General features: G+C 27.9%; 1 protein-coding gene across 2 annotated transcripts; it reads left to right on the plus strand.

The window, feature by feature from the left end:
• Positions 1-257: 257 nt before the first annotated feature.
• LOC129967112 (protein Wnt-7a-like) lies at positions 258-114,883 on the plus strand. Of its 2 annotated transcripts, none has more exons than XM_056081786.1 (4): positions 258-1,117; positions 89,973-90,199; positions 103,507-103,787; positions 113,890-114,883. In XM_056081786.1, the coding sequence occupies exons 1-4, from the start codon at positions 1,032-1,034 to the stop codon at positions 114,373-114,375; spliced, it is 1,080 nt and encodes a 359-aa protein (XP_055937761.1). In that variant the 5' UTR covers positions 258-1,031; the 3' UTR covers positions 114,376-114,883. The 2 variants fall into 2 exon arrangements, with proteins under 2 accessions (XP_055937761.1, XP_055937762.1); XM_056081787.1 differs by having other exon boundaries at positions 103,507-103,781; positions 113,890-114,881.
• The last annotated feature ends 21,445 nt before the right edge of the window (positions 114,884-136,328 follow it).

Here is a 136,328-nt window from a genome sequence, read left to right on the forward strand (position 1 = left end):
TGCGAGTCAAATAAAAACCTATTAGAATAAACACAAGCAAACGATTCGGCGTTGGCGCGCAGACACAATGCAAAGAACTAGCACTAATAGTAATAAATAAAAATCCCTCTCTCTCATCTCCGACGATCTAATTAGCTATTGGAAAGAGTAAGTAGGCACGTGAGCCCGATCTCACCGACCAATCAGCGGCTAGCGAGGGGCATTACCGTTTAAAAGAAGAGGAGGGATGGATCTCTCTCTAGTAGAGTAGTCCCACCTGGTGACATGTCACTATTCTCTCGGCTGACATTCACAGGTAGCATCTCTTTCCTCTGAGTCTTCCTCATACCTCCAGTGTTTGTCAACTGGACATCAGCGGGCGAACCATGGCGGAATAATTGACGCAGAAATCGTTTCGAACGATGCTAATTTCTGTTTATTGGAATTGAACGTAGAAAATTATTTTCGGTAGAAAAATAACGTTATGGGAAAATATTAATGATGACAAATCTTTGATTACTTGAATGCGATATTTTGATTTTCGTCCTTTATATAACATTTTATCATTGCGTAGTGAATAAAAGCAGAATTTCGATTTTAAACTGAAAAACACGTGTTCCCTTCGGTCGTTGTATTCTTCTTGAACTCCAATTCTTCAGACTTGATATAGAATTTGCATGCGTAGAGGTCAAACATATACCATCATCTTATCTTTCTAAGTTCATTGTAACTTGATGTTTTCTCATTTCTCTCCAGTTGGATTTTACGAGGTTTCATCTATGCAGTTACTGTAGCTTCTTTATAAAGACCTTATTAATTTCAAAAATTTTGCTTATGTAGTTGTACATTTCCGTTATCAATAATTTCTCGCTGAATTCTTGAATATAGCTAGACAGATATTTATTTCAACTGTCAATGCAGACTGGAAATGCTGATTGAACATTTTTACGCTCAGAGCAATCGATTCTTCAGAGACTTATTATGGATGTTGTTGTCAAAGAAAACCTGATGAACAGTCTATTGAGATGAATGCTACGAAGATGTCTTGAACAATGCTAGACAGCAAGAATTGCTACTTTCGTCGCTTCTGCATCATCATCTATATGTTCTACATATTGCATCCAAATGCCAATTTCAGGTAAGTGCTTTCAATAGTTATTTGCCAGAAAAATGTAGATAATGTAAATAATGAGGTTCCCGAAGCTGTAAAAGAGCTTTTCAAAGCTTAACCGCGGTAAATTAAACAATAAAAAAAAGTCTACTTCAATAATTTTTTTTGATTACAAAAAAAATAATTGAAAGCTTTACTGTAATTAAAATTAAATTTTGTTGAGTAATTAATTGGAAGCTTGGAAACAAACTATTTTAAATCCATTCATTTTAATTCAATGAATAAAAAAATAACCTGAACATTGAACAGCGTTGAAATTGACGTGATTTTTTTTTTTATTTATGTAGCTGTTGAAGTTAAATCTGTAAATTTTGTGACTTTTGATAAAAAAAAAAATGTAGTTGATATGGTTTAAAAGTTACAAATGGGGAATGAAAAAGCATATACAGGGGATTTGCCTATGGAACTTTTTTTCTTTCAATATTTCGCACTCTTAGTTCATTTACTTATAATTTCCGAACTTATTTCATTTTTCCTGATTAATTTATTCTATTCCCTTGAGAATTTGAGTTCGTCCATTTTTTTTCATAAACGCGCCATTTATACGCGTCATAAACGAAACCTTAATACATATAAAGTAAAAGATATCCAAATGGTTAATGACATTCAAATATATTTTGAAGTCTTTCATTATCTCATATTTTGAAGGCCATGACACTGAAAAGAGATTATTTTAATAGTAGATTATTTTTTTTTTTTGCTTGTAAAGTGTCGTTGTTGATTATTTGGAGATTAAAGTCTTACTGTTTTTTTTTGTTTGTTTGTTATTCAATTATTTAAATTACCCGGAAAGCAAACTTATATATTGTTCATTTAAAATTTTGATATGTTGATTTTCAATCTTTTGATTACTGCCAAAATTTAAACAGCTCTAGGCATGGAAAAATTATTATCTGTTCCATTTGGAATATTCTTTTTTTTAATAAATTTGGATTATTACAGATTTAAATTTGGAAAGTAGAGTTACTATTACCTGCTTTATATTAACTTTGATATCTTTTTAGATAAAAAAGATGAATATATGACTAGATAAATAGAAATTTAAATTAAAAACATTAACTGAAAATAAAATATCTCCGAACTCTAAAAAAATTATTTTAGTAAGGTATAATCCTGATTTTAAGTCAAAAGGTTTCAGTTTCTGCATATTCACCATGGCATGCTGGAATTCTTCGTTTTATTTCCTTCCACCATCTTTTTGTATTCTAATTATCTATCATTATCAAGTAAGCTCTTCACATAATTCATGCGTCAAACATGCTTTTTATTTCTCGCTTATTATTTCATCCGATGTGAGTTTACCCTCAAAAGAAGTTATTTTATTCTCTTTCACCATATTATTTTTCTTTTAATGATAGTTTATGCAAATAATATAAAAGTTCAACTTTTGAATACAAATAACATGTAATATTTATTTCATGCAATAAAATCGTGGAGTAAAATCTTAAAGCTATTTTCATTCATTCAAAGGTTTATTTTTCCGTTACAAAACAAAGAACAAAAAATTATTTCAATGTTCTGCATACAATTATGTTTTCATATCTTTGTAAATGCAACTTACAGAGTTTAAATATACTTTTCTACACATTCATACAATGCATTGAAATTTTTCTAATATAAATGCTATGGATGAAAAAAAAAAAAAAAAAACATTTTTTTTTCTGTAAAATATTTAGTTCTCGTAAGTAGGTTAAATGAATATACAGATATTTCGACTTTTTGAGGCTCCTTGTTTAATTATGAGACAAGCGAACGTCTTCAAACTGCTAATTAATGAAACTTTTATAGTGATATTTTCAGTTAATTTAGATACGAATTCATTTACGCAAGTTTTATACCTCCTTAAATTATCGCTCAAATGAATAAATCTTTGGCAAGAAAATCCCTCATAATTTTCAAACAGCATCTATGATTCATTTTAAAGCATTTTTTTTTAATAAATTGATTATTTTAACAAAACATAAAAGTAAGAAAAGTATGTAGAATAATTAATATAAAGCAATCGATGGAAGATTCAGAGTAATAATTCTTTCGTGGATTATTAAAACACTAAAACTATAAAATGTGCGCTTGCTAAAAGGAAAGAAGATTTTTTTTTACGATAAATTATTCCATTTACGAATACAACTCAACATGAATAAGGTTATTTCTAAAAATATCATCTCAAATGATAAAATGTTAATTTCTCATCAAAAATAATTTTATTGCGAAACAAATGTATTCAATTCGCATTAAAAAAAGCACTTTATCATATACATGAAAATCGGTGCCTTGTGAATAGGGAATTTTGAAAATTCGCACGAATTACTAATTAAAAAGCGCCCATGAATTACTAATTAAAAAGCAGACATAAATTTGGATTATTTGCATTGAACTCGACTTTAGCGTGTTGTGAACCTCGTAAAACATATCTTGCTTTTATAGACTATTTCATTCATTATTTTTGTTTGATAAATAAAAATTCTTTTGAGATTAGCGCTACAATAAACGTAGAAGTAGGAATGATGAACTAAAAGTAGGATGAAAGATAGACCAGGATTCATGACTGGAATGCTAACGACATAGATTGCATCTATAATTAATTCCTTTCACAGCTTATTTTATAAATAAAAAAATGTGACTCATAATATGGCTATTTGAGATGTATGAGAAAATTAATGCTTGGACAAGAAAAAAAGCGATGTAAGGAACTTAAGTGACATCTTGTTTCATTTTAGTGTGAATTTATATTAATGGTTGCATAACGACCATGCACGATTAAGTCTAATGAAATTGCGAGAATAAGCGCATTAAAATGCTGGACAACTTTGTAGTATCATGAATTCACAATATTGTTTTGAAATGAAATGGTAATTGGTAGAAACAAAATAATTTTTTATATCTTTTTTATTTTTTCGAATACATATTTCTTTTAGGCAATTAATGTCAAGAATATACTTTACAGTTCGTGTTGTATTGGATTTTTTCATTTTAAAGCGTAATTGTTGAAAAGAAAAAAATCCGATTAAAACAAAGAAATATTTAATAATATTTTTATAATTTTATTTCTAAAAATCTAACAATGGAATTAGTACAAAAACAATAAGAAAATATAAAGCAGTTTTAAATTAGATTTTGCTTTAAAATATTTTCACCTTATTTCTAATGTATTATTTTATGGTAAAGCAAGTATCCGAAAAAGTATTATTTACAGTAGAAAAGTATCTGAACTACTTTGAGGAAGAAAAAGATACGGAAACAAAATTTTCCCAAATAAAAACAAATTAAAGTAGCGAAAAGAAGGGCATTCATATGTCTAAACATTAATACTTTAAAATAGTATTTAAGTATCAGTATTAGTTGTAATCATTTAAATTAATAAATTTTAACATTTTTTTCTAATAAATAACATTTTATTTTTTATCAATTATCCGAACATGCGATTCTCCGAAGTTGCTCTAACTCCAATTAATTTGGGTAATTCGAGCTCTTCTCCAATAATTTTTAAAAAATTTTAATAGATATTCATAATGAAAAGCGATAACCTTGCTGTCTTCCTTTCTTCAAGATGATGTGTCATAGATTCTAAAAGTTAGTTTATAAACAATTGTTAATGATCTTTGTATTTAGTATTTTATACTCGCAGACGATAACTTCTTTTTGGTTCATTAAGAAATTTTAGAATAATAATAAAATAATTTCAAAATATTATCTTAAAATTAATTAGAATCTATGTCACTCACCATAAAATCCAAAGGCGGGTTCAGGTATTTTGAAACCGAAGGCAGTAAACCTTTGGATGGCCCTCATTTAACAAAGTGGACAATATAATTTCACATTTCTACACATTTTTAATATATTAATGATTTATTTTAGCTTATTCTTTTCAAGTTTATTAGCTTTGTGGAAATGTATTTGTTTTTATATATTTGATATGATTCTCGATTGTCCGACTTCTACATTTGTATACAGTATAACTGAATCAGAGCCTCATTGTTAATAAATATTGTAATGATTATCGAGACAAACAGGTACTAGATCAATTATTCTTGATAAAGTGTTATTATATTATCTAAATATTTTATAATTTATATAATTTGTGTTTTTTTACTACCTCTTTTTCTCAACAGCTAGGAATATAAATCGATATTTTTTAAAAATCGATCTGTGTGTGGCACCCCTTTCAGCCTAGCGCCCTAGGCAGCTACCTAGTCAGAAATCCGTCTCGGATCAAATGTTTTCCTAATTATCTTATCAAATAAGTGCCTTAATAATTTATTATTTGTTGTAATTTCATTATTTAACCTTCGGAATATTTGAAAATATTACATACACGAAACAAAAATTCCTATTATGTTAACAGAGTAATGTAGTTAAATTAATGTAATTATGTTAGACAGAAAAGTATTGATTCTGTCTGTTGCAAAAATTTAGTCGATTTAAAGTTAAAACGCAGGATAATCAATGTTTGCATTTAAGTATAAGTTGAAATAAAAAAAATTTCGTTTTAATATATTATCTATAAACTCAGCAGGAAAGAAGAAAAAAAAATCGTGAAAAGGGATCAAATGGCTTCAAAAGTAAAAGCAAATAATTTGAGACCAATTTTTAACGATTTATTTTAAATATTCTGATTAAATGTGAAGAATTATACTGTTGTGCCAACAGAAATATAGAATCGTTGTAGAATGAATTATAATTGAATTGTTTAAAGAATACATTACAGATCAAATACAATGCCTTTAAAACGATTAAAACTGCATAATAAATTTGTGTTTATAGACTTTTTATCATAAGTTTTGAAATCATATACAAAATGATTTTTTATTATATGACTATTAATTATTTTTTCTGCAAAATATTGACAGATAACACTGCTTTATTATATCCATTCTAAATGTATAAAAGGATTGATCTAAACCTGCTATATATTTATTAGATGCTTTATACCAATTTTATTTGAAATTCAATGAACATGAGTTTGAAATCATTTTTTTACAGAATTCTCCAGTCTTTAATGTCGTGTTGCCTTATTTTCAAAATTATACTGTTTTAAAATTATAAACAAAAATTTATAATTCTTTAAAATAGGCATTTCCTTATCCATAAATATTAAATCCGTAAATGACACAATAGATGATTTTTTTAGTTTAATTAGAAGTTGCCAAAGTTTTGGTACTATCTAGATCGCAGCAAATCGCCCAAAAACGAAAAGAATAGGCTAAAAGGCCCCAGTGGCGTAGCGGGAGTAATTGGCCCCCTGGATAATATGTCCTCCCCCCCAATTGTCAATTTTGCCCCCCTCGACGGGTATGATAGAATCTTTCGATCTTTTATTACATTTTCATTTAGAAAGTGAGCAAACCTCGCTTTTTATTGTTAGGGTTACCTCAGAATTTACTAATAGAGCATCCGTATTTCATGCCTTTCCATAACTACGTCACAAACGGAATCTTTGTATATTTGTTAATTCTGATTTTCTTTAGTACTCTGATAAACAACTCAGTTCACTAAATGATAGAATCATGACTAGCTGGAACCGTAATTAAGTTTTTTCAGTCATTAAATATATGCATTTTTGAAAGTTATAAGACAGTTGTTGTGTTGTGACTTGTGGCACTTTATAAACCCGCTGACAGTTATCTGTAAGACAGTGATTTGATTATATCATTTTTTGGATTTTTATTATCCTTTAGTTACACACAGATATAATATAGAGTACATTTATAGTATTTAATAATTGCAGCGTTGTACAATATCATAACAATAAATTACTATTGTGTTCGTTTTATATTTCAACTGTTGTTTTTGAAACAAAAGCTTCCGTGACTTTTATCATTCAGTTTTAATTTATTGTTGTTTTAAATATATCAAGTAATTATTCACTATTATCTTGTTCTCATTTTACAAAGACCTCCCCAGTCGAAAATACTATTATTAATTTCCTTGTAAAAGAAATTATTGCTTCAACTGTAAATGTTTTTTCCCCCTTGTTTTTTAAACCGCTAAATTAAAAAGTCTATTTGTAAATTTCGATTTAAAAATGCTCTCGTGACATTTTAAAAGGGGTGGAGGGAACAAAATTTTCAAAACTTATTTTTGTGAGCAGTGAGGACAGATCGCAGTGCAATAAACACATGTTAGTACGAGCCCACCCGTGAAGTAGACGAAGAAAATATACGGAGAAACATTCCGAGTGCCCCTCCCCCCCTCCCTTTCTTGTCCAATATTCCGTCTGGGCTTTTTTCCCCCAGCATTTTTTTTTTCTCTTTCTTTTTCGTTCCTTGCCTTTTTTTCCCCTCTCTCTCTCTTTTTTTTTCTACCGTGTTTTTGTTTCTTTGATGCCTTTCGGACTGAGATCGTAAAAGTCAGGTAGAATGAGTTACTGGCTCACCGCTTGGAAACGAGTCCAGAATGGATACAGAGTTAAAAGGCACAATTTTCTCTTCACGATCGGATTGGATATGTTTTATCTGTACCAACTCGCATAGATTTCGTATAGTATGTTTCATTTTATTTTTAGCTCCGATAATTTTATTTTAAATAGCGCTCTTTAATTATATTACATAAAATTGTATGATATCTACGTTTATTCGTACAAAAAATATTCAAGTTGAATATAAAGTACTAAATAGAGAAATAAAGAAGGCAGAAAAAATTGTTCTAAATCACTGAGGCATTTAACATAGCAGCGAAACCAGAAAATTCTTTCTGTATACTCTATTTTAATTGCTATGTTAAAAAAAATATACAAAAGAGAATTTATGTGTAATGTAACTTATTTTATTTTACTAAAATGTTCAAATATATAGGCTGAGAGACGTATCAAGGGTGAATGACATGAGTATGTTCATAACGCCAATACCCTAGTGCTCATTATTAGCTCATTTTTAGGATATTTTAAAGCCAAATGTTAAGAGTGGACGAAAAAAATAATGCCGTGACTTTGGAGGGATTTACATTTATTATAATTGTTGTTTGAACTGGTGATAAATAGAAGACAAAAAAAAAAAAAAGGTTATTCATTTGAGTGCCATTCACCATCTATACACCACAGCGTTTTAGTCATATTTTTCGACTTAACTACCGTATATACAAAAACATTTAGCGTTAAAATGTTTCGTTAGTTTAGGACCCATTAAAACTCACCATTACCACGCCCTTGACTAACTATTCATATAATTGTCTCCGTTATTTTAATCGAATATCAGTTTGCTGATTTCGAATGAATTGAATAATTTCTTACTATCGCCTAGGAACAAGTTATGAGATAGGGATAAAAAGCAAGTGCTTAGGGACGGCCTCAACTCTAAAGCACTTCTAGGCTTCTAGGATCTTTTGTGTGTGTACATTATTTTTAGGACAAATTAATTTCTTGCTTTTGTTTCATTTGAATGAATCCTGCTCTCGAACTGATTTAAGTTATAATCAAATATCGTTTAAAATTCAGAAAATTATTTTTCTTAAATTATTTTTTGCTTCCAGATTAACCTTTTTTTAAAAAAAAGTTTTCGGACTGATTTACAAATTAACAGCTCTGCCGAGAGTATTATTTGGATTATGTTAAAAAAAACCAAGAAATGCTTAAATGTTTTTTAAGATTATGTTTTTAATTTACTCTTAAATTTAAATTGGTTGCTTTAACCTTATTGAAACCATCGTTCTTGAGTAAATGATTAGTTCTTGAAACAATTAAATGTTTTGTTATTTCAATTTTCACATAATACCTATTTTTTAAAGTATCCTGATATATATATATATATATATATATATATATATATATATATATATATATATATATATATATATATATATATATATATATAAATTAAAAACAGTAAAAAACGTGTGTGAGTAAATTAGTTGAGAATGTAGCCTGTGGATCTCCTATTGCCTAAAGTTCCCAATAGGGCTTAATTCAGCCTCGTTTTTCAACCCTATCAAATTTTGAACGAAATCCATTTAGAGGAAGTCTGTTTGTTTGGCTGTTCTAGTACAAGTGAACTTGACAACTACAAAACGTAACGAGCTAGATTTACAAATTGTTGCACGGGTTTAGCATCTAAAATGTTTATTCTTGATGAATTCTGAACCAAATCTGTCCAAAATTTGACCTTCTGTTCATCTATACTTTTGCATTCATGCAAACACAACAATTTAAGTCAATGAAATTCGATACGTGATATTGTTACTACAGCCAGCTATACTTCTAGCAATTTTGATTTTAATCGATCGGGAAAAAAAAGCGTCCAAAATATATATTCGCACGATATAACCAAAGATTTAATTCGCTAGATTCATGCCAAATATTTAAATTTCTTTACCATTTTTATCAATGCAATACAAGGAATTCGCGTTCTTACCTAAGGTCCACAATTTTGTGGGTATTGAGAACTGAAAAAGACCTTTGTTGGAGAGCATATGAGAAACTTTCAAAGAAGATGAGTCCAGTCAGTTTAGTTTCTAAAATCGAAACAGTAATACTCATAATTGGTAATTTAGATTTTAAGTGAAATTTTGATAATTCGAATTAACAATGCACCAAAGAACTTTCCAGAAAAGATTCAAACGAAATTGTAAAACATTATAAATGATTTGAATAACCATATAGATCTTTTTTTCCATGTATTTCTACTATAGTTGTGCATAATGCGATGTCTTTTTTTTTCTTCAGATGAAATAAATGTATATGTATATTTTATTAAAGCTCTTCAAAAACTTTTTCTGTCTTTCATATATTTATCTTTTGAATTCTATTAATAAATGTAATAATTTTTACAGCACTTAGAAGTTATGCTGTTCATCATGCCTTTGAGTCATGAATAATTTTTTAGCGGATATTTTTCTTTCAAATAGAATGATTTAAAAACTGAAAGGAATTATATAAATTTTTTATAAAGTGTGCGAAAAAGAATGGTTTTAAATTGTTATCAAGTTGGCATGGTAGAGATAAATAAAATGAATGTATAAAAATGCAATACAATCTTTTGTCAAGGATTGAATTAGTAACTGAATATGCAATTATATAACATTAGAGCCTCTATACAAATTTGCTTTCTTCTAGCAGCGTTTATTTCACCCTTGAACACCTAACTCAATTTTAGTAATGACGTTTCATAAATTAAAAATAAACTTCAAATGCACAATTCAACAGTTTTTAAAAATATAATATTCATGATAAATTTTTTAAAAAGCCAATGAGATGAAATGAGATTTTACATGCTATTTCACAAAAAGTTTCCTATATAACGGTTAAATATTTTCATAGGGAATGTCCATTAAAATTATCTACAAATATTATCATATTATCAAAATTACAAATAAATTATTACTTAAAACATATTTTGCAGAAATTATAAACAATTATAATCGTGTAGTTGCACGGAACACTGACGTATCAAAAGTTTCCAATTTATTCTTTTCCTTATAAATTACCGAAGGAAAGTTTTAAAAGTTTCTTTCTTTAAAAAAAAAAAACAGCAATGCATTTTATTTTTGAGATATTTACTCTGAGTAAATTATTTATAACTGATTTCAAATATAGTTTAAAATAAACTTTTTATAAAATTTATAATATTTAATAAAATTTAAGTATATTTAAATTATTTGTTTGAAAACCAGGAAGACCTGAAAATAAAATGGATTATATATGAGTCATTTTTCAGAAATTTCTTAATTTGAATGAATAAAATGATTTTAAGAAAAGCGGACTGCCTCAAAACATTGTTTCATTCATATCTTATGCAGCTGAAATTTTAAGTTCTTCCTCTGGATTTTAATGTCTAATTCTGCATTTCTTTGGGTGAAAAAAATAATGGTAGATAGAGAAAAAAAACCGTTAGATGTTTTAAATGAGACAATAATCTATATTTTAGAATACAAGCCCATTTTTATCAACTTTTTTTAAATATCTCAATCTGAATAATTCATAGAAGTTGAAACTATATTATTTAGCTCGAGTTTTTAAAAAAAAGTTAGGGACAGACCAAAACGCACATATGCCGAATTATTTTAACAAATTTGAGCATCTTGAGTTATAATAATTTGGTATTCTTTTAGAATCGTAGTTAGAAATTCCAGCGGCTGCTGCCCTGCGAAAATACCTACTTAGTAAAATAACTGAAAAGTTTAAAAAAAAAAAATTAACTTGTTCAGTGATTAACTCTTTCCTGATTTCAAAACAGGATATGTCAAGTCAGCTTCCCTTCTGATCGTATTAAAGATTAATAGTGATATTATAGGAAAATAGAATAAAGATTATAAATATTTTATAAAAATGTTCTACAATTAATAAAATGAATAGTGAATATTTTAATAACATTATTAAGGCTTATATTGAATATAAAGAGATATATTAAAATAATTTTGAAAATTATATGCACTTAAACATTTACAGTATAAATAGTATTATTGTATTTAAAATAACAATGTAACACTTTGTAAATTATAATACAACATACAGCTTTTACATTTTCACGAGATCACAGGTGGAATAGTATGAACTGTAAGGAAATAAAGACGCAGGAAACCACTTACATTAAATACTATTTAAACATGATCTAAGGGAAATATAAAAGTATAACGAAAACAATGGAGAACGTCAAAGACGGAAATATAAAAACAAAGTCATAATAAGTAATACTCTTTAAAGAATCACTATTAGCGACCATCTGTTTCAACGGGGATAGTGATTATACTTCATTCCTTTTTAGTCGTTTAGATATATTCTTGTGTAAATGATTCCGTCAAATTGTGAGGCATTAAAACCGTCTTATTTTAACTCTATTACATATATTCTGTTCATTATGTGCACGGACCTTTTTAATGGAGTGTAGTCCAATGGCATCATAGCACTAATAAAAGCGTATTCGTCTATCTTCCACGTTTTGTGTTATTGTAACTACACTTTTCGATTCGTCTTGTAAACTCTACAGATATTAAGCAGAATCCTCCTTTTTCAGCTTTCAACAATGGATGAAAACGCGAGATTAAATATTTGATGATTCAACAAAAACACTTAAATTTCAAAGCAACAATGTTGTAAATTATATTAAAAAAAATATTTTTTAAAAATTGTCAAAATTCTGAACAAATTTTTACAACTATTGAATTTATATAATTAAAAAACAGTTTTTCAAATTTTGAAAAGGGAAACATTCATTTTTGTGCTATAATATTTTCAGGAGTCATCGTGGAAAAACATCGATATTCAGCTTAATTTTTAATTAATTAAAATTCTTATTAAAATTTGAAAAGATTATTCCGAGGTGCAATTTTCAGGTATATATATATATATATATATATATATATATATATATATATATATATATATATATATATATATATATATATATATATATATATATATATATGCCAAATTTGGTAGCTGTAAGTGAAATGGTTTAAGCTGTGGAATATCAGTATACAAACACATTCATTTATCTTTATTATTAATTGAGGCATAGTACTTTATAATAATAAGATTAAAGAACTAAATATGATGATACACTGTGATATTGATTATCAACATCAGATCTACCTTATTATTGATAATGTAGGTGGCTTCTGTTACATACACGGTTTAGATGCTTCCTCATTAATTGTTTCCATGTAAATATTTTTTAAGCTAAAATGCGTCATTACAAAATTTACAATTGTTACGTCGATTTAAAAATAACCATAATCACATTTTAAAATTATTAAAATTTACAATGTACAAAGAATTTTGATGCAAAACTAAAATAAAATCACTACTGTAAGTTTTTAGGCGCCACTGGATTAGACACACTTCTGGGCTTCAGGCCAATAAGCCCACTGAATGACCTTGAATGTATAGTTTAAATAATAATGTCTCTTCAACAAAAAGTTCCAGACAAAGAGGCCTTTTTATATTGATGTACAAGATTGCAACATTTTATCACAACAATATCTTAATTGTAAGCAAGAACTTTCGAGAATTATTTGCATATATTTAAGATGTGAAAAACTAAATAAATATTATCAGTTTCTTTTAAGAATTTATTTCATCAAGGAAGAAAGACAAATAAATAAATTGCCGAAGAAAATAAAGGCAGCATTTTTGTTAGGACCTATATAATTTTTCAAAAAGTATATGAACAAAAACTTCTTTGACTATAGATGAAACAATTAATTTCCAAGGATGCGTGGAATGAACAATTATTGTCCAATGGATACATGGTTAAAGTTTAGAAATTTTTACCTTCTTAGTTAAAGAATTAATCCCAGTTATTTGCGCCTTAATTAAATTGTTTATTCTTGCGTAAATGCTATGGAAATGTTCTTTAGTTCGGAAAAGATATTATATTTTTTTCATGATCCTTTGTTTCTATTTTCCATTCAATGTTACAACTAAGAAAACATTTTTTGTTTAAAGAATCAGAGATTATTTCCTTCTTTATTTATGATGCTAACGAACTGAATGGTCAAAACTATAATTAAGAAATGAATACAAATTAACGCGTAGTATAATTATTTGTAAATTAAAACATTTTTAGAATTTATTTTATAATTAAAAGAATGATCTGAACTAACCACTTCATTAATTATTTTATAGAGTTTCATGATGTCAAAAAAATTTCCATAACCAAAATCAAACCAAAAACATAAAGAAAATTAAATTAAGGAAAATCCCACTATAATTGCAACCACTCTGTATCATCATCCTGCCACAGGAATTGCATATTTATGATGTCAAGGTAGTTGGTTACTCATTAACCACATAAAAAATTCAATTATTTTAATGTAATGAGTTAAATTATCTTTTAAAATTTACAAACTTAAAACGGCTATTTTAGTACATACAATGTTATACTTGTATCATGACGTCTGTTTCATCCAAAGAATTTGTGTACCGAAGGGTATCTTCCCAGATATTTGTGGAATTGTTTTTTTTTTTCTATTTTTATTCCTTCCAAAAAATGGCGTCATGGTGTACAATAATTGTTGTCAAATTAATCAACTTTCCAAAACCCAGCTCTTAGACCGTAATTGCAGGCCCCGTAGTGCGAAGATGACCGCCTCCTCAACGCCATTACTGTCTTGACCTCAAACTTCTTCCATTTTGATGGATATTATTACACAGCGGCTTCCCTCTCTTTTCAGTGCCTCCAAAAAAGCTTTCCCGTGTGTTGTAGTCAGCAATTCTTACCCTTCCCCACCTTTCTTAAGAACATTTCGCAGACAGTGGGATGTAACTGTGTAAATAGAAAAATAATGATAGGGAAGGATTATTTATCTATCTTATGGTATTCTAAAGAGAGGTGATGGTAAAAAAAAAAGAAGACTCAGGTTTTTTTACTCTTTGTGTTAGGAATTTGGAATTGAGCGGAAAATTTAAGAGTCATGATGATATTTATCATAAATTCATCATTCTAAAATTTGCTGGCTGAGATTTTTGTGAGTAAAGCGTGATAAAATTAGGAAATTCGATCTTCAAGTAAAACATGTTTTTTAATAACCGTGCAATTGAAAAAGCATACGATTTCAAAAATAGGATTTATAGATTGCAATTCTAGGAAGAAGAAATAAAAAATGCTTATAAATCATTCACCGCGAAGTTTTAAAAGTTGAATGGCATCATAAATCCTATATCTTATTATTTTCCCTTTTTTTAATAAGTATTTTTTTTTTTTTTATGAATTTGAATAAGTGAGAATTTATTCATGTTCATATTAAGCCTAATGTTTGGAAATTTATACTTACTTATTTCTATTTAACGAGTTTGGAATTACTTAATATAGTTTAGGAATTGTAATATATATATATGCATATGCATATCAACTGTTCTTAATTTGTAAGTCGACGCCAGCCCCCTTTAAAGCGGCTTGCTTAATCAATTCTGGACTATTATTTATGAGGCTAATGTCACATTCTGAATATATACAGAAAAGGTAAGAGAAAAGCAACTCACTAATCAACTGTTATTTCGAATAACAAAGTATATGCTCTAATGTAAAGTAATTCAAATTCACAAATATAACAATTATTCGGTGGAATTGGGTCTCAAACTCAAGATCTTTTCAAGTCGTGGCCCACTAATACGTTTATGAAAAACAAATAAAATATAAAAAGAAGATACTTCGTAAAATATTTGGGCGCTAAAGCTTGCAGGCATATAAATTGCAGTATATTTCATAAAAACACATAAACTTTTTTCATTTTTAATTTAGTTCTTCAATGGAATTTAAAACTTAATAAATGAACTAAATAAGCAGATAATAAACCAAAAGCTATGTAGTCCATCCTATTAACTAACTTTTCTAACTGAATTTCAAAAATCATAAAGTGATACAAATTTTAAAGTAGTTGTAATTAATTTACATTAAATGATCCAAATAAATAATTTATTTTTGCCACAATTAATTATTCTTTAAGTAAAAACTGTATCTAAGGTTTGTCTTTTGAAAGGGTTAAAATGATTTAATATTTAAAAATGCATTTAAAATACAAAGAATATTCTTATCCTATTTAAAATTATGATTTAAAGGAATTTCAATGGATAATTTATCTAATTTCGAAGAAAATAGAATACATGCTAACTTTAATGGACACAAACAAATACATTTGCTCCCTCCACTTATTCTCCTTAAACTCTGGCCTAAAAAAAAAATCACATTATTTTCCTATTTTTGTAATTTCTCAATTGAAGGATAGCAATTTCAATAAAATAGGTAATTCGAGTAAATGATTAAATATCGGATCAAGGTTACCATAACAGAATGAAGAAATTGCGCCCAAAATTTGATTAACTGATTGAAACATTAGTTTTTTGCAAAATAACTTTTAGGAAAGAGTTTAAATTTTATGAGTACAAACATTAGATTGATATATGGTCAGTAATTTACTTAACAAAAAGATAAAATATATGAAAAAATGTTTGAATTCTTGCCAAAACTCCGTACTTTCCAGGAAGGCAACAAGAACAAAATATCGCATGTATTCTAAAAGTAATTCAACGCATGATATTAATTTTCTATTCCATCGTTACATATTACAAGTGGTTTTAAACTCAAAATAAGAACTTAAGAGTTTAAAAAGAGTTTATTTAATGCAATAAATATATTCAATGAGATATTACTAATTTTACTCCACTGACAGCCAAATCGAAAATATTGCATTGTTTTTAAATATTACTTTTAGGACTTTTTTTTTTTGGTATTCATATATATGTATTTGGGAAATATCTTTGCCAGTGAAGCATCTGTTCCTGAAAGGATGATGAAAGCATATGCAATATTATGCGAAGAGATGTATAAAACACGAAAACGGTATTTAAAAAATTATTCCTTTATTTTTTTACAAACAAATAAATAAAAACTAATACTTTGAGTTTTTATGCAGTTAATAATTATTCATATAAGATTTCAATCATAAAAAGATACCAGGGGAATTTTTTTATTCTTTTGCTTATATTTTGATATGATGTACTGAAACAGAACATAAGTCGCACCTAGTACAGTTAGTACATCTAAATATTTCACATTGAAAGAAGAGTATAGAATTCTTGTTCCAACGAAGTACAGCTCTGTTATAGAGACGTTGAAGTGTGATTTAGTGAATAGTTTAATATTAAAAGTTTATTATAAACATTAGAATTAATTTTAAGAAACTATATGAAAATTAATAATTAAATTTCTAAGGTCAAATAATTTGGTAAAAAAAAAAAAATGTTAAATTTATTACAATAAACGTCAATATGGCAGCCCTGCGACAAATATAAAATTAATTGAATAAACAATAAACTGAAGGAACAATAATTTTTTTAGTATGAATTCGTAAAAAAAAAAAAAAAAGAATAGCTACGTTTACTTGATTTTTGAATTCTTTTTGAAACATGAATTCTAATAAAATAAGCAAGTTGTGAGATATTTCTCTTGTTTAGTTGCTGCCAGATTTAGTTCCAAATTATTTATGAATAAGTTTTTTTTTTTCTTCTGTAAGATCAATATAATAAATTTTTGCTATTTCCATTACTCATCTCGCACAACTGAAAAAAAAAAAAAACAATTTAAAACCCGATTTATTGAATGGCAAAAGATTAGGAGAAAAATGTTTAGTTTTGTTATATATTTTTTTATTATTATTGAAACTTTATACTTTACAATACATAAGGGATTTTTGTTACTAATTAAACAAGCTATTTTAGCTATCAAAGAGATGGAAAGATAATTTATATTATTATTTAATACAATTATAAACAGTAAGATTTTAAAATTAACTTTTCTGCTTTAAACCTGTGCATCAATCTAATAACATATGAAAAAGATTTGTTTTTAATAGAGCGTTTTCTTTTTTTTTATTTGTATTTCAATAACTATTCCGATTCCTCCTAACCATTATAACGGCAAAATACTTCGTTAACCCATGCAAATACTCGGCAATACATAATTCTCGCCTTTTAAAGGTGTCAATCTTTTTTTACTCCAGTCATTATATCTTTGATTCAATTAAGAAGAACGTTTCTTAAAGAATTATAAATGATTATTATTACTTAAAATATGCGGTAAAAGTATGATTTTTCTAATTCTTATGAAAAATGCTTGATTTTAAATGTAATACTTGTTGTCACTAATATGAAATGGTTATTAAAGAAAGAAATATATAAGTACCACTTTAAAAAGATAGTACTAATATATTTCTTTATGGTAGTTGCTTAGAAATATATTAGTACCATCTTTAAAAAAATCTTCAATATTATTACTTTAAACCAATTTGCTTTAGTAATATAAATTTTGTCTAATCAAAATTGATTATCAATATTTTGATCATATGTCTTTTCATTTATACTTCATTTACAAAATACCTTATGCAGTATAAAATACATGTTTACTTCATTCAATACAAAAATGTATAAACAGACCACATACCATATTTTATTTGTCTGACTTTTTACCTTATTTTTGTTATTGATTGTCAGACAATTCTAAAAATTGGCACTTATTAAACTTAAAGAAGGCCAAAAGCAAAAGGATCAATCAAAATCTCAAAACTAAACAACTCCAGATGTAATTGATTTCATTAAAAATTAGTTTTTATTTCAATATTAATTAAATGCTTGACAAAATTTTTTTGTAAATGGCGACACCTTTTACGATTTCACTATTTCTAGTATAGTATTTTTAGTAATATATTTTAATTTTATCCTGAATTTAATGCACAAAATAACTTAACATTGACTTAATTCAATAATATCAATAAAATTGAAATTGTTTCATCCAAAATATTTGCGTATTTCATAAGATATTCTACAATGTTTCTCTATTACTGTGCAGTTTTTTGCATTCTTAAAAAACCGTTACCAAAATAATAATAAATAAATAAATTCTGCTTGATATACGTTTTCACATATCTGAAATTTCGGTGGGATATTTTAATGTTTCCCACCAAGTAACTGACTTCGCAAGAAAAAAAAAAAAGAGGAAATTTATTATTTTTAGATTAAATTCTTCTTTTAAAACATTTGATTCTTAAAGAAGTATATATTATTCAACAAATCAAAGATTTTATTTATTTTTAATTAAAAATAGTGAAAAAAATTACCGAAATGTTTGCTTGCATTCATTATAAATTTTTTTCGTAAATAAAAATAAAAATTATTCACATTATTACTCTAATTTATTTGCTGGAAAAATTGGCATCAGTATGGGTTGAAAAATATTTTGAATTTCTTAACGAAATTGGGAACTTAGAATCTCAAATAAAGGGATTATTTCCCAAAGGAGGCAAAAGAAAGAAGTTTATTAAATTCAATAAATTTAGAAATGCTGAAGTTGAATAATAAAGTTACCAGAAAAAAATTATATTTTCTCAGAGAATATCGTTATAAAAATGCCATATTTACCATAGATCTGGCTGTAAATAAATAATTTATTACCTTATGTTCCTTTGGTATAAAATATATTAAAATTTGGTATAAAATATATTAAAATATATTTGTATATTAAATAGAGTTTACCAGTTTTAAGATCTCAATTACTTTCAAAACCTTTTTTTATTTACGCATTTTGAAATTAGCAAAAATGCTCAGATATTAAAATAACGAGTTTTTATATTCACTGAATGTATTTTAACCTTTAATTAAAAATCCAGAAGAAAATAATTAAAGTACATCTTACTTTATTCGATAAATTTTAAGTTTGGATAAATACTCAAATATACATAGGTAATTAAAAAAATTTCTTCAAAATAAGAAGTTTGTATTCAGTAGCAAAGACTTAAAGAAAGTCTTGTAATAATGCTTTAAAATACTTTTAGAAATAATAAATTACCTTTTAATTAACTTGTACAGCTTCTCTCTCTTTTACAGTATTTCTTTAAATATTTTATTTGCCCACTATTGTGAAAGATATTCATTTCCTTATTAATCAAGTTTCATAATGTACAGGGTGTTTATAAAGTCCCGGACCCATTTTGATGTTTAATAACTCATAAAATAATAAAGATATAAACACACTTATGACATTTATTGATGGAATAACTCATATATTTTCCTTTTCAGGTTTGAATATTTTTACTTTTGTAAATATCGTCTGCGCGTGTGGTTAATTTCAGATAATTTCATTTTACAGTCTAAATATCTGTACTTTTCTAAATATTGTCTGCTTATTAATTGCATTTTTCTCTCTTTTGTTTTTGTCAACTATTGCAATGTTATGTTTACTTTTGATGTGTTTGTTCTATGTAGTACTTTTGTATGTGATGTTTTATTCGAGCGGATATTAAGGAGAATGCATACACCACAAGAGAAAGCACAGATTTTATGGTGGTTCATAGAAATGAAATCGATAGGGCAAGCACAGAGAAATTTCAGAAGAATTTACCAAAAAGATCCTCCATCCAAAAACAGCATCTTGCGGTGGAAAAAGAATTTTCTAGAAATTGGAAGTATCGAAGATAAGAAACGTTCCAGACGTCTGTGCACAAGTGATTTTGATGTTGAGCGTGTCAGAGAGACATTTTTACACAATCCTAGAATATCTGCGAGATCAGCGGCAACAGAATTGGATATGCCAATTTCGACGGTGTACAAGGTTATTAAGAAAAAATTAAGACTGCATGCATACAAAGTTCAAATTGTTCAAGTTTTGGAACCGAACGATAGACCTAGGAGGATGGCCTTTGCAACAGATATGCTAAGGAGGATAGAAGATGCTGCTGATTTTCTGAAGAGCATAATGTTCTCCGATGAAGCATCCTTTCATGTTTCTGGCATTGTTAATCACCATAAAGTGCGCAAATGGCTCTGTGGATGCCGACATGCTTGTCGCTACCTGGCGTGAAATTGACTATCGACTTGATATTCTCCTTGCGACGAAGGGGGCACACGTGGAAGTTCATTGACAAGGGTCATGAAACTTTTTGAGTCTATTTAACCATTTATGTTATTAATTTAAATCTATCTTTATTATTTTATGAGTTATTAAACATCAAAATGGGTCCGGGACTTTATAAACACCCTGTATTTTTTTTGGAATATCTGAATAAAAATTCCAGAAATCATTTTAAATGTCAGACGATAATTATTATTTGAATGATTAATATATAAATGTTTTTAGAAGATGACATTATAAAGAAGAAATATTATTCTGAAACAATAACCGATTAATTTCATAATTGATTAATCTATTTAAATTGCTATTTAATTTATAATAATTCTGAAGACAGGATAATATTCAGAGGAATGATTTTTAACATTTTATTATTTTTCATTCATAAAATTTGAATCAAATTAAAAATTTCATTTTTATTTCAATTTGAACCAAAATGACTGTCTTTAATTAAAATTTAGGTTTTTCTTTAAAAAATTAAATGTTACATTTGTAGAGATTATCCAATAGTTTGTATGTTTATAGGGACATTTTAAATAACAGGATAAATTATTTAAAATGTTTTATTTTATGAATATAGGTAATGTTAATGAGACAAAAATTAGTGACAATTTTAGCTTCGACGTGAAATGAAAATTTTATTTATTATCCAAATTTAGTTGTATTTACATTATTACTGTTTAAGTTAATTACGAATCATAGTCAGCAAATAGATAAAAATCAAGCTCTGTATGACATCTGGCAATCAGGTATTGATCAATTAGAAAAAGTTTTTGAAAAGCGAAAGACAAAGTAAAATTTATTTTTAAAAAATATAAAACTTTAAAATGCCATAATAAATGTCGACTGCAGATGAAAATTCATGTGATTTGGAACGCAATAATGCAGATCCTTAATTAATATTATTGAACCTTTAAAATGGTATTCGGTATCACAACGAAACTTTGCAATCAAATGGATATTAAAATTAAAGAAATTTATAGTAAATTAAAGAAATTTTTTAAATAATATCTTAAATTCGTCTTTCTTTTCAAATTCAATTACAATTACTTACAAATTCTGTTTTATTATACTTAATGAAGACACAAGCTCATATAAAATGGTGAAGTGTTAAGAACGCTCTAAGCAGGTACCAATTTTTTCCTGAAATAAAGTTTTGAATATAATACAAATTTTAACCATAATATGAAATTTCGAATACAAAGATTTAAACCAACTAATGTGATCACTTTATAAAGTAATAGTTTCTGTCATTTTCTAACACGCAATCATAATAATAATAATAAAAAAATACTGATTTAAGTTTAATTCTTGTTGTTATATGTTTTAATTATTTTTAATTAAAAAAATTTTAAATTCGGTATTTTCTATGTATTATTTTTAAATAGCATGAACAACCACATGTTAAATGATATTCCAATCCAATAATAGATCTTTAACATTATAATTTTTTGATTATTTACAAGTTTGTGAATTGAAGAGAATACATGCTGATGTGATGATACATGGAAAAAGGGGTCCAGGAATTTAAATTTGCTATTTAAATTGTGCCTTTCATTTGGTCCTCATAATAATACAAATTTTTTAAATAAAATTTTAAAAATTGTTACGTTTTGCGAAGTTTTTGCGTATTACGTTATGCATGTAATGGAATGCTCAACAGAAAATACCTTTAAACTTAGAAGTTTGAAGCTCTATTAGTTATTGCAGCTTAGTTGAAAGAATTTTTTAAATTTTAAGTGGAATTTTAAATAATTTAAATTAGAAATTTTAATGCAACATCTTAATAACTCCTACCATATTTACGCTCAAAAACTATTTTTATGTTTTATGTTAAAATTAAAAAATTCCACTTTACGTTTTGCTCTTTTATTTCCTTTTAATTTTTTATATCTAAATTTTAATAAACTTTTCAAAATTAATTTTAAATTCTGCTAGTGCAATGCATTTTATTTATCGCAAAATTCACATCAGTTTTATTGTTTTATCAAATTTTTCAATCGGGTATTCTTGGCAATGTTAAAGTTATGATTTAAAAATAACGTTTTTCATTCCCTTCAATGCAGAATTCACATTTGTTTGTTTTGACAAGCGTGATAACCTTTTACGACTGATATTCTGGTGTAAAAACTGCAATTTCATTTCCGTATAGTTTTTATTCTTATCTTAAAAATTTTGTTAAACATTTTATAATACGTTTTTTCGTTTTAGTTAAGATTTTTATACTCATTCGATGATATTAACTATTTTCTTGTGTACACGTTATAGTTAACATGTACATGTATATAGCTAAAAGTAAATTATTAAAAATAAAATAAAGATAGATGTATCAAACCTAAAACATTAAGATTACACGATATCTCCGAATAGGTTCGTTTCTCCTTAAGGAAACATATTTTCGATTTTTTTTATAATAAGATAAATCATTCAATTTTATATATATCATTTCATGAATGGAATTTCAGAAATATAATTCTTTTTTTCTTTTTGCGTGTTTAAGATTTATTGTGTCTTTCCTCAAATACACTGATAATTAAAAAAAAAGAAAAAAAGAAGAAAAAAGAGCACACTTTGAACGACACATCTTTGCTAAACAAAAAATAATTATAAAATGTTATAAATCTATCAAAACCCTCGAAAAGTGGGGCACTCTTTCAATTATAACCATTTCTTAAAAAATATGCTCATTGTAATTGGCCTTACATGACCCGGAGCGCCGACAACGAGACTTGTATAAAAAGCTTCTTCGTGCAACACCGGTAGCGGTATAATTACAGGCCTGTAAGTGACCCCTCGAACCATCAAAGTGACTAGGGGAGGAATGGAGATCATTTGCCAACCGCTAATAATTGTTATTAGGAAGGGATGCTTCTCTTGGAAGAATACAACCTAAGTGCATGCGCCGGCGCGACCAAAAAAATGATAGTTCGTTCGGAGATGATTCGACGTTAGAAAGCGAATTCACTTTTTCACTGGTTACCGTTTCAGTTATTTATTTATTTTCTTTTTAAAAATGGACTACGAAAGTTTTGGCTCCGCTATAATCATCTTAGATTCAAACGCGGTGGAACCACTGCATGAATTTTGATTTAAGCATTTAAGGGCGTTGGAAGTTTTATTTTTATTCGTTCTGCAATTCAAATAACTGTTTCTAAATCGCCAACATTTTAACTGTAGTTTTATTTGTTTGCATTTGATATAAAAATATTTATTTGAGCTGAGTGGCCCTTTGTTTGGCAGAAAGAGTGTGGAAATATGTTCATAAAGAAACGAATGTGACGTAATCACTGCTTGATTATTATAATAATTTCTTGAAGAAAACGAAGAAACGAAGCATCATCAGACCTCTCACACCATAAGATTATTCTGTATTCCTTTTTTTTTTTAAATAGTTTTTCGGAATAAAATGAACTGCAATCTAATTTTCTTCAATAAAAATTCTAGTAAAAAATTCCATCAACAATCTTTTGAAGGAAATATGAAGAAATGATATGAAATGATACGAAAAATGAAAAGATGAAATATTAACATATATTTCTAAAAATGTTCATTTAAAAAAACAATTGTTTATGATTTACAATTATTTTTATTTCATCAAATTACAATGGTAGTATACATTAAGTAATTTCTTACAAATATTAGGAAGAATTTAATGATTTTCTAATTAATTAGAAAATTAATTATTGGAGATTACTGGATTAATTAATTTCTAATTAATTAATCTAGCATGAATTAATTTCTGTCAATATACTAGGGCTAATTTTTTTTTTCTACCGAATATTAAAGAAATCAGGTTTAATTGTTGAAATGTTAAAGTACACACAAACAAACACATCATATATTTTTATTCAACGGAATGGTAATGACATTTTTTTTAATGAATACAATGTTTTCGTTGTTTGTGCATGGAATGCGTAGATATGCGTGGAAGCAATGGTATTGCTAATAGCTTTATAAATATGGCAAATTTTGTGTTAGGTTCATAGTACTCTAAAGAAAAAGTCAATAATATATCTTGGAAAAGTATCTTTCTCCGTTGACGATATTATTTTTTCCAAAATTTTAAACAAATATACAAATCTGATGTGAATATCTCATGTTAAATTACATCCGTCAATGTGATTGCATTTTTATATTAAACTCATAATCATACGGGTTGGCATTTTCATATGGCACGGATTGATACTTACATGCTTATATAAACATGGATTGCCTTGCGGGAACACATAACTCTAAAAGGTTCAATTTATCGATATATAAAAATGCGTAAATTCATCAACATTTTGAAATAGAATTTCTTTGATAATTACTACAATTTTATAATCTATTTGTATTACTTCCCAAATAAATCTTGCGTTTTCATATTAATGTGGGGATTTAGAACTTGGCAGCTGCTTAGGACCCTTAGGCTGAGTGTGCCTAAGGTTTGATTATAAAGATGTTATTAGCTTAATTGACAAACAAGTAAATTTGTAGAACATGTAAATTCTATGAGCTATAAAATAATGTGAAGATTGTATTAATATTTTATCAAGTATAATTAGCCGGATCTCTATCTCGTGCAATGTAATCACTTAATTACAGTACTTATAAATATCAAGCGTTGTCTTAAATAAATTATATATAAATGTGGAGTTATAATAAATGAATAAACATACGCATTTTTATAAATTTACAAAAGTAAAAAACTAACCTAAAATAAATAATCATGTGTCTTAAATTAGTCTAAAATAAAACATCTTTGTTAAAAATATATTGAAATTGTCTATTAATTTTTGAGCAATTTTTTTTTTTAAAAAAGGAGGCATCACAATATGCACAGCATAGGGCTGCGAAATGCTTAAGACATTGATACAAATAATAATACTTCAAAGATTAAAAACCGTAAAATAATGATTGAATTATCCTAATAGTTATATTGAATAATTTTAGAGAAACAATATGAAATGCAAATTGGCAAGATGGATACAATTTTTTTTTAAAAAAAAGCGAATTTTAAGACAAAGAATAATTTTAAATTAATTTATGTTTACAAATTTATTATTTTTATTTCAGTATTTTAATATTTTAGAATTTCAATTTTGCAGAGGTGTTTTTAAAAATTTTATTTTAGTTTCACTTAGTGAGCAAGGAACCAACTGAAAATAAAACGAACGTTCTTTTCTTCCAAGAAAATTTTTTTTTCTTCCTTCGTATTTTAAATTTTTATTTGAAAATATGCTTTATTTCTTCAACGATAATTAAAATTTAAAAAAAAATGAATTTTTAACAATTGATTTGATTTATTTATTAATAAATTTTGATTTGATTTACTATTAATAAAATAGGTCTTATTTCGTTTTCAATTATTCTTTTTAATCTCTTTATTCAAAAGTTTTGATTAAATAATTATTTTTAATTCAAATGTTAGAAAAATGAAAATACCATTAAACAACACAATCGATTTAGAATTTTATCTGTTTGACCTTGTCCAAGTAACCAAATCAGTGATATCTTCTTTTATAATTATTATTAAAAAAAAAAGACTTTTGCCGCTGTTAAGATAAATTATTTAAAAGAAGAAATATAAAAATTACGTCTCTAAATGGAAGATGGGACATTGTGTGTCGGATTTCACCTGCCTGATTTAAATTTAAAATTAATTAAAAAGGGTAAGTGGATGAGATAAAACAAGGACCTGACAAAACTTACTTTGCTACTTTTAAATGGAAGTATTTTGGAAAAACAATTTAAAGACTCTAGAAAAATTATTACTTTTTCGTAAACGAAGTATAGAGAAAGTATGGTAATCATTGAAAAAATTCGAACTTGAGTTTTTAACGAATCTCCAAGTTCAAAATCTCTTTTTGGCATCATGACGGATGTCTGTCTGTCAGTAGTGAACGCGTTAACTCAAAATTGCTTTGAGCTAGCAAATCGGTATATGGACTTTATTGGTATTAGTATATGTAGCGGATAAAACTTGATACATGGACTTTAGAATAAATTTTGAGATTTCTATCATATTTTAAACGAAATCCATTGATATTATATCTATCTGTGAGGCGATCAAGTACAAGTAAACTTAATATTTATAAAACGTAAAGAACTAGATAATAAATAAAATTTGGTATACAAGTTTAGAGTATAAATTGTAGAATCTTGGCAAATTTTGAAGCAAATCTATCAAAGGATTGACTATCTATATTTTCGCATGCATGTAAACATAATGACTTAAATCAATGAAATTCAGTATGTGATCCTTTAATTATAATTGTAGTACTGTTTCAAATTTTGGCTTCAATTTATCGGAAAAAAAGACGTCCAAAATATATGCTCGCACGATAAACAATAAAAATATCTTATTCACTTCAAAGTTCTATATTTCGTAACTATTATTTGTGATTGTAATGTAAGGCATTCGTGGCTTTCTAAGGCCTACAGTTTTATGCAGAAAGACCTTTAATGCAGAGTATGTAAAAAAGATTCGAGGAGACCATTTCCACTAATTTAAATATTGTGATGCGTTCTGCCTAGAACTGTATTGAAAAATTTAAAATTATAATTCGCGGTGATGATAATTGACTACTACACTCAAATGAGTCGATTTATGTTATACAATTTAATTAATTTATCGATAAAATTTACCATAAATAATGTACTTTCTGGTATTTTGTTAATATTTGTACTGACATTTTATTAATATTATTAATGTAAGTAATTTGCTAATCAGAAAGCATTGAATTCATTATGATTTTAAACTTCAGCAGTCATAATAAAAATGAAATAGTTGACCTCTAGACATTATTTTCATTTAACAATTTTCCGCTACATTTTTAAAAGTATTTACTCCAAAAAGTACTTTTTTAAAAATAAGTAAGAAAAATAGGTTAATTATTATGGTTGACTTTTGAAATATTTTCCTGGTGTTATTCAACTGTTCCATTTTCTATCATTATAGTTAGAAAAATTATACATTTATTGAAGAAAAATAGGGATAAAATAATTCCCCAATTCAACAAAAAAATAATTTATTTTTACAAAATATAGTAAACAGTATTTAATGACACCACAAATTATCTATTTATTTCAACTTTCCATTGCATTTAAAAATTATTGTAAATTATTTACGATTTAAGAAACAAGGTTTTTAAAAAAATAAATTGGCAGACTTTAACGTACGTTTTAAGTGAGATAAATAAGAGAAAAGCAATTTGTGCAAATCTGTCTGGAAAAGGAAATTTAAAATGATTAAAGCTTATATTCCTCAAATAGGTAATTTCAATTTTCAGTCCTTTCTATACGAATTAGACGAAGGATGGAATTATAGCTGTTATGAATAAAAATTCAGATTTTTAAGGAACCTGCGAATTTTGGATCTTTTATCCGAAAAAGTTATTTTAGGAATTATGAGAATTAAAATACTTCAAAATTCAAATAATATAACGATAACTCAATACAATTACTCAAATAAATGATATTAATAATGATATAAAAATTGTTTGTCTGTAAAAGTTTTTCAAACCTACCAGGTTAATAAAAACAGGATTAAATGCATTAACTGCATTCGATTTACTGTACGTGACACTTAACAGGAAAAGCACATAATATATACATTGAATATATAACAAGAGAAACGAGGGGAGAAACTTCCACTTGCTATAAGCCTTTGCGGTGCGCTAACTTTCAAATTTTAAACCCAAACAAACAAACAAAAAAATTGTAGGTAACTTGTTTAGACCTATAGGAATACAGAGGCTAAATTTTGTAATGATTGTGCTTATCGGTTTGATTCTGGGAATATTCCATCAGCTGGAACACTACGCCGCTATTCTGAAAAATGCGACGAAGCAAGCATTGCTTTCTCTATAAAATTTCTAAAATATATAGAATAAATAGCTTAATGTATAACCAACGAAATAACATTGAAATTATTAATCCAATAATTATTTTTTCTAGAAAAAATTCACGAAATTGTTTTAAACAATAGGCTTTTACATAGCACGCTATAGCTGAAAATTATGGATAAGCTTGATTTCAATTATTATCTATTACTTAAAAAAAGTCAAAAATGAACCCTAATTTTTTTTCTTTCTATTTATACTTGAATTTAAAGATTTTAGAAGCGAGTGAAGTTAGGTATTCTGCTTAGTGGAATACTGCGGCGCGAAGAAATCAAAGAGATTAAACATTTTTGAGCTAATTTAGGGTACCATATTTTCTTGAATTCTAAAAAATGTGAACAATAGTAAATCAATTACTTGGTGGATTCCTGATTTGAAATAGCCTCTATAGCAATAATTCTCATAGTACGACTTCAGAAAAGTTTTGGCCGATCGCCATAATCTCTTTAACAAAAACCAGCAAAGGATGAATTGTAAGGAAGGAAAAATCTCAAGCAACTTCCTAGATGGTCTATCAAGCTCGAAAGAGATGGAAATATTTTGGATTTAATTGCTATTTTCTCATAACTTTCATATGATAGAATATAAAAAGATAATTCGTATTAGGAAAATACGGTCCAGTCTTATCAAGTAATGTTTTTAATCATTGTGTTTCGATTGCTACAATTTTATGCAAAAGTAGGGATAAGACCTTTATTCGAGACTATGCGAGAAAGTTTCGAGGAGACCATTTCCGATAGTTTAAATATTATGGTGCCTTCTACCGACACCTGTAATGATAAATTTAAAACTGTAATTTGTGGAGTGATAATTAACCACTACGCTTAGATGAGTGGATATATGTTATACTACTTGATTGATTTATCGATTAAAATTTACCACAAATAATGTACTTTCTGTTATTTTATTAATGTTTGTACTGGCATTTTATTAACATTTGTTTTATTAATCTGTGTAATTAGCGAAGTAGGGAGCATTGAATTCATTTCGATTTTAAACAGACACTATAAAAATGAAATGATTGACCACTAGACATTGTTTTCATGAAACAATTTTCCGCTCCATTTTTAAAAACGTTTTTCAGACAACTTGTGTCCAAAATAAGAACAAGACTTAGCCACCTTTCAGTGGATATTTTATGTTTTTTAAAATTCTATTTTCTTAGGAGAAATTAAAATTAATGAAAATAACATTAAATATTATTTGAAATTTTTGTTTGAGGTTTCGTTATTTTGTGTAAGTAATATGTATACGTAATCCTTAATTTTTATAAAAATATATTTTGACTTTGGTTTTGATTTCGTTTTTTGATATTTTATATCAATTAAATAAAATATTTTTGTCTATTCTTTTTTTTTTTTTGACAAAAATTCGAAAAATGGTTAAAACTGATTTTTTGGAAATATTGAATTTGAAAATCGGTTTTTCAAAAAGTCGATTTTTGTATAAACCTTATTTTCCACGCACTTTTATATGTATCGCCCTAACTAGAAAGTGAAAAGATGTCAAATTTTCTTTTCCATGTATCTCTGGATTAAAGAAAGTTAATTTCGCCACTCCTTTTCATTATTGTTATATAATAGAGGAATAAATAGGATTAAAAATAGTGAATTTTATTTTCACGGGCGTCAATTTGATGAGTATCTTAAAACCGAGACCACCAAAATATCTTCTGTTGATGAACAGAATCTGTTTAGGAGGACATTTAAAGGTACCACCTGATATCTATCATTATTTTATAGCACATTCTTCTTATTGTTAAGGCCAGAAAAGGATGGATTGTAAAATTCCTAAACTATATTACTTTTCCAATGCTCCAAAACTTCATTCAAGAACAACAAAGACCCAGCAGTCATTCTGTAGGTTTCTTTTCCGCTGGTTTACTTTCTTCTAGAATATTCCTTGCCGAGAGTGCGTGCCTCGGATCATTTGATTGTCTCATTTAGTGTGACAGGTTGAGGGGGAAGAAAAAGGAGACAAATTTGAATTTTGTAAAGGAGTCATAAAACGCTTAAGTTTAGTATTTACGATGGGTGATAAAAATCTGACTACCGGTTTGAAAGAAATAAGTATCTTTTATTCTCGGATTCACCGGCACAGGTGGGTTAAGCAGTATGATAACTGCCTTCGATTTTCGGGAAATCCAAAGGGCACATGTTTTTTTTTTTATATTTATATATTTCGTTTTATCAAAGAATAGAACAGAAATCATTATCATTCAGGGATTTAGCTGAGCAATCAAATTCTTTAAGCCAAAAGTAATGTTAGTGGAATATCAGAAACAACAGCTTAGAAGAGTTTGCAAACGCTAATGAGAAATCTTACGTAGTTGTTAGTTAATTTCCTTACAAAGACAATACATATTTCTCCAGTTCGGTATAATCATATTTTGTTATTTTATTTTCAATATGAAACGTACATATACTTTGTTGCATTGAATATGTTAAAAGCTACGTGTTATAAGCATAATTTGTATTTTTGACTCATTTATTTACTTGAATTACGTGAAATGCCATTTTAAATTTCAATTTTATTAGTTGAATCAAGTATTAATATAGAAGAAACAAAACTCTTTATTACTTATTCACCAATAAGATCTTCTTATTCCGTCCTTAAATTCAGCGGTTCTCAACCTGTGAGGCGCTCCCCCCTAGGGGGGCGCGAGCACACGAGAAGGGGGGCGCGAGAATATCCAAGAGAAAATATTATTTAAAAAAATTGATTAACTGACTGAAAGGAAAGCACACATACACATAGAAAACAAAATACATTGCGACATATTTAATAACTTATTAAAGTAAAACAACTTACTAAATCAAAACTTACATAATCAAAACAAATTTGATAATTATTAATGACTTCCTGGGGCCTGTCTTGCAGAGCAAAGTTTTTCGAAGGAAGGCTTAATATTATAAATAGGCACTCTCAGTTCTGTTTCTATATTTTGTCTTCACGTAGCCACAGCAGAAAATCCAGTTTCACAAAGGTAGTATGTTGAAAATGGTAATAGAATACGAAATACCCTGGTTTTTAATGCAATTAAAATCATCCTCTACTCCTTCCCAAAATTCAAATATTGATTTATTACTAAATTGTCTTCTAATTTCGCCACTTGTCGTGAGGTCTATGAATTTTTCTTCCTCGTCAATTAAGTCCTTCGGGAGTCTTATGAAATGGATCCCTAACCCACTCGGAACTTGCTATCAGTTTGCCGTCAGCAAGAAAATACTTTTTTAAAATTCTTTGTCAACATGGCTAAATGATTTTCAATGGTTACAAAAACAACTTTTACATGTTCTTCTTGAGCCTTATAAGTTTTATTACAATCATCAACATTTGCAAACATTGTTAGGTTGTTTTTTTTTTTTTTTTTTTTTTTGCTTTAAATTTCTGCTTCACAATTCCAATTTTCTACAAAAAGCATTAACTGTATCATTCGTATCCCACATATGTGTATTTGCTCCTAGGAGTTGAAGATTCAAATTATTTATGAATATGTCAACCAAATTATTATGTCAAAATATTATTTTTCTCGAATATGTCGGTCAAATAGCTCAATTTCATCACAAATAAACCATCGCGAAAATTCTCAGTCTCCGGTCTGTTTTCTTCTTCAAGGAAAATTGCGATTTCTTCTCTTGATTCTTAAACACGTTGGAGAAATTTCCCACGCGATAACCATCTTGCCTCGCAATAAAACAGTAACGATGAATGTACTGAACCCATGTCTTTACAAAGTGCGGAAAAGATTCTCGATTTCAGGGGTCTCATTTTTATATAATACTACGGTTACAACCGTAGTTAACACAATATTCAGACCAGGATTCATTACTTTCGAAGCCAAAGCTTCTCTGTGGATCATGCAATGTGTCCAAACGCACTGAGGCGATTTTTGTTTTTACAAGTGCTTGTATACCTTGGAATCTTCCGGACATTGAACAAGCAACCATCGGTAAATTTTCCGGCGAAATTTTTTCATTCTATGTTTGCCTCGTTCATAAAATCATTTAAAATAGCAAATAATGCTAGCGCTGTTGTTTTGAGTTGTATTGATTTGCAGAAAAGTAGTTCTACTACTGAACATATTATCACAAAATCGAACATAGTAATAAAGATGCTCATTTAATTGCCTATCTGTTGCTTCATCAAGCTGTATTGAAAACAATTTGTCACGCAACTTCGAGAAAAACTGCACTGTACATCTTCAGCTATATCGCCAATTCGAGGGGCAACAGTAATATTTGAAACAGGTATGGACTGCAAGTGTGTTGCAAAATTATCTCCAAACACAGTTTCTACAATCTCAATTGCTGCTGGCAAAATAAGCTCTTCACCAATGGTGTGAGTTTTTTTACATCTGCCTATTTTATATGAAACTTTGTAAGATGCAATTAAAGCTTTTTTATTCACAGACGAAGTTTCTTTAAAAAATGATTTTTTCTTTTTATATGATTTTAATTCCAAGAATTCTCTGGGTTTGTTGACGTACTCACTTGAAGCGTTTCCATATGTCGTTTAAGTTTATTAGGTTTCATGCTCATTAAGTTTATTAGGTTTCACTCAGTATACATTATTGTTGTATACATTTTATTGTAAGCGCGCGCGGGGGGGGGGAGGCGAGATGAAAATTATGATTGAAAACTGGACCACGAATACTGAAAGGTTGAGAAACGCTGCCTAAATTCATTCTGTTCTTGCAATAATCTTATGCTTCAAACTAAAAGTAATAATATCTAAATGCATTTTTTTTTATTTATTTCTGTCTTGTAGAGATTGGTTAGAATTACTGCAGTTATTCATTAAATCCTACATTCTACACAAAAACTCGAAAATGCATGGAAACTTATTTTGCATAAATAAAAATGAAAACATGAAATATTTATGAATTCTATAAAATTCCAGCCGACTGAATAGATTTTTGTCATATTTTGCTCACAAAAACTATATATATATATATATATATATATATATATATATATATATATATAATATATATATATATATATATATATATATATATATATATATATATATATATATATATATATATATATATATAAACGTCTATCATCGAGATACTTCTTTTCTTTACCAGGTTAGGCTCTCAACACCATGTCTGAGGTTTGATAGTCTGATAGAAATGGTTTTTTTTTTCCTTTCCTTAATTAATAAAAATCTTGAGTGATCAGTATAGTTGATTTATATAAATCCAAACAACTCGATTTGATAATATTCATATTTTGATCGCATATTCTTTGAAGCATAACCATAAACAGCTCCTCTGACCTGCTTGAAGGCACACGGATAAATCCGAATGGCCGGACGCCGCGACAGCAAAAGTGGGAATTAAGGTTGAATCCTAAGGGACATCACCGGCCACGGTATAATTTATCCCTTAGGAAGCATGTTGGGGGTAGCCGACTCTACACCATTTCTGTATCCACCATAAGGGCGTGGGCCGACTATCATATCGGAAGCTTCTAATCCCTATGTCTAAGGTGCCCCTGATGAAACTTGAAGCTTAAAAAATGTTTTATTGAATACACTTAATGTTTAATTAAAAAGTTTTTTTTAATTTAAAAAAAGACATAAAAATTTTTTCATCTTGATTAGCGTCCGATATATTAATTAATATGAAATAAGAGGAAAATGTGATTAAAACTTAAAAGTAGTCTGAAACCTCCCTTCTCACATCAACATCATGATTTTATTTTTCAGTTAAATGCGGTTACAAGTAAATTAATTGCAGCTGCAAATATATTATTACTTCAATCATTACACTTAGCGTAACGTGTAAATCCTAAATAACCTTTGTAATGATGTATGAAAAAACTTTTTTGTTTTGCTTCGTATGCGCTTAGAGAGGCTGAATAGCGGCATGTTATATGTTTTGTGCATCAGATGATTTTTTTTTTAGAAGGTTAAGAAGTATGCAATATTCAAATAGACAGATGCAAGTTCCAGCAATGCATTTAATTGAATATTTTTGATTAGATTTCTGTAGTATTAGAAATAAATAAGGAAAAAGACAATTAAATGTACTTTGATAAAGTTTATAAGATAAAAAAAAACTCGTCTAATAAAAATATTTTAAAATACTTTTTAATTTATTACAGTGTTATTTTAAACACTGCATTTTTTATTGATATTTTTGTGGTGCATTTGTGTGCTAAATTTTTACATATTTTTGTAGCTGGGAAAAAATTTCAAAAAACTAGACTGATTGTTTTAATGAATGCAGAGCAATATTAACAACGCTTGAAAATGTTTGGTAAATTGGTAAGAGAAAAAATCCAATATTTTTACTTCTGTAACTTATTAAGGTTAGAGTAAATTATTGAAGGAATATAATATAAACTATAAAAAAAGAGAAGAAAGGGCTGAATTTCAATATTTGGAGTTTGTAAATAAAAACATATTAACCGAGTGCATACTTTCCTGCTGTTTGGAGAAAAATTTAATTTAATGTCTGATTAAAAAATTAAAAATAATATATCTCATTAAAAATAGTTTATCAAACGAAATACTATAAAAGTTACAAAAGATTTGAGATGATAAATTGAGATAGTAATTTACTTTATACGATACTAAATGGTAAATTGATGATGACGAAATTTAGAATATAAAATGTGACACCAGCAGCTGAATATATTTACATAGATATAAAATGCATATAATTATTTGTATTATTTATTCTGACTGAATGTTAAATTGAGGATTAATGTTGACAAAAAAGTTCCACTATATCTTTAAATCAGTCGTCAAAATGATTAACAGACCTACAACAAAAACAATTTAAAAAAAGTGTATAAAATACGCTTTAAACATGATAACTTGGAAGTTCAGCGGCAACGCAAGCGATTATTTTGTTGTCAACACTTGAAAATCGATTCGTCTTCTGAATTCTTGTTTTTTGCAAACTCTTGATGAATTATAAATATAGTATTTCCATAATTCTATAATAAAAGATGATGTATACGCGTCGCTTTTCCTTCTGAAGTTGTCATAAATTTTTAGTGGTAGAATTGGTAGATGAAGAAATGGTTCAGTGCTATTAATAAAATAATGAAAGATAGATTCCCTTGCCTTTGCCTTTGTAATTATGCTACAATGTATAAATCAATTGATTAAACTCATGTACAAAGTAAATTTCTTGTATAAGTTTCGGATGATCATGTTAAATATGGAAATTTATGTTAATATATTTTTTCTTACTGTCATGCAAAATTTGACGGATTTCGATTATCAGTGAAATCATGGATGCGAGTGTGATTTATAATATTGATTTTATCTATTATCTACTACATGATGTTTTCAATACTAGAATGGACGTAAGGCGAATATTTCAGCGAGCAAAAAGGCTACAATCTATAATTTTGTGTCATTCAGCTTAAATTATTCTTCCATGTTCAAGTTTGCAATTATGTAGAAAACATAACAGTTAGATATATCAGTGAATTTGTAGCATTTAAAATGTCCTTTTGAAAAAAATTATAAATTGAATAATATTTAATAATATCTCTACCAATAACAAAGATGGATATACCAGAAATTTTGGCCTAAAGCTTATAAATTTGGTACAAATGCATTTTGAAAGCCGAGGAATGCCTCTAGGTGCAGGGGTTTTTTTTTGAAATTTTAATAAGAATTTAAAAAAATTAAATTTAGGGATCTTTGCGATAACTTCCGAAAATGTTATTGTCCAAAAATGATTTTTACGTCTTTTAAAATTTAGACAATCATCTTTTGAAAATTTATATCAGTTTAGTTGTCTTGCAGTTGAGTAATTTTAACATGATTTTAAAATTCTAACAATCGTTTTTCAATAATAATAATTTAGTTAGAGTGTAATTGTGTCCTAAATTTCAAAATAAAAAAAAAATTGACATAAGTTTTATGGCTTCAATGATTCAAACTATTTTCACTGCCCCATCAAATAATTAATTGTCTGATTTTATTCTGTTGTTGAAACTTAATGATGAACGATTCTGCTCCTTATTTGTTCAGTTTACTTGTGGAATAAGAATGCGAAGTTATTGTAGCACAGAAGACGATATACAGAAGACGGGAAGTTAGAAGATGAAGTACTCGGACACTCGATATACCATTAAAAAAGCTCATGCACGCTATAAAGAGAGCACGTGTAAGGCTATTGAAATGGCCCGTCTTTGCTGTTAATCACAATTTTATGCATAAAAATATTTTATTGAGGGAATATCATGAACATCAAGTTACAAATAGAAGATTTAATTGAGATTTCAACCCAATCAGTATACCAGGAAAAATAATAAACTTTAAAGGGACTTAATAAATGGCATGCAATTTGTTTAAGTTTTCATCGTGATGGATTCTGTAAAAGTTATTCATTACAAAAAAAGCGTTTAGATCCAGTATAAATATATAAAAATACTGACTTACTTTAAAAAGGTTGTATTTAATTTTATGACTGTATTTTTAATATTTAACAACAAAAAAGCACATCGCAATTTTTTTTATCTTTAAAATAAATAGAAAGAATAAATAAAAGCACTGTGTTTAGAAATTAATTAGTTTTTGCGGAAAAACACTTTCATCTGAAAGATTTATTTATGAAAAAAAATTTCAGATTAGATTGTATTCCAATAATTACATTTTCAGATATTCGAATGAAGTTTCCATATTTTTTTTTTAACTAAGTATACTTTTTTAAAGTTATATTAAAACTGCGAAAATCGAATCTAAACTGGCATGTATATTTATAATATATATTACTGCTATGAATACACAAGAATGTACGTACAGTGAATTCGTTTGAGTATGTATTTCGTATTTCTTTTGAGTTCTACATATTTTTTTAGACGAAAGATGCTTTCTTTTTACGTTTAGTTTATAGGGTTTTTTTTCAGAATAATTTTTTTTAAATATTGAATTGCTATTTAGCCGAACAAGGCTTTATTTAATGCCAAATAAAATATCAAATTTTTAAAGAAAACAGAAATGAAACTGTTATTTTTAATGCAACTTATCGTCACATAGCAAGGAACATCTTAATTTTATTTGTTTGTTATGTAACAATGCGTAATGCAAATAACTTATATATGAAGATCAGATTTGTTTTTATTCAGGTTCAAAATTTATTCTTAATTTAATTGTAATTTAAGTCTTTTTCGTATTTGGGAAATTTTATTATGTTTGTATTATTATTATTTTTATTTATTTAAAACATAAATTCTAAGAATTGCAAGAATATTTTGCAACTGGAAGCACATTTTTCAATTTTTTATGATAATTTTCTAATGCACAAATGTTTTCTATATCTATTTAAATGAAATTCTTTTTTTTTTATCATGACAGTGTAAATTGTTACATTACTAGTTTAATTTTTTTACAATGAATGAACTTCTGAGAATAACTTTTTTATGCAATAATTTTTCCAAGTTTGAAATGTAGGAAATGAGAAATATTGCGAAAATTACTCTCCTCTATTGTATCTAAATTGTAACGTATAAGTCGCAGAAAGAGTTTTATCATCTCTTTCCGTACTTTTATTTGAAGACAAGATGCAAGAGAGTAAATACTTTACTGAAAGAAAAGTAAAAATCTTCATTAAAAAAAAAACCAATTGAAGACAGTCAGTTTTTAGCGCAGAGGTAAAATGTCATCTTGTGATTTAGGTGATGAAGTCAAATAAATGAAACCTTAACGAGCGGTTTTGTCTAAACTTTTTACACGTGCAGACTAAACCTACACATGAAGTTATTGCCTGGCCTATTTAAAGAACAACGAAGCACGAACCGAAATAAAAGCATAGGCAATCTGTTTTCTTTTCGCTGTCAAATTCAGGGTCTACGGATATTCACAATTGGAATGGAGGTGTTATGATGTCTTTTATTTTCTAACACCTTTCAACACACTTGCGGATACACAGAACAGTTCATTAAAACTAAAATATATTTATTTTAAGAAGAAGGAACATTAGTCTACTGCAAAAAAATTCGTACGAGCCGCGTCTTTCCTAAGAGCAAACGCTTTTCATTCCCCGACTCTCAGTATTAAATAGTGCTTCCTTTTCTTTTCTTTCTTTTTAATTCTGAATGCAAAGTAAATGATACTAAAAAGGTGCGGAAATAAAATATCAATAAACAATGAATAAAAGGAAATTTTGATTATCACGATTCGTTTGTAACTTTCGCTGTAATTTGATATGAGTACCTGATTGAAATGTTTTAATTCAATACGGATGTGCTGATTGATTAGTTTTCTTTGTTTAAGACATTTGATACATGCATATGGTATCAAATATTTTTGGATTTCTAAATTCTGTGCAATTTAGTTCCGATTGTTACCCTTATTTAAAAACTTTATTCCACTGAGTACAACTAAACTCTAATTTTTCTAATTCCAGTTACCTGGAGTATCAATTTTCCAGATCACATAAAAAAATCCGGAAACAAAAATAAACAAGTAAGGAAAGAGTGACTGATGTGCTCATGTACTGACACTAATACAATAACGAAACACACAAACATTTTATAGCTATTAATTTAATACATTATAAACTAATTTCGTTTTCACCCCAAAATAAAAAGTTTACTCCGTCAGTTAGCCAATTCCTGGATAATTCTGGTCCTTATTATTTAGAATAAGTGAAACTTTACTGCTCTTCTAATCTTAATTATAACTGCATTGACGACTAACTATTTAAAATATACTTTTTTAATTGTTTCTGAAATGTAAGCATTTCAAATAACTTCGATTACTTTTTGATATTTTTAAAAATAAATAATACATTGATAAAGGAATCCTATGCATTTATTTTCACAAACAGTTCATACATATTCATGCGTGTATTATTTAGAATTAATTATTGCAACTGATTTTTTTTTTTGATAACAAAAAGAAAAAAAAATCTATAAATTTTTTTAGTCAAAAACATTAACCCTTGTTCATTACGAATTTATATATTTTTAAAATATCTATTTTAAAAGAAAATGAAGTAATGAAAATATAAAATTCCCAAGTTTTTAATTTTAAATGTTTTTCATTGTTATTCTCTTAACAAAGGAGTTTCTTTAAATATGGGGCAACCTGTTCTTGGCAGACGCACTGTTCTTGAGCTCAGGTTCTTCGAGCAGAATATATGAGAAAGGAAACGCATTTTCTTTGGCGGAATAATTAATTGCGGTACGTGAAAAAAAGAGCAGAGTAAAATCAAGTGCCAACACTCGTCGAAAGGTGGCGGGAACACACCTCTCGAGACCTCCACCTCTTCCTAATGCCAGCTTTTCCATTCTCTAAACATATTATACTAATCGGACGGGATTGGTGGAAGGCATTTTACCTCGCTTGACAATTTTATCGTGTTATGGGCATAATTAATGACGATCGCTCTAAATGCGTTGGCACACTATTCTCATGATCATAATACTATCGCACGAGTAAGTTTGATACTTTGTTTACTTATTTAAATGAGCTATTGTGATTAACAGCTTTGTGTATGCTAAATGCCTTTTATGAGCATGTCGGCGTTTTTAAATTTGGAAGGAGAAAGTGAAGCCATCTGTACTTTTTATACAATTGTTATAAATTTTGCTATATTTTGATTCTGAATATCGCCGAATTTAGTGTTATATTAGCTAAAAGAAATATTTTAAGAACATTTGGAAAATATTTTTTTTCTTCTGAAAAATCGAAAATATTTCGTTCTTTTTCTAAAAAAATATAAAATTGAAATAGATATTAAAAAAACGCATTATTTCAAAGTCTTAGCATTTTTTTTTGTTTTAAATGTTGTTAATATTTTTCGTCTTAAATTATGGAAAAATTAATTATCTATCTTAAATTTATTTATCTATTGTATAAGATAAAATTATAAAGAGCATTACATAATCTATTCTTCCTATAATTTTTATGTATTATCAATAAAGAACCACTTTAGACTTTTTTTTTATTAGATTGAGATAAATTTTAAAAATTACTTCAAATTTTTAGTTTTCGCCAAGGACTTAAACGTTCTTTTATTACATGCCGATTGGTAACGAAAATTTTTAATGAAAGTTATATGTTAAATTTCGGAATTAGAAACCTTTAAATTTTAATCAAAGTTATTTCTTGGTAAATTATTTCTAAATTAGATATAAAGGTTTCAGAATCATTAATGAATTAATATGTAATGAATATTTATTGACTGATTTCAAAATAAATCCTCCATTTATATAATATTTTCGTTTTATCATATATCCTTGCATACTGGTTTTGCAATTAAAATGATTAGAAAATGCAATAAAATAATAACTGTTTTTGGAATTAAAGAAAATTTGAGTTATGAAAGTAGGCTTTTTAAATTCACAGGTGAATAAATTACAGGATTTTTAAATTATATAATGAATTTTTTTTAATTATCTATTTGATTAGTGTACCTTAGCCCCTTTAAATCGGCATAATTTTTTAGTAATGTTATGTTTAAATTTTGATAACATTAGGATAAAATTAAGAACGGAATGTTATGATGCTTGTTAAAATTAATTAATTAATTAATTTGATTTTTTAATTATTAATTATATGCAACGGCACTTCGTCATTGTATCAGATCAGAAACTGAAACATGAATTTTTTTTTCCTTTGATTGAAAAAATTTGTCAAGTTGTGAAGTGATCTTCTTTCCAACGGTAAATAATGGTACATTCTCAGTAATAATAAATTATGGATAATTGGATTGCTATATCGCATTATGCTTTTGAAAAGTTTTGTTAAACATTTAGATGATTTCTAAAGTTATTAAAAGATAGAGCTCTAACTAAAGGGAGAGTTGTAATTTAAAATGAAGATTAAAAAATTGATTAAATTGGAAGAGAATGTACTTCCCACAGCTTTAGAATAGGTTAAATATTTTACAGTTTCTTTTTTTAGAGATTATTTTTCTTAAAATAGTTTTTATTTCCAATGTTATTGCAAAACTTTACAAAAATGTGTTTTGAATTATTAGTTAATATATTAATTTAGATAAAAATTGATTTCCCAAAGATACCACTAGAAATTAATTTGAAAAAATTAACGCTTTTTCAAAATCTTTAGGCCGTATAATATTTATAATTATGAATTAAAAATATAGTTAGGATTAAAAATAGAGGCCACTAGAAATAAAAAAAAATTAATACCCTTTATCATTGCAACAGAAACTGCGAAATGGCATTTTATTTTTCATCGAAAAATCAAATAGCATCTTAAAGAAATTAAGATGCAATGTAATCGTAAGAAAGAAATTCTTGGAAAATCATTGAAATTAAAACATATATTATAAATGTGAATAAAATTCTAATTTACTTATGTTATGTTTTATTAAAATCTCATGCTTTCATACTTTTGTTTTGACATCTCTTTTTTTTATACGAATTAAATTAAAATTATCAGAAAAAGATTTTAAAAAATTATTTTTAAAATAACAATATTAGTAATGCGAACTAAAATATTTACTATTTTACTGTCATATAAAATAATAGATCATGTAGGAATTAAAACATTTAATCTAGAAATCTCAAATATTAGAAGAAAGTAATTTTCTCCAAAGTGAAATTTTAAAATGCTGTTTAAAGTATAGAAGTAAATTCAAAGAAAGCCAGTTGATTTTGATTTGCTGTAATGGTGCGTAAACGGTGTTCGATACCCTGATAAAGATTAAGTATTTTATATCGTGTTTAAAAAAAAAACAGAATGGTTATTATAAAAAAAAAAAGAATAAAAACTAAAATAACGAATTCAGAAACGTTTAAAAATGTTTTATTGGTATATTTAAAAGAAAAAAATAACATTTTAATAAAATATAAATTGAAGATCAAAACGAAAACTGTAAAGTTATGAGGGGCAGGAAGCAATAAAAGAAAGCTATAAAGCCTCGGTGAATAACATAAGAAATAAAAGAATACCATACATTCATGAAATAAAAATAAAATACATTATAAAAGCTAGTAAATTTTTTATTTATTTAATGTTTTTATCGCATCTCACGCTTCTACGATTTTTGTTTTGATCTCCGGATTATCTAAAAAATTTCATTCATTTTTTTATATATTTAAAATAATATTAAAAAAAACCCCATGGATCAGTGAACTAATCCCTCATTTCTGGTCCGATTTCGTCAATTTTTGTGTTGAATGTCGCTCATAACGTTTAAATGTGACACCATTGGTTCACTTACCTTCTAGCATTATCTTTCTTATTTTTTTGAGAGAAATAAAAAAAAGAAACAATTTCGAGCTTTATTAAAACGTTTTGATTAAAAATTAATCGAATCATTAATGTTTATTCTTAATAACTTCGTAACATACAATTCCACAAAAATTGTTTTTGAGAAGCTTTAAATTTACAAAAAATAAGCTTTTGAGAAGTACTGGTTTTTTTCTAAAAGTTTTTCTCTAATTTAAATAAATGTATTAAAATATTTTCAAATATATTTTTAAACAATGCTTCTTATTTGCTTAATAGTTTTGCTTATTGGTTTATAATGGTTCTAAAATTATTTTTTTTTTTTTTTTTTTTTTTGCTTATGCACATTATGCTAAAGTAAACTAAATAATTCTAAAAAAGTAACATTTTTATCGTGTTTAGGACTAGAGATTCAATTTTCCTTTTTATAATGTCTTAAAAAAACCATATTTAAACATTATTTCATATTTTATAGAAGTGATAGTAAAAGTATACTTACATCTTTAAAAAATTGAAATATAGTTGAAAATAAATATGTGAAATTATTACTTACATTTCCTTAAATGAAAAATATAAGAAAAAATAATTAGAGCAAATTATCCATACTTTTCATGGCCAAATCATAAAAGCTCTAATATTACGAAACGAAAACAGCAGAAATTTCAGATCTTAATTGACCTTTGTCTCTCAGAAAACTACGAGCATAAATTACTGTCATTCTAAATATGAAATTGAAATATTATATTTGTTGAACGAGTGATTTCCATTTATTATAAGGAAGCTGATGTTAAAAAGGAGCTTTGACAGGTGCTATCACACACTTGAATATTTGCACTCTCCAACAAATTGTTTTCTGTTGTCAGAACTAGAATTTTAATTGAATTTGCTGTTACCGAGAGATAGATGCACGTGTTTAGAATAACACTGCTGTGGTAAGGGTTATGCATTAATGTAACAATGTAGTTAAACTGAAATCAATTTTCAGAACAGAATTGATTGCTTTATTAGCTTTTTAAGAGCCTAATTATTGCGAAATAAATTATCCTTATGCTAAAAAGGTTAAAATATGGCAAAATAAACAAATAAGCAGCAAATAAATAATAAATTATTAAAATTTTTTGCAGACAAATTTAAAAATAGCTTCTCATTTTCAGAATTTATTAAATTACATTTTATGTCTAATATATTGTTAATTTTTTTTATTCTATCGTGTCTATATTTCGAAGCAGTAAAAATATCATTATTCATATAAGTAGTTGCGTATTAGTTATTATTTTGCTGCCCTAGGCAGTGCACATTATGAGACTGGTCTTTTAATAACCTGGTCAGTTCAGTTTAACATTCAGCCCATTTTAATTTTATCAACATGTTACTGGTTTATTTTAGGTTATATTTTATTTAATTTTGTGAAAATATATATTTTTATGTTTATTTATTTATTATGGTCCATGACTACACAGTATCCAGATTTGTGCACATAATTTTTTCAATCATAAATAATAACAAAATGAACGTAATGAAACGTTTAGGAACCTGACCAATTATACTAGATTAAGAATTAATATTAACTTAAGATTTTATAATTCATGGAATTTGTATTTTTGCAAGTTTATTTATTTGGCTTCTAGGTTAATAATATTCTAAAACTAACCTGTTAGAGGCCCCTTACCGCTATCCTAGGCAGAAGCCGCATTGTCAGAATGCGTCACTGTTTCGAAGCCCACAGAATATTATTAAATTAAAACAGCAATTTTTTCTGCATTTTTTTCACGCATTTTTTATTGCCATATGTCTTCTTAAATTCAAAATTAAAAAAAGAAATTTGGTTTTGCAACTTATACAATTTTATTCAACTTGAGTTTATAAAAATGCACTTAACTTTTATATTAAAAATATTGTTTAATGATATTTCTATTCTTTTGAAGAAATATGATTTTAAGTCATTAAAAAGTGTCTATGACCTCTGACTTTTAAATATCCGTTCTATTCAGAATTCTTGTAATCTTCAACTTCAGAAGAACAGTTGGAACTATGAACATTAACTTGATTTAGAAAGTTACAATGGGACTGTGAAAGCTGGAGCTCAGCCAAAAATTCGAGCTAAATCTAAAGGCCATATTTTCAGATCAAGCTTTGGAGGAAACTTATAATGCCTTTAGACTGAATTAATTAATAAGCTACAACATTACCAAATAAAATGTTCTTAACTGCATAGAAAACTTATTATCATAAGTTTTGAACATAATGTATTTTATTTTGTATATTTTTACTTTCTCCTATTTTTTATTTGTGTTTCTTTTCTTCCTAAAGGAAAATTCTATAATTCGAACTCGATCTCGAGATTTTGAGGAATTTCCACGTTTCAGATCTCCGTGAATCTTAGAAACACGTTTTAGAAATTACATCTGTCTGTCTGTCTCTGTGTTTATGAACACATCTAACTCTAAAACGGTTTTTTCTAGAATATGAAATTTGATACCATGGAATTAATATTAAACTTACAGACTTCTGTTAAATTTTAAACGAAACAGTAGAAATCTGTTTGTCCGGCTCTCGGTGAACACCTGAGCATGATAACTACAAAGCATGAAGAATTAGAAAAAGGTACACAAATTTAGCATCCGAAAAGTATATCCACATCCATTTTTGAACCAAATCCGATTAGGAGTTCTTTACTTTAATACGCATTTAAAGTAATAACTCATAAACGCAGTGACTTAAATAAAAGAAATTATGTGTGAAATCTTGTGATTATAATTGTAATTCTATGCCAAATTTTTGTTTTAATCAATCGGGGAAAAGGCATTCAAAATATATATTCGATCTCTTAGTATTTGTATATAAACCGCATACCAGCGAATAATCGCTAAAAAAATTGACAAAGATCGCCGCTTGATTCATGCCATAGATCGACACTTCGTAACTGTTGTTCTCTAGTGCATGCAGTTTATGCACAAGTACCTGCTTTTTTTTAAATTTTTTTTTTACTATATTACGAGCAAACACAATTATCATGTGCGGTGTTCTGAAACTAAAAACCTGAGTTCACAGTCAAATTCAAATTTCAAAATTCTATGCGGATTTAAAATTTTATGCGGGAGTGGAGGAGGAGAGATTATGCAAGACAAGTTGGGAGACCGCTCCAGTTACTTTTTTGTGTGTGTGTGATCCCGAAAACTAAAGTAATTCTTGTGTGTTTCCTTCATATTCATATCCATACTGCTTTTATTAAAGACAAATTATACAATTAATAATGTAGGACAGAAAAAGGTAAGAAAAACAGCGTTGAGAATACTTTGAAATTGGGCCGATCAGAGATTAAGATAAATTTTCGGATTCAGGATGCCAGGGAAAAAAGTCTTTAATAGTAAATTTTTAAGGATATTTTCTTAAACTGATTCTATCCACAATAATAGATGAACTAGTTTTTAATTCTTCTTCCATCTGTGGAAATCAGAAAAATATAAATTTAGGTGGGATAAAATTAAGGAGAAATAGGCATTGAATATTTCTGTATTAGTAATTCAGACATATTTAGGTTGTCTAACAGAGACCTAAATTTTCAGACAGAGGTTAATATCTGATCGCTGAGACATTTGTTTTCCAATGGAAGAAGCTTCATTTGAAAATAATTAAATTTATTGAATTTTAGAAAATATTAAAAGAGCAAATAAAACTTTTCTTAAATTATTTATTCGAAAAAATGGAAATCATTTGAGCAGGTGTATACATTCCCGTCGATTCGATCGTTTAAAAGAAATTATTCAAATCACATCTGCAAGAAGAGGCGCAAAAATAAATATTCATTTATTCATTCAGTTGAATAATAATTTATAACGAATATTTAATTTGTTCATAATGTATAAAGCATACATAAAAGCAAAATGTCAATTATTTTATTTAGTTTCAATTTAGTTTCTCATTTCAGCACATTTTAGTCGTTGTGAATATGTATTTGTTTTGACTTAACTATTACGGCTCCAGACTGCTCAGTCTCCACTTCTATTAACAATATTATTGAAGCAAATATTCGTTTTATTTGCTTCAATTCTAATAACTTAATGAATGTGATCATATATGTAGAAACCTGGCCAATTACATTTCATAGTGTTATATTTCTATAGTGTAAATACAATTATATTTTTATAGTATTAATATCACTCTAATATTTTGTTATTCATAAAATTTGAAATTTTTTTAAAATCTTATTTATCTGTCAACCAAGAAAATAATGGTCTTTTTACGGTCGCTCTCAACCTAGCGCCTTAGGCAGCTGCCAAATCTGACTAATTGGAAAGAAATGCTCCTAGTCACAAGCCATTTTTTAAAAATTATTTTTAAATTTCAAATCGATTGTCCGAAACACTATAGTATAACAATGTTTGTGGCTTGATTCTTCTGTTTTTATTGCATTAGCCGTTGTATTATGTGCCTAACATTTTTTATATCACGTAATTGAAAGAATATCAGCTAAAAACCTTAAAATATGAATAAAAACGAAAATTCTGCTTTAGAATAAATGGCCAAAGAAAGAAAGAAATAACATAAATATTAGCAAAGGCACACGAGTGAAAATATTTAGTTTAAATTTCTTTTCAACTATAAAAATCATTTTACAATTTGTATTTAAAACTTGTTTCAAAAGATATATTAAAATTTAAGGAAAAAAATCATAAAAAAATTGATATCATTAAAATTTAAACAATTTTACTATTTTATCAAATTTGTCACTCGTACACTTTTGATAATATTAATATAATTACTTTCTTCCTTTGGCCGTTGATTCCAATGCTGAATTTTTCTTTTATTTACATAACATAATTAAAATACAATCATATAATCTTATAAAAATTATGTACCTTTTGCGATATCCAGGGAAATTTTTTTAAGCAAAAACGTTAAATTTCTATTAATTTTAATCAATATTTTTTTTAAAAATCCTAGCGAGCATTTTCTAACCCAGGAAGCTACTTTGTATCAAATTTGATTGTTTCAGGTTCTATTGCATTCTGTGTGCAATGTTTTTACATCGTTTAATTTACAAATAGTATGCAACCTTAAGAGATTATAATATGGGTTTTCCCCCTTGTTTTTTTTTTAAAGATACTATTTCCAATACACCGTAATTACGCAACAATTCGATGGCCAGCACTGTGTGGTCCTCCACCATCAAGGAAGAGATTTGCAGACGTAATTAATGTTATACCGTTCTGTGCGTTGCTGCCTTGCTTCCATCCAAGCAGGTAATGCTTACTTGCGAAAAAGTAATTACCTTTAGGTATCGGTCGGTGGCACTGATTAGAACCGAGAGGATCCTTAATTATTAAATTAGGGAAGTTACCTGTCTTTCGTAGTTGAAAGACATGATTAAAAGAGATCTCACTGGAAGTTTTAATTAACGGTAGAAGACAGTTTTCTGTAATTGAAACCCTCATTGTTATTCGTGATAGTTCGAGCATGCTTTTTTTTACTCAAGAATTGATGTATTTATTGCATCTTTTATTAATCTGAGATAGACTGAACTACAATTTATGCACTTTCTAATGCAATAAATAAGAGTACAGATATGGTTAGTTAGTATTATTTAAAATTTTCTTGTTACATTTTTGTTATAGAAGTTTCTTATTTATCTTTATAAAATGCACAAAAGACAAATGCGTATACTAAAAACGTATTTATTGAGACGTTAAGAAAACGAAATGCAGATGTTTAATTAAGATATTGATTATTGGAAGATTTAAACATAATTAAAAAATTTGTTTTGTTTTGCTTTTTCATTATTAAAAATTAATTTAGTAAATTAAATTCAGATATTTAAGATTTTAAAACAGAAATAAAGTATTGCAATATCGAAAAATTCGGACTCGAAATTCTGACGAATTTTTACTTTTAGATCTCTTCGAGACAGAAAAACACATTTTTGGTACTATCTCTGTCTGTTCACACGATAACTCAAAAAATGCTTTTAGCCAAAACTTTAGTCAAATTTAGTGTACATAAAGTTAGCACTAAATTTGTAGATTTCTGCCAAATTTTCTACAGAATCAGTTTGAGGAAATCTGGCTGTCTGAATAAAAGTTAACGCGATAACTACACAGTGATAACTAAGAGAGCTAAATGGATAAAATTTAGTACATTGATTTGATATCTGAAATATATCGGTGATATTGCTGCTGTTACTTATGGCGCTTGCCATAGATAAGCTCGTTGACCAAATCAGCCTTTTAAGCCGTGTTTGTGTAGTAGCTTCTGAGGGCAAAGGCCCTGAGCACCCGAGGGCAGAAGTCTGACTTCTAACTCATATGAAGATGGCACTCGCACACTCGCTTGCACAACCCCTTTTTACAGCTGGGCTATTTCAAACACCTCACAGGGTAAACAGCAACCACGCCTGAACCAAGACTCCAACCCGGGATACCCAGATCATGGGTAAGACGCGCTACCCTTAGACCAGGACGCCGACATCGTTAATTAGATAAGTATCAAAATGTATAGATAAGCATCAAATTCGGAATCAAATCCGTCAAGTGGGTTGACCACATGTCGGTCTGTACTTTCACAAGCATATATACACGATTACTCAAAAACTGAAAGATTTAAATATTTGAAATTTAATATGTGATTTTAAGATTATAATTGCACTTCTGTGTCAAATTTTAATTTCGATCGATTGGAAAAAAAAGAGTTCACAATACAGATTCTGTTTTTCTAGAGCTTGTGTTTGACCATATCCCAGCGACTAATCACCAAAGATCGCTTTCTAACAGGCTGGTTCATAACGATTGTTCATCAATGACTCCCTGCTGGTTTCGGATGCAACCATTCATCAAATTAATATTTGTCAGAAGAATATTTTACAAAAAAAAATGTTCAGATTAACGGGTTAATCTTAATATCACTAAAGTGAATAATGACAGGCGATATAAACATTATTTCACACTATAATTTTAACCAGATACGTTACTTATTTGAAAGCCGTATCAGAATACCAATCACATAAAATAAACTGATGTAAGTGCAGTACCCTTGAAGAGAAAAATGATCTCCTTGCTTTGCCACACCTTAAACATGTCCATCAATTTAAATTTTAATACATCAACTATATTCTAAGTAGATAGAAATAATGATTACTTGCTCGAATAGAGAACGTCTAAATCATAAAAAGAATATAAAAAGTGACAAATTAGTATTATATTATTAGATACTTTTGCGATTAAAGGTATCTAAATGTGCAACATTAATTCATCAAGCTATCTGATTGATGAAACGATTGGACTCAAAAATACTAATTCATCAAAATGAAAACAGTTGAAAATCCATCTTATCATTACAGGTAAATAAAATTTCTTTATAATAGAATAAATAATCTTTATCTCTACTCGTAATAAAATATAGGTGGGTGGGCACTTCATAGAAAAGGCTGTTAGACCCAGAACTATCAAATTTGGCACAAATGTATTTTGGAGAGTGAGAGTATAGATCGACTGTGCGATCGAATGTGCAATGAGCGACTTTTTTGAAATTCTGATTAATTAAGAATTAATAGAAATTTCGAGATTTCCCCCTCATAATTGTCGAAAATATTATAGCATTAACCTGAATATTTTAAAGCATCTTAAAAATCCAAAGAATTATTTTTTCAATGATGCTGTTTAGTTGGTGTACAGTTTTTTTTTTTTTGTTTATTTATAATTAATTTTTAAATCTTTTTAAGATGTTTACAATAATATATTTCATTATTGTAAAGAAACGAATCATTTTCCTTGTTGTTACAAATATTTCATCCTAGATTTTTCTTTCATTGTTGATGATGAAGATATGAAAATACAGCTTATTTTTTCATGATGAATAGGTTTCTGTTTAAAATATGTTTTTAATAAACATTTTGAAAATTCTTTTTATATTTGTTCTTAATATTTAACAAGTAAATAATGATGAAACATTTTTTAAGTGATTCGATTTTTTTTATTATTTCAGCAAAAACTACAGAAAGAAATTTTTCTGTATTAGATGAAATTTAATTACTTCCTTTTCAAATTTTGTTTAAGAAGATAGGAAATTAGGAAGATGCATAGCATATTATTCAGAAAAAGTAAAGCATCTAAAATTATACTTCTTATATGTCTATCAAAAATTGAATTATAAAAACACTTTGCCGAGGAAGTAAGAGAAGAACAAGCTGCATAAAATATTAAGTTGAAAATTTTAACTTCTAAATAATTTTGACGAATTTATTAGACACCAAAGATGGCTAGTTGACCAGTATGTGCGCTTTTGGATATAATTTCGTTTATAATCAAATGTACATTTAATTTTTAATACGCTGCTATGCTCATTAAATTTGATACGCCTTAAATTCATATCCCTTTTTTATGCTACTTAAAATATTATTGGACATAAAGGATTTAATTCTACTTTAATTTTTTTTAATGTTTTGAATTGTGCCAGCATAAGTGCTGTATTCTATTTTTCCTCTAATTTTAATAATTTTAGATATCACACAGAATTTAACAGAAATGAGTCATACTAATATGATACGGAGAATTTATGAATCACGATATTGATAAACAAATATTTCTTTCAATTTTGTTATTAATGTACTACATTTAAAGTGAATGCATTAATAACTGAATCGTCCAGTTCTTAACATTGTTCCAAAGTTTATAACGCGTTTTTTTTTGTTTTTATTTCTGTAAGCAAGTCATTTTTGTAAGTAAGTATCGTAACTAAAGCAAATTTTTTGTCAGATTTAAAATTTCCCCAGTTTACAACACTATTCTTCTGAACATTTACAGAATGTAAGAAAAAGATAATATTTTATTTATGAGTCGTTTTCTAAAATAATGATTAATCATCTTTCTTCTAGTTCAAGTATTAAGCAATATTTTAATGAACATTTTTTACAATATTCAACCTAACGCCTTTTCAAAGTCATTTGTGTCTTTCTCTTTTAATTCTCTAGTATTCAGTGAGGTCTTATACTTATCTCAGGAAAGCAGCTTGAAATTCAAATCAATTAATAAAAATGCGCGTTTTAAAAATATTTTTTAAATTTTGTTTTGTAAGATGGTGATGCAATCGAGGTCATCATAATAGTGTCTCTAGTCAAAAATCTGACCCCAAACTAAATCTTGAATGCATATCTGAATCCTATAACCGCATCGTTATAATTCCACCATAAAAATAAAAATAAAATTCGGATAGCTTTTTCTCCTATTTCGGGAGATAAATACTTCCGCCAAAAGATTACACCTTGCATTCTGCCTTGCGCAGAAACGCCGCAGAATGATAAAAGAAGAAATGCGATTCTACGCAATTGCGGCGAATTCCTTTCTCATTCAGAGTCTTCTTGTGTTGCAGAAAGACGACCGCAGGCGAATGAAAGGTGTTACACGTGTTTCTGCTGACAAATGGATGCGCCTCCTGTGGGTTAAGAGGGAATCAGAAGATGGATCGTAAATCATATGTAGGGGCTTCAAAAGACGTCGTCAGCTTTGATACTCATCAGCCATCAATTTCATGCGATGAGTAGATGCGGTTAGAATTCCGCCGTTGAGCCGGACTTTTTTTTTCTTTCTTTTTTTCCTTCAGAAACTGGAAATTGCGTTGTTTTAACAGGTTTATGGGAACTTGGAGCGTATTGATTTTATCTTGGGTCTCTTACTTGTAGTTTCGGTCCGTGTAGGACAGAGCATTATCAAAATGATGTAATTTTCATCGTACGTTTTAGTACTGGGAATCTCTATATTTATTTGTTGGCTTGTTTTAATGGGTTGATAATCATGATGTGGATTCAACAGCAAAACATTCAGTAAATTTCCTTTCTTGAGTGCGTTTTTAAAAAAAATTAAAGTAGAAGTTCAATACAGTATGTGTCAAAATATACCGAATTCAGGCGATCAGATGAAATTTGTAAATTGGTAGTCGTCAATAAGTTTCTCTAATTATGTTTCTTAAAGATAAAGCATACCCAATATAGCTACAAGATAAGCAATCTACAGGAGTATTTTCTCAATCACCTTTCTCTGCATAATTTCAAAAAATGGGGCATGTTAAAAAAAATCGGGTAATAAAATTTGTACGAGAATTCAATACAATGAGCTATGCAGGTAATCTACCCGTCTAGTTGATGGCACTATATATCGATGGCAAAACTCCTAACATGATCAAAATGATTCAATTCACCAAGACCCTTTAGCAATAAGGAATCATATAAACAGAATGAAGGTAGCGCACTTTCACAACATTTAGCAACTAGATCTCCCCTTCTTTTCTATAATACAACATCAGAACGGCGCTCTTTCGTTCAACAGACATAAAAACTCCGAATATTGGTGCCATCTTATTACGTTCCTCGAAACTCTTCCGCTACTTTTTATGTCATACTGGCTTTCTTTTCAAAGCCCCTTGCATATTAATAATTTTTTCATAAGGCTTAATATTCAATTATGAATAATCTTTTCTGATTAGAAGATGATTTTAAATACAAATTTAACCATGCAACTTCCTCCGCATTCTAAGACCACAAGTTTATAAATTTTGACCCATTGTTGAACTTACAGGTACATTCAAAATGACAAGGTTATATATTTTAAATAGAAATTGTATTGATAGTTATTTTTTTGATGTTCATAAATCTAACATCATCCCACTTTACTCTTCTTCGCTGTGCCATTGTTTCGGTAGTACATCATTTTGTGATATTATGTTCTCGAATTTTTCAAGCAAGTAAAATCTATTCATTCCACCGGATATTGAGCTGTCTTGACAGGACAAAGCAATTAATGAAAGTATGAAACCGAAAGTCCGCAATTTCATTATATCAGTAAATAATATTTTTTTTATAATGCTATTTGTTAAGAAATTTTTTTAGCTGAAGTGAATTACTTTTTATCACTAAAGTTGTCATTGTTGAATGTCAAACAATGACAACTTTAGCGATAAAAGATATATTTTCTCATAAGTTTTAAGTTTAAAAAAATAAATAATAAGCAATTTTAAACCTTGCTCTTCTTTTTTTATTAGCTTACTAAGGAAGCATGGCTAATAAAATTTGGATAAATAATTACAAAAATCATTTTCCCTGCATATTTAGATAATATTTTCCAAAATATTTAATTTCTGATTGCAAAATCAGGCAATTCTTAATGTATCGCTATCTTCAACCAATATATTACTTTTATTATACTCTTTTAAAATATATAGAACGTTCCACTTAACCTCAATCCAACAGCTAATTTCTAAATTGGTAAAGATAAATGTATATATCCAGCTAGAAAAATTATATTTTGCATGGCTTTGGGCAATAAGTATGGTGATGAAAAAATTATGGAGTCGGAAGTTTTTATACAATCACTCAAACCTATTAGTCATATTTAGTAAAATTTTCTTGATTCATTAACATTACAAACAAACAAACAAAAAAACAGACAAAATTCCCGAATTTTGTGATTAAAACTAACCGAATTATGAAGATCTGAATATCTCTATTTTAAATTATTTTTAGACCATTTTTATGGCCACCCTGAGGAGGATCCGCCAATTAACGAAAGGCATTTTAGCATAGGGTCCATTGATTGGCTTAAAATAATGAAATTCAAATATTCATAACTCAATCATTTTTAGTAGCAGAAGAATGAAAAGTTCCTGTTTTAAAATCTTAGAGAGTTGTAATTATTTTATTAAAAATGATTAATGGCAAAAGAGAAATTTATAAAAAAATTAGACTTTGTAATTTTTTTTTTTGGCAATGCATTTAATGACTAAATTAACTAACTATAATTCTTTAGTCCACTTTAAGCATTTTAAAAATTGAAAGTATTTGCCTATCCCGAAAGATTTATAAACTGATTTTTGAACCACTGTTACAGTAGCCTCTGTATAGATCTGATGTTTCACAGTTTAGAAAAAGACTTCTTGAAATATATTTAATTGGAAAGCGATTGTTTTATAAATAAAAATCTCCAAAGTGTCTCAGATTAAAATCATATGAAAACAAAGTTAAAAATAATATAACAGAGCTGAAATGCACTTTAGGAAAAATAGAATGCCTTTCGTAATTTTCTAATACTAAGCGATTTAATAAACGGGTTTTATTCCCTCAATTCTTGTCATTTGCCTGCTTGCCTTTTAATTTTATGCTGTCTAGAGTCAACTTAAGACAGTTTAATATGTCTATAAACGAAATGAATGATATTAATAAGAATATTGTTAGAAAAAAAATTAATAAAAACAAGAACATATTTATTTAGGTAATGTCTTGTATATCTAATACAACGAAAAAAGATTTTTGAAAAAAGTACATGCGTGTCACGCAAGGAAAGTATTAACAAAATTTGAACTTGATGAACCACATTTCTTAAACATATATTTACATGTGAATCGCACTTTTTACTTATTCATCGTCTCCCAAATAACGAACGCCCTTCATACAGGTCAAATGCATTTATGCTTGACGGTCGCACCCTAAGAATTCACAGGGTGACTTCAGGGAAAAAACTGTATGATTGGTATCCAATGCGAGGTTGAATTACATTAACACTGATAATGACGCCTCAAGACATGGCTCAAATCGTTTTGAATTGTATTACAATTCTTATACAGGGCGGCCCTAAAATAACTTTCTCTTTTCTAAGACATCCAGTGTCGGGTTTAGACATTTTGAAGCTATAGGCAGTGCACAATATGATGTCCTTTTCTGTCTCTCTTTCTATGTATATATATATATATATATATATAATGGTTAATGAACTTAATGAAACATGTAGTAATATGACCAATTTTTCAAAACGTTAATATTATCCTGATATTTTTAATTAATCGAATATGTATTTTTTTTATAAATTTATTTATTTATGAACTATGAAACTAAAGTTTTTAAACTGATCTGCCTATAGCTTCTTTTTTGCCTAGTGGCCCTAGGCAGATACCTAATTCTCCCGATCTGAAATCCTACCCTTGAAGACATCTGCAGCTAAAACTAGTGAGCTGGAAGAAACCTGATTTTATATACACCCTGAAAAAGGCATGGCATGAATTTCATTAAAAAAAGTCTTCTGTTAGAGACAATAGATAAAAGAGAGATTTAGATCCATTGGGACTGAAAACGTGCCAATAATTACAATGGAATCACGGGAAATGGATTATATAAATTTTTTATTAATATTCCATTAACCTTTGCGCTCAGGTATGGCCAAGAGATATGTCATCAAATAAACACCGACAAAAGTGGATAGAACCTTGATCTTGTAGCAATTAGTTCAGTCTAGTCACACATGCTCGTGCATGAAACGCTCTGTGGCTATTCTCATTCCGTACACCAACCTCACTATCGTGGTAAGTTGGGAAATTATCTCTCCAGAGCAATATGTTGCTGTTTTGCAAGAATTAACTCTACCTTTTTTGGCATTTTTTTTGTAATACTTGGCAAAATTTTCTCTCGAGAATTTGTTCATTTTTTTTCGATCGTTTAAAATTGGAAAAAAAAAATCAGCAAAGGATTTGGGAGAAAAGGACAAATTAACAGATAATTTCGTCGGGAAATTACAAAATTACTAAGGAATTGCATTTCGTAGCAATCTCGACAACCAGAAAAACATATCATCTGGTGTCATTGCAGCTTTTTGTTACTGTTGTTCAAGCCCTAAGCATTTTAAGTATAGGCAATGTGCAGTAAGAGCCAACATCTAGTGTGAATATCAAAAGGCAAAGTCATAGACGTAAACATTTCTTTGGAAAGCCATTGAATTTTTACAAATGTTATAAACATAATAATACTAGTATACATGTAACTTTGTGATAAAAAGTTTTTGGAGATGTGCCAGCATGGGATGATGCAAAAGGCCATAGAAAGCTTCTTTAATGATTTTTACTCTGGAATCTAGTTCCGAAACAACATTCTGTTGTACTTCCCAACACTGGCATGGGATTTTATGCGGATACCCCTCAGTTTAATGGAAATGGTACTGTTATATTAAATGTACTAAATACATTGCAATCGAATATTAGCAGTTAAATACGAGAACATCTGAGACTTTTTGATTATAAACGTATTTACAGTTTTAAAAAACACTAGATCACTTCTAAAAGATTACAGAAAAAAATGCGTGCTCAGTAAAAAAAGAGTTTTAGATATGAAGCAAAAGAAGGTTTAACTTAAAAATGTGGAGAATTTTCTAAATACTTTTTTAAACTCTAACTAAAACCTTAAACTCGTTTTTCTAAATTTTTTTTCGAAACAAATTATCAACTAATGGCATAACATCTTCAATACTGGTGAAATTTTTTAAATAAAATTTTAGGGAAAGTTTGTTTACGATTATTAATAAATTGAACTAAATGTTTTGATGTACATTTAATACTTTTTATTTATAGCCTTTTTATCTAAAAATGTTTAGTAATAGTATTATTATATATAAACTATAATATATAGAACTATATAACATCATAATATTTTTCCATTTTAATCACTATCTAAGGTTTTTCTTCATTTTCAAAATAACTATGCTACACGGCTAATGTATGAAGGAAGTGATGGTTAACTTATTAGAATTTTGTGTAGAGTGTTAATTGAGTTGATTAAATTTTCTTGGAATTTATTATAAATTAACCAGTTAAAAAGTAGAACATTTCCAAAAATCAGTCTTAAAATAATTTTTTTTATTGTTTTTATGCATTATTTAACTGGAAAAGAACACACAAAACTTAAAAAATAATTTTTCTAAAAAAGGATCTCGAATGCAGGTATCCATTTTTAAATAGCGGTATATTCAAATATTTTTAAGACAGTTTTTTCCTAATTTTTTTCTCCTGACTTTTTAATAACAAATTTGATGAAATAGGCAGTCTAAAATTATAATGAATAAATGCTACAAATTTAAAAAAAATTCCAGCATGAACTGTACAAAATTGACTCTAAATTGACATGTATGAAAACAATTCCTTGCATGAATTTTAGAAAACACTTCAAAGTATGTGTCCAAAGCTCTAAAAGTCGTATAAGTAGTATGAACAGCAAATAGCAAACTATGAACAGAGATAGCACTTGATATTTCAGTTGATAGTAATTTTAAGTAAAAGAAAACAACTGATTTTTGAAATTATATCGTTCTAAATAATAGTCGTGCATCTGAATTTATTAGAGTGTTTGATTTAGTAAACGCAAGTGAACTACTGTTATGACACGGCGAACTTCAAATTAATCCAAATTCACAGCAGAAGTCTCATAAAAAAGCAAAAAGTCTTAAGGGATACTCTGTTCAAGCATTTTATAACAGAATTTATCTTTGACTTTGCATCCATGTTCATAGTTAATGTTTTATTTTGAATTAGATGACTAGCTACGTTAAGTAACTTAAAATGATGCCTGGAGGTAAGTGGACAATAATGAATAAAGTGGGCAAATATCCTGTTTCACCATTTATGATGACGCTTAACTTAAATGATCTGCTACTACCCAAAGCAAGGGGATTCTGTGCTTCATGCAACATTGACTTACTTTCAGTACTTTCCATGCACAAACACCTCTGTTATAAATATAATCTGATGACTGAAAAAAAAAGGAATTTTAATCCTCTTACTTGCATTAAATTCTGAAAAAAACTTTGGACAATTTAGCATTTAAGTTAATTTTAACTAATTTCCAGAATGAACTCATATGAATGAGCAACCACTAAAACTTTCTTACACAGTCTCTAGTAAAGATCTTATCTCCCTCTTCGAGTACAAAAGTGCGGACTTTAGGTTAGTAATTGCATGTTATTGCCGAACATTTGTTTTGTAATACAGATAGATCTTTGGCGTGAATTAAGCATTTTAACCATTGTTATCAAAAGTTCACATTCCAATTTTCATTTATTTGAGCCATTGAGCTCTTGAGTAATTGGGTTTGCATGCATACAGTGATGGATTTCCAGCTAGACCTAAGGCCCCTAGACTGAAAGAGGGCTGCAAACAGATCAATAAAAAAAATTATTTTCCTAGTTGCCAAATAAATAAGTCTGAAAAAATTTATTTGAATGATATAATATTGATGATGAATGATTTGATTGGAATAATTTTATCAAGTATAATTGGCTAGGCTTCTATTTGCGTCATTATGCTATATGCACGGAGAATATTTATTACCGAACGAACTACTTCAATAATATTTTACATAAACGTGGATGGTGGATAACCTGGAGTCATAACAAACAAATAACATTAAATAAATTAATAAAAAAAAGATTATATTCCTCGTAAAATAAATCTTTAACAGATAAGAATTGATTAATTGTGAAAAATATTAAAATGAAGCGAGCATCTTATTAAAAGAGAGGGTATTTAGGGCCACAAAATAATAAAATACGCCACTGCATAGCTGATAAAGTAAAGACGGGCAAACGATCTTTCCTTTCGCATGTATGATGTGCCTTTTGACAGATTTAGTTTAAAAGTTTGCACAGGTTAACATCATCGATGCTAAATATGCGCACCAAGTTTCGTTTACCTCAGTTGATACATTTTTGAATTATCGTATGTATATGAAAGTATAGGTTGTCAGAAGTCTGACCACTTTGACGGATTTCGCTCCAAATTTGATACATATGTGCACTTTGGATGTGAATTCTGTGTACAGAATTTTATTTATTTAACTCTTTACAATTTGCAGTTCGTATACTGCATATCGTGCTAACTGCTATTCGGACAGCCAGATAGACAGATTTCTGAATGAATTTTATTTAAAACATGATAGAAATGAACCAATTTGCTGTTAAGTTATTTATAACCAACTTTTTATTTTGAGTTATTTATTTAATTTGTTTGTAATTTTTTTTAACTGTTTTGTTAATCGTTTTGGAATTACTGTGTTAGCAGATAAAGAGACCTAGTTCCAAAAATGTGTTTTTCGGAATGAGGGATCTCAAAAACGTGGAGATTCTTCAAAATATCGAGTTTGAAGTTTTTGGCAATTACAATACCTTCTCTTTGTATACTTCGAATACGAGAAAGTAAAAAAATGAAGGCGTTCGAAATATGACAAGCGGTGTAAAACGTAATCAACCCTCGTCTATGGTCACGCCCACGCTTAGTACATTTCACACGGTGTTTTTATCTTTATTTTTCCTTTAAATCTTTGCAAAAAATTGTACAAATCTTGTACCATGACACCTGCACCTGAATTAGATGTTCCTGTCTCAAGGTTGAAACAAGAAGTTGTCTGCTTAAATTATGAACTGCTTATCGGATTAAATTCGTGGCAACAGATATTTTTCTTACCTCTCAACCCTACAAGATATTTTGCGATCAACCTGTTTCCTGCAGAAAGAAGCTACTGCTGAAAAAGAATTCTCTCGTCGTAGAATGATAACACAGCCCACGTAGTGAATGGCGTTATGTGTGCAGAATGCCCTATTAGTTTCCAAGTTCACTTAAAATATATGTTATTAACATTTACAGGTCTATTTGAGACAGAAGAATTTCTTCAGTTGTGATACAGATAAAGCAAATGACATCCGGTTCCGAGTCTCATTTATTCATCTATTTTTTTCTCTCTTTTCAAAAATAAATAAATAAAAATAAAATTGAAAATGTGTATGACAGAAAGAGAGAAATAAGTAGAACAAAGGTTGAGTAATTTGAATTTTTAGAAATTTTGTGTTTTATAGAAACTAGATAGACTAAAATAATTTATAAATAATAGATGTTTAAATATTTTGTAATGATTCCAACAATTTGATTCGGTTTCATTCAGAATATTTAATAATTCATTTTTTAATGCTAATGAAATTTAAAAAAGAACATCTTGATAATGAAATTAATGAAAATTTTAACGAATTTATGATTAAAGTAATTTAATATACAGTAAAACTGGTTAACACACACACACACACACAAAACCCAGCATTTAAAGAATTGTCACAAAACGACATCTGTAAATGAAAATCTTATAAGAATTTAAGAAAATCTGTAAAATTAATGCTATTAATGCAAATTAATTTTAAAATAATAATTTTACAGATATTAATAATATCTACTATATAATATTGAAAACAATTATTGAATTTTAAGATTAAGCATCAGATTATTTATCATAAAAATGAGAAAAATTGTGCCACTTTTGCGCAATTATACATTTCTATGCGGGAGTTATATATATACAGTTAAACGGTAGGTTTAATTAAATATATATTTTACAGTCTTCTGATGTGTTGATTGTCAGCGAGTTTTAAATGCAATATTATGAATCTATTTAAATTCATCGAATATTTTTCACTTGTGTATTGCAAATAAAATGAATTCTTTCAATAGTTTATAGGAAGATGCAAAAATTTTCTCACATTGCTCTTCCTCATCATTCAAATCAACTGCAGATGATTTCTTTTCTATTAATTCATCAATTGTAAATAATTCTGAAGTCCAATTGTAAATAGTCCTTGAAAGTGATCTTGACAATAGTGGAGAACAAGACGTGCAACTAAAATTGTGCTTTCCTATTTTTAGTATACTCAAGTATTTTGATCATTTCAATGGCTATTATAATGGATTAGCGGATAAATGTAAATGATGTATAAATAAGAAATGTATAAACATACTTTATTGTAAATTTATCCGAATGGCAATGCATGAAAATGCAGTCTAATTATTTAATATATATTCACTTTTGAGCAATCATAGATTATTGTTAGTTTTTATTATTAAAAAACAATATTACAGAAATTTTTTGTATCATTTTTAAATATAAAAAAATTACTTATTTGATTATGATGAATTTTTTAAAAATATTTTTGCTCAATTTTCAACAGTGTTTTTCATTGTTGTGTTGAATTTCAAATCACGTTAATCGTTTCTTCGCATATTTATTTGCGCGATTTTCTACCCTTGTTGAAAGGTAAAGAAGAAAGATTTAATTTATTATCTACATTGTTAAATGTAAAGAAATGGAGCTATGGTACCTCAAAAATCTTCATGCAATTATTAAGATAATACTGTGATAAAACTGTGATGTCATGAGATTTGATTTCATTTGAAAAGTTTATCACTTACACAATATAGCGACAGCTGTTAAAATATCATATCTTCGATGCTTTTAATAAATGAATGTGCAAAATATTTTGTCGCCGCAATCATAAACAACAAGTTGCGCATCAGAGATTTAGAGGATCTGAGTTTAATCACAGTTAGTATTCTTCTCGGTGAATCGGCCACCAAATGCAGCTAGTTTTTTTAATAAATAGCAATAAATTGAAGGATTTGCCTGATCATGGACATTTCTCTTCACCTACGAAAACTCCAAAACTCCAAATGTTTAGTAAAACATTTCTGTCGTATTTACTAATTTTTTTCTACAAATTACCGTATGTGAAAGGAATGATTTCCACTCCAGAGCATGAGGCTCATGGGAAATATTTATTATCTTTTTCAAAAACGAAGATTGCTCATGAAATGAAATCGGATAATTTTCATCAAACTGTTAGTATTTTCGTGTTTCAATTTGAGTTAGGCAATATTGAATCACAAATTTATAGCTTCAGAATTATCAAATTTAATACTTCAGAATTATTAAATTTATTACTTCAGGATTATCAAGTTTATTACTTCAGAATCAGAATTATTTTTCAGAAATTTATTACTTATCAACAAATATAAAAAATAATAAACTATGATTATGAGATTGATGCACTAATATATTTTAAATATTTTAATCGATCAAATCAGGAAGAGAGTTATAAATTATTCAGAAATTGCCATATTTATTCCTCTCAATGAATCTTGCATGCAATTTTTGTCTTGCATAAAGGATTTATTTCCTTATCAACAATGGCTGTCAACAGCTCTTCAACTGCAATGTTCTTAGACTTAAAAATTTTGTACCACGTAAATAAAAATATAAAATATATGTGCCATCATAAAAGTATTATTCAATTAAAAGTCAATGAAAAAGTGTTATAATTAAAGACTTTAAAAACCTATTTGAAATTTATATGATTAAATTATATTCGTTAATGAAACGTTTATATCATGATTAAAATTTGAATATATTATGTGTTGTAATAAATAGTGGACGTAATAAAATATAAATTGCTATTAAGATTTATTAATGATGAGGATTAATGCTACTACTGAGCTTGCTTCATTATGTGAATATCTGTAAATCGAGCTTTAATTGTTTCAAGCGCAAGTTTGATAAACTGGAAAGATGTTACGATTCCCAAGTAAAATTCTTTAAAAAAATGTACTTTCAATATTTACCACAGAAGCGTAATTAGCTTGTGATTAATATAGCCGATGTCAATTCAATATAAAGAGAACGCCAAAAAAATGAATATATATATATATATATATATATGTGTGTGTGTGTGTGTGTGTGTGTGTGTGTGTGTGTGTGTGTGTGTGTGTGTGTGTGTGTGTGTGTGTGTGTGTGTGTGTGTGTGTGTGTGTGTGTGTGTGTGTGTGTGTGTGTGTGTGTGTCTGATGAACATTTAAAACAAAATACAAAAAGGGGTGCCATTTTACATTCATTTTGAAAGTTCATTGAAATGTTTTGAGTAAAAAATTATTCCAGCAAAAGCAATATAAAATACTATTTGTAGTGTATGTAGCGGCGGATTCAGAAATTTTATGGCCAAAAGCCGTGCACATTATGAAGCTCCGCTTTTAGTAGTTTGATCATTTAGTTTCACATTTTAATACATTTTTAACTTAACTCGAATATTAATGATCTATTTTAGTCGGGTTTTTTTGCTAACTTTTTAAACATTGTTTGATTTAAATTTTTTTAATATGTATATCTCAAATAATGAAATTTCTGAAAAAAATTGCCATAATTGTTAATACATTCCGTATTTTTCATTCTATATATTATATTCATAGTTTTTATTTTTAAGTACATTCTATAGTTACAAATAAAAATATTTAATAATTATGTATTATACAGAAATAGCAAACTTCTGACAAATATTACATTAAAAATTATTATTTTACAGTACTTTTCCATGAAAACATATTACAACTATTTAAATGAATAATTGATAGTTCGATATATTGTTAAAAGATAATTATTATTTTAATTTATAAAAAGAACTTTAATATTTCTGTGTAAAAACATACTCTAGTTCAAATATTTTGTAATTCAGAGAATTTTAGCATTTGCGAATTTATTTCTTTGGCAATTAAACTTATAGCATATTTTTAAACAGTCTACTTGAGGTCCCTTTAGTCCATTGACCTTAGACAATTGCAAAAGCAGCGTAGTCAGAAATTGATCTCTGAGTTCAAGTATCATAGTTTGAGAAACCTATTCTACATGAATGAGCGTGCTCAAAGTTGTTTGGAGCTAAGATATTAAAAAATTCAATAATTCTAAAAATATATAATTAAAAATAAAAAACGACACATACTGCGCTTAAAACTTTATAGTTTAATGCATATCAGTGACATAAACGATATTTTGAAATTTATCATCGATAGAGGGTAAGTGCTATCAAAACTAAAATAAACGGCTGAGAGCAGCTGCATTAGCATAACAGTAATATTCGAACAGCCAGGATTGAAAATAAAAATACCTCCCAGAATCTCTCTGAAGGTTTTCGTATTAATTCATTTCGGAAGGAAAAAGAGCTTGTTTTGAGAAAATCGTGGTCATGCTGGGATCAGAGTTGAAAGGGTGCGCAAGCTCAGAAGGTTTGAGAGTCAGTTGGCGGAGGAGTTGAGCTAGGTCGTTTATTCCACTGGCATTTGACAAGAAGAGATGGGTTCATAGGGTAGACCGAACAGAGACTGCGTGGCGACTATTAAGTAGAAAGGATAGTCTCCCTTTCTTTCTTTGCTTTTTCTTACAGGCATTTCAATTCATTTCATTCACTGACGGCCATTTTTCTATTTCTTCCTGTTTTAGTATGCAGAGCATGCAGAGGTATTAATTAAAATATATGAATGGTAAATAAAATAACTATGAATACCGTCTTCTGAGACTTACATTTTTCTAGGACGTTCAAACGCCAGATGGCCTTTTTTTGTGCAATTCTGAATTGGACAAATAAGATGTTCTCTAGGAAGATCACTTACATTTTGGATTTCAAATATTATTCTGATATAAGTTGATTTTTTAAGAAAGATAATTTTAAAAAAGAAGATGTTTTAAAAAGAAACGTTTCATCGTATTGTGTTTCCAAATTATGAAATCTATGGTGTAAGCAATATCAAGTCAAAGTCGAAATCTGTCCTTGAAAAGTTTTAATCTTTCTAGAAAGTGAAGATAAGAATTGATATTAATGTCTTGAAAATTAACTAAATTTATAGGTTTCTGTCAAAAGAATTGATAATATTTATCTGATATTCTCTACTAACAATATTGAATTAATTAAAAAAGAAATTGTCATAAAATTTCTTTCTTCTCTTATTCTAGAATTATGCATGTGAATGGTGCAACTTTTTTTTTTTTTTGTCAAAACATGGAATACTTATTTTGCATGATTAAACATCTTTTTGTTTTGTTTTTTATTTGGATTTTGTATAGGTCCTAAAAACGAATAAAGACTCATTTATTATATATATCAAATAATTTTTTTAAAAAAAGTTTGATGATTGAAAGGGCACTATACTTAAAAAAAGAAAACGTATTTTTTCATATTTGACCGCAAAGATGATTAGGTCAAATAGAATAGGTCAGAATTTTCGAAAGTAGTTGGAAAAAATGTACTCTGCAACCCCATTGTTTATAAAAAAAGATTTTTGAATTTTAATAAAGATTTTTAAAAAGCATGAAAATTAACTGTTTTTTCTTGAAATAATGACATACAAAAATGATTGGAATAATTTATATCCTATTTATTCTTTACACAAAATGGAATTCAATTAATAGAAAAGCCCATAAACTGAGAAAAGGATCCTGCTTTCATTTAAACACGCAATTCATTTTTTAGTTGTATTTATATTATTTATTTGTAAACTTCATCAATAGTAGATTGAAAGATAGACCATTTCTGAAATGTATACAAAGATGTGAAAGCATACAATTTCAATAGTGGCATCTCTTATGGGTTGCAGGCCTGTTGCACTCCTTGCATTTAGTTAAAAAGTTTATTTATTTTCCTTTTGAACATTTAATTTCTAATTGCTTAAATTTCAATAAAATTATACAATTAAAAATAAAATTTATTTTTTATCACCTTGTATAATCACAATTTGTTTGTAAAATTTATCACCAATCCGCGATAATTCTTTAAAAAGCGAATCAAAATGCTTTTATGCAAGTCAGAATTTCTCAAAACTAGGTTACTTCGCCTATTGAAGTAAATATAAATAGGAAGAAAATGGTGTTACTGAAGTTGAATAGCTGAAAAACCCTCCAGAAATAAGCAGTCTCCCAGTTTTCTCGTATTCTGATGGGGTTTTTTTCCCATTCTTTCTAACAGTTTTTTTTTTAATTTTATTTTTAATCATTGCACATCAATATTCAAGCGATATATTCTTTATTTTGTATATTTTGAGAACTTTCATTATTTTTCACCATAATTGTTCTCAAGAGTAGAATAAACATTCGTTTTACTTTCATAAGTCAGCTATTTTGTATTAACTGGAAATGAAGTAAATCAAATAGATATTAAAATTTATTCATTTAATACTTTAAAATAAAAAAAATGTTAATCAACCCTGAATATAACCAGAGACAGTGATCTTCCCTAAACCTTCTCGCATATTCTCTAATGAACCTGTCTTTCCAGAGAACGCTTTACATGGCATTTGCGTACAATAGTTACAAAACCTTAATTTTTGGCGTGAATTTAGAATTTTTACTGAATTTATCGTGTTAACATTGGCGAGTTATTTGGCGATTAATCTCTGGCATGAGTTAATAATATCCAAAAAACGAATTTGTGTTTTAGCCTCGTTTTTTCTCAACCGATTGAAACAAAAATTTGACACAAAACTGGACTAGTAATCGCAAATATCCATACCAAATTTGATATATTTAAGTCATTGTGTTTTTGAATTATCGTGTTTACTTATTTCTGAAATTCCAGACCGACAGACAGTCAATTCGAAATGAGTTTGGCTCAAACTTTGACAAGACTCTATTCTATTGATATTGAATCTGTGTACTGAATTTCATCTATCTAGCTCTCTTCGTTCTTTGACTATCGAGCTAACTTACATTCGAGCAGCCAAACAGACGGGTTTTCTCTGAACAGATTTTGCTCAAAACTTTATTGAAATCTGAAAATTTGGTGCGCAAAGACCGCATACGAAATTTCTACCGTTTAACTCAAATGGTTTTTAAGTTATCTTTGCCACAGACAGAAATAAAGGCATTTTCTAAAAATTAGCTTTTCGAACTTGGGAAGGTCTAAAACTTGGAGATTCGTCAAGATTTGGATTTTTTTTGACAATTACAATACTTTATATATACTACGTATACGAGAAAGTAAATATTTGCATCTAAATTATTTAAATTTCTGAACTGGCAAGCCTTTTGTGATATAGCTTAAAATCTTTAAACGGTATCAAAATTTTATATTGTCCCTCTTCCGCTTAATAAAAATTCGCATTTTTATTTGCTCACGGTTTCAGTATCAAAGACTTGAACATAGCCCAGGGGTGTTTGTGCTCCGGGGAAACCCCGGAATTCCGGGGATTTTGAACTTCGATACCCGGAAATTCCGGGGATCGTCGTTCAAAAGGAAGTAGGAATAATAATGAATTATTTATTTTGATCTGGGTAATTTTGTTTGCTTTGAAAGCAGAAAACGCAAGGTCAGTGTGTGTGGTGAAAACTTTTCCTTTCTTTCTCCAAAGGCAGTGATAATGCGTGAAAAGGGGGAAAAACTTCTTTTTTGTTCTTTCCTTATTGCGAGTGATGACTCATTCCCCCGGTTCTCGGACATTCTCTTCTGGATTCTTTTCGGCAAGTAGGCGCGGCAGAAAAAAAAAGGAGAGACTTCGTTCGACCAGATGTGCGATCACGTGACCTGGGTTCAAAGGTCTTAATTTTGCAAAAAAAGTAATTCATTGAACTTTTATAATTAGGTCATTCAATACTTCATAATCGTAATTTTCCATTTCTCCCCCCCCCCTTCTCGAAACTCCAAAATGTCGGTAGTAAGTCCGTAAAAGTTTCCGGGGATTTTTTGGGGTCCCACAAACACCCCTGATAGCCAAAAGGCAATCACGTGTATCCTAGAATAGATGTGTCATAACTTCTTTTTTTTGATTCACCGCTGAATCAAGCATCATCCACGCAGCGTAGGATGCCCTATCTTCCACTTAACATTCCGTCAATAATATCACACTCCTGCAAAATTTCATTTCTTCGTGGGATATCTCCGTACGCTATGTGTCCCATCAGCGGTTACGTGATCGTAAAGTGAATGTTTAAATGAATATCGTTCCCCTTTTCCATTTAAAGTGACGTTTTCTGAAGTTCCATACTTATAATATAAATCGGCCTTATCGCAAGAGCGCTTTTTATCTTAAAGAAATGACTGTATAAGCTATCCCACTCTTCAGTGATAAGCAGAAAAAAGATGAGAACGAAAAAGTACGAGGAAATTGTCCATTGCTTGAAAGGGTGGGAGGAGTCATTAATCTTGAAAATAGAAATGTATGTTAAGCGGTCTGAATTCTCTTAAGCGATTTTGTCCAGATTTTCTAATCTTTCTCGTAAATCATAATATGCCGTGGTGACGTTAAACTTCATTGTTCAGTGAATGCAAGAATATGAACCAATAATTAAATAAATACAAGAATATGAACCAATAATTAAATAAATACAAGAATATGAACCAATAATTAAATAAATGCAAGAATATGAACCAATAATTAAATAAATGCAAACCGTTAAAACAGCGATTTAACAAGTGAAAAATTAACAAAACTGAATGTCAAGAACGGCATTTAATCATATTTTTTATGCTGGGAATATGTATTAATCTACAGTTAAAAACTTTCAAACATATATAAAATAGGCAAAATAAAAAATTTGGTTAAATAAATCAACTCCATGTATCATACAGGAAACTCATTTCTTTAGGATTTAAGAAATAGATAACAGAGTTAAAGTAGATAACAGATAACTAGATTTTCGCTCATAGTCTAAAATAAACATGTCGCGATCCTCACAACTGAATAAAGAAAACTGTAAAGTATGAAAATAAAACAGAAATTTTAGGAAAAGAAAGACCTATATTTTTAACTGTAATTTATTAGAATTTTATTCAGGGTTAATAGCATAATGTTTTATATTAAGATTTATAAATTGATATAAATATTCAAATGCATATTTAAAAAAAATTAAAAATTTTCTAATTATACATAATTGTTTTATTGCAATTAATATGATGTTTTAATCCACTTTTCTACTATATACTGTGATTAATAAAATATTATAATTATTCTTGTCAGTATATAGACATTAGTTAATGAAAAATCAAGCGGTAATTAGTAAAAAATTAACATTTTCTCAGTAGAGTAATATTAAAATTTGTGCATAGATGTACAAAAATCTACGGAGATTTGAACCTATAATCTGAAACATTGTAGCAAAAATGCTTAAAGATTAATTAGTCTCTCTTTATTTTATTTTTAAATTTTATTCTTAATTTTATAGCAAGGAAAGCATTCTCACTTATCCTATGCAATAAACAAAATAACAAAAAGTATTGTAATTAACCCCCCCCCCAAAAAAAAAAACTTCGAAAATATTTAAAAGTATTTGTTAATATTGACGAAAAATTATTCTGGAATAAAAGTGGTATCACCCAAAAGCTAATGTTTAAAAAAAATTTCGATTTATATCCTCGATTATTACATGCAATTATATCCTCGTAGGTCTTTGATGGAATACATTAAAATCTTAGCCAATTTTTTATTCAAAATGCAATTAAAATCTTGGAAAACCGTTTTTTAGTGAGCATCAACTATCCAGCAATTAATTACGTACCAAATCTGTTTCTTTGGATCTAGTGTTCATCTTTTAATATATTTTGAATGATTTTTACATCAAAAGTAAGCACATACATGTCAATATTTAGCCTAGATAATCTTTAGTTTGTAAACATTATTATTTTAAATAAACAACCAAATAAGGCTTATTTGACAAGAGGAATATAGTTCTTACACTCAAGAGATAGGTAATAAGTCATTAACATTTTTATATTCAAAACTGTGTTGAGTTCTCGTAGAGAGATAAAGAAAAGAAAATACCTCGATCTATCAAGAGGTCAAGTTAATATCATACAAAAACAAAAAATAGAAGTTACTTAGGTTCTCAAAGTTATTAGCATAATGCGTGGTTGGTGTATAGATATTTCACTCATTAATTTTAGAGTAGAAGTTTTCCAGCATTCGTTCATTGCTTTAAAAAAAAGAGTATAAATCACAGAAATGGTTGTGTAATTTCTTTAATTTTTATATTTCTTGTTCAGAAATTTGAAAATAACAAGGATGATAAGTTACTTAATTTTCATTGATATTTGGATATAAAGAAATGAGATATTTTTATGTTCTTTCAAAGAAAAGAGAGAGATTTGACTTTTATGTAGTTAATTTCATTTTTAGAAAGAATTTATGACTAATTTATACATGATAGACATATAATGATTTTAAAATTTATCTGATTTCTTCTTAAAGTTCATTGCAGTAGCATCATCCTTTTGCTTGTCAGACAAGTTTAAGTTTAAAAGACGTCTGCGCAAAGAAAATAAATGATATTGTGGAAATATTTGCCAATATGATTAATAAAGGTTTTTTTCCATGGATACTTTCTTTGTGACTAATATTTGAAAAATAAAGTTATTTCGTATCATTTCAATTTCCTCATCAATTTTTTTCTTTCTTAGACGGAGTAGACTCTCACTATGCAACTTCAATTTATTTCTAAAGTTGTAATTCATAATATCTTGTTCTTTAAAACGCGTCCTAGTAGCATCTCTATTCTACTGAGTAGTTTATAATATATATATATATATATATATATATATATATATATATAGAGAGAGAGAGAGAGAGAGAGAGAGAGAGAATATGTTAGGGTGCGCTTATCTTAAAAAGGCCTAGATAATCTCATAAATAAGGATTTTAAAAGTTTACTTCATTTACGAAATTGTCCTTTTATTATTGTACGCAGGACAGTAATTGGTGAATTTGTTCAGCTTTCATAAAAAGAAAAAAAAAAAAAGAATGCATCTAATCCATGAATAAAGGTTATGTAGTTAGAAATGCTTTACTTCGGTCCCATTCAAGCCCAATAAAAAATTTCTTCGGCAGTCGGGATGAAACAAGACATCCAATAACTTGACTGGTGCACTCATTAATATTAAGGAGTGGTTTGAAAACTTCATTATTGGAGTCGAAGGTCACTACTGCTAATCATTCAGCTACAATTCTGCGTGCTGTTACCGATTGATCTTGAAAGGATACAAGCGATAAAAAGATCTTATTATTTATTGATACTGCCTTTGTATGGGTGCGCTTCTTACCCTACGTGGGGAAAAAAAAAAAAAAAAAAAAAAAAAAAAAAAACAGCATTACTTGGAAGATTAGAAAGCACTCATTTCATCGAGGCTAAAATTTTATTACGATTTGGAAACTTGTGGATTGAAGCCTATATAGAAAGCTAAAAAGCTAAAAATGAGCAAAAATTGAGATTCAAAGGAGAAAAAAAATAAAGAAAATTGAAATCTGCTATCGCAAATTAATGTTATCATGTGAGAACATTATTATTTTTTAAGTTATTGTTTATTTTAATTAATTTAAGTAATTGACCAGTTTAAAATGGTTTGAAACAATCACGTGACTATCAGATTACGCATGCGTCGATATTTAAAAACAGATGTCCAGACCCCCATCTGAAAATAGTTCGAGCTCCAAAACTTTTCCTATTCTCCCATTCATTCTCGTTTTCTTCTCTGCGCTTCTTCGAGCGATAACCTCTTACGACCCTGCCCTTTATTGGCCAGACAGGAGAATCGGATATATGGCAGACATATCAATAGCTTTTTGTTGGCGATAAGTCGTCAAATGTGACAACCTTCTTTATAATTTTTTAATAATCCTAAAAGAGAAAAATTAATGCCTCAAAAGCGTTAAATTGCCATTTTTCTACCCGTGCACTTTAGAGCTTCAAAAACCTCAAACAACATCATGTTCTCACATGATAAAAATCAAAAGATTTTCAAAAATCTCTTATTGGTGTTAAAATAAAAAAGGACGTTTTTAAATACAAAATTAAAGAGATAATATGAAAAAAAAAATATAAGTACATTTATGAAATATTATTCTAAATTTCTCTTGGAAACAAGAAAATAGTTTCATAGAAATGTTTAAAAGTTTCTCGATAAAAATCCTCGTAGAAATTTGTCTCTTGAACCCTGAAAGCCTAAGAGCTTTGTTTTTGTCTTTAAGGACTTTGATATAAACCTTTCTGTGGCAACTACTTCCACTGCAATTGCGAAATTGTCAGATGCATTCCAATATCCAGCTTTAAAAAAACTGATGTTTTGGATTTAATCTGTAACTCTGAAGTTTTTCTCATCTTCATATTTAAGAAAACTTGAAAAAATATTGTAGAAAAAAAAACAGTTTTCAAATATTTTATACTTTTGAATTCAGAATTCATCAACATACTCATGACATTTAACAAAAGAGGAAAAACTAGAAGAAGTAAATAAAGAAATGACGGACCTATTAGGCTACAAAAAATTACAGTGAAGGTTATGTACTTTGTACTAACAATAAATGGTTTCGCATGGTAGGGTTAGGTAACAGAAGAATTTGCTTTTTTGCACGAATGTGCTTTTGCTAGGTTTTAGATACTAAATGAGAAAATGATTAAAACAAGTGTTTTGGATTTAAATGTTAGGTAATACATGTCTTGATTTATATGTTTAAAATAGAGTGAATAAAAATTATTATTACTTTCCTTTTTGTTATTTAAATACAATATTCATTATTTAAAATCACAATACTTTTTTATATCTAATTTGCTGGCTCATGGCTATATATATAAATATATTAATATGCACTGATAAGGTGAGTCTGAGTTTTCTTTACCTAGAGGAACCATATACATTTGTACCGACTTTATTGATAATGAATGCAATTTTTTTTTTTTTTTGCAATTTTGTAATGAATGCAATTTATTTTATACGCACGGGGTTCTTATAAAATATTTTAAACAAACAGAGAGCCACAAATATTTTTTTTTCTGGTAAAATCTCTATATCTGAATTCAAAAATATGAAAAATGTTGATTTCCTTTTCGAAAATTAACAGTGGCCATTTGTTACTGTAGTATTTCTTAGCTCATTATGCCATTATCTAAATTATAATCTGAGTAACACGATCCGAGCGTAGCAAATTCGAGACCATAATCACCTAAAAAATCGTTACATGCGGAGATGTGACGCACATCAAATCGCTGGGGATCCAAACACATTCCCACTAGCGTGTGTCTGGAAGCTGAAGAAGAAATGATAGGCAATGGATCGTTTTCATAATCTGGCAATAGCTCAAAATTTCGAGAATCTTAAAATAAGAGAAAAATTATTAGGTATAATATTGTTGGTGTAGTTTCAAAAATAGAATTTTATATGTTTAGCTATAATCCAGTAATTTCTAAACTATAACTTGGTAATTTTTTTGATAAGTTACTACATTAGTGATGGATGCACTACAGCTCGCTTAAAGGTTATTTTCGCTCTGACGCAGATACTAAAATAATAATAATACGAGATTTGAAAAATTCTTATGGCAATCGTATTATAACAGCCGTTATAACCTAGGAATAAGCTTCAAACTTTTATAGTACTTCGATATCGTGTCACCATTGTTATGAACAATTAATTCCCAACGATGCTGAAACCGTTGAAGGGTCGTAGAATATCAATCCTATTGATGGCGTGGTCTGTTGCTTTAAGAATATCTCTGAAATTGCAAGAATTTTTTTAAAGTCTAAACCATTATCAGAAAGACTTAAAGGGGGTAAAAAACCGTCATGGATGTCTACCAAATAATTCTATGAATAATATTTCAGCATTTATTTTTTTATCGATATGGCTAAATTTCTAAGCTTTTCAAATTAAAATGAATTTAAATTTTGAGATTTTTTTTAGAAATGCAATCACAGTTTCATTCAACGCATTAGTTTTTTTCAGTCCTTTATAACAAATTTGGTCCGCCATTTTATTTCTGCCTTCAATGTAATTTATTCAAACTTGTGTTCTCTGAAATATTCTGATGATCTTTGATTTCTCTAAACTCGGAGTTTGGAAAGCGCTGACAGACTAAGTACTATATTCTGTCGTTATTTATTAGAGGCAGGAAGTGAGCTGATCAAGAACCCTTTTAAGAATTATTCTGTTTGGATCCAAAAGGGTCATAATCTTTATATTAGAAACTAGAGCTTGACTTCTAGTTATGAAAGAGCTACTACGGGATGGCAGGTTAAAACTTCCTTGGCTTTGAGTGGAATTTGCGTAAATGATAGAACGATCCAATGACATCAGGAAAGACGAAAGAAGACGTTAAAACAAACGTTTAGTAGTACGAACAGATTTTCAGAACATATTTACAGATATCCACCTTACAGAGTGGATGCTCGCCCTACCACACCTACGCATGAGTAACGTCCTCAGGTACACCATATGTAGCATCAAGACACAAAAATAAAGATAAACATATATATATACTCTGCTACGTTGAATAACTCTACATATCAGCTGCAATTATCGTACTGACAAAGTGAAAAAAAAAAAATAGCGATTAAATGCTAAGTGAAGTTACTAACTCCAAGAAAAGACGTAAAACCTAGAAAGAATGTTTTGAATTTTATATTAAAAAGTGAGAGAGATAATATAAATTTAGATATGAACAGGTTATTTCATAACTTAGATACAGAATTTCCTAAAATATTTGATGTTAAAAGTCAAATATCAGTTTTTATTAAAATAAATTTTTAAAAAAATTCTCAAATTGTAAAATATGTTTATTTTTCAGATAGGAAAATCATGTTAATCACTGGAAATATAATAAAATCTTCTTTCCGAAAATAATAATTTGAAACTGAGAGTCGAATGCAATCTCACGTAAAATTTTAAATAATACTTCAAAACTGCGCATTGAATCAAAAATAAGGAGTAACCTGTCTTGCTATTAATGAACAAACCTTGAATTATAAGTCCCATATTTATTATCACTGAGGAACGCATTATCTTTAGCAAGACTTGTGTCGTATCCCGCCCGCTATGCATTCTTCACGCTAAGGGTCAGGGTTGACCGGAAGTACTGACCCCACACCTGCGGTATAGATTGATAAGTAATGCATACGCCTTAGTGTCATGAGAAACACCGCCAAAGAAGATAGAGTGGTATATGAATAATTTTATCCTTTCTACCAGACGAATGTTTTTTTTTTTCCTTGAATACGAGGTCTGAATATAATAAGACATGCTGCGTGATATTTGTTCAGAAACATACGAAATAGATGAGCAAAAGCTAATGAAGCGCATATCTCAAAGGAATAAAAAAAATATTTAAAGAACATTGAAGATTGGGTTTTTATTTGATTTGAGAAAATATGTAGCACTAACAAGCTGAATTTGTTCAAAGATGATTAAATTTTAATGTTTCGATTTTAAACTTGATGAAAAACAATAAATAGCTAAAATAAACTGGAAATAAAACGTCTTTAATATAGGAGAAAGGTGACATATAGTTTTCTGCCATTTCATATTAAATCAACGAGAATGGTCTCGTCGAAATTTTTTTCGTGCATTATTAATCGCATGCCATTGACAAACAATAATTACGTAAGAACCTATTAGTATGCGATCTATGGCCAATAATAAATAGGGTGCTCAGGAGTCTTTACCCTCAGAAACTACTGCACCCTCTTTTCGTGGTAACGCGTTCACGACATCATCATCACATGCTTGTGAAATTGCAGAACAATGGACGGTCAATTTGCTTTCAATTTTTACATTGATCTATATTTTACATGCTAAACATATGTCCCAAATTTTATTCACCCTGATCTCTTCACTTTGTAGTTATAATGTTAACTTTTGTGCGGACAGTGGGACAGACAAATTTCCTCTAAAGGAATTCATTCAAAATTTGACAGAAATCTACAAATTAGATTTAAAGACCGTATACCAAATTTCAGCTATTAAATCGAAAGCGTGTTCACAGACAGACGGACGGACAGTCAGAAAGACATATTTCTAAAAATCTTTTTTTTTTTTTTTTTTTTTTTTTTGGATTGAAAAAGGTCTGAAATACCGAGATTAGCCAATTTTGATGTTTAAAATACTTTATGTTCGCATATGAAAAAGTGAAAAAAAGCATTGGCTAATTTAAAATTATCTATAGATCTAAATATTATTAGGCATAGATATCTGACACAAGCAATATTGATTTAACAAATTGAAATATTTGTTGAAACGTTTTTTACATCCAAAAAATAAATAAATAATAGAATAAAAAGTTTTTAACAAGCACATTTTAAAAGCATAAATTTCTTAAAAGAATCGTCGTATTTAAAATTTCGATTATTTTTTTTTATCAAATTGAAGAGTTAATGAATGCTAAAATGCTCCTTTAAGGTAAGGAATATTAAACTGCTCCTTTGTATCATTAAAATTGGTAAAATAAACAGCAAAAGAAGTCGGAGATAAATGGATGGTATTGCAGTATCATTCTCGATTATCCAAATTGATTTATGGTTTTATTTTTATTTTTTTAATATTGAAAGGGAAAATGATGTAAAAATTGAACTAAGGATTTCTCCTGTTAGCTTAGTTGTATTAATATATCTTAGCTTAGTTGTATTTCATAGAAACTTGATGACTTTTTAAAGATGAACTTCATAATTTTCTACCATGATGTAGATTGGTCATGAGCTATCCCTTCTACTCCAACCTTCTATACCTTACCGGCGGAAGAAGGATTTGGGCCCAATTGATTTAACACCATTAGTCCTGCTTAAATGGCGGTTCTTCGGTGGAATTGGGTTTAAATGCTGGAATCTTCCGGCATTGAAACTGATAACTTACTGCTAGGTCACCACGACCCCAATGGTTCTTCATAAAAATTACTTTTAAAAATGAATCCATATTTTTTCCCCTTTTTGCTTAAAGATTTTTTTTCTGGGTTTGCTAAATGATTTATATCGTTAATTTATTTTAGGCGTATCTTTCCTGCGTGACTTGCTTTTAATTAAAAGTATATTTATATGTATATTTCTGTAATACTTCCAAAATATTTTATATTCGTTAAAAAAATTTTACATACAAAATCTAAAATGGAAAATTATTGCAGTTACTTTCTTCTGTCTGAATTAGCAAGAGTATATCAGTTTAAAATGGGCTTAACTGATATATGATATATAATACTTAAGTCTCTCTTTAGATTTTCTCATGGCGATGCTTTTACTCTGAGAAATCATGATGTAAATAACTATTTTAATTCAGAAACATTTATATTTATTGTTAGTTTTAAAATTCGAGACCTTTTCCTTAAATGTAATTTAACAATCTAAAATGTATCGATCGTCGAAAATGTATCAAATTGATTGGGTTGAATAGGTTTTCGTGCTCTTCTAAACCGGTTCAACAGGGATGAGGACTTCCTTTTCGCCTCTCTATAGAAGAAACAAATTGATTCTCCTCGAAATATGACTCTCAAATCCTAGTTATTAACAGATTGCTCCGGCTGCACATTTCAATTTTCTTCTCTGGTAGTTTGAGGTTTGCACGTATTCGCACGCCCTTCGCGTTACCACACCCATGCAACTTAGTCAAAGCATATTGAGTTGTGTCTGTTTTGTTTTATTCGCTTCCGCATTGAAGTGGGAGCTTTTATGGTAATCGCTTTTCCCCTTATCATATCTGCCTGATCGGCTCTTTTTAATTTCAATTATTCTTGTTGCTTTTTTAAAACTTTTGAAACATGGGTCGAAGAGAACGGGAAGCTTCTAGACATCACAGAAGATGATTTTCCGATGTAATCGCCATGTGATTGACAAGAAAATCAACCAGCTGTTACATTATCAATGCAAAAAAAAAAAAAAAAAATAGCCTGCTGTGTTGTAGTTTGATGACCATTGATTTCATAATTTATTGTCTTTATGGCTGAATATTATTTGATTTCACAATCCATCGCCTCAAAAATCTTTGAATTTAATTTGATTCTTTATGCTACCAAAGGATAATGAACTTGTTCATTACAGAACGCAATATTTCAATTGAGATGCTGTATTATGTTTTATTATGAATTTCTAATTGCTTCGCAATATTATAATGAACGGATTTCGTGATATTGCAGCAATTTTACAATTGAAATCTGGAAGGGTCATTGTCGAAAATACTAAACTATTACGAATCTTACATTATTTTATTTTACTTTCCAAGATATGGAACAGTTTGTAAGTTAATAATCATAAAAAGATTTACCACCATTCTTCTATAGAACCCGGGATACTGAATGATCCAGACATTTCGACATTGACAAATTATTTTCTAATAAATTATCTTAAACATAAAAAATTTACTAATGACTTGCTTTATGGAATCTAGATGAGGAATAACAGAACCCCCGCTACAGGGACAGGGACAGTTTCCTGACTTAAATGCCATCGACGGCCTCCAAAACAGATTCTTCCCATAAGATTTTTTTTTAAAGCTACACCTTTTGGAAAGATCTTGTCTGAAATCACATAAAAGAATGACTGAGAATTTCCTTTTGAAAGCATCAAAATGATTCTCAAATACATCACTCGGTGTGGGAAGAAAGTGTATCACTTTCTATGATACACGTTCTCTTTGAAATCATTATAAACTCAAATATACTAAGAAATTTTTATACTTCAAATATATATATATATATATATATATATATATATATATATATATATATATATATATATATATATATATATATATATATTGCACAACATTTTTAAAGAAGCAATTAGAAGCCCTGCAAAGAAAAGAAAATGTGAAACATGCATTTTTAGCCAACACAAATCCTTACAAGAGTTGTAGAGAGCAATTACATACTTAAATTACTGTGAATAATTTATTTAGTTCTTCACATAATATTCTACATTTTATTGTAATTTTGTGATCTATAATCGAAATTGAAAAGCACATTTTCCAAATATACTTGTTATTAATTTTGAAGAATATTCTAAGTCTTATCTACCTTTAATGTTGAAGACAAAGTTTTTCAGTTCTCACAGATTTTAAGCTATATAAGGGGCCATTTCAAGGCATCTAAGAGAGTTATGAATGCATACCCCTGGAGGAGTCGGGCCTCATTTCTGAAAATAAAGCTGTCAACGTCTATCTAAGCCCGGGGATACCAGATAATATTCCCGATAAAGTTATCTTCTTAAATCCGGCTTTTGATGTTTCGTGAACATGGAGTTTTCTATTAAAAGCCTAATTTATTATAATCTGCGCGAGCGTTTAGCTGGAGCAAATTTATGAATTTGTCTGCGTTTGAGGGTATGAATTCATTTTTCTCTACAAAAAGCCAAGCAGCTGTCGGAGGTTTGCTTCTAGATCCGCGGACAAGATGTTACAATTTTCAAATGTTTTTCTTAGTAAATGAATTTATTGTTATAAAACTCATTAATTAAGAAAAATATTTCTGCAAAAATTTTCCACGATTCCTTTAATAGATTTTATTTTTGTTGCTTGTGGCTTTATCAGCTATGACAGACATAATGTTTTTTATCATCATGTCTCGTAGAAGCTATAAACCTTTACTGCATTTCAAGGATGTACTGTAACTTATTTTCCAGTATTACCTGAAATGTAAATATCGACTCCAAAAATAAATAATTAAAATTAAGAAGTTGCCTCAAATATTTGTTTAAAAAAAATATTAAAATAGAGATTCAAGAATAAATTTAAGGTATCAGTAAAGATAAAAACGATCTTTTGTGTTATTCAAGAATATCGACTAATTCGAAATCACACCTCCCCTCACCTTAATAGCTGTAAATTTGTTTCACTAAAGAATAATTTGTATATTTGAAAGGCTATTATAAAAGTTGCAGATGCTTTTTATTGCCATGATTCAGTAATTTTTTACAGTACTAAAGAAAAAAAAAATTGAAAATACTGAAGTTTTTCTGAGGCGCCAAAACACTGCAAGTACCATACTGCTATTTAAATTAATCTGTATTAAAAGTTTCAATAAAAGTTGAAAGTGGATGCAAAGAAGAATATAAATTCCAGCGGCTTAAGAGAAAAGGGAATAAATTTCTGTGGTGGAAAAGTTCAAAGGAAAAAAAATTATAATATAATAATAATCTTTAGTAATAATATATCCGCCAAACATGAAACGAAAGAATGATTTTGATAGCTTATTTATTTAGGAACTAAGAAATATCTTACTCGTCCCTCTAGTTACAGAATGGAGATAGTTATAGTCATAAAATGTCTCCAAGTTCTGCAAAATGGTCACATGCCATACATTGGAAGTATCATCGCTCGACAAAATTTTGAGCTAATGCTCTTTTCTCTGAAACATCATGAGATTTGGGTACCAATTTTACGAGGAAAGTCAACAACAAAAAATTGTGGAACATTATAAGTCTAACAGTACGAAAAGAGATCAACCATATATTAGTGACTTCGCGAATAGATCTTATACTCTCAAAAAATTGTATTTTGGAAATTCTGCATGAATAAGATGTTAATCGAAAACCAGCCAATGCTTTTGTATGTACTATTGGTAAGAGATTTCGAGAAGCTGCATTCTGTACAACTTCATTATGAATCAAGAAGCTGCTATTTATCAATTTTATCATGCTACATATTTATGAAGAAGCTAATAAATTTTTCAGACATGACATAAATACATGAGCTTGCTTTTTTATACAATGACACATATAATTACGAACACAGATTCAACATTCATTATTGGATGATAAAATTTTTTCTATGAGTTTAGAAATTCATTACCAGGTACTCCAATCGGTTAATTTTTATTAATAGGTTAATCTGTTCTGTATTTTATTAAATAATTACAATCTAAATATGCTTTAAGTCAAAAAGAAGTGTATTTACTTGAATCTTCAGAGTTACGTGGCATCACAATTTTGAAAAACAACGAGGAAGTGTAAATTTTACGTTCTGCTTTACACTTGTGTATACATGGTAGCATTTGTGTTAAACAGATATTGGCCTATAACTTTGTAATTCGGGTTTTTTCCCATCACGTATCTCATACAGCTTTCGAGGTAGACGCTAACAATGAATTTTGTCGATTGGTGATGTTAAAATGAGTTTTATCGTATCACGAATAGCCACTTTATAATGATTTTTATAAAGTGGTTTTAACTTAATTACTTTTAATTTAAGTTTTTGTAATCAGATATATCGCTGTTCTGGAGTTAAGGGCCTAACAAATTCTCAATACTTTAGCAAATTGTGTGAATTAATAACAATAAACAGAATAACAATAGCGAAAAAATTACATTCTATTATCGAAGAAAAGTATAAATTATTTAAAAGAAAAAGAAGCTACAATCAATAGAGTCATTTAACGCGAACGAATGAAAGCCTTTGATTTTCATGTCTTAAAAATTGCAGTACCAAAAGTATAAGAAATTTTACACAGTATAAAGAGAGCTTTACAAATAAACTCACATTGGAGAATTTCGGTATCTTTGATCTTTGTGAAGATGATTCATGTAACTTAATAGTGGAAATTTGATTATCCGTACTTAACCTTCCACTCTTAAGAAGATTTCAATAGATTTTGTACTAAAAAAATTTAAAAGAAAAGAATATTCTTAAAAAATTTCCGAGCTTAATAAAATTAATAACTTATAATTTTTTTAAAACTTTTTGATGAGCCATTTTTTTTCAATAAATTTTGACACAGTAAAAATAAATATATGTGAAATGGTAATACTATTTCCTACTTAATTCTTAATAAACACGAGAACTGTTGAGTTTAAAGAATATTTTAAATACTTAATTTGTATTGCTTGTTAAGATGGAAATTTTTGAAATCGATTTTATTATCCGGTCTTAAGTTTCTAGAGTTTTAAAATTTTGTACACATTTAGTGTGGTTGCTCTTATATTATTTTAATATTTTCAGATCTTAATTATTATATAATCGATTAATATAAATTTTGATTTCGCATAAATTATATAATCATATATTTCATATATATTATTAATTAATATATAATCGATTAATATAAATTTTGATTTCATATAAATATAATCAACTGGTAGTAAATTTGATGAGATAAAATAGATCTTAATATTAAAAAAAGAGAAAAATCCAATTAAAAATGATATTTAATAAACTAATGAAAATTTTATTATTATTTTAATAACTTGGAGACTAGTTTATATTAAAATAATATTTTTTGAACTGTTTTTTAAATTGTTTTAAATTGAATTTATTTGTTATAAGTTTAAAAAATATTTTAAATTATTTTTTATTTGAAACTTTTGTTTTTGAGTGGTATGATAAAATTGTCCTTTTTATGAGTAATTATTGAGCATACTAATAGTCATTACGTAGTTGTTCTCACTTTCACTCGTTATATTTAAGTAACATTGTGCCGGCGTCCTGGCATAGGTGTAGCGCGTCTTCCCCGTGATCTGGGCGTCCCGGATCGAATCCCGGTTCGGGCATGGTTCTTCTTCATCTGTGTGCTATCTGTGAGGTGTGCGAATGTGCCCCCCTGTAAAAAGGGGTTGTGCAAGCGAATGTGTGAGTTTCATCTTCAGTCAGACTTCTGCCCTCGGGTGCTCAGGGGTCTTTCCCCTCAGAAGCTACTGCCCCCCCCCCTTTCCGTGGTAACGCGGACACGACATCATCATCATCATCATATAATATTGTCTTATAAAATATTAAGTAAAAAACTGCTTAAAATATGGATAAATATAAAAAAAAACCCTGCATAAAACCTTACTTGCTGTAATCATAAAACGCAACGCTTATTACACATGGGGACTTTGATAATCGTGCAGCAAAATCTCCAAGTTAAATAAGAGTTTAAATTGCTAAGATAGATTCATTAAAATTTTGACAAAAATTCAACTTTTATTAATCACAATTCTTAGCTTTTTTTCTTTCTTCTTTTGTACCTCACATAATTCCATCTCTAAAATTTGTAACAGAATATAGATGATTTAATAGCTGATTTGTCTAAGACTATTCCATGGAAACCACATTGTACAAGCTGGTCAGGTGCATATTAAATCTATCGAAATAAAAAAAAACTTTAGAAACGTCTGGTGAAAAGGTTTGAATTATTATTGATCACTGGTGTTGTTATTACCATTTGATCTCTATCTAGTACTAAGAATATCATATAAATGTTTCTATGCAGCTTCTATCAGGATATTAAATTTATATTTGGAATGCTGTTATTGCTTTCATCGTATTTTATATGCATTATTTTTAATTTTGAAAAATTATCTATCTTTTCAAGTAAATGTACTTTTCTTTATAAAAAGATCATTTTCTTGAAAATATTTCGTATTATTGTTTTACCTTTAAAAATGATTTCTAAGGTTTCCAAAGCTGTTACAATTTTATTTTTATGTTAATCAGAGGTCAAGCTAGTTATTAGTTTCTTGGCTAAAATCGTTGACATTTTTTAAATAGCAATTTTCTTTTTATACCATAATTAAAACTTTTTAAAAGGATTTATTAGGCAACTTTTCATACCTTTTTTTAAATACCTTGGGTAATGGTATTTTCCCAAGATGAGCACTATTGGTCGAAATACATGGTAATCCAAAGGAGCAATGTCTAAGGAATTATCACCAATAGAGATAACGCATCTCAACTAAACATTATGTTTGCTTAATAGGCTTTCAGAATGTGAAATAGCATTACTAAGATGATGTGTTAACATGTCAAACTTTTCAGCGAATCCCTCGCTCTCCTTACTTAACACTCGGTCTACATTCGTTTTTAGCTGTTTGGCATGTTCCACAGTGATATTCTGACTCGATACGAAGAGCTCGGGTAAACCGAATATTTCTGGATCTGTAAGACTAAGTTCCATTCCGAACCACCCTTTTTCTCATCTCGTATTCCAAGAGAATCATACGAAAACGTGATGTGAAGTTGCGTTCATTTAAGAAAGTGATAGTATTAACCTGAAGTAGGCAAACTCTGAAGTCCTTCGAATCTTCTCGGATCAAGGAAGATGATGTTCTCCATTTTATTCCACAACCTGAATTCACTGGATTTATTAATATTAAATGTTTCTTATAAATTTTTAAACAACTTGCATGAATTTTTTTATGAAACTGCTTCCATTTATTTCTATCTAATATCTTTTTTAAAATCATTGTTTTTATTAAAATATATTGAATCTATTTCTGCGAATCCTTATTAATGAAAAATGCTTACTATACACTTCTACAAACAAATGATATATTTAGAAGCAATTTCTTGGGGGGGGGGGGGGAATCTGTCATATCAAGAACTATTGGCACAAAATCTTCTATTTTGAATAGATTAAAATATTTGTTATTTTTAATTCTCATTGCAAATTTACATTTTTTATCAAATTAAATTTATCAAGAAGTGAACAACTTCTGTTATTTAAAATTGCACATGAAATTTAACTAATTTAATGTCTTTCTTTAAATTACTTTTTATGATTTATTGGTTAGATTTTAATAATTTTGAAAAATTATCGAATGACTTGAAATTGGCTAGCTAATATTTCTTCTGCAAATCTCCCTGGCACACTGGTATGAGAAGGTTGACCCACAATGATATATTTAGAATGAGAAAACCCTCATATAGGGGGATCTATGATTGAAAGAACTCGAAATCCTTTCAATACTTTCATTGTCCTTTTACCTTGCCATCAGACTACCACTGAGTAACTTTGCCCCCAAAAATACAATCAATACCGTCTTCTTGAGGCAGAAAAATCCTCATATTTTTTTCATTTGTTTGGTTAAATACATTGCTGGAAATGTTATTTAGTTTAATTGAAGTAAGATTTTCTGTGATATTTAGTTTAATAATCTTCCGACTAGCTTTTATGATGAACAATCTAATATATTCAGAAATTTTAGTGAACAAATTATTTTTCTTTTGATAAAATTTGTGCTGATAATACATATGCTATTAGATTTGAAATTAAATAAGAGGTTTTTCAATTATTTTAGAAAATAATTTTCGCAACAAAACTTTAAAAACACCTTTTGTTTATCCCTATTCTGACAAAATAAAAAAAAAATTGAAATGTAAAGGAACCACATTTTTAAGAAATGGATAATACATTAATAAAGTCAGGAACAAAGAATTTTTTTTTCAATTTATGCCGCCGATTATTATTACGCTTACGCTTTCTAGCGCAAAATTGCTGATGAGTTTTAGGAAACATTCGTATAACACTTATTTGAATCTGCTAAACTGTGTTCTAAAATTACTTTCATTTTTGTGAATTAAGAAAGATTAGTTATTATAACCTTGCATTATTCAAGAAAATGTGTTTTTGCATAAGTTTCTAAATGTGCTAATATTAAGAAACTTTCTATAATATTAGCACATTAACTTAATAATATTATATCAGATATCAACATTTTTCATTTGGTCGTGCATTCTAAAACTTGTGTTATATTTTTATTCCCTCTGATATCGCGAAAATATGCGGATTACTTTGATATAAATATTATGTGCTCTATTAAATGAAATAATATTATTTTTTCTCAATAGTTTATTCGTAATCAACTGTAATAATTGTAATTAGAAATCATTTTATCTATTTATTTTGAGAAAAATTTGAAACTTCCCAAATAAGATTTTGCTTTTAATTGTTAAATAACTTGTTTCTGAAAGCATACATGATCTAATGATTTAGCGAAACAATTAACAAACATTAACAAAATATCAATTCCTATGCAATTATTTTAAAATTAAACATTTTTGAATATAGGTATTTAAAAGATATCGCTGATCCAGAGAATAATCAATGAATGGTTTGGCATACTAAATCACGATTTATGGATCTCCATGAATCAAAACTATATTTGTTCTATAATGGATCGAAATTCACCTCATTACCATGATAAAATAAGTTAAATTTATTTCTTCTCTCACTTAATTTCTGCCAAGTGTACAGCCAAATTTTTTTCATTTAAGCCAAATATGACTTTTAACCGACGTTTGTTTCGATTATGCAAAATATTTTAATGAGGAATTTCGGCCTGTTTCTTATAGATGTTTTGTGCGAAATATTTTCATCATTTTTGAAAATACTTAACTATACAAGCATTCTTCAAACTATGATATGAGTTTGATAATTTTAACAAACTCTACGCTTTTATTTTAAATATGTTTTATTTTCCTTTCCCAGTTTTTGCAACAAAAATGTGCTTTTTGTGCCTTTTGATTCATAATAAAGAATTGTCCAAATTTATATCCACAAAACTTCTTTCTCAATGATATTTTTAGTATTTCTGTATTGCACTACAGGGTTCTTTGTCGTTTAATATTTTAACAAATTATCAATTGAAAACAAAAATTATATCTCATAATAATTTAATAGCTTTAGCTGAAATCACTTGCTGAAAACTGAAATCGGGTTTGATTCTTAAAGCTTTGTTTTTTTTGTCGATTTAATTCCTATTTAATTACTATGAAATTATAAAAATTCTCATTTAAAAAATATTACATCCGGCCAAAGATATCATATCTTGCGTTATCATAGAAATATTTTTTTATTATTTTTTTTGTATATGTCAATAGTTAAGATAGAAATCCAAAAGATAAAAGATTTTATCTGACTCATTTAAAGGGAAGAGATGAAAAGAGATTTTATCGACAACAGGGAAATCATGAAAAGCAAGCTTTATGTTATTAAATTATTATCATGATTAAAAACTTACTGCCATTTATTAATCTCATTGAAACATTCAATAAATATATAAAAGTTAATTGAAGACATGATTAAATGAAAATTTCATCAGGAATTTAAATAAAGCGGCTATAAAATTGCAGTTTTTTTTTTATCTCAATGTCAACAAAGTTCATTGGACATTTTGTTCCGCTTTCTAGAATAATTCTATCGAGATGATTTTTTTTTTCTAATAGCGCTGTTTCTATTGTTAGTCAACGTGACAAAATTGCTGATGAGAGATTCGAAGAGAGTGTTCGAAAGGAGCATGTGCTGCTTTGAACTCTCTATTGCCTGTCTGTTTTTACAAAGCTGTCGAATGCCTCATCTGTTTTATTACTCTACTTTTTAAAAAATAATAAATACATTCATCTTTTTATGTTCTGATATATCATTTTTGAAACAACTATATCTCCTTGCTATTATAACTTTGAACTAGTTTTAAAACAGTTGTTTTCCCATTAAACGCTTATAATTTTAACAAAATGTGATTTTTACTTGCAAGAGTTCTAAAATAAATATAAATAAGATGCGTTAAAAATATAATTAAGTAGATTCCATATACGAAGACAACTTATTGCAATTCTTCTCATAACACGATTTTTGGAAAATTTCTGCAGATCTTCATCGATTATGGTTCTTAGAACCTAAACCCATCTCAGTTCAAAAGTTAATATATAAATATAAAGCTTTGTCTATATTATCTTGTTAACAAGATAACTAGAGTAACTTATTTGGATTTTTATCGGCTTAGAATATGTTGTAAGAAATGTGTAAATGGGCCATCTAACTCAAAAGGGATGAAAATGATGGGGATGGAAACTTCTTTAATATTGCATGAAGAAAAATTAACAAATTTAGCCAAATTAGCGACTTATTAAGACGAACAACTTATGTATTTAAAGGTTTTCGATAACTGCAATTACCTAGAAGTTAAGGGCCAGTTGCCAGTTTTGAAAAAAAATGAAATAAAAATTTTATTTTATTTCCTTTTTGATAGCTTGAAATTGTTTAAATGTACGTGAAGTAAGGATTAAAAGTTTAAATAAAATTAATTAAATAAAAAGAAAGCTTTAATGACAATATTATGTAAAAATTATCAGTTTTAGATTTTCCAGAAATTGAGTATTTTTAATTCTTTTGAATAATATTTATCATTTAAAAAAATTACATTTTGGTTCTATACGCCGATACCAGATTATCTTCAATAGCCCTTTTCTCCTTTTAAAATAAAACAAATTATTTTCTAAAATGGTATTTTTTTCGTGATAATATGCACAATTGTGAAAACTTACTCATACTTTCATTGATTACAGGATCTCATTAACATTGAGGATTCATTTGAAATTTATCAGGTGTTTGTTTCAAATTTAGTAGAGTTCTTTAAATATTATTAAATACTGTCGGAAAGATTTAATTTATATTTTTCTGTCCAATTCGTTATTCCGAGGCTTTTGTTAATTTTGCTGTTCTTTACTTTGATATCTGCAGCGTTACCGAGAGAAAACTGTAGTAAAAAAAGACAACCATAATAGGTTTTAACCAAGTATGAGGGTACTTGTATTAAACATATAATAGCTATTAATCGCTAAAGATATTATGTTAGTTTATTGACAATGTTCGCCAACGGCCTGAAGTTAATGCACAAATACCGAAATATATATTAAAATTGTTATGATTGGAATATTCAAAACTTCAACAGATTAGATTTTAATTCGAACAAGAAAAACGGACGATTTTTCCCTATAATATAATTAAAAACTCAAACAATAAATTCATATTTTCTATCATAAAACAGTATTCTCTGCATTTAATTTAAATAAGTGTAATTAAAAATTATAGTTAATTTCTTCAAATATGTTTAAAGTACAACTATAATTAGTTGCTCTTGCCAACTCATACATATCTTTGGATTTATTTCAAAAATTTCGAAGATTCTCAATAGTATAAAATTTGTAACAAACCTATATTTGTATATTATTTTTATGACGTTTGTTGCCTAAATATAATTTACTTCGCAATAAATACTGAATTGTGCAATGGCAATAAATTCGTTATCAATGACTGCTACAAAATTTAATATTTTTAATTTTTATCTGAGAATTGAAAGGAATTTGAAAAAAAAAAGTTAGACGAAAAAGAATCTACCTTAGTCTCTCATCTTATTGAGAGAAAAAAAATTATAATTTAATTCAGTTTTATATATTAAAAATTATCACAATCAATAAATTAAAAGTGATTATTATAAATGAAAAACAAATTTCAACTGGAATTTAAGGAAGGAAGAAAATACCGCAAAGTAATCAACAATTCAGTCACTATTATTTTTATTTTTAATATTATCAGGAAAAACTTTATTATATATGTTGTGATTAAGAAATTTTTTGATAAAAAAAAAGAATTTATTGTGAAAAATATGGTATCAACTGATTATTCAAAATATTGTCCATCGCTAGCCACTAATTTTCCCACCATCTTTTCGGTCCATTCTATGTCGAAAGAAAGACATATCTTTAAAAAAATCATTCATAAATCGATCCAATATCCTCAAAAAAAAAAAAAAAAAAAAAAAAAAAAAGGAGCTTTGCTGAGACAAGCCATTATTCACGAATTGAAGTAGAAAATAATCAGAAGGAGTCAAATCTGAAGAATATGAGAGATGTGGTACGACAAAACATAACGAACTAGAATATTCTTGAAAAGTTTCAGATCACAAGGCTGAGTAATATCGTGCCTGTAATTTTGTAGTGTCTTCTCGTATAATTTGGCGTTTTTTTTTTTGTTTTAATGTCTAGCTCCATTGAATCAATTGTTTCTGATAACCTGCTCCAATGATGGTTCCTCATCTTTAAATTTTTACGGTGACCTAATTGTTCCTCATTTACCTTGTCAAAAAAAAAAAAAAAAAAATTATAGCGTCGAAACCAGTTACTCGCATGTTGAAATAAATCAATGGAGCACAATAATCTCAACATCCGACATTATTTACTGACTTTCAGTTTATTTATTATTATTTTTCAAATAGAAGCAAAATAGCGTCACTTCCCTCAAACTGGGCTTTGTTAGCTCCAAAGCTCCAGAAAAAAAATGTATTTTACACTTCGAAAAAAATTAAACATAATGAAAATTAAAGCTTGATGATACTTTGACATGAAATTAACAAAAATTTTGAAATTCTTTCAAGATAAATGTCACACTCTCAATCGAATTAATTAAGATGAAAATAATTTACGACTTTTTAAAAAAATACGTCATAATTATGATGTATGCTATTAACAAGGTTATTCATATTAACCACTTTTTAATTTTTCTTCGTTATAAATACCATTGTATTATTTCTTATAAAAATATGAAACTTCAATAATATTACGCATTGAAACAAAAAAATTTCTTGTATGCTTTGTTAAACATATTTTTGAAAAAAAACAGTTATCAAAAGATATTTAAACATCTGTTTTTCAAATTTGAATAAAAGGATGACATTGCTATGCAAAAGACAATTTGTTATATATTCTCTGCAATTTCAAATGAACTTCCCCTTTTTTTTTTCAGAGCCATGTCTTGGGTCATTGCAGTGCGTGCAGCAGATATCTGCAACAAAATTCCTGGCTTAACAAATACTCAACGCCTGTTGTGTCAGACTAGACCGGATATTATAGTTGCTATAGGTGAAGGTACAAGACTCGGAGTAGCTGAGTGTCAGAGACAATTTCGTAACCACAGGTGGAATTGTACAGCTATTGGAAGCAACCAAGTATTTGGACATGTGGTAGTTGTAGGTCAGTAAGTCTAATTTATTTATATAGGAAATAATTCGTAAATAGATTTGTATTCATTTTCTATCAAAAATATCAACTGAAACAAATATGAATTTCGATAAGAGTTGCTGAAATCAAACGATCGTTCTAGCTGTCAAATCCATAAAAAAAGACTGTTTTCAGAATACTTGTTGATTTTTTATTATATAAACTGGAAATAACTTTACTTATATTCCGCTGCCTGAATTACAAATTTTAGAGTTTATCTTCTTATCTTCTAACTGAAACAAATATGAATTTCGATAAGAGTTGCTGAAATCAAACGATCGTTCTAGCTGTCAAATCCATAAAAAAAGACTGTTTTCAGAATACTTGTTGATTTTTTATTATATAAACTGGAAATAACTTTACTTATATTCCGCTGCCTGAATTACAAATTTTAGAGTTTATCTTCTAACTAATTACATTTGTATAATGTTTTGATCAGGTTGAAACTAATTTTGATCTGCATTTTTTTTTTAACATTTAAAATTCAGCTACATTGAATCATTCCATCGTTACCATGCAGCTACAATGTATAAGGTTATATAAAGGATTTAGAAAATTCTTAATAAGTAGGTTTCCTTCCAAACATTCTTAAACAGGTTTTTAAAATGGTTTTTACGGAATTATAAAAATTGCTTATTATATGCTGTTATTGCTTCTGAGCATCTAATATAAAGAACTTTTTTTAATAAATTTGTTAAAGCGCATTTTGCAAATTCTGCGCTAGTCAGTGCAGAATGATTAAACGACATTTTATTTTGTTTTTAAGAAAAACTTCACATCTGCGCGACATTTACAGTGAAATCGAAATAATCTAATGAACATGTTTCCTAGCATTTCAGTTTATTTATAAAATTATAAATATTTAAACAATATGCAATATAAAGAAACGATAGGCAATTACGTTGACAAACTGCATGTTTGTTTGCAAAAAAAGGAAAATGTATCATTAATGAGCAGGGCAATCATAACAATCATTTTGTAAGTGTGTATATAAGAAAGAGAGAGAGATCAATTATAATCAGAGATGTTCTCGTTAATCAAATGGTTGAAAATATTTCATTCTGCGAATACTATGGTAGATAAATTAAAAAAAATTCTGCAGTTCATTTAATTTTAGCTTTCTTCTTATAATATAATAATCCTTAATTTTAATATATCGAAAAATAACATCTATCAGTTTAATTATCAATACATAATCATTTAAATTAATGAAAAGTTGCAGGCATTGACACAAACTTACTGGAACAAATATGAAAATACTGGTATATTAGGAAGTAAAGTATTCATTTTACACTAATATAAATGCTACATGTTTTTAAACAAGGGAATATGCAGCTATTTTTGGGGACAAGTTGAATAAAAATGTAATGTTTTACTGTCTTTCCATTGCGATTAATTTTTTCCCTCAATTTTCGCAAGATTTTCTGTCTAACTATGGGACGAAATCAACTATAGTTGTTACAAAAAATTAAAAATTTTATTGAATTTCTCCAACGAAGCATGCTGTATGGAAAAGTACTCTCTTTTGAATATCCCAATAAAATTTATCTCGATATCTATTTATAATAGAATGGAAAGTGTGTTGGCGCTCTACAGACTACAGCATTTGACCTTGAGATACCAAAATTGATTCAGGCATATTTTGGAAGGCAAAAATGTATACCTTGGAGCTATTTTTTAAAAATTTTAACCAATTAAAAATTGAGCAAAATTTTGACATTTTTCTGCTATAACTTTCATAAATATTATAGCACCAAAAAATTATCTTTTCGATGATGTCAATTGGTTACCATATAAGTTTTAGTTCTATCTTTAATCTATTTCTAAAAATATTTTAAGCATATTTTAAAACAATATATTTCATGAAAATAAAAATAAAATTTAACCTGTAAAAGCATGTTAAGCATCTATTAAACAAATTAGCTTTTATCAACGTGATGTCATAACGCAGAACAAAAGCTGAAATTAAAAGATTAAATTAACTCTCACTATAAACTTAAATTAATGAAATGTAATTTTTAGTTTGAGTGAAATAAATATGAATCATGACATTTTTTGAAAAAAAAAATTGAGAAAAACATTTATATAACCCTTTAAAATATTAATATTATTACTTAAATAATTATGTAGTATTTAAGGAAAACATGGTTTTATATCTGATGACAAATGTATATATTGAAATGAAAAAAGAATCATTATAATAGATTAGAATATTTTTAGTGATTCATCCGTGATCAAAAAACTATCTTTATATATATATAACGTTTAACGATGGGTATTTGGTAGTTTTTTTGATTTAACGGTAATATTTTTTCCCTTTCATAGCAATCCTTTTTTTCTTTAGAACTTCAAACTGCGATAGTAATTGTTACTGAATGGCTGTTTTACACAATTTTGTGCAGGATTTTTTTTTTCTGTGCGATTTTTTTTGAAGAGCAGAAATGTTGGTCCCTTCTGTTTCCTTGTCCATTCCCACGAACCTTTCTGATACTACTCGTGTTCGTGTCCCAATATCACCCCCTCCCATACTCCATGAACTAAAGGCCCCCAATCTGGGGGCTGATCTTTGGGTGAAACCATAAATCTTGTGACCGCTCACAATACTTGACTGAATGGTAGGTTATTAATAATATCTTTTCATAAAGACCGCGGTATCAGCTATTGAGTACTTGTAAAATGCCGACTTCTTGAACCTTTGGTCATGGTCGATATCGAGACAGATGTATTTTTTATGGTTAACATTTTATTATTAGAGGTTTTTGAAGACTTTTTTTCCCCTTCTCTTCAAACTTCTATATGAAGAATTGATCACATGTTTCTCGACAAGCGTATTACTTTAATTGATTCCGGTTGTCGGTCTCATTCGGGTTTCTCTTGAAATTCTTTTCCACCCTCTGTCCCTCCTCTCTATCTAACGTCATTCACGCATTGGCTGTAGCAATTTTGCAATCCGACTTGAAATCGATAAAAACAGCTAGCTGTTTCTTTTTCCCAAAACGAAATCTGAAATCTGAATCAATGTCCGTAGAAGATAATTTTACGATATTTGCCGTTTTTGAAAGTTGTAAAGACAACTTTCTACTTAGATGGTGAGAAAGTATAATATATTAATAAAACTAAAGCGAAACATTTCTACAGAATACTCTCGGAAAACACAAACCCTTTTAAAATTTAATGACATTTAAATTAAATTTTTGTACAAATCTAAGGTATAAATGTGCATTATTTTGCCTTTTCTAAAATGCGTGCACGTTTTACAGCTACACCTCGAAGTGCTTCAAGATTTATTATTTACTAGCCGCCTTTGGCGACCAGCCGGTTCGCCAATCTTAATGCTCGTTAAAATTTCAATAATTAAATATTTTATGTAATTCCTACTTTAATAGCTTCTTCATCAAATATTTTAAAGCTTCACATTTTGATAGTCATGTAATTCGCTCATAATAATATAAAGTCCTTCAGCCATAACATAATATGTATCTCTCTAATTTTCTGTTAGTTCCGGTAGAATTTATGCTTAAAATTAAAATGGAAATGACTAAACTGCAATTAATATAATATTTTTTACTGAAACAAAGCATTTTTTTAATGATATGATTACTGATAATAGAGTCACTGAGCGTTTAAACTTTATGGGCACTAAAGAATATCTTTCTTAAGTTATGTAATATCTCAAGAATTTGTCAACAAAATTTTCTCAGATTCATCATGAACAGATCGATTCATTAACAATGTTTAATTTTAAATGCATCAAACTTTAAGAAAATAAAATGAGTCGTTTAAAATAATCGGCCGAAAACAGGTTTAAAAAACTACTTTAAAAACGATGTACTTAAAACTATAAGCATATACAAAAAAATATATAACTAACATAAATACAATTTAATTACAAAAGCATGCAACTAACCTAAAAATAATTTAAATAATTGAAAACAGGTTAAAAAAATCTACTTAAAAAACGATGTACTTAAAACTATAAGCATATACAAAAAATATATAACTAACATAAATACAATTTACTTACAAAAGCATGCAACTAACCTAAAAATAATTTAAATCAAACGTTGATAACGGTTGTCATGGCAACATTCAGAATGCGCATGCGTGAATTTTCTTCGCCAGCTCCGGTAACGCAAATGCGTGAATTTTTCTACGCCAGTTGGGGTAACGCTATGCAGATTATACATTTTTAATTTCCTTTATTCTGTGTTATTTCAATTCAAAAGTACTTCAGAATGAATCTGAAACATGGATTAATTAACAATGTTTAATTTTAAATGCATCAAACATTAAGAAAATAAACAGAATCGTTTGAAATAATCCGCCGAAAAATGTTAACCCTAGCCTCATTTCTGTTGGGAGAAAAAAAAGTTGAAGTTGGCGGTGGGGAAAATGAAAGATTTTTTTGGCGGAAAAGTTGGCGGTGGGGAAAATGGAAGATTTTTTTGGCGGGAAAGTTAGTTTTTAATTAATAATTAAAATTCTAATTAAAATTTCAAAAAAAGGGACCCCAGGTGCACATTCCCGACCTCTAAGGTATACATGTACCAAATTTGATAGCTGTATGTCAAATGACCTGGCTTGTAGAGCGCCAACACACACACACACACACACATTGAGCTTTATTATAAGTATAGATAAGATTTAATACCAGCCAGATTTAAAAAATATTTTCTAACAACAAAATTAAACAATTTTATGTCCGTTATATAGTGAGTATGTTCCTTATATCGCTAAAATTGCACAACATTAAGAAAATCGAATTTTTTTATCATTCTGCAAATGATCAGATAAATAATAAGATATACCATTTATTTTCTTCAAACTGACAATATGACTTTTCATAATCTAAATTGCAACTGATTTATAAAGGCGCTCAGTAATGGTTCATGATTTATTTAGTGTTTACTGAATAGATCCCGATGAATCTAAACCCAACAAAAATAATATATAAGAATTTTTATCACTGAAAGCAAATCTAACAAGAAAACATTTATTTCTCACATAATAAAATAAAATGTAATTTTATTAAATTAAATATGCTCTTCCTTTGGGAAAGCGTTAGTTGATATTAAAATTCATACCACATAATCCTTAATTGAACGATTCTCTCTAAAGTGTGGGACGAGTGGTTTGATGAAAGCACTTATAAAATATTATCGAATACATTTTTTTTTTCTCTTTTCAATAATGATACAAAAAAAAAGCTATGGAGGAAGTCTATAAAATGGTTAAAACTACCTGAACTACCTTATGTTGCCTCCCATAAAGGACTAGGAGGCAACAATCTATATCCATTAGTGTCAACTAATTACTTATTATGACGCCTTTCAGACGGCATTTGAGTAAATTTCCAATAATAAGCGTCGCGCTCAAAAACCGGAAAAGAAAAAAACTTGAAGAATAATAAGTTTTTCAATTTATCAGCTTTCATGTAACCTCTCATTAAGTTAGATTTATCAAGGAAACGTCTGTTTTGATTGATATCAAAATAAATATCTGAATACATGCCCAAGTGCATATAATTGTCTTTCAATAATTAGGTATATAATAATTTTCAAATACTCATTAACGTAGAGAATGTTTGCAGCATGGTTAAACGACAAAAAAAAAAAAAGTGAGATTTAAAAAAAGTCTAGTAAATGTCTTTTATGCTAACGTCATTATAAATTATATTAAATGTTGAAAATTAATAAGAAAATGAATTTAAAAAAAGCAGACATTTTGCCAAATTACCAGTAAGTCTTTAAAAGTTTATTTATAAAGATAACTATAATTATTCTTAATTTTCTGTTTTAATACATTAGATATAGAATTGCCGATATAATTATAAAATGGTATTGGCAATGGTACCTCAAGACGAATAGGTGGTAACAGGTAATGCATTTTCTTGTAAAGGTTATTGTACAAATTACGCTAACTAAATAAAAAATAATAATATTTTTTTAAAAGTCAGTTCTTGCTTTCGCAAGAATTGAGCTCGCATTCTTCACCTTCACATGAAAAATACTGAAATCCTTGCATTTTACCAATTGAGCCACTCCCTGTTGATTTCAAATTTTATTACAAGCTGCTAAAACTATTTAAAGTATTAAAATTAATTAAATTTAATAATTAATGAATTAATATTTGAAAAAACTGTATTAACATCAAGTGCCATCCACTACAAGTTTAAAAAATGTATTAGAACTTGTGTTAATGAGATATTTTGTGCATACTATCCCATAAAAAAAATCGGGAATATTCTGAATCAGCACTTGATTGGCATTTATAATGTATGATTGTGCCTAGGGATTGCAATACCGGACCAAAATTTCAATACCGGTATTCGGTATTTTTCAGATCTTAATACCGGGATACCGGTTTTAATATCGGTATTAGAAATTTTAGAAAAATAAAGAAAACACAGGTGTTTCTTTGTTTTATTTGCCAGTTTCATTAGAGAGTGTAAATGTTACAAAAAATAATTTGTAACTTATAAAATATAACAGTATATAAAGAGTCACAAAAAAGTAAAGGAACATCTTATTTATTTAAATCATAAAAAAAGTGTAAATATCACTATTCAGTCTGTGGTACTATTAAAATTTTTTGAAATTTGATAATAAAAAACATAATGCATCAATTGTACTATCATTAAGCCTGAAAGGTAATTTTGTGCAAAAATTACCAGCTGTCAAAAACGCTCTTTCGGCATCTACGCTAGTTGGTGGTACTGTTAGGAATGAGCGATATACTTTTTCCAAGTATTTACCTCTAAATCCCTCATCTTCAAATAAATCGATTTCTCGTCGGATGGTTTTGGATATAGCAAATTTCTGTATTGTATTTTGGTTCGTTGAATTTTTTATTTATTTATTGCTAATTCTAATTTTTGTTCAAGAGACAATTCTTTTTCACTATCGACATTGATGCCATCATAATCTTCGATAAGTGAACCGTATTCTTCTGAATGTGTATAGGTTTGTGGGTAAAAACATTTAAGAAAATTTACTATAAACTTAATCAGATTTGAATTGGTTATTTTCTATTCTTCTTTTTCATTTTCATTTTTAAAATCATTATAATTAAGTAAATACCATAAGACATTTTCTATTTCGGTATGCCTTTCAACTGTGTGATTTTTCAATGTAATATATAATTATTCAGATAGTGATGTATGCTGTTCTTTCAGTGACTGCAACATGAAATCTATTGTTGCATTAGCTGTTAATAAATTAGAATCTCTCTGACATAATGCCTCAACAGTCAGTTTTATTGGAAGTAGAGCTGATGCAGTTCTGGATATTGAGTCGAATTCACTATCTGAAAAATTAATTTATAGTCGATTATTGCTTTTTGAATTGGATTTCTCAGTTACAAAAATCGTTCCATCATTAGAAGTAAACTGTTTCAACGTGTTTTAGAATCTAATATTAACATATATTCTGTTTTATTTTCAGTTAGTATATATTTTAGTAATATGTCATTTTTTATAGGGGAACGTTTAAATATCTTAACAATTTTTTGAACTTTATAAACTATAGGAAGCAATTCGTGATTGTTTAATATTTCATCCTCATTAGAAATATCTTCTTCAGCAATGAGATTGCCATTATTTTCATTGTCAATATCACTCACTCTCACTCTTACTCTCTTCAAAGTTGGAATCCGAAGTTTCTATATCCACAGTATTTGGATTCTTCTGTTCTTTATTTTTTGACATCTATTACTTCTAATTGAATTCCATCAGCATAACACAATTGCTGATTTGCACCAATCAACTTTCTAACTTTGTTCATAACTGTTGCTCCATCAGTCGTTATGGATACAATATTTTCTTTCAGGGATAATCCATGTTTCGCTAATTTAGATTTAAGCAATTAATTAAGCCATTAATTTCGTCCATTAGGGAGATATAAAAGCAAAAACGTATACTATTTTGCTATGTTGGCGATTCCTGAACATTTAGTGGAGACAATTTTAAAAATTTCTAGTAAATACCGAAAAACCGGTATTTAAACTTGTGAATACCGGTATTACAAAATCGTACAAATAGCTCAAAATACCGGTATTCGGTATCCCGGTATACCGGTATTGCAATCCCTAATTGTGCCTGTGTGTTATACAACCAAACATTCTTTATTCCCATGAATAAAAATGTAAAAGCTGTATCTCTTTTATTTAAATAACTTAATTTTTTTGTTTTCAAAATTATGATTGAGTTTCAAAAATCTGTCAGCTATCTCAACTGAGCATTTTTAAATTGCTGATGAACTCAGTAAAGAACATGGTCTTCAGATTATTATTACAGAAACGAAATTTTCTTTACTGCATCATTTCAAAATAACATTTTCGAGATCAATATCTATTCATCATGTAGACAATGTCTCAACTGGTTAAGCAGTATACTTTTAAAGAAAGAAATCAATTGTTTTTTCATGATCATTCTGAGCCTGTTCTTTCTAATAATTCACCACTATAAAAACTTTGTCTAAAATTTCTCTTTGGAGATATTTTAATTCTTCATATTTTAGACTTCTTCGAAAAAGAAAAATGTCCAAGTATGTTCAAATTTTTGACAAAATTCTGCGAAGGGAAAAGTTGCTTTTTTTCAACAAATGCCTGATGTCTGATCCCATGTACTGAAATTAAACAAGAATTGACATAGTTACAAACATCAATTTAGCATACATACTCGATTAATGCTGGGGAATTACATGCAAGTTATTCTAACTAGAATAAAAGATAATTATTTTAAAACTTCTGAAAATCAGCGAACAGTAGAACAATAATCAAATTAGCATCATTGAATTGATAAATGATTTGAGCTATAAGAGAGCATAAAGTTTTAAAAACAATTTTGATGTTATAACCAGAAAATATCAAAATCGTCAAAAATCGAAATATTTAAGGGGTTTTTATTAGTGCATAGGGAAAACGTTTGGTTTCGTAATGTATAGATAAAATATTTTTGAGCCGCACACTGATTGATTTTTGTGGGTGGGACGTATTATAGGATATCGAAATGAAAACTTTTTTGGCTTTTGATATAAATTTTAAATAATTTAGTATGTGTGATTTCATTTTTTGTCATGGGTTTCTAATCTAGAAAATGCGTATTGTTTAAAAGTTAGCTGTACAGTTTGAAGAAAAAAAACTGAAAAATGTACAAACTTTTTGATTACCATTCTTATATTTTATGCGATTTTTATGTGTACCTACTAACAATAAAAAGAAAGAAAAAAAATATCAATATTTTTGTTTCCATTTGAACTTTTACAGAAACGTTTTTTTCCAGTGTTTTGTTTTTTATCTGTGAGGCAAAAAGCTACAAAAAAAAAAAAAAAAAAAAAAAAAAGAGATCGTCTTGCAAGACAGGGTATCGATTATGAATTCTTTTAATACACAAATGCAAGAAATACACTTATTAACTGTTTACAATATATCCATGTATTATAGCTATTGTTACAACTTTTATGCTTATGTTTTATTGTGGTTCCTGTTTTTTTAGTATACTAGCCTCCTTTGGCGACCAGTCAGTTCGCCAGTATTAATGCCGCTTAAAATGTTTAGTTAATATTTTATGTAACTTGGTCTCATAATAGGTTTTTAAGCAAAATATTTTTAGGCTTCAAAATTTGAAGGTCATATTATTCACTTATACTATGATATAGGTCTTAAGCCGTTCTGTTCATTATACTACGCATCTCTCTCTAATTTTCTATCAGCGCCCGTAAAATTCAATTTTAAATTAAAGTGGAAATGAGAAAACTGCAATTAATATAAAGACGTTTTTGTACTGAATATAAGAATGTCTTTTTTCTTTTTTAAATATGAGAACTGAAAGGGGAGTCGTTCGGCATTGAAGCCTTATGTGCACTACAGAATAATTTTCATAATTTATAGTATCTCAAAGAATTATTCAACAAAAATTTCACGGATTCATCTTAAAACTCAGTTTTTAGTTTTATTTTCAATAGGATTTAAATGATGTCAATAATAACATTTCATTTTATTAAATGATACGTCTTAAATATACTCAAAAATTATCGTTTAAAATTTTAGACAGTCCTTTGGTACTAAGGAATCATGAAAAATATTCTTGATATTGCAACTTTTAAATAAATAAATAAACGTATCTATTTTCTGCGTATCAAATAAAAATTATTAAGTTTATATATTACAATTATTAAGTTTATAATATTACAAATTTAATTATAATTATATTATAAATCAAATATAAAATTAGAATAAATTTATAAAATTACAATTACATTAAAAATTTATTAAGTTTTCAATATTACAATTTTAGAACAATCAACATTTTTATAATGTAGGCCAACCACCCTTGAGAAGCCGTGGGAGATTATTGGCTTTTTTGTAATTTAAATCTTTAGTTATCTAAAATCGTCCGTTTTTATAGAATCATGATATTCAAATTTTCATAAAGTGATTTCTTTAGTGATTGATTTAGTTAATCGGGATGCAACTCTTTTTATTTAAGACTAACCGCCTTTGGCGACCAGCCGGTTCGCCAATCTTAATGTTCGTTTAAATTTTGATAATTAAATATTTTACACAATTCCTACTTTAAGAGATTCATCAAAATATTTCATAACTTCAAATTTTGATAGTCATATAATTCACTCATGATATTATAAAGGCCTTCAGTCATAACGTAATATGTATCTCTCTAATTTTCTGTTAGTTCCCGTAGAATTTATGCTTTAAATTAAAGTGGAAAGAATTAATCTGCAATTAATATAATATTATTTTTTACTGAAACAAAGCATTTTTTATAATATGATTACTAATAACAGAGTCACTGAGCGTTTAAACTTTATGGGCACTAAAGAATATCTTTCTTAATTTATGTAGAAGAAGAGAATTGTCAACAACTCAAGAATTTGTCAACAAAATTTTCTCAGATTCATCATGAACAGATCGATTAATTAACAATGTTTAATTTTAAATGCATCAAACACTAAGAAAATAAAATGAATCGTTTGAAATAATCGGTGGAAAATAGGTTTAAAAAAACTACTTAAAAAACGATGTACTTAAAACTATAAGCATATACAAAAAATATATAACTAACATAAATACAATTTAATTACAAAAGCATGCAACTAACCTAAAAATAATTTAAATCAAGAATCATTCGTTGATAATATTGTCAACAATCAGAACACAATGCGCATGCGTGAATTTTCAACACCAGTTACGGTAACGCAAATGTCTGAATTTTTCTACGCCAGTTGGGGCAACGCTATGTAGATTAGAAATTTTTAATTTCCTTTATTTTGTGTTATTTTAATTCAAAAGCACTTCAGAATGAATCTGAAAGATCGATTCATTAACAATGTTTAATTTTAAATGCATAAAACATTAAGAAAATAAACAAAATCGTTTGAAATAATCGGCCAAAAAATGTTAACCCTAGCCTCATTACTGTTGGGAAAAAAAAAAACTGAAGCCTTACTCATTTGGCGTTGGGGAAAATGAAAAGATTTTTTGGCGGGAAAGTTGGTTTTTAATTAATAATTAAAAATTCAAAAAAAGGGCCCCCAGGTGCACATTCCCGACCTCTAAGGTATACACGTACTAAATTTGGTAGCTGTAGGTCAAATGGTCTTTTCTGTATTGGGCCAACACACACACACACATGGAGCTTTATATATAAGTATAGATATAGATAGATATTAGTGTCTCAAGAATATTTTGTTAAATTATGATTCACAGGGCAGCCACAGGATATATGTAAAAATTTTAAATTCGTAATTCATCAAAACATTTATGGATTGAAACTACATAAAATATGATTATTTACTTCATTTAGACTATTTTGTTAGCAGATGTATATCTATTACTAAAGGCTTACAAATTAGCTGCTGGGCTCCGATTAGAGTACATATCTTACACATAATAAACCACATTTCCCTTAAATAAAACAGTTTAATTGAATTATCAATATAGTTATTATAAAATATCATAGAAAACGATTCCTTGCCTTTAATTTTCAAAAAATATCATGTTATATATATATATATATATATATATATATATATATATATATATATATATATATATATATATATATATATATATATATATATATATATATATATATATATATATATATATATATATATATATATATATATATATATATATATATTAATTTCATACAGACACGTGCTGAAAATTACGTGTACAATTTATATGTACATTACAATTTATACATTTAATTTGGAATGGTAGTTAAACTTATTTTTTAATTTAAGCTTTTGTCAATATGATAGCAACGCGTTGATAAAAGTTAATTTTCCCACTGGCGTGCAATGTGCAGCTTAAATTTTATTTTTATTTTGTGTGAAATAAAATGTTGAAAAATTTGATTAAATTATTTTTTAAAAATTCATCAAAAATAGAAATTTAATTTTTTTGGTTAAAACATTAGTATCATTGAAAAGATAATTTTTTTACACTTTAACTTAATGTAAAAATCATTTTTATGCGACTATATTTTTGGAAGTTATCGTGAAAAAACGTCAGAATCTTGCTTAATTTTTAATTAATTAAAATTCTAATTAAAAACAAAAAAATCGCTCCGAAGTGCCGGCCTCCAAGGTTTACACATGCCAAATTTGGTACCTGTAAGTAGAACGATCTGGCTTGTAGAGTGCCAACACACACACATTAAGCTTTATTTTAAGTATAGATATAGATTACACCCTCCTTTCGATTTTAATCACTGAATTTTCTATCTTTTTTCTAGGTTGAAAACTAAAAATCCATTTTTCTGAAAATTTAATTACTCAATGTTTATTTATTTCGAAATGCAAGAAGGAAAAGAAACTAAACTCATTCTTGTCACGTTGCATATTACACCGGATAATTACTTGGTATATTGTATCTTTGACACCAAGTGGAACCAACAAATCATCACAAAAGGAATAGATCGTTTCTTTCCAATATTGATGTTGCCGTATTAGTTAAACTGTAATGATCATTTCCAGCAATTTTTTATTCCTTCAGTTTTTAATGTATGCAGTAATACTACAAAAAATTTTTGTAGCCGTAAATTAATTTGTTGAGAAACGAGAAAACAGAATTAAATATTTTGACTGAATTTGATATTTTCTTTAAAAAATCTGCATATATATGCATGTATACAAGGATGCACGGCTAACTATCTCAAATGAATTTTCATAACTTTAAAAATTGCGCTTTTCTTATTTTCAGACATAACTTAAAACTCAAGTCATTCGTCAACTAAAAGCTGTATTCTCTTCTAGGTAGCAAAGAAGCAGCCTATGTATATAGTGTCACTTCAGCTGGTGTGACGTTTGTGATAACACAGTCTTGTAGTCGAGGGAACGTAAGCGACTGTGGCTGCGACAAGAGTCAGAATGGCCTGAGAGCAATGCAGCACAACGACTGGAAATGGGGAGGTTGCAGTGTGGACGTCAAGTACGGCATCCGGCTCTCCAGGAAATTTATTGATGCCAGGGAGATTGAAGGGGATGCGCGATCCCTCATGAACTTGCATAACAATCAGGCTGGAAGAAAGGTCTGTGTGCGTATCTTTTTGTAAATGATTTCTCATTGACAGACATAGACATTAATTATTCGCAGTTAATTTGCATGTCATTATAAATACTTTTGTTAGCCATTACCTAGAAAACCTTTTACCTTTCTGACCAATCGTTACTGAATAAAAGTTGTGACAGAAATCAACAATTTGTATTTTTAGATATTTTTGTGATTAACTAGGTTAGATCAGAATCGGTGTTTTCTTTCTGAAGTGTATTTGACATTCAAAGTTTGTTGCTTAGTGGAAAACAAACACTGTTTTAATTTTAAACTTGACCTATATATAATTTATTGGTATATATTTAATTGATATTAACAACTAATTTCAATTGCTTATTAAATTTATTCTACAATTCCAAATCTCTTCAAGAATTCTTCAACAGCTGAAAGACATGCATAATTCCGTTTTTCAAACTTTACTCGAAAATGCATTCATACCAGCAAGCAAAACTGTGACTAAAAAATTAAATAAATATTAATTTTCTTCCCGTCCAGCTCCATCAAGGTCGAATAAACAAGAACCTTCATTCACGTAAACATCCACAGATGTTCATATAACAGGCAATTCCAAAACTTCAGACATTTTTTTTCAATTGTTTTTCAGATTTTCGGGTAAGAAATTTTACTATAGCAATCGCTACTACACTAAAAATTTCTCGTGCGAATGATTCATGTGTGCTAGTCAAAATACTGCTCATAGAGTAGAGATACACAAATATCAGCTATTTAATGGCCATCATAGAAAAGGGTAGCCAGTACATTTTTTTTTTTTTTTTTTTTTGTCAAATTGTTGGTTATAACGTTTACGGGAAAGAGCATCCACTTTAGATTCATCTTAAAGAAGGTAATATATGGTTAAGTTTGTCTACTATCGTTGTCCTATTTCTCTAATCCTACATTAAACCAACTTGTTAGCAACTAAATGAAGATGCGATTATTGAACAATATCAAGATGACAAGATATTTCGGAAAGAAACAATCATGATATAAGACCCCCATTAATTAAAATGCTCTCGTGCTTGAAAGCTCAAAGATATTTTTTTATTATTTGCCCCCTCCCGCTAGAGCGTTAATCAAAATTCTGCTGCCAGATTGAAATTTTTCGTTATTGCTATCATCAGTATTAATAAGAGTAACTTTGCTAAAATTGGGAAAACAAATGACTTTCTACAATTTTAAGAAAAATCGTTTGGAACAGTTTGTAATTTTTCGAACACCTATGAGAGTTTAAAACTCTTTGGCGTAACAGTTTTTCAAATTTTAATTAAAAATAATGATATAAGTGGTAGATATATTTTGTGTATTATAACAATTTATACAAAGGAATCTCGTATTAAAAATACTGTTTATAAATTTAAAATGCGCTTGTTTGAGACACCTTGGGATCAACCTCGCTACCTTTAGTATTAACGTTAAATATATGTTTTACTTTCTCTCATGCGATGTTTGTTCTATGTATATTTCAGTAGTTGATACGATACATGTTAATTTTAAACCTTATTATAAATATTTGTTATATTATAAGTACTTCAACCTTTGAAACAATACTGAAAATTTAGAAATGGGTTAATGAAGTTTGTGACAATTAAATATCTAAATTCCACTAATAAAGAAAAAAAAATTCAATCCCATTCAATGCTGGATTTATCAGACGGTAATAAATATTTTGGAAATGCAAATAACAATTGCATGCTATTAAGATGAATATTATAAGCATAGAACAAAGTGTTTAATACCATTTATAGGATGCATAGTGTTATAAAAATTGGGAATTTATATAATTAGTAAAAAAGTTATATATTTCGAATGTTTAGCAAAATTTAATACAAATAATGACGATGAAATGCGTATAACTCTGCTCTTCCTAATTTGCTCATGCAAAAATTTCGATGTATAAAGTTAAACAAATTGAAATGTTTATAAAAGAATGCAAGGATATATAACAAATGCAACTTTTACAAAATATGTAAAGGATTCTATCTTCCTTCGTATCCAAAAATAGTATGAAAATTTAAATGACTTTATATCTTCTGCAATTATTTTATTTTTCGAATTAAAATTTATTTACATTCAATTTACAGCTCAACACTTTCAAAATAATTCATCTAAAAGAATAGAGCTAATATTAAAATTGTTAAATACAGCATAAAGTAATATTTTACGATTTGCGTATGATAGAGCAATAAATAAATTTTTCGAGTAATGCTTATTTAATTTTCTTTACTGCAAGTGATAATCATAAGTTTTTTTTTTTTTTCAAAAAAAAAAAAAAAAAATAAGGACCGTCTTACAGGACGAAGAGCTTATTTTTTATTTATTTTATTACACGGTATCCTACCCCTTCTTCACCCCTTGCAGTTGATTATATGGCGGCTTTGAAGAATAAGTGGTGAGAAAATCGTTTTAGATTCCTAACTCTGCATAACCATCTATTTCTTTCAAAGAGAACTAAATTTCACAACTCCTGCATGCCATCTGGCCTAAAGCTTTTCTTAAGGTCAATGCACGGTTTCTTTCGCTCTTTACGTACAAAGTTTTTGTTTGGCAAGTGAAAAATGTGACATTCTTTTTTTCTAGTTAATTGTTCTTTTGAAAAGAAGTATTTCTTCGTATAGAATCGAAATGCACAAAGCTTCGCAATTTGCCAGATTGAAAAAAAGGAATACATCGACTTAATTTGTTAATTACATTTTCAAAACAGGAAATTAGCTATAAGAAAAGTTATATTTTGCATTATGTCAATAATTCTTTTAATGCTCCTTTCTTATAAACGCCGATATTATTAAATGTAAGTATTAAATATTTTTTTCATTTGTATAAAATCTGGCAAAAATTTGAGAATATTTGATTTACGTAGAAATTAAAAATTAAATTCTCTTTATGATGTAGAAATTCTTTGGAATGCAGTTTTTCTTTTTTCAAGTGTTTTTTCAGCAATTTTTAAGCTATTTTCCTTTTTATAGAAATCGAATTTTCTATTTTTTTCTTTTAAATAAAAATATTTAATTTGTCGATTGTTCTGGCACTTCAATATCTGAACTCTTTTTCTGCAATTTTGAACGAATTTCTGTAAATCTGATTTAAAAAATTCAATAAAATAAAAATATATACATTTCATTCGATTGCCGCCAATTTTATATATTTTTCCAATGGTTTCGTAAATGCTAAATATTTTCTATTCTATAAAAGGCTGATTACTTCTAAAATATTTCAAAATGTGAGAAATGTTAATTTTCTGTTTGAGATTAATAAATGATTTAAAAGAATAAGGTATCGAAATTAGATTTAAATTATGTATTTTTTTAAATCAAGTTTTCAAGAATCGTATTCTTTATTCGTATTTCCATTGAAATAACGAATTTCGTTGAGTCTTCTGCTCTGACAAAGAATGGTTTGAAATTTCAAGCAAAGAACATTGTTTCTAATGAACACCTGAAAGATATCTTTTTACTCATTTCACACGACTAATCATTTTTTTTCTGGATGTACTTTTTATTTATCTGTTTAAAATTTACAATATTTAGTTTGAAATCCAGTAAATATTTATTGGGTCTCTTTTCTATAAAATTATCAGTAACGTGATTGGTAGCTTTAAATATTCAACTGCGTTTGTTTTCTCGTGCATTCTGAAGTTTGAGAAACAGAATGCTTAAAATTCAGTTTCAAAATGTTTTTATTAAATTCAATTATAACTTTTTTATGCAAATTTTATTAACTTAGTAAATATTCTGAAGATCTTGATGTTTTCTATATGATTCTTAATGTTTTTAAAGTTAAACGTTTTCAATTTTTAAACTCATATTTGATTTGCACCTTCTTTTATTTGATTCTTACATCGTCCAGAGAAGTGTAAATATATTTTTATCTGTTAATTTTTTGATTCATTGTATTTTCTTTTATTTTCCTGCATTTTGTATATTATCATTTATTCGTGTTTTTTCTGTCAAGCGGCTCTTCGACTATTTATTTCTTTTGAATTTTTAAAAATAAATTTAAAAAAAATATTTCTTAGTACTATTTTCTCTTTGCATGAATACAAAAAAATCAGCCGACTCATTTATTTCAAGATTTATAATGTTTTATTTTTTGCATCGAATTTTTTTTCCTATAATGAATTTCTGAAAAATCTATGTTCTACTTTCCTGAAGTATTTCCTGTATGAATTTTAATTTATTTATTTGCATTAACATTGCTTTTAATAGTTAAAAATTTCTTTTATAAGTTATGTAAATTTATATACATTTTTTCCTCTATATATTTTTATATTTATTTATTTCCGGTAATTATTAAATAAACCAAACAGAAATTTATTCACAATAATATTAAATTTAACTAACAGATTAGATAGTCTTACACTAAATAGTAAAAAAAATAAAAGCATAAATTTTAAAAATATTTTCAAATGCTTCCGAAATAGTTTTTGAAGTATTTTGCGAACTTTTTAAATTGAATTTACTTAACAATTGTAAAAAAAAAATCCAATATAAACCACTTTTGAAATAACTAATAATGTAAGATTTAAGGACAGGATATGATTCATTTTCAAAATAAAACGAAAGTAAATAAATAACGTTAAAAACAAATAAATATTAAATAAGTCCTTTAAGAAATCGTACTAAGAGCAGTCCGGAAATGATGATAATATTTATTTCTTTCCTTTGAGCCTTCAGCTCACCATTTCTCTGACGAAAAATCGCAATGGCTTTTAGTTGAGTGTATAGATCTGATTACAAGCAAATGAAAGAGAAAATACCGGAAATACGCTGTGCAATAATATCCTTAATCATTTCTTTTTCTGAAAATGTTTGTGAATATAAAGAAATAATTCATGAAGTTATTTGAAAATATTTAAAAATTTAGGGCTATTTCTCATAAATGCATTTGAATTTTATATCATACACTTTTAAAATATTTATTTTTAACTTCTAGATAAAACCAAAGGTATGTTCATTTTTTTTTCTTCCGAAAGCGTTTTATTTATTAAAGTAGCAAAAAATTTGCCTGCCTCTGGGGGTCGAAAATGCTTAATAAATAAACTATTGAGATATTTTTAGAATATTTCCTTTTAATATTATTGATGATGGTAAAAGCAGCCAGAAATGTTACTATCGCAAAATTATCAGTCTTTATAAATGCTGATAGTTTGTGTTTGTGTGTGTATAATAAATCATTTTTATACTCTTGTTTCAAATGATAAATACTGTAGCAATTAAAAAACGCCGAATCGGCAATTTCTTATTTGGGTAGTCCCCGATTCGAAACTATAAAATCTCCAGTCGCTAATTTCAGTCCGTCTCTCCATGATGTGACGTTCGCAGGATCTGCGGTGCTGCTTTGAGTGTATCAAATCAAAATTTATCTCAAATCATCTAAATGTACAAGCATGATCTTTACACCTAAACTTTTATTACTTTAATAAATAAATCAGCATTAAAAATGGTTCATTTTGTGATTTAGTTTAGAGCCTTTTAAAAAACAATAAATTTTCTAAGAGTTAAGAGCTTTCTTATTATTTATTTTATTTATCTGAAATTCTAGGAAAACATCGAATCATACCGATAGACCATAAGCTCTTCGCATTGTCATACACCGTAAATTTTATATTCTAGGTGCGCCGTACTTAAATGGATTAACTTTTATGGCCATAAAGTACAAAAGAATACTTATTACCTTTCATCCTTTCATTCAGCGACATGAAAATACTCTTAAGAGGTCATTTTCGTGAAACACTCAGCACTTTTAAGTGTGACGTGAATTTAAATACGTCTCATAACTTTGTCATAAGATAAATTCTGAAATTTAATATATTATGAAAGGAATGTAATAGTTTAAATTATAGTATGATTTTATCGTGTAGTTAAAATTTTATTTTTCTATACTTTTTTTCATAACATAAGGAAGCAATTTTCAACTATTTTGCTGATATTTTCAGTTTTTCTGATCGTAAAGAAGGCTTTAAAAATATTTGATGTTTTCCCTAATAAGAAATTCCAGACTTTAGTGCAATTAATTTTGGTTATGTTTTAATCATGAGGATAAATAAATGAGTTTTTAAACATGGGTTTAATAACTATTAAGTTTAAGTTATTAATTAATGTAATTTTATAATATTAACTGTTAAATTTAAGGTAATTTTCTCCATTAATATATAATTACATCTTCAAAAAAAGCTTGTTAAATCTACTTTTACCTAGGTACAAATTAGAAGGAATTTTTCAAAATATTATTATTATTATTTCATTTTTGCGTGATTGAAGCATTCAATCACAAAATAAATGCATATATTGCTTTTCAATTATTAACTTCCTCGGCAAAACAGTACAGCCAAATCTCTCTTAACGAGCATCTCGAATGACGAGAGATTCGCATAACGAACAAAAACAAAATGTAAAAACCTGACTCGTTTAACGAGTACTTTGCAAAAGAGGAAGCAAGAAGGCACTGTGATTTCACCTGGTAGATTTGCTGGCATCAATCTGTACTGAGCACTTGTTTGAAGAGAATTCTTATATTTACAGGGAAGAAATTTCGGCTAGATAGCGTTGTCGAACGCGATTTCAAAGAGTTCGAGAATGGAGTCTATGGAATCTTTATAGACTAGAATTTGTCTCTAGTCAAGATTATGGGCCTAGAGATGGATAGCAAAGACATCTATCTATGAACTGGTGGAAAACATAGCCAGAACTACCAAAAAGTTTATGGATCTGCAATCTTTGTCACAGCAAAAAGTTGCCAAGAAATTTTGATCAGAAGAGCAAGACATAATAAAAGTAACAGAGCAACAACTTTCCAATGAAATAAGGAAGATGTTGAAAGCATGGGAAATTATTGTATCTTTTGTTGAGAAGCATCCTGCTGATAAGGCTATATATATCCTGCTGATAAGGCTAAATAAAGATGCAGTGTCTCATTTTGATCAAATTTTAAAGCGTAGTCAAAGACAATTTAGAGAACTTTCCATTTAAAAAGCATACGACATAAATAATAAATTATATTATTATATATTTGTTTCTTTCAGAATTGTATTCAATTATTGTTCTATTTTACATATTTTTGCTCTATTGCATTATTCTATTTTACATACATATTTACGGAATTTTTTTTTCGCATTACGAATAAGACTTGAGAACGAATTATGCTCGTTAAAGGAGGTTCCACTATATTTCTATATAGGACTATGGTTTATGCAGAAAGAAAATATTATAAAAATTATCAGTTATTAGAAATTATGCAGTGGTTTTCATATTTAGCATCTCCTTTTATATATTTGATGGTAAAAAATAAGAAATTTATGTTAATACATTCATTATAAATTTCAATTTCGAAACATCAAACACAGGTTAAACTGTTCATGTGGAAAACAAGCAAAATTATTTTCAATTAAAAAAAAAAAGAACCAAAAAATTATTGTACATCCATCAATTTTCATTAATGATGATTTTTACAAATGCTTTGACCTAACATTAAAAGAAATTCTGCGTAGAATTTCTACTCGTTTTATGTCGAATTTCAGATTTATTTATTTCATTAGGTAAAGTGCATACTCCTGTAAAAATGACATTGAAACTTCCTGACATAATATTCTAGATTTGATTCATGATGTCATTAAAATGAAGCATCAGTTATTTTTAATCACTTCTAAAATTTCCTAGATGTTTCCCGTACTTCTTATAAATCTTTAAATTTTATTCCAACAATTCTAGATGGGATTAAGATTCACAAAGGAAGGGCAGGGATGGGAAATTGAATTTGGAATGAGATTTAATGTAATGGTAGTATTCTTTTAGGTTTTCATTCATAAAACAATTAAAGCGGAGTAGCCAGCTTATTCTGAGAAAATAGCTTTCAAACTTTTAGTATAAATTGTGACTATCTTTGGAAAGTCCATTGACTTGTCGTCAGCGTATACGCTTCATATCAGAAATTATTCCTAAATGGGATGTTTAGAAAGAAATATTTCCACAATTATTTAACTTAAATTAAATTAATAAGTTGCAAATAGTTTTAATTAATATGTTATTTCTTTTTATGCAAAAATAAACATTTATTCTTTCAATACTTAAATTATAATTTAACTTTTAAACGGAAAAATAGTTATAAATATGGACGCATTTTTTTCGATATTGTTTAAATTAAATTAACAATTCCATGGCAAAATCAGCACAGTAGTGAAGATAATTTAGTAACCGCTAGGGAATTAATTCTAGAAATTATTTCAAATTATGAATTTACAAATATTTTACATTTATATTACACAATTTTTTTACGTATTAATAAATATTTTTTCACTAAATACTTAAATTATAATGAGATTTTCCTTTTTAAACAATATAAATTAAACAAAAAATATAAATGGAACTTTACTTGTCATTTAATATTTTACTTTAATAATCATTTTAAAATCAATAAAAGTTTCAATTTTGGGCATTAAGAGTGACATATTTGTTCTAATCTATTAAACTGTGTTTGTAATGGGCATTAAAAAGAACAATTGATAATTTGTTAAATACATAAGTAGACGTTTTACTTATGTATTTAACAATTTTCAATTATTTTAATGATTGGAATCAGAAAAAAAGTAGAAAGCAGATTTAAACTATTAAATTCGTTGGCAGATGGCCCAAAATATTGATGATTATTCAAATTCAATCGAAGACTAGGAAGATAAAGCTTTTTTTCGCAAATACAAACATGTATTTCATCATCATATATACGAATACCAAAAAAATTAATACGAGCGAGAATTCAAACAAAGAACTAATATCAGAAAGCATTGATAGAACAAAGAAACATTCTAAGAACAAACAAAAAAAAGCCAAAGTTTAAGCAGATTTGACACCACAACTATATTTTGAAATTCGTCATTTCTAGCACTTCTATTCTTCCAGAAACTCTAAGCAAGTAAGTCAGTTCTAGGGTTTTTTTTTTAATGATTGGTGTGTCTTATATAATTCTTAATTTAATTCAACATAATGTAAATAGATGAAATACCCTGAAGTCTAAATATTTGTTCCTATTAATAAATAACATATTTATAAAAAAAACTGTTTGTAAATCGTTGAGTTAAATGAAACAATTTGCGGAAAAAATTAAAAATGAAAAAAAAAAATCCATTAGGATTGAAACCTGCCCTTACGGACACGACAGTGACTACAGTGTCTAACATCAGTTTTTAAATATTTGATTAAATGAGATAACATTAATTACCTGCAGAGCGGATGCTAAATATCAGATGCGTTTTCAGGTTTAAAATATCATTATCTGTAATTGATCAGGGGTTGTGGTTACCAGCCTTTTTTTTTTTTTTTTTTTTTTCCTTTACCTCATGCTTTATTTTTTTCTGAGTACCCCTACTGCCAAATCTCCTCTAATTGCTTATTCGTGGAAATAAATTTTTATTATTAAATCTGAGGTTAGCTTATGAATTAAATGATACGAATGAAGTTAAATACTTCATCAATTAGGTTTTCATTTTATCCCATTTTTTATAATAATATGTCAAAACAAATGAAAACAGTATTGAAATATTTCGCACTAACTTATAATAGAAGCTTAAAATTATTCATTATGAGAATCAGTTCTTCAAATTTAAGGCAATTTCAATTCAATGCATGAACTTGTTTTATAAAGATATCTGTAATACCATGTCTACAATACCTTTTTGGTGATATTTTTTATTAATATGTGCATAATATAAATGTGTTCCTTCTACGATTTCTAAATACAATATTATTACGTGACAATATTATTGATAAATATTTTATTGCTCTAACACTGAGTTCTTTGTGCTCTCACATTTCTATTTAAAATTTCTCATAGCATCTTTCTGATAGACTTTATAACTTACATTTTCCATGAGAATTTTCAGAATGTTAATTTTATTAATTTATGTTAATCGCAAATATTTTGTGTTTCTCGTCTTTACTAACATTGCTTTTGCTTGCGCCTAGGAATATGTATAGCATATTTGAAATCTTTGCTCTAAATTATTCGAATGAATTGCTTTGGCTCTTACACACTACTGTGTTAAATTTGTAATAATAATTATTTAAGCTTACAAATGATTTTTTTTTCTATTCTTTCAGGCAGTAAAACATAACTTGAAAACTGAATGCAAGTGCCATGGCGTCTCAGGATCATGCACAATGAAAACATGTTGGAAAACCTTACCACCTTTCGGTCAAATCGGAGATTATCTTATGAAAGCATACCGAGTATCCAAGAAAGTAGTTCCACATTGGGGTCCTGTATCCAGTCGTACGCCTTTACACCTCAAACTAAGAAAATCGAAGAGAAAAAATCGCAAGCCTAGGCCTAGAGACTTGGTTTATCTCGAAAGTTCTCCCAATTACTGTGAAAGTGATCCTACACGTGGATCTTTAGGCACTGTTGGTCGAGAATGTAATCGATCGTCATCAGACATAGATGGTTGTGATCTTTTGTGTTGTGGTCGTGGTTACAATACTCATCAATATATAAGGACCTGGCAGTGCAATTGCAAATTCCATTGGTGTTGTTACGTGAACTGTGACGTTTGCAAAGAAAGGACAGAAAACTACGTGTGTAAATAGGAAGTAACAACTGCATCATTTGTTCTACATTCCACTTGTCAATGGAATTTCTTGTGCCAATTTCTATGGTGAATAGACATCGTGATAAATTAATTGAACATACTGAATTTCTGTTCGCCATTTTCAACCCACCTCTCAACCCAGCCTATAAAAGGTCAATCTTTATTGATATTTATTACGTGGAATTCTATTTATGATAAGAATCTATTATAAGAAAATGAAAATGACTTTTAGGGAAAAAAAAGGATTCCATATTATATGATGACCTAATTTCAGCTTATAAAAGTATATGTATATCGCTTTGTTAATAAATGTTGTGAATGAATATTGTTTTAGAATTTATATAGTTATATGCGTAAATGGTCGCACTACTTTTCAGATTTGTGATTGTGCTGATTTAATTTCAGCTTCAGTGATAATAGCCTCAGATTTTTTCTTCTTAACATCAGTTTCTCTTAAATCATTTTGTGAACTTTTTTATAACAATCGACTTTACTACATAAAAGAATTAACTGAATTAAAATTTATTTCAAGATTTTAGTTTATAATTGATATCTTTCTTTTAATTAACAAAACAAATTTGTAAGAAAATTGTTCGTTGCATATTCTGCAGCAAACATTAGAACATTTCTAATGATGTAATAATGACTTCAGGAAATTAATTAAGATTTTATTTACAGAAGTAAATGGATGTCTTTTAATACTAAAAATTATTAAGGCATACAAAGAACTGTTTTGAGGTTTGCTTATATCTTTAGGTTTTGAGATCTTATGTAATATATTGAAAACAGATTATAATGTATGTTTTTAATTATTATAATGCATTTTCTGATTAAGATGATGCAATTTCTGATATTATTTCTCAGTCTAAAATCTTTTACGGTTATAAAATAGTTCATGCTTTTATTAGAAAAGTGAATTTGAGATAATTATCGACACATTTTATTATTTGGAAGTAAAACATAATTTTCTTAGACCTGTGATAAAAGCAATTTAGTGCTTCATCTTTGTCTTAGCTGCAGCAATTAAGTTCATTTGATGCATCTATCATCAAACGCAGTTAATTTAAAGTTTTATTTTCTAATTTATTGAATAACATTACAACAAAGTCCCATACTTCACTTCTGAGCTCAAGAAATTCAATAGTATACAAATTTGTGTATTTTTATTAAAATATTTCTTTAACATTGCATTATTAACTGAAATTTATAGCTTCGAGAGACTAGAAGTTAAAGCAAATTAAAATGTATGTTTTTTTTTATTATTTCTTGTTCTTTAAAATATTTTTGTCTTTATATTATTGTAAAAGACTGAGTTAGAAATTTGAACTGTGACTTAAAGCTATAAATTTCTTTATTATTTTTATGTAAAAAAAAAAGAATTTTAGCTTCCCATCTTTAAAATTTGTAATGTATTAAAACCGCCAATAAATATTTTCTGCCTGTATTATTGGCTGATATTTTTAAACATATTCTACTCATTATGATTTCTAACAACGAATTCATGCATATTTCTAAAACAAGAATGCATATAAAAGAGTAAAGGAACTAATTCGCCAAATTCTGCTTAATTTTTTTAATGCTCAGAAAAATTTATTTATTATTTGAAAATGGTTTCATCTTATATTTTAATTCAAATCATAATTTTAAAAAAGAAAGGCAATTTTTATCATAGTCATAAAAAGTTTACTAGTTTTAAGTTACTTTTAAATTACTGTTAAATTTCACTAAATTAAAAAAAATTAATTTTTAATTTAATAGAGTTAAGAAAATGTTAAAAAAATCCGTGTTTACTATGCTAGTTTGAAATAAAAGCTTTAAAAATAGAAAAGGCTATAAAGGAGCTGTTAGGAGAAAAGAAACTACTTTTAAATCTAAATAAAAAAGAATGACCTGAGGAAACAAAGGTTAATATTTCATCTATTCAAATTGCATTTCATCATTTAAGTCGAGTGCTATACTATTTACTTACACGAAATAATTAGAAAAACCAATGAATTCGACCCCCTGTTCCAACAACTGGTGTGATGTCACTAATTTTTATTTCACATCAAAGTTTATGACTCCTGAATTTATCATCTCAAACTAGAATTCACAAATGTCATTATTCTATTCCGAAAACCAATAGAAATGGTCTCACCAAAATTTTTTTGCATGTTCAATGATTAAGTTGCTATTTCATTATTGCAAGATAAAGCATAAAATTGTGGTCCTTGGGCAAAGATATAAACACCATGAATTCTCAGATATTTACTTTCAGAGTTCTGCACATGAGATTTGTGTGGTTCATAATCAAGAAAAGGTGTACTCGCATATTTTAAAGCGCAATGGAGCAATAGGTATGAAAGAGTCTATTAGGGTGCGATAAAGTGGCGATTTGGGGGGAGGTATTGCTTGGATATGGCTAATACACAGTACTAGAAAACCTAATATATATTTTAGACATCTATTTTTCTATGGATTGAAATCAAAATTGGGCATAAAACTACAATCATATATAAAATTCAACATATTTAAAATATTGCTTTTTAGTAGAAAAATGGGTTAAAAAGTTAGTAGCCGGTCAATACCTTGAAGGATTTGATTCCAATTTTGATACTTATTTACACTTTAGTTATTATACCTGAGTACCAAGCTTTATCCATCTAGCTCCTTTAGTTTTGCAGTAATTGTGTTCATTTGTAATCAGACAGCCGTTGAATAGATTTCATTTGGAATTTCATTCTTATAACTCAAAGCGATTTTGGATTATCATGTTCACAGAAACAGACGTGTATAGCTCTAAAAGTCTAATTTTTCCATTTTCCAATCCCATTTTTACATAAAGTCTCGGGAACATTTTTTCATTGTACATTCTCTATGAAAGAGAGAGAGAGAGAGATAAACCCTTTGACTCAGTCCCAACAGTTGTATCGGTTTTTCCAACTGTCTTTCAAATGAAAGCTTTGATCCTTAAATATGTTCTCAATAGTCGCCTGACCCTTCCATTTTCAAGAGGAATTGCAAATTTTAATCTTGAAGCAGTTTCTAACCTCAACAATTGGACCGATTTCGCCTTTTTTTATTTTTTTATTCTTAATTTATTTTGCTACTTTCTGAGTATAGTTAACCAATCAGAATGTCTTTCTGCATATAGATAACCAGTAGAGTTGCACAATGCATTTATTATAAAACTTCAGAATATAATACGAGGTAAAAACAAAATTCAATGAAAATTCTTCAGAAATTTTTTAAATCCAGGGAATATAAAAATTGATTGTCTTGATTAATGAACATATTAAATGTCGTTAATATTCTAGGTAAATATTTTTAATTACGAAATTTATGATTTAAGTAATCTAGTATTAAATTTTGAAAAGTCCTTTTCCATAATGTTATATTTAGATTTTCTATGCATTATACATCCAAAAATGTCTATAATAAACAATTACCTTTTATAGTTTCTTTTAAAACGTCTCAATAGAAAAATTAATGTAGGAGATTTTAAGTGTTACATTACTAAGTAAATTCAACGTTTTAAAAAGAATTTCAGAAAAAATATTTTTAGATTTAATTATAGATACTGGCTAAAATATTTTGCAATATGGTAAGAATTTAGTATTATGCTATTCTTTATTAAAAAAAAATAAAAACTATGTAAATTACTACTTAAATAATTTTCACAAAGTTCCTTTAACATCTTAATTTTATTCCCATTAAATTTTATATCAAATTTTTTGAATCTATATATAATTTTATAAAATGGATCTAAAGGAAAGTAGCCTTGATTCATAGCACACTAAAAAAACCTAACTTTTTCTGAATATCACAGATTTGCCTATTCTAAAAACTGTTTATAGTAGGATCTCTTAACAATAGCCCTGCTCAGTTGACCAGTTGATTCAGTCAAAGTATCATGAATTGGTACTTTTTAAAGCAATGTACTATTTCTCGTGAAATAGGGCACTGCTTTAAAAAGTACTTGAAAGTATATAAATTATTACGATTAAGAAAAATAAAATTATTTTGAAATTTAAATCTTTCTAAAATTAAGTTCTTGATGGTGGATGATGGATGAGAATAAATTGAATTCATGACTTTATAATACTATAAATGTAACTTCGCGCCTCAGCTAGCACATATTAGGCGACAAATAGTATATTATATATATGTGTGTGTATATATATATATATATATATATATATATTAAGCTGGTAAAGTTTGGAGAAGGAAAAAAATGCTTATTTTTCGAATTTCGACTGCTATAATACAAAAGAGAAAGACGATTGTTGCAAAGACAACTTTCTTCTTAAGAAACTTGATTCTTTAAAAATATAGAGGGGAAAATACAAAAAAGAAACCCTATAGAATTGTCTACTAATTTATTTTATCATAGAGATATTCTTAACCCACTGGTGTTTATATTTATTAACAGATTTATACAAAAAAAAATTTAAAATAATTTTATTAATAACTGAAGCAAAAAATTAATTGAATATAAAATTTCAAAAGATGCCATTACGAGATAGATTAAAAATGCGAAAACAATAACACACAACTTATACTAATACAGATTTAAAATCATGTTGAATAAAGTAAAAAATTAATAAAATATCAAAAAATTATAGATTTTTACCTTAAAAACTAAAAATATATTACAAAGAAATCATAAAAAAGCAATTATTTCAGAAGGAAAAGAAGTGTTTTGTGATGATGAGCAAATAATGACTATGATTAGCAAATGCAAGATGTGCAATAGTTTCTACATTTGATTAGATGAAGTTTTGTTTACGAGATTTGAATAGGTGAGTCAAGTGAGCATTTAGTTATGCTCACATAATACAGATCCAAACACCTTGCCAATTTAATGCTAAATCCACTGGGTATCTTTTAGTTGCTACTTGCAATGTTATAATATAGCATTTAACAATGTACAATTATGTTGAATCCTTTGTGCAGGTAATTTTGCCATTTAACTGGAACATAATATGATGCCCAACGTTACATCTATAGTTGTTTCTGTTGAAAAAAGCCTACTATTGACTTTTAAAATTTTTCGTTAATTAGTTATATATATTTACTATAATTGGTGATAAAAAAAATCATTTTGCCAGTAAATGTATTTGCAACAGAAGTAAATTTTGAAAAAAAGATTCTAATAATCGCAACTGTCCTATCTGTTTATCCGCAAATTATCGAAAGCGTATTTTTCTTAAAAGCAAAATGAAGAATAATTCATCTATACGTTCACAATTTACTTTAAAATAATAACTTTTTCAGACACCCCTTGAATTTTTTTCATCTTTTTAATGATTTGAGCAAAGATAAAAAGCAAACGGAGGAAATTGAAATACATTTTATACATTAAGTTCTCAAAAATACTTTGTGGAAAAGGCATTCACTTTCTCTTGCCCGTGCAGATAACAGCAAAAGAGCGAGAATAGCATTCCTGTTCAAAATGAAGGTGTAAATTTAAATTGTAAATGTATAAGATTATCTAATCATATTTTAGTATTGCTTCAATCTAATTTTAATATTAATATGTATGATAAGCAAAATAATAATAATAATATTTCGACCACTGTAAGTTTCTGATGTAAAATATGACACGAAACAAAAAATACGTTCCTCATTGCGATTATAAAGACAAAATCGTCCTACGCCCACGCTGGGACCCCATTTTACATTTGCGTTTTCGTCTGCTGAGCATTCTAACAATCAAACAAATAAATGAGAGCCAGACAACAATCAATACAATTTAAAATTAAAGGGTGGCAACACTTCTGAAAAGTCCGCCGAACACAATAAGCAAACGACAGCTAATGAATAAAAAAGAGCTTAAGCCACCAACATAACTAAAAAAGGGTTAAATAGAATAAAGCAACCTCCCATTTTCCCGCGAAAACTAAACAAAGCAAAAGTAACGAAAAGATCTTCCGCAAGGGAAGAAAGAACAGAAAAAGGAAAAAAGAAATGTCATAGGCATTTCTGGAACGATTAAGGAGTATCGTCGTTAACGACATTCGACAACGTACCTCTTCAACTGTCGAGAAGATCTTGAAATGGAATTAGGCGTCGTTCGAAACTGAGCCTTGGGTTGTGCCTCGACAGCGTAACAGGAATATAGAATAGTTGCACGCTTAGGTTAATGGATTTTGCTATGATAATTTCCACGGCTTTTATCCGCTTCTAAAATTAATAAATCGTTTGTTTATTTTGCACTTTAAATTCAGTAAACAAATGTTATTGAATGAGTTTGAAATTTTCTTTTATTTTTTTTAAATATTTCCCTAGGATTAAAAATAAATTAACGTAATACTAATAGTAAGAATCATCGAACATTCAAAAAAAATTTTTTTTCTTCAAGTGACTGCTTTATTGTGTATGAAAATAAATCTATGTTTTCATAAAATTAAGAATTGAAAGAAAAATGAAAATTCATTATTTGTCATGAAAAAATCCGCTCCAAATCTCACTTGTAACTTCGTTTTCCAATAAATTCTAAAGACAGAATTTTCAAAGAAATGCGTAAAATAAAATATTAAATATCGAGTATTGGCTCATTAATTTCTAGACTTTTAAGATATAGAACTCGATTCTATTTTCACTCAAACATGAAACATTCTTGGTGTTTTAATATTAACGAAAAAAATATTTGGTGATATTAATAGTGTTATATTTTATAACCATTTCTCACTATATTCGTTTAGAGCTTAATTTAAATGCATAAATAACTAAAATGTTATTATAGAAATAGTTTTCGGGAAATAAATGTTAATAAAAATGCAAATCAAGTAAATAGTTCTTTTCTTGAAGCAACAAAATATATAAATCTTCCATTAAGGAATATATAATTCGTTAAAAAATAATTAATTGGAATAGTACAATTAAATAGTCTCGAATTAAGTTCTGCTCAAAATCACATGTATCACAATAAAACCAAAAATACAGAATAATAATGATAATTGTAATATAGAACAAGCAATAACGAATACATTAAGAATTTGATATGCTAAATATGCTGAATATAATAAAATGTACTTACATCATTCTTCACAAATTCTAATTTTTCCTTTTTGTTACGTTCTTTAAATCCAGTTCATTTATTATACTTCTGACAGAATAAGTTCATATTTCAATAATGCAGTTATTTTTCAACAAAATATCAGATTTATCTGCTTTTGTTTACTTTATCATATTGATAATTTATTACATTTTAATCAAACAAGGAAATCATTTAGTACAAAAAGAACGTTATTTCATTAAAAACTCATTAATCGCACTGTTGACTTGCTTAGATTTTTCTTAAATCGTTTGCAAATATGTATTCCACAGAGAAAGAGATTCTCTGTGATGTATTCCATAAAAAAAATATTTTTTGGTGTAGCAATAAAGTTACAGTTATTAAATAAAATTTTCGTTGGTTTTAAATTCCTTAATTACTTTTGACTGTGTTAATGGGTAATGAATAACATTAAAAGTAGGAAGACTTTTATTCTTAATATTATTTTACGAATTTTAATTTTCGCTGTTTATTTTACAAGCTAAACGAATTATAAAACTTTTAAAGATTTTTCTGTATTCTCTCTGAATAATTGCACTAAAGCGTTTCTTTTCCTCCAAAATCGATTTAATTTAATTTTATTTTTCATTTCTTATTTTTGTACAAATAAAAATAAAAGTACAAAAATAAATCGCTTCACAAAAGAAATCGTACATTGAAATTTTTTCGGATAAATTCATAATTAAAATTATCGTTTGTCATTTTTTTTTTCATTTTGGTGACATTTAAAAAAACAGTTTGTCTGTAATCTTTGATTGCTGATTATTTTATCTTCTGTTTATTATTTTTAAATGGCTTGTAGAGATAAAGAAACAACAGAAAATATTCAAAAAGTGCAGCATTTTTTCATCATACAGGTAAATCAATACAGCATATTACTAATTTGGTGAATTTATTCCATTCTACAACACGTTATGTTATAAAATGCTTTGAAGAAGAGAATTAAATCGAAAACAAGGTAAGAAAAAAAATCGATTAATTCAATTTAATAAAAACATTTATGAACAGTCCACGTTTGACTGCAAATATTTCTACTGAGTTTATCAAAATGTTTTCTATTAAAGTTTCACTTAAAACCGTCCCAAGAGTAAGAGATTAGCTGAATTATATGGATATTCGATTAAGAAAAGGGTGAAGGACGAATTTTTTTAAAAAGTAGAAAGTTTAAACTTTCCTTCTAGAAATCAAAGATAAATAAGTCTGGAATGTATTGAAATCATGTCTTATTATTAATAATAATTAATTTAACATTAGTAATTCTGATGGGCATATAATTATATGAAGAAGGGAAAAACGAGGAACCTATTCTAAAGAATATAATGGGAACAGTAAAGCTTGGAGTAAAGTGTTCTTATGTGGCGGTGCTTGTCAGCATGAGGATGAAATAATAAATTATTTTCCTTATTTAAAAACTTTAGAAGACAATTTAGAATTATCAGTCCAAATTTTAAGCGGCGGTTACAAATTTGTTTTGTTTTCATTAGGGTAAGGATCCTAAACATATTGCTCTCAACGTTTGCCTGTGGCCTTTCTATAATCATCTACAAAATCTAAAAACATCATTTCATTCGCTGGGTTTAAAGTCAAGAGAACATATCTGGAGAGATCTTGAAGTTAGATTATGAAGACAAAATATTAATACGAAAGTAGAACTAAAAACAATAATAATGGAAGAATGGAAAAATATTTATGAAGAAATAATAATTAAAAAAACTAATGCACTCTGTTCCCAAACTTCTAAAACTACTGCAGAATATGGATACTGCAGAATATCTTACTAATTGACTTGAAATATCACAAAATCTAATAATGTCTATAGATTTCTTTAAAATCTTTGAAGACTTTTAAGAGATGCTTTCTTGCTTCTTTGGGATTAATAACCTTTTCAAAAAAAAGTTTTTTGTATATTCTTAAAATATTTAAATATATCTATTGAGAAATACGTATATAGTTTATTATAACATGTTCATTCTGACATATTATTTTTTAGTGATGAATAGAGCAGCATTTCATATTAAAATTCTTAAAAGTATGAACTCTTTTTGGGAACCACTATATATAATTCTGTAAAAAGCAATTCCCTCTATTATGAAGTATTAATAGAAATTGAAAACAAAAATTTAATAAAATCGTATAATTGTCTATCGTATGGCAGTTTCTTCTAAATGCAAAACATTTAAATTCTTACTGATTATTTAGAATCAAGAAATTGCTTCGAAAAAAAATTTCGATTCTTTTATTTATATCCTTTTAGTATTTCAAGAAACAAATCTTTTTTGATCAATAAAAATATTTTGAATTCCATTTATCGTTTGTCTTTTATATATCGCTATAATTGGCTTGTTTCGTTTTAAATAATTGAATTATAGGAAATGTATCTTTTATTTTATCGTAGATATAAAATGATCTTTTTATATGTTTCTTTATTTTCTCTCTTTTCATTCATTCAGTAAGTTATTTACGATAAAATTGATATATTCGATATTTTTCTTATACAAGGAAAGGAAAGACACATGGAAAAAATATTCCTTTAAAGACATTTTTATTAAGAAAAACACTGTATAGAGAGGAAGAGAGTCTTATGCAAAATATTATTTTCATATATAATAGATGTTCAATAATAAAATATTGATATTCGAAAAGTTTATGGATTTCTATATATCAGATGCGAGTCGCATTTGAGAAAGAGTTTGAGAAGCTGCATTATTAAGTAATCAGGACAGGTTTTCAACCCTTGAAGAACAAATTATTGTAAAATTGTTTTTTTAATTTGTTTATATATTTGTAGAACTTCTTCTTTTTTCTTTTCCATTTTTCCGTTGTTTTTAATATAAAGATTCAATTTTATAATTTATATTTACTATATTTTTTTGATGAACAATAATAGGATATATTACTAATATAATTGTTTAAGAAATTTGAAACCTCTTCGATTCATTAGAGATTGAAGATTTCAACGGAGGGAAATTTCTTCTAGACATGCTAAACAATCGAGCCAGACTCTGAAGGCGCGAAGAACAGGTTGCGGTTAAATATTTGCTCCTCCTCGCTTACAAATTGGATAGCACAACCCTTTCCTCATTGTGCTGAGATTTATTGGGCCCCATCTCCCGCTGGGCCCTAAGTGAGACATCAGAGCTTCGGATTTATGGACCAGCTTCGTCTCGAGTGATTTTTCTACGCCTTTCTCTTGTGCAACGTCGTTGTTGAGCAGAATGGCTTGTTGCACGCGAAGCAATCTCACGGCAGATTAGATGTGATTCATTGGGCCTTGACTGCCTTTTATCATGAATAAAAGCTGAACAGAATGGTACATCGATGTCCAGGTGTGCAGAAACGTGCTAAATGTCTGAGAAAGAGGAAGACAACATTCTGATATTTGTTACAGTTTAACAATATCTTTAGCAGTTATTTTTTATTGTGTCTCTATTTCCAACAACTAGGAATGCATTTTTTTCTCCTTTTGTTGGCTATAAGAACATTTTAAATGTATAAGAAAAATTGGAACGAAATAAAATATGACCTTCCCTTGCCTGAAAATATGATATATGAAAGCCTTGTCCTTGCCTGAAACTATGATAAAAAAAACATTGACGATAGATGGGTAAAATGATTAATTATTAAGCCGTTTTGCTGATATCTAGTAGAAAACCGTTAAACAACACAATATAATATACAAATATTCAAATTAATTTAATTTGATAACTTTTATTAAAATTTGAGTACGATAACATTCACTATATTGGATGATTCTGAAAAAATATGCGTTGAAATCGGTTAAACATAGAGGATTTTGATGACAATAGTGTTGGATGGGAAAGAAAAAATAATAAACAGAAGCAATCAACTGAGATTCCTATAAGATATTTCGTATCAATAAGCCATAATAAGGTACCTTTATCAACAATCATCAAATTCTAAGAAATGCGCTCTTTATAATCTCATTCCAAATTAGCTTAACTCATCTTTTCAATTTGATATATGTATACCATCAGCATTTACTATTTTGAACTAATATTGGAATTATTTGTAACTGTATATCAAAAATTTGACAAAAATTATACAAGAATACCTAACATCGTATTTTCAGATCTTTCATCTTTTTATTTTCAAAGTTTTTGTAAGTTATCCATTATGAAGAAGAAGAAGATTTGAATATTTATGAAATATATCAGCGGAAACAACAAGTCGATTTGGAAAGTGTTAATTTATAAAAACACGTAACTCGTAATATTATTATCTCCAAAAAATGCATACGTTTCATGCAGATCTAGAGTAGCGGAAGACTGTTTTCAAAAGTATTACATAAAAGCTTTCTGACAAAGTATAGTTAATTTTGTTTTTAAATTTTTTAATGAAGCGTTGTGTAATTTGAATTCTTAAATGCAATAAATGAGAACAGTATTTGTACTTCAATGAAAAATGAAGTACAATTATATTTTTATATTTTTAATGAAGTACAATAATATCATGATTGTTCTATTTTTATGCAGCTTGTGGTTTTTTTATTTTATTTATGAAAATAGTGCGCTATTCGTTTACTGAAATTTTAAGTACTCGGAGACGTTCCAAATTTCCGATAAACTTAGGATTTGAAATGTGTTATTAAGAATCCTTTGTTTTCTTTTTATTATAATTAAGTATAAAAACATTTTTGTAGCATGTGTTGAAATTGCTGTCAAAGATATAAAAAGACAAATTTTGAAAAATTCGAGAAACGAATACACATACACGCATAAAAACGAATTATTTTGGAATTTCCAAATTTAAAATTAAATTATCTTTATTAAACATTAATTTTTAAATTTTTTAGGAGCCTGTAATGGAACATTTCTTCGCTGAATATTCACTCCATTTTATATACGTATATATCATAAATGAATGAATTGAATTATCCAGATATGGTGATATCTGCGCATTTTAAAAGGAATTATGATAAGTCAGAGAACATTCAATCTAATGAAACATCAAGGTAAGTATTCTTTTAGTCAGACCAGCAAAATGACTGTGTATTTATTTGTTTTATTTTTATTAAAGTTGTTGCTATTCAATTAAGATATGTCGAATTCCATTATACTATCAGTAGTTAATTACCGTTTTCAATATAACTATTTTCAAAATATACTACAAATATTTATTCAAAAATTTTATGTATGACTTTCTTATTATAATGAAATGAATTTATGAAAAATTTTGAATTTTGTATTAATTAGCAAAATACTCTATTAAACGAGTGAAATTTAATCTTTTTGTTTCATAAAGATTTCTAAAAGTAAATTTCACAATTTTTTGAAATGCTGATTTTAGTTAATAATAGGAAATATAAAGAATATATGGTATATGAATAATTTCTGAGAAAAGATCCATCGGTTATGAAAAATCTATTTTAATATAGAGTTGTTCATTTTTCAGAAATAGTTTTTGAAAGAAAGAATTATATTTTAGAAAATGTTCAATATCTCAGGGATTTTTTAAAAAAAAAGTTTTTAAAGTCATAAATGTAGAATAATTAAAATTGTGAAAATTTCAAGTAAATATTTGTCAGAGATTTTGAGGTTCCGATACCCCTTAAAGAGAAGAACATCACAACAAAATTGTAAATGATTTTTTTTTAATATATGGGAGTATGATGATGCTTTAGGAATAAAGTTTTTGTGAAATGGGAAAAAAATGGATAGATATAAAGAGTTATTAAAATTATCGATATTTTTGTTGACTCTTATCAATTATCGATATAACGAAATGTTAGAAAACATTTCAAATTCAAAAAGTTTGAGTTTAATTGTAAATTGTCATTACCCACTTTAAACTCTAATTTCTTTATTTTAGCATCATTGTATAAAAAGATTATAACAGGATACACAATCTACTTTTTTTACGAAATATTTCGGACGTTTAAATTTATCAGTGCATTTCGTGTGATCGACTACGGTTTAAAAATCAAATTCTCGCAAATAAAAATTTCTGTTACAAAATGAAAATGTTCTAACTTGATAGCCGTAAATCTTTTAAACAGAAAGTTTTAATTCCCACCCTCCTCAATATCCGATTTCCTCTGATAGTTGTTTAATCAGGTTGAATCCAACAATTGTTTAATCAAGAATCCTTCAGTCTTTACAGGCAGTCTGCTCACTAGTTTTGATTATATATATAAAAGAAAAAAAAATTAATTTTGATTATATAAAAACATGAAAAAGGGAGATGAAATATATTGATCGAAAGTTACGGGGACTTTCTATAAAGGCAAAATACTTGTGTTTAAATTTCCTTTTTTAATACTAATTGCGACAAAGATAGTGTAAAAAAATGCTGTGCTCTTAGAATCAACGACCTTTATGATTGCCCAGGTCAATGTTAAAAATCATTACCGAACGCTATAGAATATGTTGTTTCCGAATTGTTAAATTGAATAAACCTCAGAATGTAAATTATGGGGAAAATACTGCATAAAAACTATTACTAGAAAGAAAAAGAGAACTAAATCATTACTCATAATCTATTATAAAAATATATAAAATATATTATAAAATATTCATTATCTATTATAATTAAATCATTATTCATAATCTATTATAAAACGATTTAGAATAGTGATTCAAAACTATTTTATGATATAATTGATTGAAATAATATTATATTAAATTTAATTTCTATTTGTAGACATATTTACCAGAATGAGTAATATTTTTATACCTAATGTTTTTTTTAGTCGTTTAATAAATTATTCAAAGTCCTGTCACTCAAAGTTGAGAAAAAGTGGTAGCATCTCTGTAGACGCTTTACTGTAAAATATCTAACTTATTTAACACCATTTTCACGTTAAACTTAATCTAAAAAGTGCATATAGAGCAAAATATTAAGCACTGAATAGAATTTTTTTGATGAAGTGACGCAAAACATGATAATGTTGATTGAGTAATTTTCTTAACAAAAAAACTTTCACAGGAAGCGAAAGAAAATGGCCGAAAAAGATATCATTTAATTTTTATGAATGGCAGGTTACCAAGGTGACAAGTAAGGCTGATTTGACGATGTATAAATTAACTGATACGTGGATTCATTTGAATAAATGTATAGAAGTCATTTCTGAGCCGCAGTTTTTACTCCATATGAGGTGACGAGGAGAATTTTACGAGGCGCGCGTGAACAGAATGTTATGTTTCGTTTGGCATAGTGGAACTTTTCGGTGTGTCGTTTTCGCCGTGGGTTGTTGGCATGCATCATCATCTCGTATATACATGACGAGCCCGACACTGAAAAACGCCAAACTTGAATGACAACTCCGAATCGGAAAGAGATGCCTGTTTAAGGCGAGGCGACGATGACGCTTGTTTTTTGCGACAGAAAAACAAATTTTTAGCAAGAAAAAAAGATGCCATAAACAGGTGACAATCCGAACACGGGTAGTAGTAGGAGTCTACGAAACCATCATTATCCCACACACAGTTTTTGAGGAAAAAAATAAAAGAACTATCTTGTAACGGGAAGGGACACAACGCAAACGTTGCCTACGCTGATTTTTAAACTGAAAAATTAGGGAATTTTTCTTTGTTTGTTTAATTTTCTTTATCTTCGCCGGCGTAGGCTGTGTGTGGCAATGGGACTTTGTTAATAATAAAGACTGTGGGGTTTTTTCGCTAATATTATTTATACTCATCCTACTTGACTCCATTTAAATCTGCCTTCGCTTTCGAACAATAGTATTTCCCGCGGACCGAAGCGTTGGTGGAATTTTATTGGTAAATAATTCTGTCAGCAATTAGTTTCCTTCAAGCCTTCTTGCCTTTCAACGGATGACAGATTGAATAACGCTTGTTTGTTCGTCACTTTAGCTTCAAACAGCAGTTAGAAGTCCATTAAGTGCGCTCACCTATCTCTTTTTACCAGCAATTTATACGTCAAATGCTTGTAAATTCGAGTTTCATTTCGGTTATAAATTGTAAAGTCGTTTATATTTCGACGAAACCAGACTCATATTTTACAGGATTAAAAATTTTGTTTTGACCTAGAAACGCAACATTGGAAAAGCCTATGAGACATTTAATTTAAGACGGAGACATTTTAATTTTTAATTTGAACTTTGTGTAAATTTGCATTGTGTTGATTCCAAGGCTCTAAAATTAATTCGTTGTTGCTACCAGATAAAAATTAAGAGTTCATAAACGATTTTTAATTCAACAGAATACGATTTTAGTAAAAAATTTTCATGTCGAATGCATGTATAAATAAATTAAAATATGTTTACAACTATTTTCTTCTCAAAGTTTATTAAATTTATTTTATTTAAAGGCCTATTTTAATATTATTTTCTTATTGTTTAAGTAATGTTGAAAGTCATTTTGATTACAGTACCTTATCGCTTCCTTTTTCTTGGATAAAATTTTCACCAGAGGAATTATCACAGAATATTTCTTACGGGATTTTATAATTTTAACTGCATTAAAAGTTCATTTTTTACAATAAAAAAAAATTTGTCCTAATGTTTAAAACTTTAAAAGGTTTCGCAAATTTTATGAGAAATTCAGTATTTTTGTAAAGGAATTGCTCTTTAACTTCATTAAAATTTAACTATTAATAGCGTTAAAAAAGTGCTTTGTCAAAAAATATATCTTTAAATTCAATTTTGAAATAGTATTCGAAATTTCTTTTTAAATTTAAAGAGCCAATTTAATCCAGCTGTTTTAGATTGTTCAATTTCACTATTAGTTTTGCTTTGTTTTCGGAGAAAGCAATTCAAAATAATTCCTGTTTTTTATTCTAATGGCGATAGATAACTAATAAAAGCTACACAGATAATAATAAGTTTGCAAATACTTTTAATAGGTAATATATAAAATATTTTGGATAATTTAAATTTATATTGTAGTTCTTACACATGAGTTTTCAAAGCTAAAATACCAAGAAGAGGAAAACAAATTTCATAAAAATTTCTATTATTATAGCAAGCTATGTATAAAGTGTGAAAACTCTATCAGATATCTAATAAAACAAAAATGTGAAACTTTCTACCAATTCATACAATAATTAGTATGAATTGGAACATTAAAAAGAAAAGAAATTGCATTTCTTTCAATAGATTTTTAATCTTTTAAATCTTTCTGACATTGAAGATCTTGGACAACTACCTATTAAAATCTGTATTACACCCAAAAAAAGACAGCAGTCATTTTCACCATTTTAGACGAAAAATATTGTTTGAAGCAAATAAACATTAAAAAAATATATACATGGAAAAATTTCATGAAATAATAAGGTATTTTGAAAAAAAAATCTATGAAAATTGGAGAAAGGGATATTATTTAATCTCTTTGACATTCCTATGATTCGGCACACACTTTTCATCAAAACAAGATTACGTTTATTCTGATTAAAGCAAAGCATGGTTTCTTCAACTAATACAACATTTTCAATAAATATATTATCTTCTTCCATTTTCTTGTATCTACGCGCATGAAACCTGCGGAGTGATATTCCCGAAACTTTCTCGCATTATTCTAATTAAAGTGTTATCCCCCCCCCCTTCACCCACATAAAATTGTGGACTTTGGACAAGACCGCAAACGCCTCGAATTTCAGATTTTTATTTTCACACATAAGAGCGATATGCTTTGTAGTACAGGATAGTGATATAGTCTTTCCCTAATTACAAAAAATTATTTTAAAAGAACCATAGAAAAAGTACTATAAAATATTTATTACGAGATAATTGTGCCCTTTATTTTGTTCAGAAGATAGCGCGGTTAATCTATAAATAGTAATTTTACATTCGACTGTTATCAAATGGTTTTTCAGCAATTAAATTCTAACATGTGATTAATACACCAGTACCAGAAAATGGAATGCCTATTTTAGAAGACTTTTTGAGCCAATTGAAACGAATATTTGATTCGGAACTATAATCGCAGTCAAATGATCACAGATGAAATTTTATTTATTTAATTGAGTGCATTTTTGAATTATAGAGTTTATATGCATGTGAAAGTACAAACCAACAGACAATTAACCGTTTGATGAATTTAGTTCCAAATATGATACGTTTCTATATTATATATGTTAAATTTATGTATGTATCTAAATTCTATCTGTGTATCAAATATTTTTCTATCTAGTACTTTTCCCTTTGTAATTATCACGTTTTTTGCACTCGGACAGCTAGACAGACGTACCTCTTCTAAATGGATTTTCCTCAAAATTTGACAGAAATTTACAAATTTTTTGCAAATACCATTTACTAAATTATTTGTTTAGTTCAAGGCGCTTTTGAGTTATCTTGTCACAGACAGATATCATTCCAAAAATGTGTTTTTTCTGATCCAAGGTGGTCAAAAGCATGGAGATTCGTCAAAATCTGTAGTTTGAATTTTTCGCTGATTACAATATTTTAGTTTTGTATTCTTCGTATGCTAGAAAATAAAAAGGAATCGAATGGATAAAATATTAAAGTTAGAACTTTAAAAGGTAAAACCGTATCGCAGCCGACTAAAACAAATACTTCTTTTAAAATCATTTTAAATTCAATGAAAACTTTCAATTTTTTTATAAATTTTTTTTTATTTTTGTTCTAGAATATAGTTTTTAAAAGTTAAAAACAACTTTGATTGGGATGTTATCAATTTTCTTTATATAAATATCTATTTTGGCTTTCAGAATATGATCTTTGTTTGAATATGACAATTTGGAAACTGCTTTGCAATTTGGGGGAAGTAATATTAAACAGTTTCTTCTAACACTTTCTTTTACTGCCCACACTTGTTTCGGCCTCAATTGAATATATGAACAGTTATTTTTCTTCAAATTAAATTCACTTTTCAATAAAAACAGAACTGAAACATTCACCAGATATATTTAATATTTTATTTTCAAAATTTTGAGCTTATTATTATTTAAAATGAATGCAGGGTTAAGAAAAAAAAATTCATGTTACTACATGACAAAATTTCAAACACGATCTCATTTTTCTTCACGAAACATTTAAGATAATTCATCAAAATTCCGCATTATATTTTAATCTTTTTCATTTATTTACAATACAAATTTGATTATAGGATTATTGACGGCTCGTCTCGCAGAACAAAATCTTTCTTTCCGTCAAAAAATATTTTACAAAACAAAAGAATTTTGAATCATATTACAGAAGTATATTCATTCTATTCCACATACTTTTAATGTGATTTCTAAATATAAATTTAAAATATAAAGCAACAGTCTTTATAGGAGTTTTAAATAGCGTTTCACGAATGATTCTTACCTTGACTGATACTCAAATTGTTGGGAAATTCAGTGGAAGCCTCAGTGGTGGAGATATCATTTGTCCTCCAATATGATTTATAGATCAACAAAAATTTTTTCTTCGTTTATGTTAGCACAGCCAAAAATAAAAACTTATTTATCATAAAAAAGGACAATAATTCAAGAGAAATATTATTTAAATCCGAAATCGGAGAAAAAAATAATGTTTGAACAACTTTAAAAGCAATAAAATAAAATTGAAATTACAAATTATAACAAACAATACAATTGAAGTTTGTAATAAATGTGGTCGTTATGAGACAGAATATCTACCAAATTGGGCGTGTTTACAAAATTGGCATCTCTTTACAAGTTTCGGGTGCATTATTGCATATTTTACCAAATTCTGTGCAATTTCAGATTAAAAAAAATTGATCCCATTATAGTTCCTTACATAATAATAAAATTTTTAATTTGGAAACAAATTAACACTTCAATATTTAAGCGAATAATTTATCGCGATATCACGAAAAATTACGGATTTAAGAAAAACATGTCTCGAAAAACCATCTGTTATTTAACAACTATTGATATGGAGAAAAACATCTACTATTTAACAGCAATATAAAAAAAAATATTACGGTAAACATATGCAAGAACAACCAAGAATGGTTGGCAATTTTTTGAAATTTATATTTTTATTTCAATGCTTAAAACTTTATATATCATTATAACCCAATTAAAGCAATATTAACAAAAACTAATTTTTATTTTTTACCATTTGAAGATATGGTAAAAAGATATGGTATATATATGGTAAACTTTGTTTTATATGGTAAACTATGGTATATATATGGTAACATATATGGTATATATATGAAAAAGATATGGTATTTCTATATTTGAAGATATGGTATGGCTAGTAAGCATTGAAATGAAAGCATTGTCACATTGTTGTGACTAAACATTAACATCAAAACACATAAAAATTTTTTACCAGCCTACAAAAAAAAAAAATGATTAATATCAATAAAAGAAGCCGTGAAACCAACAATCAGTGAAATGTAACTGCCATCGAAATTGATGTACATAATATCTCCTGGCTTGAAAAAATAATTTTGTCTTGTTAACCAACAGAGTTGAACTCTATATATGACGTACTATGATTTAAACACATGAAAAAACGGACTAAAAGTAGTTAAATAAACTATATCATCATTATGCATTATTATGTTGTCAAATTTTTTTAATATTGCAATGTATCATATTCCTTTGACTTTTTTTTCTCTCCACAGTCAGAAGTTAAATGATTCTTCATATGTCTACTTAAAGACATGTAGATCCGTAACTCTTCTAATTGGTCATCTCTAACAATGCCCACTTCATCAGTGCTCTGGGACTTACCACGAAATAATAACTTAGAATTTCCCGCATAAATGCGGAACCCTTCCCATTTTCTTATATTTCTCTTGCTCTTTCTTAAGAGCTGCGTAGGCGGTTTTATTGGTGAATAACTCTGTCACCAGAAACGGCAAGGTAGGTTCTTAACTCTCTCCGTTTTGCTGTGCCATACAATGTCTCAAGACATTGGCAGCTTACCTTATTGACAGATTTACGTCTTTTCACTCCAGAATTTACGGCGGGATATCGCAATTACTCTTATAAATGACTAATTAGAGCTTGTACCATTTCTTCCAAGCCTTATTCATCTTGCTGCATGGTTAAGGTGCTTAAAAGAAGGTGGTTTCCTGTACTGGAACACCTGTGGGACACGTAATCCTGCGGAGGATGCTTTTTATCGTTGTCGTCTGCGTTTTTGGTATGGTCGGAAGGGCCTGGTCATTTATAGTTACAAATTCAGCAAAGAAAAAACAGTAGCCACGAGTAAAGGTCATAAGTTTCAATGGCTTATTCAGACAAATATAGATGTGCAACAGGAAAATCTCGAATGTCTTGGACGGTTAACAGATCAAGTATAAAGTTGCTGGACGTTTTTCGTTGATTGTTCTAGAATAAATCTCCTGCATTTCAGTTAGAAAAATATCCGATTGTATTCGCAATGTAAAAATTCCACACATTTTTCTGCTTTTTTTTTTATTCTGGAATATTACTTAGTTTTTATCAAATTATAGATCGAACCTATGTGTAGAATAGTATAGATAGTAATCAATAAATATCCTTTTAGAGATGCAGTAAAAGCGCCTTTATCCAGATTGATTGGGATCAGAAGCAATCCGGATAATCAAAATAAGAAATTGATGAAGAAAAAGTTATTTATTGGAAGGAAAGAAAATTTCTAATAACGTATTAATTTAATGACTATAAAAATGTTGTTTACAATTTGCACACTTACATATTGCATTAAAATATCGAAATTAGTGTAAAAAAAATCAATTATTTCACGGCTTTTATTCGTTTATACTCCAATAGCTATCGGATAATTATTTAAACCCTTCTTCTGTTTGTTCAAGTTATCCATATAATAAGAGAATCGAGATAACCGGTATGAAAAAAATTGTTCTACTGCGGATGTATTTTTTTCAAAAATCGATAAATAATGAAATTCCATTTTTATCACTTTTTTGTTCTAATGAAATTCCTTATTTTATTAATTTCAATTGAGCTTGATTAAAACCCTTCTAATTTTTTAAAACTTTATACACATACATACATATGTAAAATTAAAAGGAACACACACACATATATATATAAATATATGAGAGTGTGTTTGTATTCTTAAACAACAAATACTTAGTTGCTTTATTTTACATTTCTGAAAAATGGATGCGATATTCTTTAATCAGAAATTTGCTTTTAAAATTAAAATATAAAAAAATCTATTACTCTTTTCTACTTGTTCTGTCTTGAATTAGAACTAGCTATGTTCTAAGAAAACAATTATCGGTAATTTACAATTACTATTCTAAAAATAACCTTCTAATCACTCAAACTTCGACATAATTGTAACTTTGATTTTTAAATTGCGTGAGCTATTCATTTTGGAATCAAAACGCTGAGAATACAGATCCCTTTCTGCAAATATTTAAGTTAAGAATATTTTCTCACGGCCTCTGTTTCCTGCTTTCTGCTATCCTATTCTTTCGTTATAGTGCTCTGGTTAGTCTTGGACAAAGGCGTTTTGACTAAAACTAAAAATTCAGTTATTAATTTCGAATTTATGATAAATAAAAAGTGTTAAATTATTCAACAACTGCTTCTTCAAATCCTGTTTTACATATATATATGTGTGTGAATGTGTATGTATTCTTAAACAGAATCAAGTCTTTAGAATTTATTTAAAAGAGTCACTAAGTTTACAAAAATATTTCAACATTTCTCTTCTGCCGAAATTTTCTTTGTCAGTATATACGTATTTTTGTAATGACAGAGATTTTGATATTTTTATCTTATACAACGGGAGTGGCCTCCAAACAATCTCGCATACTTTCTAATAAAGGTATTATCCCAGAAAATTCCTTCCATGAAATAAGCATTACAAGAGCTACGAAATATTCAGCATGAATTAGCATTTTTACTGAATCTATCATGTCATTTTTGACAATTAATCCCTGGCATGGGCTTAATAGTATCCGAAAATAAAATTTGTGTTTTCAACCCATTGAAATCAAAATGTGACATAAAATTACACTTGTAGTCACCAAATCACATACTGAATTTGATAT

Source organism: Argiope bruennichi, chromosome 4 (assembly GCF_947563725.1).
Source record: "Argiope bruennichi chromosome 4, qqArgBrue1.1, whole genome shotgun sequence".
Classification (NCBI taxonomy): domain Eukaryota; kingdom Metazoa; phylum Arthropoda; class Arachnida; order Araneae; family Araneidae; genus Argiope; species Argiope bruennichi.

Bases quoted from the DNA above. Each gene is read 5' to 3' on its own strand.
- LOC129967112 (XM_056081786.1), top strand. From the start codon at position 1,032: ATGCTAGACAGCAAGAATTGCTACTTTCGTCGCTTCTGCATCATCATC. The intron at 1,118-89,972 runs GTAAGTGCTTTC...TTTTTTTTTCAG, and splicing joins CATCCAAATGCCAATTTCAG to AGCCATGTCTTGGGTCATTG. The intron at 103,788-113,889 runs GTGCGTATCTTT...CTATTCTTTCAG, and splicing joins AGGCTGGAAGAAAGGTCTGT to GCAGTAAAACATAACTTGAA.